Source organism: Nicotiana tomentosiformis, chromosome 1 (genome assembly GCF_000390325.3).
Source record: "Nicotiana tomentosiformis chromosome 1, ASM39032v3, whole genome shotgun sequence".
Taxonomy (NCBI): Eukaryota; Viridiplantae; Streptophyta; class Magnoliopsida; order Solanales; family Solanaceae; genus Nicotiana; species Nicotiana tomentosiformis.
Genome location: NC_090812.1, coordinates 82538931 through 82656122, shown reverse-complemented (window position 1 = coordinate 82656122; position 117192 = coordinate 82538931). Strand labels below are relative to the sequence as shown.

General features: G+C 39.0%; 4 protein-coding genes, 1 long non-coding RNA gene, 1 other non-coding gene and 1 pseudogene across 7 annotated transcripts; 5 read left to right on the top strand and 2 right to left on the bottom strand.

Annotated features, from left to right (window-relative positions):
* The first annotated feature begins 21162 nt into the window (after nt 1-21162).
* Nucleotides 21163-23435, top strand: LOC138899628 (uncharacterized). Its single transcript, XR_011411378.1, has 3 exons — nt 21163-21299; nt 22023-22179; nt 23348-23435. It is a non-coding gene; the product is annotated as an uncharacterized lncRNA (long non-coding RNA).
* A 9138-nt stretch (nt 23436-32573) lies between these two features.
* On the top strand, nt 32574-37190 carry LOC104085696 (probable polyamine transporter At1g31830). The gene is made up of 2 exons (XM_009589795.4): nt 32574-32758; nt 35492-37190. The coding sequence occupies exon 2, from the start codon at nt 35531-35533 to the stop codon at nt 36929-36931; it is 1401 nt and encodes a 466-aa protein (XP_009588090.1). The 5' UTR covers nt 32574-32758; nt 35492-35530; the 3' UTR covers nt 36932-37190.
* Nucleotides 37191-39719: 2529 nt separating this feature from the next.
* Nucleotides 39720-43609, top strand: LOC104085695 (tyrosine--tRNA ligase, chloroplastic/mitochondrial-like; annotated as a pseudogene).
* On the top strand, nt 41699-43286 carry LOC138907052 (probable polyamine transporter At1g31830). Its single transcript, XM_070197074.1, has 3 exons — nt 41699-41772; nt 41814-41925; nt 42672-43286. Exons 1-3 carry the CDS (start codon nt 41699-41701, stop codon nt 43284-43286), a joined length of 801 nt encoding a protein of 266 aa, XP_070053175.1.
* A 12258-nt stretch (nt 43610-55867) lies between the features above and the next one.
* LOC104085694 (serine/threonine protein phosphatase 2A 57 kDa regulatory subunit B' beta isoform-like) lies at nt 55868-57990 on the top strand. Its single transcript, XM_070186259.1, has 2 exons — nt 55868-57038; nt 57528-57990. The coding sequence occupies exons 1-2, from the start codon at nt 55980-55982 to the stop codon at nt 57819-57821; spliced, it is 1353 nt and encodes a 450-aa protein (XP_070042360.1). The 5' UTR covers nt 55868-55979; the 3' UTR covers nt 57822-57990.
* A 214-nt stretch (nt 57991-58204) lies between these two features.
* Nucleotides 58205-84044, bottom strand: LOC104090638 (transportin-1-like). 2 transcript variants are annotated; one of them, XM_070186251.1, is made up of 29 exons: nt 83723-84044; nt 82554-82841; nt 82125-82214; nt 81903-81980; nt 81723-81803; nt 80304-80354; nt 79587-79672; nt 78301-78367; nt 78144-78200; nt 78017-78046; nt 77863-77925; nt 77661-77774; nt 76221-76334; nt 75877-75975; nt 74658-74783; nt 74510-74584; nt 74356-74427; nt 74093-74203; nt 67019-67102; nt 64345-64452; nt 64047-64148; nt 63807-63869; nt 63651-63725; nt 61970-62041; nt 61528-61652; nt 60651-60702; nt 59953-60021; nt 59806-59865; nt 58205-59086 (listed from the first exon to the last, which is right to left on the bottom strand). In XM_070186251.1, exons 1-29 carry the CDS (start codon nt 83903-83905, stop codon nt 59003-59005), a joined length of 2679 nt encoding a protein of 892 aa, XP_070042352.1. In that variant the 5' UTR covers nt 83906-84044; the 3' UTR covers nt 58205-59002. The 2 variants fall into 2 exon arrangements, with proteins under 2 accessions (XP_070042352.1, XP_070042354.1); XM_070186253.1 differs by having other exon boundaries at nt 82554-82947; nt 83723-83862.
* A 6533-nt stretch (nt 84045-90577) lies between these two features.
* On the bottom strand, nt 90578-90684 carry LOC117275361 (small nucleolar RNA R71). The gene has a single exon (XR_004505526.1). It is a non-coding gene; the product is annotated as a small nucleolar RNA R71 (small nucleolar RNA).
* Nucleotides 90685-117192: the final 26508 nt, after the last annotated feature.

The window sequence follows — 117192 nt, the reverse complement described above, 5'->3', positions numbered from 1 at the left end:
GACCGTTTGGCCCTTACAGTAAATCCTATTGATCGAGTCGAGACCATTAAATCACAAAGTTTCTTTCCTTGCTAAAGTCATTATCCGAGGGTAATGCCCCCCAAGTGTTCGAGGCCGATCATAGAGAAGCCTTGAATACTGTTGTCGTGATCTTCGACACCGGTTCGTAACCGGCCTTCTATTCCAAGTTAGCACAATTTACTGTTGCCTCGTTAAAAATCTTGCCGGAATAAACATTTGAGACAAAATCGGTTCAAGGGAAAAAGAGTGCAACGCGTGCTTTTAGGGCCATTGTCGCACACAATCTCGGTCGGCATTTCGAACCAGCATATGATGTGGTCCCAGATGAAATCCATGACTTCCTTCTCCATGCCCTTCTCATATGCCTGGGCTTCCACCCACTTAGAAAAATAGTCAGTCATAAATAATATAAACTGAGCCTTACCAGGTGCCCATGGAAGAGGGCCAACGATGTCCATCCCCCATTTCATGAACGGCCAGGGTGACAAGACTGAATGCAGCAGCTCCCCGGGTTGATGAATCATCGGAGCATCCCTTTGACATTCATCATATTTTCGTACGAACTCCTTCACGTCCTTTTCCATGTCGATCCAGTAGTAGCCGGATCTGATTACTTTTTTATCTAATGATTCGACGCCTGAATGATTTCGGTAGGTACCTTCGTGAATTTCACTCAGAACGTACTCGGTATCTCCCGGTTCTAGACATATCGCGAGTGGGCCATCGAATGTTCTTCTGAACAGGGTTCCGTCTTTGGACAAGTTAAACTGGGCTACCTTCGTACACATGGCCCTCGATTCTTTTGGATCCGAGGGCAGTTTTTCGGTCTTAAGATATTCTATGTATTTTTTTCTCCAGTCCCAAGTTAGGCTTTTTGAGTTTATCTCAGTGTGGCCTTCTTTCACTATCGATCTCATGAGTTGTACGTCTGCCCCCGAGTTGAACTCATCATCCTCGACCGACGACCCCAAGTTAGCAAGGGCATAGACCTCACTATTTTGGTCTCGAGGTACGTATTGTAGAGTCCACTCCTTGAATCGATGTAATGTTACCTGGAACTTATCCAGGTACCTTTGCATTCGTTCCTCTATGACCTCGAACATCCCGTTAACTTGGTTCACTACAAGGAAGGAGTCACACTTAGCTTTGATTTTCTCCTCCCCCAAGCTTTTAGCTAGTTCGAGACCTGCAATCATGGCCTCATATTCGGCCTTGTTGTTAGTTAATTTTACAGTCCTAATAGATTGTCTAACTACATTGCATGTTGGTGGCTTCAATACGATGCCAAGTCCGGACCCTTTTGCGTTCGAGGCGCCGTCTGTAAGAGGGTCCATATCCCCAAGAAGTCCTCGAGTTCAACAATAACTCTCTTTCGAACTCGGGTATCAGGGCCGGCATAAAGTTGGACACAAAGTCTGCCAAAATTTGAGACTTAATAGCGGTCCAGGGCCGATATTCAATATAGTATCCGCTGATCTCCACGGCCCATTTGGCCAACAGTCCCAAGATCTCGTGTTTACGCATTACAATCCTCAATGGGTAAGTAGTCACAACACATATGGGGTGACATTGAAAATACGATTTCAGCTTCCTGGAGGCGCTTAGCAAAGCAAGCGCCAATTTTTCTAGGTGAGGGTATCTAGTTTCGGCCTCGCCTAAAGTCTTGCTAACATAGTAAATTGGAAATTGCGTACCTTTCTCTTTTCGGACTAGGACTCCATATACCGCTATCTCTGATACTGCCAGGTACAAGTATAGCTACTCGTCTGTCTCCGGCGTGTGGAGCAGTGGTGGGCTCGATAGATAATGCTTGAGCTTCTCCAAGGCCCGTTGGCACTCCAGGGTCCACGAGAAGTTATTCTTCTTTTTCAACAGTGAGAAGAACTAGTGTCTCTTGTCGGAAGACTTCGAGATGAATCGCCCTAGGGCATCTATGCATCCGGTTAATCTGTGTACGGCCTTCACGTTGTCCACAACAGTGATATCTTCGATGGCTTAGATCTTATCGGGGTTGATCTCGATTCCCCGGTTGGATACTATGAATCTGAGAAATTTACCGGATCCGACTCCAAATGCACACTTCTCCAGATTCAACTTCACATTGTATTTCTTCAATATACTGAAGGTTTCCTGCAAATATTTCTAATGGTCCTCTGCTCGCAGGGACTTAACCAGCATATCGTCAATGTAAACATCCATTTATTTTCCTATTTGTTCCTCGAACATCCGCTTTATTAGGCATTGGTAGGTGGCACCAGTATTTTTTAGTCTGAATGGCATCGCGTTATAACAATAAGTGTCATAATTAGTGATGAAGGAGGTTTTTTCCTGATCGACCGGGTTCATCCGCATTTGGTAGTACCCGAAATAGGCATCGAGAAAACTAAGGATCCCGTGGACGGCCGTTGCATCGATCATGCGATCGATATTGGGCAAAGGGAAGGAGTCCTTGGGACATGCCTTATTCAAGTCTTTATAGTCTACACACATTCTTAATTTATTCCCTTTTTTGTTGATTACCACTATGTTTGCGAACCAATCCGGGTATTTAACCTTTCGAATGGACCTTATTTTAAGGAGTTTAGATACCTCATCCTTGATGAAATCATGTTTGACCTCGGACTAGGGTCCCCTCTTTTGCTTCACCGGGTGGAACTTCGGGTCCAGGCTTAGCTTGTGAGTGGTTATTTCTGGCAGGATCCCTGCCATATCAATATGGGATCAAGCGAAATAATCTTCATTAGCTATAAGAAATTGAATGAGTTTTTTCCTGTGCTCGGGGCTTAACCTCGTGCCCGGGTATACCTTTCGATCGGGCAAGTGTTCGGTTAGTATGACTTGCTCCAGTTCCTAGATCGTTGATTTGGTAGCGTTGGAATCATCGGGGGCAATGAAAGATTGGGAACTCCGTAGTCATCGTCCTAGTCTACCCCTTGTTTCTTCGGTTCTGTCAAGGCTGGTACCGGTAATTGCTATTTGGCCTCGTCTTTGGCCATCGGATTCGGACCCTTAGATGTCGAGAGTGTGGATGCGGGGATCAACTTATCGACCGCGAACATTTCCTTAGCGGCCAGTTGTTCCCCGTAAACTATTTTCATTCCTCCAGGTGTTGGGAATTTTAGCACCTGGTGCAGTATTGAGAGCATTGCTCTCATGTTGTGAATCTATGGCCTCCCGAACAAAGCGTTGTATCTCATATCTCCTTCGATTACATAGAGCTTGGCTTCCTAAATGGTTCCGGCGACGTTCACCGGTAATGTTATCTCCCCTTTAGTGGTCTCACATGCCATGTTGAACCCGTTCAGGACTCGGACCGCATGTACGATTTGATCTTGTAGACCGAGTTGTTCCACGACCCTCGATCTGATGATGTTGGCTGAGCTACCTGGATCAATTAACACGCACTTAACTCGAGATTTATTTATGAGTACCGATATTACCAGTGCATCATTGTGGGGCTGTACGATCCCCTCATCGTCTTCGTCATTGAAAGACAAGGTTCCTTCCGGTACATAATCCCGAGTCCATTTTTCTCTTGTGATGGATACTTTGGTGTGCTGCAGCATTGGCCCCTAGGGAATGTCGACCACACCGATGATCATGTTAATGACTTGCTGAGGTTCCTCCTGTTCGGTCTGCTTATTAGAATCCATGTTCCTAAAGTGGTTCTTCGCCCGATCACTCAGGAACTCTCGGAGATGTCTGTTGTTGAACAGTCAGGCCACCTCCTCTCTTAATTATCGGCAGTCTTCTGTTCTACGGCCATGAGTGCCTTGATATTTGCACATTAGGTTAGGATCCCTTTGGCATGGATCAGACTGTAAAGGTCGAGTCCAATTGGTATCTTTGATCCATCCGATGGCAGATACGATAGCGGCGGCATCGACATTGAAGTTGTATTCTGATACTCTTGGCGCCTCGTTAGGCCCGATGGGCCTGTCGAAGCTATTTTTGCTCATGAGTCCCCAGTTGCTTTGACCTCGGTCGTTTCTCTTTTCATTTATCTTAGGGTTCCGCCCGAACCCACTGCTTTTTCGGTCTCCATTGTACGGCTGATACTGATCTCTGTTTGATCTCGGTTCACGATCGATGTCTCTCTTGGCTCTGTCGATAGTTCTGACGGGATACACGGGCCCGAAAGGGGCACCAAGCTCATCATCTTTGACCCTGATTTTCGATTAATACCAGTTATGGACATCGGCCCAAGTGACGGCCGGATATTCTACCAAGTTTTGTTTCAACTATTATGAAGTCAACGAGCTTCGAATGTTGAGTCCTTGAGTGAAATCCTGAACGGCCCAATCATCCGCGACTGGGGGCAAGTCCATCCGTTCTATTTGAAACCGGGACACTAATTCCCTGAGCATCTCGTTATCCTTCTGCTTTACTTTGAAAAGGTATGACTTCCTGGTCTCGATCTTGATAGCCCCGGAGTGTGCTTTTACGAAGGAATCTGCAAGCATAGTAAACGAGTCAATAGAATTAGGAGGTAAGTTGTGATACCATATCATAACTCATTTTGTCAGGGTCTCCCCGATCTTTTTCAACAAGATAGACTCGATCTCATCATCTTCCAAGCCATTCCCTTTGATGGCACATGTATAGGAAGTCACATGCTCATTTGGGTCGGTCGTTCCGTTGTACTTGGGAATCTCGGGCATGCGGAACTTCTTAGGAATCGTCTTTGGAGCCGCGCTCGGAGGAAAAGGTTTATGAACGAACTTCTTGGAATCCAGGCCTTTTAATATCGGCGGTGCTCCTGGAATTGTAGGTTTCCACCTTTTTGTCATTAGCTTCGATTTTCTTCTCTCCTGATTCTACCCGTTTCATCAGTTCCTCGAGCATCTTTATGATCTCGGGGTTGGTCCCCGAGTCATTTTCATTTGACCTCTCTACGACCGGTTCGTTTCTGCGGGTGACTTCCCGGGATGGAACGGGTTCAATTATGCTCGGCGCGCGGCTTTGGTTCTGTAACTGGGGTATCTTCGACTGTTAAGCCTACAACATTACGAAAATCACCCGTAAATTGATCTTGTTCCCTCCAACGTCTTGTGTATTTCGGGCTGCTAATCGGGCTTCACCACGGACGCTATTCTCGGGGTCGGTAGGCAGATTTGCGTTGATGGCCATATGCGAGTTGGCATCAATCGGGTCAACAACCAGAATTCCGACAGGATCAACAGGTGGTATCTCGTCACTGGGCACTATGTTGTTATTTTTGTCGTGATAACCGGACTCATCGTTAACATGTAGAGATGCTGACTAGGAGTTTGACATTTTGAGCTTTAACCTGAAATCAAAGACACTCCAAAGAACAAGTGTAAAGTAATGTGTGTTACAGAAATTTGTATCAAATAGTCACTATTATCCCTAGCCCCACGGTGGGCGCCAAACTGTTTACCCTCAAAATAAGAAAACAATTAAATTTGTAAGTGATTTTGAGGATACGCGAATTTATTTGAGACAGAGCAGTAAATAAAGACAAATTAAATAAATAAGGATGGAGTAAGTTCAAACCACACGAGGAAGACAATTTAAGCCTTAGTGAAATATTTGCCCTTGATCTGGGCTCGTAACAATAAGCACCGACGAACGAAAGCAGAAGAACTAATAATAGGACAAATAATGATATATTGCCTTGAAATGCGTGTTACAATGTACTTTATGAATTATCAGACCCTCTTTATATAATAGAGGAGTCTTACTTTAGGTATAATTCTATAAAAGGTAAAAATAATATTTTGATTTATTGATTGTCGGTTCTTTATCGAGACGTGCCGAGATTTCCGCCGTAATATCCGGCCGGACACGGATATTTAGGTCTTTCGTTGGTTATGTTGACAATGTTTCTTCAAAGTCGTTTGAGGCTAGGACCGGTTCCGAGATCATGGCCTCGATATTCTCGAAGGCAGACGTCCTATCTCCGGGTTCTAGCCCGGTGGGACTTGGGGTCGATCTTCAGTCCTTTATTGTCATGTCTCGAGCCTGGCTTACCATGTCGGAGGTTAGAATGCACTACGAGTTCGATTTCGACCGTATACAAAAGCTAATCACAAACTTTATCAGGAGATTATTATTCTTATCTCATATATCAAATGACCCCTCGGTGTAATCGCGGCTCATAGTTTACGGCTCCGTTCCTTATAGATAACCTCGTCTATATCCACAACTGACGTGACCGTCAATTGCATTACATCTTTTCCTATGTTCCATGGTGTGTATGATTAGCTCAACTTTTGTTTAACATCCACATCAATTGAACACTCTGTATTAATTAGATGGTGTGAGATAACAATACAGAAAGCACAAACTTTTAAACTAGAGATATAGTATTAGTTGCCAGTAGGCATCCAAAGATGTATGACTAATTTAGGAATAGGCTGGTTGTGGTGATTATCGGTGAGAAGAAGATATTAGGATATACTATAAACCATGTGTATTGTTATAGTATTTTTTATGGAATAATTATTTATTTATTTATTTATTTAATTTAATAAAGTTTTTATTTTAAATAGATCATGTGTTTGTCTGTGTGTCCTTTGCTTATATAGTAGATGATTTAGTGTATAGAGTTTAGCTTATATACGGAAGATTAAATTATCGGTTCTTATAAGTCATAAAGTTTATGTTCACAATTTAATGATGGAATTGGACAAACCATTGGAATGGTTGTAGCACAAGATTAAATATAATTTATTTTGATTATGGGTATGGTTTAATTACGACTCCTTGTGCTAGTACATTTTATATGTATTGAACGGATCAAGTAGAGATAAGTATTTTATACTGACGTAATAAAATAATATCTCTGGTTCATTCAATGTATTTATACTCTTAATCTTGATATAATTATTATTAGTTGTGTGTGTCATTTATTGTTTTGATTTATTAAAAGACGAGATTCTTTCGTGAGTCAATAAACCTGGTAAATTAGACAATAATGAAACACATTGGTGAAGTAATAATTAGTTGATAGAATCCATGTCTCGATTTTTGAGATTGATGATACTCCTTTATGAAAGCTTATAAGTTTTCGTGTGTAAACCAGGCCGGTGAATTTTGTATCCGACACATAAAATAAGTTAAGCGAAAGTCTAAAGGAAGTAATCAATAAATTAAATTGTCAGTAATTTAATTTGATTGATTAGTATTTGAATCTTAACATGAGGAGTTAAATAAGGTTATATGGAAGAATTTCGAAATTGAACTAGGGAGTGCAATTATGAGTTTTTAGTGGAATAATTTGTAATTTATTATGGTAGAAATTAATTTCGAAATTAATTCCATAATAGGGAGCCTTGTTAATTAAATTCGGTGGTCCCTACTGTGCCTAAATAATAGGAAATAAAGGGAATATTTTCTCAGTGGAAGAAGAAAACCTAACAAGTTTTGAAAAGGGGTTTTAACCTAAAAAAAACGTGCCTATATATATCCCATATAGGGCTGGCCGTTTTTGCCTTGGAATTTCGTTTACCCAAAATTCTCTCTTTCCGGATATTATTTGGGTAACACAGTAAAAGACTGTGGAACGTTTTGCTAAGATCGCGATCTTGCTACTCTGGAGCGAGAGAGATTAATCTGCTTTGTTCACGCTTCAAGAAGTAACTCGTATAATCTTCATATGTGCTAATTGTTTAATTTACACGTAAATATGATACTGAAATTGCTTTCCACTACGATATATAATCCAACAGAAAATCCATATGTAAACGACTCTACATAAATGTGACATACAAATCAAAGTGTCTTCAGATAACAGTGGTTTTAATTGCTACTTGTATCTTGGCATTTTGCATTATTTTGGCCACAAGGGACCATGCATTTGTCCAGAGGCGGATGCAGTCTTATAGTACCACGTTCATATGAACCCAATAATTTTGACAGCGAAGTATAAATTTATATATAAAATTCACTGATAAATAGTAGGTCTGAGCCCATAATTTTAAAAATATAATACATTCAAATTATACTAAAAATTCTCATTTTGAAATATGAACCCATATAATTTAAAACTCGAGTCACCTCTGTGTTTTTCTTTAGAAGTGAGTCCAAGTGAGTCACCATCGTAAAGCCAGAGTTATAGATGTGCTTAATAACTGAATGATGTTTGTTAGATCTTTGGCAAAATTGCTGTCTTGTTATCCATTTTGTTAATAGAAATATATTAATTATCGATATATTTGAATACTTATAGACAGTGATGCAAAACCAATCTGTAACCAACATTTTAGATAGAGAATGAAGCCAAATTTATGCAAGTATATTAGTAGTTGATACTGCTATTGGTGCCCAATTGCCACGCGATTTATAGGATTTGAAGGGAACACCAATTCATTTCTTTTACTTTTTTTTTCTTTTTTGAAGGTTTGGTGGGGAGTGGTATCATGGAAATTTATGTTAAAGAAAATACAAAAATAGTGATAACGATTGTGCATTAATTCGTTGCTAATTGCATCAAGAATTGTGCATGTTAGTTGAATTATGTCTCACGTAATTGATAGACAAATTTGAAATAGGCCATTCAATTGTATAAGAGAGAAATGTGAGTATTTATAACCGGCTAGAGCTGGGCTCCAGGCTGGTTGCGTTCTATTGCAGGAAAACCAACAGTTTGAAGATAAAAGAAAACTTAGCTAACATAGATTTGCATTTACTGTGGTTTAAAACTGATTTTGCTACAAGAGAAGACTCAAAATTTAAGGATAATAAATGTATTTAACTAAAAATATATTGATGAATATTTGGAGGATCAACAGGTTGTAAATTGTACGTGCTAGAGCCAACTTTTATTTAGCTTTGTAGTCATATAGATGACGTAAATGAGATGCAACTACCCCAAATGATTATGATATTAACAACACTCCAACGTAAAATGGGTGCATGTTCAAAATTTATCTCACATTAAAATGAGACTTTTCGTTAGACACATATATAGTATAAACGGATGCTGAATTTCGAATAGTATAAGAGCAAATTGATTGATTTCCGTATTTTATTAGGTCTGCAATGTGCCATTACAGCATTGAATGTTCCAATAGAGAATGATAGATCGTATAGCACTACCAATTAACTTATCCATCGAACATAAGCAACATTGCTTTTATTGAATTGAAAAACAAATAGTACTATAAACATAGCTCCTTGGCAATTAATTTTAATAAAGAGAAAATATTAATGTCCAATCTCGACCTTAATGGATCATAATAAAGATTGTTTGACTTCCGATTTAGACATACATGTAGCATATATAGTGACTGAATGAGGATATTTAGATCATTGGCAAGATTTTGTAAGCTATCCATTTTTATAGAATAGAAATATTCGTTATGGATATATATATATATATATATATATATATATATATATATATGTATTGATACTGCTGTTGGTATAAGTATTATAGGATTTGAGGGGATTTAATACCAACTCATTTCTTCATTACTACTATAATTTTATGTTACTAATATGTTTTTTGCAGGTGGGGGTGGGGGAGTGGTAACATGGAATTCTAGTTAAAGAAGATATAAATAATAGTGACAAGAATTGTGCATGTCGCTTCATCCTAATTGATATTTGAATTGTGTCTACCATAATTGATAGACAAATTTGGCAAAAGCTCATTTAATTGTGTAAAGAGAGAAAGAAACACGAGATGTTTATAACTGGCTAGAGCTGGGTTCCAGGCTGGCCATTTTCGAATTTCCATTTCTCTTCTATGGTTACAACTTAGAAGCCAGTCTGCTTGCGTTCTATTACAGGAAAACCAACATTTTGCAGATTAAAGGAACTTATATAGCAAATTAATACATAGATTTACAATTTACTGCGATTTAAACTGATTTTGCTACTAGTGAAGACTCCAAATCCAAGGACAAAAATGTATATATATAACAAAAAAAAATTAAAAACAGGTGGAAGATCAACATGTTGTAAATAAAGCATTCTTATTTAGCGTTGTAGTCATCTAAATGACAACACCTTCTCATGCCACCAAATTTCTTTTTATACATAACTCGTCCGGATGCACTTCGATCTCCTATCTCCCACCAATACATGTACAAAATAACTCTACTCATTAAAAATTAAGCGTATGAAAAACATTACTCCTAATATTTCTCTCCACTGGAATTTGATTTTGATCTCCAAGGCACACGTGTCGTTCACCAAAATTACTAGGGGCACCAATGCCACACACATTAAAGTTAATGAGTACAAAATGACCTCACATTTTATTCTTTTGCGATAAAGAATATGAACTTAATATATATTTTAAATACGTTCATGATGAGGATTAATCTGCAATTAATAGGGGTTGACAAGCAGCATTGAATGTTCCAATAGACAATATACCACTACAAATTAACATATCCATTAAAGATAAGCAACATTGCCTTTATTGGATTGAAAAACAAATAATACACATGGAGCGACCAAAGCCCCTACTGCAATTTTAATAAAGAGAAAACATTAATGTCCAAACTGGAACTTAATTACTAAGATAGAGTTGATTCTTTTAAATGATGACACGAAGCAAGAAATAATTAAATATTTAGTATTATGTCACGAAATCTCTCTGTATGAACATATCATACTGTCATTGTCTGAAACATCTTTTATCATATTAAAGTAACGAACAACCTATTTGTTCAGCTGAAGAAGAAAACTGAAACCTACTTCTGTCTGTTTTCACTTCTTACTCCTCTTGATTACAGCTTCGAACCAAATAAGAACACTTGGCTATCCCAAAATTTAACAAAAGAAAATCAATGTCTATAAATTATAAATCGATTTTCTTACTCCATTAATGTCATGATGTAGCTAACAAGAAATAAATACATTATCCGTTTTAAGAAAATGACAAATTTTAAAGTACAAGACCATCAGAAACAACACATCCAAATTCCAACATGAAATATATTAACTCTTAGAAATCACATAAGTAAGCACTACAAATTAATTTTATTTACAACACTTGGATATCCAAAAAATTCACTAAAAACTAATACCTAATAATTGCCTATATATAATAGGGATTTTTACACAAATAGCTGGTCATATACATTGTTTACTTTTTTTAGGCATATACATAAATTATATATTGATTATACACAACTATACACATATAATAGATAAATTATACATTCACCGGTTATTTTTAATTTAATTGGTTGGGTGGATGGCTATTTAGGTTGATTCTTCTATATAATATTACGTTCAATGTAAATCAATTTTCTCCTCCATTTAATGTCATTATAATGTAGCTAATAAGATATAGATACATTACCTGTTTCAAAAAAAATGATGGAATTTGAAATACAAGATCGTAAAAAGCGATACATTCAAATTTTAACATGAATATTTGTTTTTAAAATGCTTCATAAATATTTGACAAAAACGTAGTCAAAGATATTTTTGTTTTGACTTCCGACATAACTATATTACTATCATTTATCGAGATGTAATATTGAATGAACCTACTTAAATATCACCATTCATCAATAAATTAACTACGCTTCAATTCCAAACTATTTAAATCGATTATATAAATCATCTATATCTATCACCATTTAAGTTGCCCAAGAAATGTTAACCCTTGTATATTAAAAACAATGGTATGAAGTTTAAAAAAAAAGTTTAAAGAAGAAGAACGTATGTACATGAGAAAATGAGCACCCTATCAACCAGTCACACAAAAAATGCAGCTTTTGCTAAATCAATATCTGTTGGTGAAAATAAGCATTTAGTATTCGTCGGCGAGAATTCTGCATCCGCCACTCATTGTCAGTCGATTGTATCTTTTCCATTCTGATTCTCCACTTCCGGCGTCGAAAACAAACCCCTAAACATGACGTAAACAACATCATTGAAGCAATTAAACAATCCAAAGCATTTCTCCTTCACCTTCTCAGAGAAACTCCGATCAGCCTCCGGTATCGCCATCGGCTGAAGGTACGCCCACGCCGCGTGCTGTAACAGCGGATCCTTCATCGGAATCTCTCGCCAGCTGTCTTTCCGTCCATTCGTCGGCGACATAATTGCCGGCGGTGACGCCGGTAACAGGTCCTTAAGGCTTGTATATGTTAGGGACTCGATAGTAACCATCTCTATGTCGGAAAAAAGGAAATGGAGAATGCCCCTGTGTATAAGAGGAGGATCATACATGTACTTAATTAAAGTACTTTCCATATTAGCAAGAGATTATGATTTCCATACAAATCACAATTTTAATATGGAAGGAATTTAGTGATATGTAAGGAGATTTGTGTCCATTGCTTGTATTAATTTGGGTGGAAGAGAGAATTTTTTCTAATCTGAAGAGCAGCTTTATAAAAAAAAAAAGAGGGAGAAGGGCATTAGTAAATGGTCTAGTATTTGTCATTTTCATTAACAAATACTAACGTGAAAAAATAGACTACATGTGTTCAAATTTTTTAAACGATCTCAATTTTGTATTCTGATTCAAAAGTAATCTTAGGTTTAAGCGTTACGGGGCAAGATCAAAAATAAAATATTTCAAATGACATAATAATATTAGACCAAAAATTAAATAGAAATCAAAATTCATCATATTAAAAAATGCAAATTTTTATCCTATTCTCATAAAAAATAATGAGAAGGGGATTAAGGGAAGTGACGTAGCATAGTGTTTTAGGTGTGACTGTGTGGAGGACGTAGGGTCCACGCGCTAATGTGAAAAGGGTTTAAAGAGGACAAGTGGCGAGTGAGAGCACGCCGTGACCTATGGAGTAAACTCTTGTCTTTTCTGGGAAATTATGCCACGTCAACTCTCTGTCACCAGGAGGATCTTGCTAAATTAGTTGACAAATTTAGATCTCTTTTCTTGTAATAAGTAATTTGATTAAGTTAATAATTTATCTACTTATTTTAAAAAATTACAGATTGGGAAAACAGATAAATGAGCTGAGTTGTAGCTGTGTCAATGACTCAATTCAATTGGGTATTTTAAGAATATACTATACAATTTTTTGAGAAACTGATGCGCATAATAAAAATTATATTTTTTTAATCGGTTTAGTCGTTGTAATTTCTCTTCACAATCAGCTCGGTCGAGATAATATTTCATATGACTAGATTAATATCACGTGTATTGATGCCATCATTTCAGAAAATTCTATTGAATAAATTTTGTCCAATTCGATCTAATTCTATCGATTTAAATTCCATTGAACAATGTGATTAAAAATATAAAATAAAAATAAAATTCTACATTAACAAATACACCCCTTCAATCTTCATATGACTAGATGAATATTATGTGTATTGATGCCATCATTTCAGAAAATTTTGGAAATCAGGGAATAACATTATATGGATATAAAGAGAAAATAACAAAAATCACATTCAAACAAAAATTTGAAGATTTTGGAAAAAACGGAAGGCAAAATATTATTTAATACATAATAAAAATGAGGTTGTGTAAAGAGAGGAAATACAAAGATGCATAAATTAAAAAAGAATTAAAATTGAGAAAGAAATGAAAGAAAACGGAATATGCAAGGAACTCGCTTTGAAATCTAATGGGATTCGAGGTTCAGCATTTTAGCCATGGCGCCCGGGGTCAATTTAGTACTTTGTGTGCCAAGCTTTATATATCTCATCTTTTTAATGTAAAATAGCAGTACATAGGTAAAAGAATTTATTCGAGCTACCGGATGACTTGGTATCCTAAATCAACTATATAGATCTGCCCCTGCCTGGACTGTAGATACTATGCTTTATTACTCTGCTGCTACAAGGTACGTTTTGTTTTGCTTCATCAATTATAAATTAAGATAAATCAAAACTAAAATTAGGTGGATAAATAAAAGAAGAATTAAAAAGAATCAACTGTGACTCCAAGTAATGCTTGATCTATGTGATTCAACTTCGGATCTTAAAAAAATCCTCTAGATTCCAGTATTTTGACATTGTGCATTTCCGCTTATCATTTCTAGCTTTTATGGCATCAGTCTTTACAATATTAACCTTCTAGAAAATAGGGTGCCAATCAGGGGAGTATTTAGGCCCAAATTATGAGACACGTGAACTCATAGTTTTTCGGCCAATCTAAGTGTTTTATGTACACATTTTCTAGAATTAATCTAATATTATTTGTTGGTCCTTGGCCTCTAAAAATGTTGAATGGTCCATTTGGTTAATTGTTGAGCTATTTACCCAAAGGAAGATGAATTATTTCCCACTAAATACTTCCTTTTCTCTATTTTTTTTAGTAGTTCATTCATGTTCTAAAATTTTTAGATCCGCCTTTGATTCTACCGATATAAGTTTATGTGGATACGTCTTTCAAACTGAATTTTAGATAACTTGTAAAATAGTGCTTCACTTGTAAAATTTGTAACTCTAAGGACAGTGACTATTATTGAAAGACATATCTTAAAATAGCGCTTCACTTGTGAAATTTGAATCTCAAGAATAGTTACTATTTTTCAAAGATACGGCCGATAATTGGCCGGTGGGTGCTATTTCTACAATAGCTTTCGACATTGAAAGCTCATTTGATGATCCACTGATCCAGTATTCGGTGTGATCCAAATAATTTGTAAAAATAGCACGGGTTAGCCAGTTTTTAGACCGGTAATTAAAAAATAGCCAGCATTTGCAAGTCATTAAAAAATAGCCATTATTTTGCTAAAACACGGAAAGTTCTAGCATAATATGCTGGATTATGGAGCTTCTGCGCATAAACTTCCAGCATATTATGTTGGAACAATCGAAAACAGCATATTATGTTGGACAAGAGTGGGTTGCTCTAGTGGTGAGCATCCTTCACTTCCAACCAAGAGATTGTGAGTTCGAGTCACCCCAAGAGCAAGGTGGGGAGTTCTTGGAGAGAGGGAGCCGAGGGTCTATCGGAAACAGCCTCTCTACCCCAGTATAGGGGTAAGGTCTGCGTACACACTACCCTCCTCAGACCCCACTAGTGGGATTATACTGGGTTGTTATTGTTGTTATTGTATATTTGTCACACCTCTTTTTTTCCGAAGGGGTATTAGGGAGTTTTTCCAATTAAAGTGACATTGATCGGAATGGGATTATTTATTTAGTTCAGAGTCGCCACTTGAAATAATTTATGATGTCCCAAGTCACCGATTTATTTTAAATCCCAAATCGAAGAAATTGACTCTTATTTGTGGTCTGTGAACACAGAAGATCGGGTAAGGAATTCTGTTAACCCGGGAGAAGGTGTGAGGCACTCCCGAGTTCCGTGGTTTTAGCACGGTCGCTCAACTATTAATAATTAGCTTAATTATCTGATTTATCACATGTTTTAAAACCTTACGTGCATTTTTACTTTCTAACTGCTTTTAGTATTTATGAAATTTGTTTGAAACAAGTCGCGATGTCGCGCACTCATTTATTTTTTGTACACATTGCGAATTGCGCCACTGAAACGCACTCATGATTTACAACATGTTAATTTTTATTATTATTTGAAGTTATGTCGGGTCACATGAAATGCACACCCGAATGGGATTTACGTATCGAGACCATGCCACGGGAACCGTACCCATGTCCACGATGATTTATTAGCACGCCTAAAGCAAACTACGGTATTTACGAATTATTTTCCTAATCTTTGAGATTGTTGTGATGCCGAATTTATGGAAAAGATATTATTGGGGAGTAAATAGGCTAGTTAACATGATCTATTACTTGGCCTAAATTCCTTATGGTTCAAGATCCACCTTATGGCCCATTCTTATTCCTTGCCAAGAAACAAGCGACTCTAATTTTTTCATCTATCCAATTGAATAACTCACTTAAATCACTACTTCAACATGCTAAAACAAAGGCAGCGTAACATAATCATATAAGTAAGAAAACTAAATCAAAATTCATAGCGTATTTAACAGAAATCGTCCAACCAAACTTATATGTATTCAAATAAATCAATCTTTAAATCCAATATATAACCCAAATAATACGCAATCAGTACACAATTAATACGAAAGAGATAAGGTATTTTTCATAGAGCAAATGACTAAAATACGTCTTGGCAAAAAGACTGAATGTGTACCACCTGCTAGCGTCTTGGCGGGTGTACCACTCCAGAGCCGCCCCACTCAGACTCTGACTGAAGTACGCCATCAATAATTCGTCCTTCCCACCGGTGCCTCTCATCTTGCAGCAAAAACCTCTCAAATGGGCTACAGGATCTCCATGTCCATCGTACAGGTCAAACTTGGGCATCTTGAACCTGGCGGGCAATTGGATGTTAGGGAACAAGCACAAATCCTTGTAGGCCACACTCACTTGGCTTCCTATCCCTTGCATATTCCTCAAAGATTGCTCCAAACTCTTCACTTTCCTGAATATCTCATCTTGCTCCACGTTCTTAGATGGCTTCTCAGTTTCAACATGAGGCTCAAAGGAAGGGGTGTAACAATAAGGATCTGAGACCTTGAAGGTTGGTTTTGGAGCATAGTATTGGGCATCTAGAACTTTGAATGGGAGTTCACTAGAAGATCGATGGATGGTAGCTTGTGGAGGGGCTACAAAGACAGGATTGGATATTGGAGCAGGGTATGAGGTTGTTTAGGCTGGTGGAGCATAGAAAGGTTGGGACGAGGTGCCAGGGTAGTTGAGGTAAGGGATAGAGCCTGGTGCATGTTGAGGGAAAAGATCACCGGCAGTGGGAACCTGAGCTTGTGACAGTTGTGGGATAGAAGCAGGGTTTTCAGTGTAGTTAGTGGGAAATGAGGGTGGAGGATGTCCCCCGATCCAAGCCTAATACATTTCTGTCATCTGTTGTTTCAACCTTTGGACCTCCTCTTTCAATTCAGATTCCGACTCCACAATATCTCTCAATGGGTCAACCACTCATGTGCCCAATTCTTTGCCAGTCATGACTGCTTGTTGCTTTGACCTGGTATTGTATGGATGACTCGCCAGAATGCCAACAAACTAACCACCTAAATAGAACCTTTATTTCAAAACAACAAGCATGTTAGAATGAACACTCTTTTATTCCTTTCTTTTTTTTCTTTTTCTTTTCTTTTGTCGCTCTTTTTTCCTTTTTTTAAACCATTCGATCGAACCTGATATGGGTTGCCTACGTATCATGTGGAAAAATAAATCAGATCTTGCGTAGTTCGGGAAGATCGGGAATAAAGGAAATAAACTAACTCTTTTTTTTTATTTTGAATTTCCAAAAGAAAGACTTATAAAGATGAAAGAAAAAAAATTTGGATTTTGATTTTTTTTTTTTTTTTTAAAGAATTTTGGAAATGAAAATTTTCTAAAGAAGAAAGAAAATATATACATATTTTTTTAAAAAATATTCAACTTCTAAAGAAGAAAGGAAATTTTGAACTTTTATTTTGAATTTATGAAAGAAATACTTCTAAATAAAAAAAAAAAAATATTTTTGAATTTTGAATTTTCTTTTCAATTTTCGAAAGAAAAACTTCTGAAAAGGAATGAAAATATTTTTTGAATTTTTCAGAAGAAATTAAAAGAAAATATTTTTGGATTTTATTTTTTTAAAAATGTTGGGGTCTCAAAGAAAGACTTTTCTAAAGAAAGAAGTAAAGAAAAATATTTTTGAATTTTTAAAAATTGTGGGCCGGAACCGATGAGGTTTGCCTACGTACCTCACATCCGGTGAGAATCAGACCCGCGTAGTTCGGTCAGTTCTGACGGAACAGAGGAAACAATGACTTTTGAAAATATTGGCTTATTTTCTCTCTTTTTTTTTCAAAATTTCGGTAGAGTTTCGAAATGTTTCAAATACCTACCTCACTCTTGTTTTGTTCTTGATTTTCTTTCCCTATTCTAGAAGCCGGTCAACATACAAGCCGAAGCAAATGAATACGCAAGTAGCACGTAAAATGCATCACGATGGTCTTTTAATTTTTGGGCACACCTGTCCTAGACGGACCCAATGTATGTGTTGAGTCCCTAAGGTCAAATGCACGTGATGCAAACAAGCGTACCTAGTAGGGATCCGGCATGAGGCTATGTCATTCTAAGTTTTAAAAATCTGGGTGTATTGTTCTAGACACGGCTTACCTGAGCGGACAACTCGAGCTGAGGGAGGGCAGCGTACCGGGAATACAAAAGCTTCACCGATTTTACAACTTGTCTGAACCTCGTTCTAAAATTAGGATACGACTCTAACAGAAAAGAAGCCACGCAAAGCGCATGCTTCCCAGTAGATTTAGAAGACTCAGAGAGAAGAAGAGTTTCGTAATAGTTTTATATACTGTTCAAACAATATCAAAGCAATAAAAAGCGGCATTTAGTACATTAGGCTCAAACACGTAACAATCAGTAATAAATAAAACCAAGTATCACAATTATTCTAAGCTCGAATTCTGAACCCTGAACGAAAGATTATGGGTTCTTTTCCCCAGCAAAGTCTCTAGAACTGTCACGCCTCATTTTTCCCGAAGGGAATTAGGGAGTTTTTCCAATTAAAGTGACATTGATCGAAATGAGATTATTTATTTAGTTCAGAGTCTCCACTTGGAATAATTTATGGTGTCCCTAGTCACCGATTTATTTTAAATCCTAAATCAAGGAAATTGACTCTTATTTGTGGTCTGCGAACACAGAAGACCGGGTAAGAAATTCTGTTAACCCCGAAAAAGGTGTAAGGCACTCCCGAGTTCCGTGGTTTTAGCACGGTCGCTCAACTATTAATAATTAGCTTAATTATCTGATTTATCACATGTTTTAAAACCTTATGTGCATTTTTACTTTCTAACTGCTTTTAGTATTTATGGAATTTGTTTGAAACAAGTCGCGATATCGCGCACTCATTTATTTTTTGTACATATTGCGAATCGCGCCACGTGAAACGCACCCGCGATTTACAATATGTTAATTTTTATTATTATTTGAAGTTATGTCAGGTCACATGAAATGCACACCCGAATGGGATTTACGTATCGTGACCATACCACGGGAACCGTACCCATGTCCACGATGATTTATTAGCGCGCCTAAAGCAAACTACGGTATTTACGAATTATTTTCCTAATCTTTGAGGTTGTTGTGATGCCGAATTTATGGAGAAGATATTATTGGGGAGTAAATAGGCTAGCTAACATGATCTATTACTTGGCCCAAATTCCTTATGGTTCAAGACCCACCTTATGGCCCATTCTTATTCCTTGCCCAGAAAGAAACGACTCCAATTTTTCCATCTATCTAATTTAATAACTCACTTAAATCACCACTTCAACATGCTAAAACAAAGGCAACGAAACATAACCATATAAGTAAGAAAACTAAATCAAAATTCATAGCGTATTTAACAGAAATCGTCCAACCAAACTTACATATATTCAAATGAATTAATCTTTAAAGCCAATATATAACCCAAATAATATGCAATCAGTACACAATTAATACGAAAGAGATAAGGTATTTTCCATAGAGCAAATGAAATCCATCAAGAGCAAATAGAAACACTAATATATCAAAGCAAGTGTATACTTAAAAGGTAAACAAATAGTGAGAAGAATGAATTCGAATAGACCTTTATATTGATAAATAAAACTGAAAATTTGTAACTCAATCGGAATAACAAAGTAACAATTGTTGGACTGAAACGCAAAAATTGCGAATTAGAACCTCGAATCGGCACCAGAAAACTCAAAACCCAAACGCGACCTCAAAATTCGATCTCCGGACGCTTATCAATTGAAAAACTTTACAAGTGACTCAAAACCCACTTCCACATAACTCCAATCTTCCTTATCACAAACCCCCACTAAAATTCCCAAACATTTGACAAAAGCTTTCACAGTGGAAATTCCCAAAAAACAGACGTGAGTTCTTTTTTCGTTTTTTCTTTTTTCTTTGCCGTTTCCAATTGGCTCTTTTTGGAAATTGGGGTGATGTCTTAGCTTCTTAGGTCCTATTGTGAGTGTGGGGTTCAGAACCTCAAAAATGAGGGGCGGCTGGAATTGGGAAATTGAGAAGGGCGTCTGGTTCGTGAAGGAGGGTTGAGGGTGGCCGTTTTTTTCTTGTGTATTTTTGGTCTCTCAGGAGATTGAAAGGTAGGTAAGAGTTTGGTTATAATTGAATTTAAATATGAGTAGAATTGACGTGGGCCATTAAATTGGAGGGAATTAATGGTTAAGATTAAATCTTGCATTTAAATGGAGAGTGGCTAATGAGTTGAGAGGAATGCATATTTGTCTTGCTGGGTCACTAAAATCCGAAAATGAACTTACAATTGGCCCAAATTTAATTCTTTCTCATTGAACAAATATAAAAAAAATAAAATAAAAATACTACCAAAATATATTAGTTAATCTTAATTAATAAGAATAAATTATTAAAGTGAACTATATATAAAAATAAAAATATTTTTGGTATTTTTTTTAAATGTTATAAATATTATAAAATACTAATAAGCTAAAAAAAGTTATAAAACTATTTTTGTGTTTTTTAAACTTATGTTTTAAAATTAAAACTAAAAGTTGACCGAAATCCTATTAAAAATAAAATTAAGTAAATATTTTTAAAATACTACTTTTAAAAGTTGCGCGGGTCAAAAATTATGTGCTTACAGCTGTCCCTCTTTGCTTGGAAACACGAAGAGTTTTCGGAGCAAAGAACAATAAGCAACTTAATTGATTTATGACCCGACGCTTATTCAAAACGAAATAAAGATGGACAAAAGATTGTGACCGAGCCGTGGTATCTGAGCTGCCTACATATCCTTAGCTATAAAGGAATCAGGCTACGTGTAGTTCAGAGGTGAGTGAAGTGATGGAATATGTGGAGAGTCGAGTGAGGTTCCGTCGAGGTTCCGATCCGCGGTTCCTGTTATTACATCAGAATCAAAATCTAAAAGAAGTAAACAAACTTATCAGCTATGAGTTACAAGATTCCTATCTATAAGTCTTCTGAAACTTAATATTGAGTCTTGAATGATTCTTCATGCAGACTTTTGATTTGAACCTTAGATGCTTGCTAGCTGTAGGTGTTGATTCGTTCTTCCACGTCTTCTTGGGATCAAGACCGGACATGCAGTGCTCGTGACTTCAACCATGTCTTGAGCAGTTCACATCTTTCATTTGCTTCTGCATTTTAGATTCACTTCTTCTTTTTTTCTTTTATTCTGGATTGAGACTTCTTCTTTTGGTCATCTCGGATTGTCGACTCGTATTCTTAAGGCGAGCTTCTGCTACTTCTAACTTGAATTGAATTCTGAGATGACTTCCCTCGTTCTCCAGGTGGGCGCCTGCTACTGACTTGAAATTTGAAGTAACTTTGAAATGAATTCCCCCGTTCTCCAGGTGGGCTTCTGATGCTTCTTGAACTTGAAAATTGAAAGTTGACCCAGTTCTTCAGGTGGGCTCCTGATGCCTCTCTGACTTGAAATTGTAAACTGAAAGCTGACCCTATTCTTCAGGCGGGTTCCTGATGCTTCTTGAACTTGAAAATTGAAAGTTGACCCTGTTCTTCAGGCGGGCTCCTGATGCCTCTCTGACTTGAAATTGTAAACTGAAAATTGACCCTATTCTTCATGCAGGCTCCTGATGCTTCTTGAACTTGAAAATTGAAAGTTGACCATGTTCTTCAGGCGGGCTCCTGATGCCTCTCTGACTTGAAATTGTAAACTGAAAATTGACCATGTTCTTTAGGCAGGCTCCTGATGCCTCTTGAACTTGAAAATTGAAAGTTGACTCTGTTCTTCAAGCGGGCTCCTGATGCCTCTCTTACTTGAACTTGTAAACCGAAAGTTGACCATGTTCTTCAGGCGAGATTCTCCTGATTACTGGATTCTCCTGATGCTTCTCTAACTTGAACTTGAAAACTGAACGCTGAACATGTTCTTCAGGCGGCTCCTGATGCCTCTTGAACTTGAAAATTGAAAGTTAACCTTGTTCTTCAGGTGGGCTCCTGATGCCTCTTGAACTTGAAAATTGAAAGTTGATCATGTTCTTCAGGCAGGCTCCTGATGCCTCTCTGATTTGAACTTAAAATCGATTTCTGAAATATTGACCCTCGTCCTCCAGGTGGGTGCCTGCAATCAAAACAACAAAACAAACAAAATTTTCTACCCCAGTTTGCACTAGGAAGATTTGTGAGTTGTTAGCAAAACTGTAAACCACTTATGCTATTGATGCAATGATGAGAGTAAGACTAAAGACTCGACTAGGATGTGCGTCTCCTGTGAGTAAAACCAAGATAATTTGACAAGCAAATGCGTCTGCTAAAAATAAAACCTAAATGACCCAAACTAGGAAGTGTGTCTCCTAGGGATGGACTCAAACGACCCAAACTAGGAAGTGCGTCTCCTAAAAGAGTAACCTGAAAGACCAATATTAGGAAGTGTGTCTCCTACGGGTGAAACTTGAACGAACCAAACTAGGAAGTGCGTCTCCTAAGGGTGAAATCTAAATTTATGAAGTGTGTTTCCTAAAAGTATATCCTGAAAGACCCAGACTAGGAAGTGCGTCTCCTAGGGGCGAAACTTCAATGACTCAAACTAGGAAATGCGTCTCCTAGGGGCGAAACATCAATGACTCAAACTAGGAAGTGCGTCTCCTAGGGGTAAAATTCGAATGACTCAAACTAGGAAGTGCGTCTCCTAAGGATAAAACTTGAATGAACCAAACTAGGAATTACGTCTCCTAGGGGTGAAATCTCAATTTAGGAAGTGTGTCTCTTAAAAGTATATCCTGAAAGACCAGACTAAGAAATGCATCTCCTAGGGGCGAAACTTCAATGACTCAAATTAGAAAGTGCGTCTCCTAGGGGTAAAACTCGAATGACTCAAACTAGGAAGTGCGTCTCCTAGGGATGAAACTTGAATGAACCAAACTAGGAACTGCGTCTCCTAGGGGTGAAATTTCAATTTAGGAATTGCGTCTCCTAAAAGTATATCCTGAAAGAGCTAAACTAGGAAATACGTCTCCTAGGGGCGAAACTTCAACAACTCAAACTAGGAAGTGCGTCTCCTAGGGGTAAAACTCGAATGACTCAAACTAGGAAGTGTGTCTCCTAGGGATGAAACTTGAATGAACCAAACTAGGAACTGCGTCTCCTAGGGGTGAAATCTCAATTTAGGAAATGTGTCTCCTAAAAGTATATCCTGAAAGACCCAGACTAGGAAATGCGTCTCCTAGGAGCGAAACTTCAATGACTCAAACTAGGAAGTGCGTCTCTTAGGGGTAAAACTCGAATGACTCAAACTAGGAAGTGTGTCTCCTAGGGATGAAACTTGAATGTACCAAACTAGGAACTACGTCTCCTAGGGGTGATATCTCAATTTAGGAAGTGCGTCTCCTAAAACAAAAATATAACTTGAAAGACCCAGACTAGGAAGTGTGTCTCCTAGGGGTGAGACTCAGCTTGAGAAAAATTATAAACTAAGCTTGACTAAAGTAAAAACTGACCTTATTCTCCAGGTGGGACCCCTGAACTTTAAGAAAAGCCAAAGATTCCTCTCAACTAGGGATATGCCTAGGACGTATGGTGCTTCTCAACTAGGGAACATGCCTAGAAAGTATGGTGCTTCTCAACTAGGGAACATGCCTAGGAGGTATGATCTTCTCAATAGCCTTTGCGTTAGCAGAACTGGGGCATCACACATGAAAAATTCAAGCTTTGATATGATCATAGCCTTCATCCCTGTTTTAGACAAAGAAAACTTGTGAGTTTTAAACATGGTGGTTAGTTTGTGGCTTTGACTTCGAGGGCGATTTCTCTTGCACTTGCCATGACAACTTTGAATTCAACTTGGGGACCTTGCTTGTTATTGGCCAAACACTTTTCTGTCAACCCTTATCATAGAAAACACCTTTGATCCATTCAAGCCTAATACCCTCTATCTGTTGCATTTTTGCTCATAAAGTGACATTTACTGAACCTTTGCATTTCACATGAATCCCAAAACACGTCAATTGTCACAAACCCACGGCGCATACTATTGTTTCCTGACTTGTGCCACTTTTATGTGCTAGCCAGACTCCACTTTGTGCAATTGGAAAGCTGGTAGCAAATTTTGAAGTCATTTCTCACTTATTTTGACAAAACAGACTCAAAAAGAGGACTTAAACAAAGCAAGAAGAACAGAGTAAGGGGACAATGGAAAGAGATGACAACTAACAAGAAAATCACTAAGTAGAAACTTATCAGATGTGGATACCAACTCTAATGACCGTGACATGCATTTTGGATTAAGTGGCCTAATTTGTCAAGCAAGTCTAATGTTCAACTCTTGTTGTATCTCTAAGCCGTGAAACTAGGCTTCAATGCACCGATTATCCCTATCTGATTCACGATCCTTATTCGACTTGTAGTGCCCGAAGAGTTTTCACCATCAAGCCTCTCTCATTTTGTTATTTCTTTCAACTCACCATCGCCTTATGGTGCCTGTGAAGGTTTTCACCGATAAGACTCTCAGTTTGTTCTTTTCTTCTTATTTCCTCTGATTTTGCAGTTGACAAGGCATTAACCATAGTAAAAATATCATATGTTCCTGGCATGTCTAACTCGGCACTCTCAAAGATTATCTGGAAGGTCTTTTTTGGACTGTAATGTGGCTTTTGGACAGGGTTAGAAAGAAAGAAAGGCATGAAGGCTAAAATTCAAACTAAGACAAAATAGGGTATAACTTTAAAACTTTTGGAACCGTTTTTTTATAGAAAACGAAACTCCTGCCCCAGTTTCTTTTGAAGTGAGGAATTTTGAAAATTTGTTTTTTCTTCTTTTTTCCTTTTTGAGATGGAATTTCTAAGAAAATTTGGCTCTTGACTTCATGGAATTATGAAATATTTTATTTGGTGTGACCGAACCGTAAGGCTACCTACGTATCTTGTGGTGACAAGAATCAGGTTGAACGCAGTTCAAAATTAAGAGTTGTTTTGTTTTTGTTGCTTCCCTTTTTTTCTTTTTTTTCTTTTTTTTTCTATTTTTCTCCTTTTTTTTCTTTTCTATTTTCTAACTCTACTTCTAATTACAAAAGAGGGGTATGAAAGAAAATAAATAAGGCTCAAAAGGGGTAACAGAGGATAAAAGTATTTGGGGTAACAGAATAAAATGCATTTGTCATTCCAAACTTTAAAAATGCCAAGTACAAACATGCAATTGAAGATAAGCAAAGAAATCATACATAGTATCTATTGATGGCATCAACACAAACAAAAAGTTCCAATGGGCAATACCTTCGTCCCAATGAATGACCCTTGCTAGTTCGAAGCAGACTTGACTCAACCTTATCTTGATGTGGAATGATGCATTTCAACATTGACTGATCTACCTCAAACTACTTGAGAGACATTTCCTTGTTGCGTCCTCTTATCCACCTCTTGATTTCCCAGATTAACTACCTCAGTTTCACTCAATTCAAGCTACAGGTTATCATAGAATTCGTGAATCTTTACTTGTTTCCTCAAATGCATCTTTTTATCATATTCAAAATTATGTTTCATTATTCCATGATTAGACTGGATTTCAAGATATAGCTAAAAACTCGGCATGCATGTCATGTCATTAGAACTAGCGGGAAAAGAACTAAACACAGAATGACACAAAATGTCAAACTGTATTTCATTGAGTAAAGGATGGAAGGGTTTAAGAACAAGACAAACAACCTAAGATCCGAGTTACAACCCTAAAATAACCCGGATAATGAAAATACAACAGAACAGACATACAAGATTCACACAAATAGAGGGATAGAAGGGTTTGACTCAATAAAATAAATAAAATCTGGATCACAACCCTAAAATAACCCAGATAATAGAAAAAACATCAAAACAAGCTACCAAGATTCCTTCTGAGTAAGGAGAGAATGACCTTTCCATTGCTAAGCTTGACACTTAGCCACCAATTTGCTCATCAGAATCAAAAAGGCCTTCTCATATTTCAAAATCATTAACTTTAGTCAGCAAATTCCCAAGAGGATTCTCATACTTCCTGTCACCATGCATCATCCCCACAAAGGGTGCATCATCATGTGCAGGTAAAAGATTCTGCGTGATATTCTGGGTGTCACTGTCCTGGATCACAATTATCCCTTCTTGAATCATTCTTTCTATTTACCTTTTCAAAGCATGGCAATCTTCAGTGTTATGCCCTTGGACATTAGAATGGTACATGCACCGTACAGTAGGATCAAAAATTTTTGCGCATGGGTCCGGAGTATAGCCGAGAAGCGGCTCAATCAGGCCAGAATGTTTTAACTTTTCAAACAAGCTTGTGTAGGATTCCCCTATTGGCGTAAATCTATATCTTTGCCTTTGTTCCCCTCCATGCCCCTGTTTTCTAGGGTTATTGGGTGCTCGAAAATGTTGTGAAGGCGAACGAGTATTTTGTGGTGCTGGTGCTCGCCATAAGGAGTGACTCAGTGGTTGAACAAATGACTGGACATTATACGGAGGATAATACTGGCTAGGATTATGTAGAGCTCGGGGATAGGTTTGAGGTTGGGGTTGGGGTCGAGGCTGAGTATATTGGTGAGGCGGACCCTTTGAACCATGTCGTAATCCTGAGACAACCATGGCAACATCATACTTTTTCTTCTGACCCGGCAAGCTTCCTGTGTCGTTCTGAATTGCTTGTGTTGTGGCTTTTAAAGTAGAATAGCTCATGATATTGCTCGACTTCAACCCATCTTATACCATTCCTCCCATTTTTACCACATCATTAAAAGGCTTACCCACGGCCGAGATCAAATTCCCAAAGTAAGTAGGCTCTTGAGCTTGAAGAAAGTACTCAACTATCTCATCTTCTTCCATCGGCTGATTGACCTGGGCAGCTTGTTCTCTCCATCTGAACCCGTAATCCCTAAAGCTTTCATTAGGCTTCTTTTCTATCTTGGTCAGGGATAGGCGATTTGGGACAATGTCTAATTGTACTGAAAATGCAAGGCAAAGGCCTGAGCTAAATCGTCCCATGTGTACCTCCTGCTAGCGTCTTGGCGGGTGTACCACTCCAGAGCCTCCCCACTCAGACTCTGACTGAAATACGCCATCAATAATTCGTCCATCCCACCGGCGCCTCTCATATTGCAGCAAAAACCTCTCAAATGGGCCACGAGATCTCCTTGTCCATCGTACAAGTCAAACTTGGGCATCTCGAACATGGCGGGCAGTTGGACGTTAGGGAACAAGCACAAATCCTTGTAAGCCACACTCACTTGGCTTCCTATCCCTTGCATATTCCTCAAAGATTGCTCCAAACTCTTCACTTTTCTGATATCTCATCTTGCTCCACGTTCTTAGATGGCTTCTCGGTTTCAACATGAGGCTCAAAGGAAGGGGTGTAACAATAAGGATCCAGGACCTTGAAGGTTGGTTCTGGAGCATAGTATTGGGCATCTGGAACTTTGAACGAGAGTTCACTAGAAGATCGATGGATGGTAGCTTATGGAGGGGCTACAAAGACAGGACTGGATATTGGAGCAGGGTATAAGGTTGTTTAGGCTGGTGGAACATGGAAAGGTTGGGACGAGTTGCCATGGTAGTTGTGGTAAGGGGTAGAGCCTGGTGCATGTTGAGGGGAAAGATCACCGGCAGTGGGAACCTCAGCTTGTGACAGTTGTGGGATAGAGGCAAGGTTTTCAGTGTACTTAGCGGGAAATGAAAGTGGAGGATGTCCCCCGATCCAAGCCTGATACATTTCTGCCATCTGCTGTTTCAACCTTTGGACCTCCTCGTTCAATTCAGATTCCGACTCCACAATATCTTTCGATGGGTCAACCACTCCCGTGTCCAATCCTTTGCGAGTCATGACTGCCTGGTGCTTTGACCTGGTGTTGTATGGTTGACTCGCCAGAATGCCAACAAACTAACCACCTGAACAGAACTTTTATTTCAAAACAACAAGCATGTTAGAATGAACACTCTCTTTTTTTTCCTTTTTTTCCCCCTTTTTCTTTTCTTTTGTCGGCTCTTTTTTCCTTTTTTTAAAACCATTCGATTGAACCTGATATGGGTTGCCTACATATCATGTGGGAACATGAATCAGATCTTGCATAGTTCGGGAAGATCGGGAATAAAGGAAATAAACTAACTCTTTTTTTTTATTTTGAATTTCCGAAAGAAAGACTTATAAAATGAAAGAAAATATTTTTGGATTTTGATTTATTTTTTTTTAAAAAGAATTTTGGAAAAGAAAATTTTCTAAAGTTTAAAGAAAATATATACATATTCTTTTTAAAAATATTCAACTACTTTTTTTTTTTTTTTTGGAATTTTGCAAGAAAAACCTCTAAAGAAGAAAGGAAATATTTTTGGATATTTATTTTGAATTTATGAAAGAAATACTTCTAAAGAAAAAAAAATATTTTTGAATCTTGAATTCTTTTCAATTTTCGAAAGAAAAACTTCTGAAAAGGAATGAAAATATTTTTTTGATTTTTCAGAAGAAATTAGAATAAAATATTTTTGAATTTTATTTTTTAAAAAAAGTTGGGGTCTCAAAGAAAGACTTTTCTAAAGAAGGAAGTAAAGGAAAATATTTTTGGATTTTTAAAAATTGTGGGCCGGAACCGATGAGGTTTGCCTACGTACCTCACATCCGGTGAGAATCAGACCCGCGTAGTTCGGTCAGTTCTGACGGAACAGAGGAAACAATGACTTTTGAAAATATTGGCTTATTTTCTCTCTATTTTTTCAAAATTTCGACAGAGTTTCGAAATGTTTCAAATACCTACCTCACTCTTATTTTTTTCTTGATTTTCTTTCCCTATTCTAGAAGCCGGTCAACATACAAGCCGAAGCAAATGAATACACAAGTAGCACGTAAAATGCATCAGGATGGTCTTTTAATTTTTGGGTACACCTGTCCTAGACGGACCCAATGCATGTGTTGAGTCCCTAAGGTCAAATGCACGTGATGCAAACAAGCGTACCTAGTAGGAATCCGGCACGAGGCAATGTCATTCTAAGTGTTAAAAACTTGGGTGTATTATTCTAGACCCGGCTTACCCAAGCAGACAACTCGAGCCGAGGGAGGCAGCGTACCGGGAATACAGAAGCTTCACCGGCTTTGCAACTTGTCCGAACCTCGTTCTAAAATTAGGATACGACTCTAACAGAAAAGAAGCCACGCAAAGCGCACGCTTCCAGAAGATTTAGAAGACTGAGAGAGAAGAAGGGTTTCGTAACAGTTTTATATACAATTCAAACAATATCAAAATCGGTAAAAAGCGGCATTTAGCACATTAGGCTCAAACACGTAAAAATCAGATAATAAACAAAACCAAGTATCATAATTATTCTAAGCTCGAATTCTGAACCCTAAACCAAAGATTCTGGGTTCTTTTCCCCAGCAGAGTCGCTAGAGCTGTCACACCTTCTTTTTCCCGAAGGGAATTAGGGAGTTTTTTCAATTAAAGTGACATTGATCGAAATGGGATTATTTATTTAGTTTAGAGTCGCCACTTAGAATAATTTATGGTTTCCCAAGTTACCGATTTATTTTAAATCCCAAATCGAGAAAATTGACTCTTATTTGTGGTCTGCGAATACAGAAAACCGGGTAAGGAATTCTGTTAACCCCAGAAAAGGTGTGAGGCACTTCCGAGTTCTGTGATTTTAGCACGGTCGCTCAACTATTAATACTTGGCTTAATTATCTGATTTATTACATGTTTTAAAACTTTATGTGCATTTTTACTTTCTAACTGCTTTTAGTATTTATGAAATTTGTTTGAAACAAGTTACGATATCGCGCACTCGTTTATTTTTTGTACACATTATGAATCGCGCCACGTGAAACACACCCGGTATTTATAACATGTTAATTTTTATTATTATTTGAAGTTATGTCGGGTCACATGAAATGCACACCCAAATGAATTCGAATGGACCTTTATATTGATGAATAAAACTAAAAATTTGCAACTCAATCGGAATAACAAAGCAACAATCGTTGGGCTGAAACGCCAAAATTGCGAACTAGAACTTCGAATCCGCACAAGAAAACTCAAAACCCAAACGCGACCTCAAAATTCGATCTTCGCACGCTTATCAATTGAAAAACTTTACAAGTGACTCAAAACCCACTTCTACATAACTCCAATCTTCCTTATCACAAGCCCCCCACTAAAATTCCCAAACACTTGACAAAAGCTTTCACAGTGGAAATTCCCAAAAACCAGACGTGAGTTCTTTTTTCGTTTTTTCTTTTTTCTTTGCCGTTTCCAATTGGCTCTTTTTGGAAATTGGGGTGATGTCTTAGCTTCTTAGGTCCTATTGTGAGTGTGGGGTTCAGAACCTCAAAAATGAGGGGCGGCTGGAATTGGGAAATTGAGAAGGGCGTCTGGTTTGTGAAGGAGAGTTGAGGGTGGCCATTTTTTTCTTGTGTATTTTTGGTCTCTTGGGAGATTAAAAGGTAGCTTAGGGTTTGGTTATAATTGAATTTAAATTTGGGTGTTAGAATTGACGCGTGCCATTAGATTGGAGGGAATTAATGGCTAAGATTAAATCTTGCATTTAAGTGGAGAGTGAGCTAATGAGTTGGGAGGAATGGACCAAATTGGCCCAAATTTAATTTTTTCTCATTGAGCAAAAATAAAAATAAAAATAAAAATAAAAATACTACCAAAATATATTAGTTAATCTTATTAATAAGAATAAATTATTAAAGTAAACTATATATAAAAAAGGAAATATTTTTGGTATTTTTTTAAATGTTATAAATATTATAAAATACTAATAAGCTAAAAACAAAAGTTATAAAACTATTTTTGTGTTTTTTTTACTTATGTTTTAAAATTAAAGCTAAAAGTTGACCGAAATCCTATTAAAAATGAAAATAAGTAAATATTTTAAAAATATTACTTTTAAAAGTTGTGCGGGTCAAAAATTACGTGCTTACAATATTATGTTGAAACTCCAGCATACGGAAAGTTTCAGCATAATATGCAAAACATTGGAGCTCCTGTATATAAACTTCCAGCATATTATGTTGGAAGTTCAGCACATTATAAACTTCAAGCATATTATGCTGGAATTTTTCCGCAATTTTAAGAGTGTTTTTATTCAGATTTTATTTTTACATAAAAAGTAACTAAATTTTGATTATTTTTGAAACTGCGACTTTTTTAATTACCAATTATAAATCAAATAATTTGTGTAGTCAAAGGTGTCGCGCGTGCGCGTGTATATATATATATATACTTCCCCCAATTTAAATGTAAGGTTTCTCGCCAGCTGCTAATGGAGTTGTATAAGCTTTAAAAAGCAACAAGACGAATATGGGGTTTAAAGCTAACACCGAGGTTGCTTATCTAAAATTTATTATAATCATTCTGTCCGACTCAAAATATATTTTTTCATTTATTGTTTTTTCTTCTGAAAATTGCTTAATTATCAAATTAAGCTGAAACAATTTTTCTTCATAAAAAGAGAAAATGGATGAACACAAACCAAATTAAAAATAATTGTGTTTCACAATTTTCATACGTGTCTATTTAGCTATTTATGTAACTCAAAACGACCCGAATGTTTGAATGAGTTAATTTAAGATAAAACCCAAATCGATCCATCAATAAAATTATTTCCAACTCAAGCTGTTCAAACTATGATAGCTTGGGCGTGTTATTTTAAGTTAGATATACATGGGATAATTTTGACACCATTTCTTGTAAAATATAATAGTGAGTGAGAGAGAAGAGTAAAAAAATAAACACAAACGGACAGGCGTTAGAATTTTCTTTCTTCTCACCTAACGTAACATTAGATTTGTATACGGGTAAAATCGGGCTCATGGCGCACCCCAACTTCCGATAGGGTAAACAAAGCTCGAGACATGATGACAAGGCGCCAGAATCGAGGTAAGGGTCTTACCGAGTTAGAGTCCGGAAGCATGACGCCTGTCTTCAAAAATATCGGGGTCATAATCCGGGATCAGTCCACATCCCAAAAGACGTTGTCGGGCAACCAAGCATGAACAACAGAAGGTCGTAATATCCGCGAATATCTAGATATCACGACATGGATCTCGGCACGTATCGATGGAGAACCGACAATCAGTTAAACAAAAGATTTTTTACTTTTTACAGAATTGTACCTAAAGTAGGATTCCCCACTATATAAAGGGGGGGTCTGACTATTCATTAAACACATTGTAACACGCATCCCAAAGCAATACACTATTATTCTCACTATTATTATAGCTCTTTTTCTTGTTCATCAGTACTGGCTATTATGATCCCGGATCAAGGGTGAATTATTTCACTAAGGCTGGAATCAACCTCCTCTCATGGTTCGAATTTACCATATCTTTATTTGTTTAATCTAACTCAATTTATCAAATTAATTTGCGTATCCTTAAAACCACTTATAAATTTAATTGTTATCCGATTTTGAGGTTAAACAAGAATACTAACCCATATTTGTTGAAGATGGATGCAAGATTTAAACTTTATGGATTTGAGTTTAAAATTTTAATACCATTTGATCTGCCGATTTTGAAATTTATTACTTATACTAATTTAGTGATAACATATAGTGAATTCGAAGCCACTGACTGAACCATCGGAGCCCCACCCCTAATAATTTATCAAGCACGTTCTTCATCAAATTTCAACCTGTGCTCATTGATTCTCCATATTACATATTGGGATTCTGGGACGGCGACAGATTCATGGACCTGCCGATAACTGACACGTGGCATAACTCATAATCACAGCCCTTCGTGATTCACATGATATGTCCTTCTTTTCTTCTTCACATTAGTAATTAGTAATTCTCACTTATGAACTGTTGATTTTGTTCTCCTTGTCTGTGGATTTGGAGGTAAATTAAGTTTTCATCTTTTATTTCAATTCCTCTTTGCTCAATTTCAGTAGTGAAATTTATTATTTTGATGGTAAGTTGGTAACAGATGCTCTAGCTGTCTCTATTTTCGAGCATGCTTCTTAGTTCTCTGATTTATATCTTCCTATATTGTTTTTACAAGTTTTGAGCTATCTAACTTACTTTTTCTTGGAGTTTAACTTTGTACCAACGATTTAGGACCCGTTTGGTCATAGATTTTGCCAAAATAAACTTGGGTTTTATTTGGCAAACACATGTTTGGCCATAGATTTTGCCTATATTTTGGCCAAATCCCAAGTCCTAAATCCCAAATCCCAAAACCAGCTCAATAGCTGGTTTTGGGCCAAAATATCACTATTATATTTTTTAAAAATTATCCCAAATTTTTATATTTTATAAAAGAGCCCACCATTTATTATTTTGTAACGATGTTGCTTCGTCTTCTCGGTCATCTGATAGTGTATCTGTTATTCCCGCCAATATTGCTGTATTTGTAAATAATAATTCTGCAAAATATAAGTTATCGTAATGAAACAGTAATTAATTCGAGCCCACTGAATTCACAGTGTTTCCTTAAGGAATTTAATCCCCTCCTAGTACCCAAGGTAATGGATTATTTCCTCCCAGGATAGAACGAATCACACACTGGTGTAGCGGTATTTCAAACCTCAGTGTTTCAGCGAACACAAAGTTCGGTAGCAAATCACACTTACAGTTGCTTTGTTTGAAGTTAAAAACAATGTAGAACGAAGGAGTAGAAACTCAGAAAATCGTATGGAAATGCTGAGAGGAAGGAGTGCAATGTATAGCCAAATCTGTTGAGCGATTTCAGTCTTGTGTATTGTGTGTGTCTTTCTTCAACAGCTGCTGCACATATATATAGCAGCCAGTGTTGAAGAAGAACAATCGTCCACCCTCCATGGTGGAGCAAGCATTAGCTTGTTTGTGGAGCAAGCACATTCATGGTGGAAAGAGCATTAGGCGGTTGCTATTGCAGCTGGTGGTCAATACACGGATTGGAAAATATCCGTTACAAATGCGGATAATCTTACGTTAATATTTACTATTAACAAATAAATTTGGTCCAAAAAATTAATCAATCAATCATTTGACCAAATCCAAATCTGAAGCCGAAGCCGAAGCCGTAGCCGAAGCCGAGCCGAGCCGAGCGACGACGACGGCGGCGCGAGGCTTGCTTTCTTCTTAACTGTTTAAGAGTTACAAGAAGAGCAATTATATATATACCCACCAAAAATCTTTTGCTCTTCCAATATGGGACAATGTCTCATTGTCAAGAGGGGGAAACTTAAAATTTTACTCAAAATTTTTATTTTCCCTCCATTTCCCATTCACCCTCATTTTAAGACTATTTCATCTTAAAAACAAAAAACCTCAACAGTATCATATAGTTCATTATAAAAATGATAATTTTGTATCAAATTTATTTATGTTCAGGACTATAGTTTGCGATAATATAATGAATGTTATTGATAATGGTACTGTTTGATATTTGTGATAGTTTTTAGAACTTGTGGGTATAAGTCATGTTTCATATTTTTCCAAACCAGACTTCACCCAAAACAGATGTCCAAACACATTTCCATCTTCAAATCAAACTTCACCCAAATAAGATTTTTCAGAATAAATTTGGGAATCTATGGTCAAACGCTAGCTTAATAAGTAGTGATTGATAACTTTGCAATATAATAAGCTATTTAATTACACTAATAGCATCATAGCCTTTTAATTTTTTGTGTGATTTAATTCATACTGGCTTGATTAGACGTAGAATGAAAAGTACAGTAAGCTTAGGTAGTATCGTCATAGCGTGTATAAGAAGAAGGGAAAACAACAATGAGAGGTGTAAAAGTTATGGACTTTGTTTCTATATAAATGTTAAAAAAATCCACTAAATGAGTTTAAATAATAAAATTCGAACTCAACAAATCAAATGAGCTATGATAAAATTTTAAACTTGAATCTGAATCCACTTCCGATGAGAAAAGATTGAAAAGAAAATGAGGGATAAGTGTGATGTCTTTTAGCTTGAAGGTGGTAGGTACGTTGTTATATAATTTGGTTTAAAGCTGGATAAAGATTTGCGATATGGTAATTGGTATGTATGGCCTAGTATTTAATTTTTATCTTATATGATTGATAACAACTACTAACATGTTATAATTAAATAAAGATTAAATCCTTAATGATGAAATTTTTTATTTTTAATAAATATAATTATGAATTTTTAATTATCTCAAATATGCAACAAATTTAGGAGAAAAATAAATATAAGGTGTAAACTAAAATTAACAAAATTAATATTTCAAATTTTATTTGAAAAAAATTAGATAATCAGCAAACGATGTTTGAGTATACTAATAAGATAAAGAGAATGACCAAATGTTTGCCACAAAGTTTAACTGCAAGGCTGTTATCCTATGGGAGAGAAAATGTTCTGCAGCGCAAATTATATAATGTAATTATAACATAAAGTTTACAAGATGCTTGGTGCACTAGTAATAATATGCATAAACATAGATTGTTTTCGATAAACCCTTGGCTACTAGTTTGATGGAAATTTGAACTAACTTGTTTGACAAGGAAAATCCAGTAAGGCCAATATCTCATCTTTATCTCAGTAGTTTGTATTTACAGCATTTTTCCCCCCATAGATTACCGAGGCACTCATAATTTGATACTGCATATATACAGAAACAATAAGTTCCAATAGCTAAGCTAAAATCTGGATAAATGGGAGTTGAAGATAACAACACTGAATATTCGGGAGGTTCTCCAAATGTGAAGAACTGCACTAAGGTTTCATTTATCCCTCTCACATTCCTTATATTCTACGGAGTCTCTGGTGGACCATTTGGCGTTGAAGACACTGTCCGTGCAGCCGGTCCTCTTTTAGCACTACTCGGTTTTCTAATCTTTCCTTTTATATGGAGTATACCAGAGTCCTTAATAACTGCAGAAATGAGCACAATGTTCCCTGAAAATGGAGGTTATGTTGTTTGGGTTTCGACGACTTTAGGTCCTTATTGGGGATTTCAATTAGGATGGGTGAAATGGATGAGTGGTGTAGTTGATAATGCATTGTACCCCGTTTTGTTTCTAGATTACATTAAATCTGCTGTTCCAGCATTGGCAAATGGTGTTCCAAGAACGATCGCGATCCTAGCTATAATTATAGCGCTCACTTATTTGAACTACAGAGGTTTAACTTTAGTTGGTTGGGTCGCTACAATATTAGGGGTATTTACACTCCTTCCTTTTGGAATTATGGGACTTATTGCGCTTCCTAAGTTAGAGCCTTCAAGATGGTTTGTAGTGGACTTGGAAAATGTACAATGGGGATTGTATCTAAATACACTTTTCTGGAATTTGAACTATTGGGATGCAGTTAGTTGTATGGCAGGAGAAGTAGAGAATCCTGGGAAAACACTTCCTAAGGCTATATTCTATGCACTTCCCTTAGTTGTCTCTGGCTATTTTTTCCCTCTTTTATTTGGCACCGGAGCTGTTCCATTGCATCGCGATCTTTGGAGTGATGGTTATTTCTCGGATATTGCTAAGATCATTGGAGGAGTTTGGTTAAGATTATGGGTTCAAGGGGCGTCGGCTGTGTCAAATATGGGAATGTTTTTGGCCGAAATGAGTGGTGACTCTTTTCAGCTTTTGGGAATGGCAGAACGAGGAATGCTTCCTGATTTTTTTGCTAAGAGATCGCATTATGGAACTCCTCTTATTGGAATATTGTTTTCTGCATCAGGTGTTATACTTCTGTCCTGGCTTAGTTTTCAAGAGATTGTGGCTGCAGAGAACTTTATGTATTGTTGTGGAATGATTGTAGAATTTATAGCTTTTGTGAAGTTAAGGATAAAATACCCTGCAGTATCAAGGCCCTATATGATTCCCTTAGGCACAGTTGGTTCAATTTTAATGTGTGTGCCACCAACATTCTTTATTCTTGTGGTTATGGCACTGTGTACATTTAAGGTCATGATTGTGAGTTTCTTGGCTATTCTTGTTGGACTTATTTTGCAGCCTTGCCTAGTTTATTGTGACAAAAAGAAATGGTTAAGTTTCTCTGTTAGCTCTGATCTTGTAGATCTGCAGTCAAGTTATCATCCGGTTGGTGAGGCCTAAAATGGCGAATGAGAGTTCCCGGGGCAAACTCGGATTAGTCGGGTCCCAAAGCGGGTACCGGACACCCGGTGGGAAATCACAAAAAAAGAAAAGAAAAAAAAGAGCCTTCTGTTTTCTTGATGTTAGAAGCAATGAATTTGCTGTATATTTTCTTTTTTGTTGGTTGTGGGATATCTTAGTATGTTGAGCCCATGACAATTGTAAACATTGAGTGTGCAACTCACTCTGCTTAATTGGTTTGTATTCAAGTGTTTGAATCGCTGTCATTGTGCTATGATTTTTCTGCTTTCAACAATGCAAACCTGATTCTTAGTTGAGCATATGCTATATGCTAACGACTCACTCTTTAAATAAAAACAAGAATATGATTTGTGGTGGAGTCAGTTTATTTAGAGGTGTCAAAATTTAAAGGAAAAAATAAACGAAAAGTTAAGGGCTTTAATAATATAGTATATATATATATATATACATAAATATATAAAAATTATTTAACTATACAGTGTAATTTATGAATGAAGGAACATAAGTAACTTCGACTGAATATAACATGCATAGTATATATCTCCCGAAATAAATTTAGCGATACCCCATATTTACATCAAATTATATTAGTTTACCATAGTGATAAACAACATCCTTCTTACTGCATGAGCGCGCATATAATAACTTTATAAAATGCCTTGACAGTTTTTGCTTGTGGCTTCCCTCAAACTACTTACCATGATTCTATATAAGAGTGTATATTAATGTAAGGAATATAACAGAAGAATGTAATTTTGAACAAATTCATGTACATTACCTGCATATATTTTTTTCAATTTTACAAGTTTAACGTTACACAATCGTCAAATGTTACATCCTTTATTTCATTTCACAAATTGAAAAGTAATGGATACAGGAATATTAATCCAACTATGTGCATACGTTCGAATGATATTTTTTGTTTGTTTTGTTGAATCGAAAAAGAAATCTTTTTTGGTACCTCCTACTATATTTTATAAAAATAAATAAAATTTTGAAGTAATGGAAAATTAGCCAAGAGTTTTGCTTTGATGATACAAGTTTAACAAGATATTTCTATTGATTCTACTTCAGTGATACAAGTTTTAAAATTCTCAATAATTTTGCCTTCTGTTTAAGGAAAAATAATAACTCATGTTTTGAACATTTCAGGTGCTTAGATAAAATCTCATGGAATTGTGTATCGGGAACATAATTTTGTGCAATTACAGGTATCTATTTAACTTTTTGGTTCTTTTTTTAAGGACTAGATTTAGTGTACGTGTGTTGCACGTGTAATATAACTTATTTGACAAGCATTACAAAATTAATATCTAAAAATTATAAAAATTTTATTACATACATATCAAGAATTTTTTTGAGTTATACAATATATATTAAATTATCTAAACATCTTCACATTCTCTGGAGTTGAGCGAAGTAGTGTTTATTTAACTAATTTATGGCTTCTATATTTTGTATTTATGACATGATGAATAATCATTGATATATATCTCGTCTATGATTTGATAGTCTATTATTTTATTAGTTTCAACAAATGCTTCCAACTGTTAAGCGTTGAGTTTATTTTCGTAAAAATCTTCTTTTGATTTAACAGATGCCTACAAAGTTAACAAAAAATTCACTTACAAAGTTTTACTCCTTTAAACAAATTCTCTTAATAATTAAGTAGTAACTTTTTTTATTTTATACCATGCGTAAAATACATGTATGAACTTGTAGGACAATTTCACTGAATCAAGCTCATATGGCCGCACAACATAAAACAAACTCTTACAATCAATGAGTCAAATAAACAAATTAAAACATACACCGTTGCAAAATAAGTTGATTTAGTTAATTCTTTCAATTATCTCATCAAGCACATATGTATAATAAATCAATAATATTATATTCACGAATAAAAAAGAGTAGAACTATAATTCCTTATTGACTAAAGACTTTTAAAGAAATCAGAGCTTGTTTAGTATTTCATGGTGCTGCTATAACATTAATTTTGATCAGGTCTAAAATAGCTCCACATACCATAATTTTTTCCTGTTTTTATCTATGATGCAAGATTTTATAATTTATTTCCTGCACGCAAAACCAAATCTTATCATAATATAAATTCATCCTAACATAATAAGCACATAAAAAAAATAAAAGAAAAGAAGGAGCTCACCAACTTTCAAATAAACAGAAAGTAAATTTAAAATAACTTCTAATTTTAATTAATCATAAAAAGCAATATACAATTCATCACACGATGAATTTTCAATAATAAGCCATAATTTAAAGAACGGCAAATATATTGACGATTACTCTTCGTGCCTAGGTTTTTAAGCATTAGAATAAGTAGTAGGCAAAGTATTATAATAGTTATGTTACCTGGTTCACATTAGCTAAGAATTTAAATAAGGTAAAATATAGATTGACTTTCTATATAATTCAAATAAGAAAAAATTAAATAAAAAATATTTTAATTGATTTCAAAACTCTAAAAATTAGAGAAATAATTAAATAATAATTTTGTCTAGTGTGAAATATATTTTTAAAGGATAAAAAATGCGAATAAACTTTTGTGTTTTTAATATAGTAATAGATAATTGAGTAGTTGAGAAGATAAAAGTTCATATCACTAACAAAGCTAGGAATTCAAATAAGGAAGTTTAAAAGAAAAATTCTTATACCCAAGGAATCAACAACATATATGTAAGCAAAAAGATTTATTTTTATCGTATTTATAAAATATAATTTCGATCAAAAGTGGTTTAATTGCCATCGACTATATTTTTTTCCTTTTTCAAACGACTCCTTTGGTTTGTAATGTTCTACGTAGTTTTTTTCAAGAAATCTGTGTCTCCGGTTAAACTCACCCCAATCAGATAACACTCAACAGTCAAAAACACAGAAAATATGGCCGCCGGCGCCGGTGCCATTCGAACTTTTCTTCTCAACGCAACTCAAAAACCTTTCACTTCCTCTTTCTTGAAAAACATTTCCCTACCCACATGCCTTTTTCTCCACAATTGCCTTTCCCTCCGCAGTTTTTCCCATCGCCCCTTTTGCTCTATCTCTACCCAATTAACATCCCAAGAAGACACTCCACAACCCGAAAATTTTCAACACTCGAATAAAAAAACCCGACCCAATGTTTTACAAATTCTTGAAGAGAGAGGATTACTGGAATCAGTGACTAACGACTCTCTTCGCTCCGTTTGCTCCGACCCGAATTTGGGTCCGTTGAAAGTGTACTGCGGGTTTGACCCGACTGCCGAAAGCTTACACCTTGGGAATCTTTTGGGCATATTGTGCTTTCTTGGTTTTTACGTTGTGGGCATAATGCTGTTGCGCTCATTGGCGGCGCTACGGGTCGAATCGGTGACCCGTCTGGGAAGAGTTTGGAGCGACCCGAGCTTGATTTAGTGACACTTGAGAAGAATATATCTGGGATTAGCGGGGTTATTCAAAAGATTTTGGTCTGCGCACCAGGTGTTTGTGAAAATGCCGGAGAGGTGAAAATTTTGAATAATTATGATTGGTGGAAGGATGTGAAGTTTTTGGATTTTTTGAGGAATGTAGGGAGGTATGCAAGAGTTGGGACTATGATGTCTAAGGAAAGTGTGAAGAAAAGGTTGGAGAATGCAGAGCAGGGGATGAGTTATGCTGAGTTTACATATCAGCTTTTACAAGGGTACGATTTTGTGCATTTGTATGAAAAAGAAGGTGTGAGTGTCCAAATTGGTGGTAGTGATCAATGGGGTAATATCACTGCTGGTACTGATCTTATTCGTAGGCTTATTGGGAAATCTCCCGAAAATGGAGCTGTTGTAGGCAATGCTCCTGTTGTTTTTGGGCTTACTTTTCCTTTGCTTCTCAAGAGTGATGGTACAAAGTTTGGAAAATCAGAAGACGGTGCAATTTGGCTAGCCCCTTCACTTTTGTCGCCATATAAGTTCTATCAGTATTTCTTTACTGTCCCTGATGATGATGTAGTGAGGTTTCTCAAGATTCTTACTTTTCTGAGCATTGAAGAAATTGCAGAGTTGGAGAGGGATATGGGAAAACCTGGATATGTTCCTAACACAGCTCAACGTAGGTTGGCTGAGGAGGTTACACGGTTTGTTCATGGACAAGAGGGATTGGAAGAGGCGCTTAAGGCTACAGAGGCACTGAAGCCTGGAAATGCTGATACCAAATTGGATTGGAAAACTATTGAGGGTATTGCAGCTGATGTTCCGTCTTGCTCCATGAAATATGATCAGGTGTTGAACATACCGATCTTGGATCTTTATGTTTCCGGTGGTTTGCTTGAGAGCAAATCAGCTGCACGACGGATGCTTAAGCAAGGGGGCCTTTACTTGAACAATGGTAAAGTTGATAGTGAGAGTAAGAAGATTGAAGCGGATGATATTGTCGATGACAAAGTTATCCTTTTATCTGCAGGGAAAAAGAACAAGATGGTTGTAAGAATATCCTGACTTGCTGCTGTCAGTCTAATATTTGATTGCATTAATATTTTATTTTTTGATAATGGTTAAAGATAGCAGTTCAATGTTCAAACAAAGCTTTCTGAGTTGGACGAGACACAAGATTTTACTTGGTATGCATATGATAGGAAGAGGGGAGAGCAGCCAAGCATTGAAAGGAAGTAAAGCAGCGTTATGTACGTTATGATATTAAAATTATTTCACCGATTAAAAAAAAAGTTGAAATTTTTTCCATCACTTCGTGTTGGTATTTTTTTTATTGCTCAGAACAATAATGGTCAAGGTGGGAGAAGAAGATGACTATGCAAGTGTTAAGAATTACTCTGGACTCTATGGATTGTCTATCAAGTTGTATCTGTGAGGTCCTGTTGCACTCTTTTTTCTTTCAGTTTTGACAGGCATGACGTCCTATTGCAGTTAGGACTCCTTATATATGCTTCAATTATTTGTTGGAAGCCAGGTGCTAATTATAAGCGACTTTGCAAATTGTTTAGAGATCTTGTAAGACACATAATAATTATCTAAGCTGACTAGTAGTGTATGCTGGTTTGATGATATGTGATTTGAAAAAGACACTTTAGTTTTCTCTGATTTTGGTATACTTCAGCAAAACTTTGTTAGTTGTGTCCCGTTATTAACATGTGCATTTACATAGTCTTGTGTAAACCGTGGAATAACTTGTATTGGTTTTTGTTTGAGCACCGAGCCCAGCTGGTAGATAGTGTATTTTTTCGGGAAAGGAGAAATTGCATCAGCTTAGAGTTAGTTGTCTGTTGGATGACATATTGAGGATGGAAATTGCGCCAATATTAAATTTGCTCATATTGTTGCAAAAGAAGAACATGGAGAACCAAAAATGACATGAATTAGGAAGAAGAAGAAACATAGAATAATGGAAGGAGGAGGACCATCTGGCGCAATTTTGTCTTTGGAAAATTAAAAGGGAAGTTGCTTATATCATTCCTGGTGATTTACCTTTGGATTTCCTTCTGTAACTCATAACTCAATGGGGCTTCCTCGGTCAGGGCGTTATGTTGCCGTTGATACATGACTTCTTGCAAATGTCTTTGTCCTACCACTCAAGGGTATTAAAGGTACCTTTATAGGAGTACAAGTGTGCTGAATGTGTATGATAAATCTTTATAAGCTGATGTGGGGTAGCTTTACAACATGTAAAGGAATGATGCTGTGGCCCTTTGATCTCTTATGCTTCATTATTGAACAGTTATTTGTAACTGCTTTGCAAGTTTCGTGTATTAGCACAGAGAAGTTTGAGGGGTGGCACCGGAGCTGTTCCGTTGCATCGCAAACTTAGGAGTGATGGTTATTTCTATATTGCTAAGATTATTGGAGGAGTATGGTTAAGATTATGGGTTCAAGGGGCGTTGGCTGTGTCAAATATGGGAATGTTTTTGGCTGAAATGAGTGGTGACTCTTTTCAGCTTTTGGGAATGGCAGAACGAGGAATGCTTCCTGATTTTTTCGCCAAGAGATTGCGTTATGGAGCTCCTCTTATTGGAATATTGTTTTCTGCATCAGGTGTTATACTTCTGTCATGGCTTAGTTTCCAAGAGATTGTGGCTGCAGCGAACTTTCAGTATTGTTGTGGAATGATTGTGGAATTTATAGCTTTTGTGAAGTTACGGATAAAATACCCTGCAGCGTCAAGACCTTATAGGATTCCCTTAGGCACAGTTGGTTCAATTTTAATGTGTGTGCCACCAACATTATATATTCTTGTGGTTATGGCACTGTGTACATGTAAGGTCATGATTGTCAGTTTCTTGGCTATTCTTGTTGGATTTATTTTGCAGCCTTGCCTAGTTTGTTGTGACAAAAAGAAATGGTTGTTTCTCTGTTAGCTCTGATCTTGTAGATCTGCAGTCAAGTTATCATCCGGTTGGTGAGGCCTAAAATGGTGAATGAGATTTTCCGGCGCATACTCAGATTAGTCGGGCCCAAAGCGGGTACCGGACACCCAGTGGGAAATCACAAAAAAGAAAGAAAAAAAAGATCCTTGTGTTTTCTTGATGTTAGAAGCATTGAATTTGCTGTATATTTTCTTTTTTGTTGGTTGTGGGATATCTTAGTATGTTGATCCCATGACAATTGTAAACATTGAGTGTGCAACTCACTCTGCTTAATTGGTTTGTATTCAAGTGTTTGAATCACTATCATTGTGCTATGATTTGTTTGCTTTCAAAAATGCAAATGCTATATGCTAACGACTCACTCTTTAGATAAAAACAAGGATATGATTTGTGGCGGAGTCGGTTTATTTAGAGGTGTAAAATTTAAAGAAAAAAATAAACGAAAAGTTAAGGGCTTTAATAATATAGCATTGTATGCGGTCAAAATCGAGCTTGCCTTTCGTATGACTAATCGAGATTGGAAGATAATAGGACAAGGTTCGAACTCGTGTAATATCGAACTGTGATGCGAGGTTTGAGTGCCGAGCTCGTAACCTAGAGACTGATCGAGATCGGAACCGTCCAAGATCGGGATCGAATAAGATAGAGATCGAGCGAGACCGAGGGAAGCTTATCGAGCCAAAAAATAGAAAGCCGAAATATCCGCAATTGGTCGAGAATCACGACTGAAATCCCGACGCATATCAAGGAAAGACCAATTAATTAACCTATCATGAGATTCCTTACTGTATTTAGAATTATATCAAGAGTAGGACTTCTCTACTATATAAAGGGGGGTCTAATCATTTGTAGAGTGGGACATATTTTATGCAATACAAAGCAATATACTACCTTTCTTCTGGTTTTTAATATCTAGTCATTTTGTTCTTGTATCAGTTTATTCTCCACTTGGTTTGAGGGTGATCGAACTTGAGGGCCAAGGCTTATTGATTCATTTGGTTTGCATTTGTTTCTTTTACAGTTAATTTCAATACTAATATATATATTTTCTCAATTTGTGTCAAGTTATATCACATATCCTTCAAACCACGTATAAATTCAATTGTTATTCATTTTTCGGGTAAACAGTTTGGCGCCCACCATGGGGCTAAGGATAATAGTATCTTTGATTCAAGGATCAACATGTCGAACTCTCATGCATCGCCCGTACACGTGGACAATGACTTCGGTCACCATGATGAAAATGACAACATAGCACCAGGGAACGGCGTACCTCCAGTTGGTCTCGATGGAGTCCCGACAATAGATCCGATCGACGCCAGCTCGCATGTAGCCATTAATGCAACTTTGGCCGTCGATCCTGAGAATAGCGTCCGCAGGGATGTTCGATCAGCCGCTCAGAGCATACATGGCGGCGACGAAGACGGAATCAGCCTCCGGAGGATCTTCGAGATGTTGCAGGCTCAGCAGGCCGCGATAGCACAGCTCCGAAACCAGAACCATTCACCAAGCAGGATCGAGCCCAAGCCATCCCAGGAAGTTGTTCACATGGTCGAATCGATGTCAAGGAAATCGAACGGAAATGAATCGGGGACCGATCCCGCTATCATGAAGATGCTCGAGGAACTAACGAAGCGAGTTGAATCGGGGGAAAAGAAGATCGAAGCAAACGACAAGAAGGTGGAAACTTATAACTTCAGGGTTGATCAGATCCCGAGGATACCACCAATACTGAAGGGTTTGGATTCCAAAAAGTTTGTACAAAATCCCTTCCCCCTGAGCGCGGCTCCCAAACCGATCCCCAAGAAGTTTTGCATGCCCGAAATTCTCAAGTATAATGGAACGACCGACCCCAACGAGCATGCCACCTCTTACACGTGTGCAATAAAAGGGAATGATCTAGAGGATGACGAGATCGAATCTGTGTTACTAAAGAAATTTGGGGAGACCCTGTCAAAGGGAGCAATGATATGGTACCATAATTTATCACCTAACTCTATTGATTCTTTTGCCATGCTTGCAAACTTGTTTGTAAAAGCACATGCTAGAGCCATAAAGATCGAGACTAGGAAGTCAGACCTTTTCAAGGTAAAGCAGCTCAGAGAGTTTGTGTCTCGGCTCCAAGTGGAACGAATGGATCTACCACCAGTTGCCGATGATTGGACCGTTCAAGCTTTCACTCAAGGACTAAATGAACGAAGTTCAGTGGCTTCACAACAGTTGAAGCAGAACTTGATTGAGTACCCGGCTGTTACCTGAGACGATGTACATAATCGATATCAATCGAAGATTAGAGTTGAAGACGACCAGCTGGGGGCTCCTTCCTGGTCCGTTACCAAAAAGGACGTTGATCGAGAACCAAGGTCGAACAGGGATCGATACAAGCCGTATAATAGAGATCGTAGGGGAAACGGACCTGGGCACAACTCCGTACGAGGTGAAAGGAGAAATGATCGAGGCCAGAACTCTCGAGTGCTCTTAAGCAAGAATGATTTCGACAGGCATACCGGACCTAAGGAAGCACCGCTATTGTAAGAATATAACTTCAATATTGATGCATTTGCCATCGTATCAGCCATCGGACACATCAAGGATACTAAATGGACTCGACCTCTGCAAACCGACCCAGCCTGGAGAAATCCCAATCAAGTATACAAGTATCATGGCACCCATGGCCACAGAAAGGAAGATTGCAGACAGTTGAGAGAAGAAGTAGCGCGGTTATTCAATTTAGGGCACCTTCAGGAGTTTCTAAGTGATCGGGCCAAGAAACATTTCAAAAATAGAGAATTTAACAAACAAAACGGGCAAGAAGAACCACAACACTTTGTTCACGTGATTGCCGGAGGGATCGATGTTCCCCAAGGGCCAGTATTAAAATGCACTAAGGTGTCGGTCACAAGGGAGAAGCGATCTCGGGATCAAGATTACATACCGAAATGAATCTTGTCCTTCAACGACGAAGACGCAAAAGGAATCATACTGCCCCATAACGATGCACTGGTAATATCTGTACTCATGAATAAGACTCAAGTTGTTAGTGTGTTAATTGATCCAGGTAGTTCAGCCAACATCATTCGACCGAGGGTTGTAGAACAACTCGGTCTACAAGACCAAGTCGTGCTCGTGGCTTGAATGCTAAACGGATTCAACATGGCATGTGAAACCACTAAGGGCGAAATAACTTTGCCAGTAAACGTGGCCGGGACCATCCAAGAGACGAAGTTCCATGTGATCTAGGGCGACATGAGGTATAACGCCCTGTTCGGGAGACTATGGATTCACAACATGAGAGCAGTGGCCTCGACCCTTCACCAGGTTCTAAAATTCCCAACACCAGAGGGAATCAAAACAGTCTACAGGGAATAACCCGCCACAAAGGAAATGTTTGTCGTTGACGAAGTGATTCCGATATCGACACTTTCATCGACAAAAGGGCCAAATTCGAAGGAAAAACATGAGGCCAAATAGCAATCACAAACGCCAGCCTCGACCCAACCACAGAAACAGGGGACTGGCGAAGATGATGATTATGGAGTCCCTAGATCCTTCATAGTCCCCGATGACTCCGACGCTACCAAATCAACGGTCGAAGAGTTGGAGCAAATCATACTAATCGAATGTCTGTACGGAAGAAAGGTATACCTGGGTACGGGGTTACATCCTGAGCTCAGAAAAAAGCTTATTCAATTTCTTATAGCTAACATTGATTGTTTCGCTTGGTCCCATCTCAACATGACAGGGATCCCACCAGAAATCACCACCCATAAACTAAGCTTGAACTCGAAGTTCCATCCGGTGAAGCAGAAAAGAAGACCCCAGTCCGAGATCAAGCACACCTTCATCAAAAATGAGGTAACCAAGTTCCTTAAAATAGGGTCCATCCGAGGAAGTAAAATACCCTGAATGGTTAGCAAACATAGTTGTAGTTCCTAAAAAAGAAAATAAACTTAGAATATGTGTAGATTACAAAGACCTAAATAAAGCATGCCCCAAAGATTCTTTTCCTTTGCCTAATATCGATCGCATGATCGATGCCACATCCGACCACGAGATCCTCAGTTTTCTCGATGCTTATTCCGGGTACAACCAATTACAAATGAACCCGGATGATCAGGAAAAGACCTCGTTCATCACTAAATATGGAACCTACTCCTATACTGTAATGCCATTTGGATTAAAAAATGCTGGTGCCACGTACTAACGCCTAGTAAGCCGGATATTCGAAGAACAAATAGGGAAATCTATGGAAGTTTACATTGATGATATGTTAGTTAAGTCACTACGAGAAGAGGACCATTTGAAGCATTTGCAGGAGACCTTCAATATCTTGAGGAAATATAACATGAAGCTGAACCCGGAAAAATGCGCGTTCGGGGTCGGGTCAGGAAAATTTCTCGGATTCATGGTGTCCAACAAAGGAATCGAGATTAACCCTGATAAAATTAAATCTATCGAGGACATCACGGTAGTTGACAACGTAAATGTCGTGCATAGGTTAACCGGGCGCATAGCAGCCTTGGGGCGATTCATCTCGAGGTCCTCCGATAAAAGCCATCGATATTTCTCATCACTAAAGAAGAAAAATGACTTCACATGGACCCCGGAGTTCCAGCATGCCTTGGAAGAACTTAAATGTTACTTATCGAGTCTGCCGCTGCTTCGCACGCCGAGGGCGGACGAACAGTTGTACTTATATTTGGCAGTATCAGAGATAGCGGTAAGTGGAGTCCTAGTCCGAGAAGGACAAGGTACGCAATTTCCAATTTATTACGTTAGCCGAACCTTAGGTGAAGCCGAAACTAGGTATCCCCACCTAGAAAAGTTGGCGCTCGCTTTGATACGCGCCTCTAGGAAACTAAAATCGTAATTCCAATGTCACTCTATATGTATTGTAACAACTTATCTACTTCGAAATATTTTGCATAAACCCGAGCTTTCGGTACGGTTGGCCAAATAGGTCGTAGAAATCAGCGGGTATGATATTGAATATTGACCCTGAACAACCATTAAGTCTCAAATTTTGGCAGACTTTGTGGTTGACTTCACGCCGGCCCTAGTACCCGAGGTTGAAAGAGAGTTGTTGGTAAACTCGGGTACGTCCTCGGGAATCTAGACCCTCTTTATTGACGGTGCTTCGAATGCAAAGGGGTCCGGACTCGGCATCGTGCTAAAACCACCCACATGCAACGTGGTTAGACAATCAATTAGAACTATAAAATTGACTAACAACTAGGCCGAATATGAGGCCATGATTGCAGGTCTCGAATTAGCAAAAGGCTTGGGAGCGGAAGTGATCGAAGCCAAATGCGACTCCCTCCCAGTGGTGAATCGGGTTAACGGAACCTTCAAAGTTAGGTAAGAACGGATGCAAAGATACCTAGATAAGTTACAAGTAACTTTGCACCGATTTAAGAAGTGGACTTTGCAATATGTGCCTCGAGATCAGAATAGTGAGGTCGATGCCCTCGCAAACTTAGGGTCATCGGTCGAGGACAACGAAGTTAGTTCGGGGGCCTTCGTGAAACTCATGAGGTCAGTAGTCGAAGAAGGCCACGCCGAGATAAACTCCACAAGCTTGACTTAGAATTGGAGAAATAAATACATAGAGTATTTGAAAACCGGAAAGCTTCTCTCAGATCCAAAAGAATCGAGGACCCTGCACACGAAGGCAGCACGATTCACCTTGTCCGAAGACGGAACCTTGTTCAGAAGGATATTCGATGGTCCACTAGCGATATGTTTGGGACCGGGAGACACAAAGTATGTTCTGAGGGAAGTTCACGAGGGCACTTGCGGAAATCATTCCGGTGCCGAATCATTGGTTCAAAAGATAATCAGAGTTGGCTATTACTGAATCGACATGGAAAAAGATGCGAAAGAGTTTGTTCGAAAATATGACAAATGCCAAAGGCATGCACCAGTGATTCACCAACCCGGGGAACTGCTCCATTCGGTCTTATCACCATGTCCATTCATGAAGTGGGGAATAGACATCGTTGGCCATCTTCCGTGGGCACCAGGTAAAGTTTAATTTATTTTATTTATGACTGACTAATTTTCTAAGTGGGTTGAAGCACAAGCCTTCGAGAAAAATAGGGAGAAGGAAGTCATCGACTTCAATTTGGATCACATCATATGTCGATTCGGGATGCCGTCCGAAATTGTGTGTGATAACGGGAAACAGTTCATCGGCAGCAAAGTGACCAAATTCCTCGAAGATCATAAGATCAAACGAATTCTATCAACACCTTATCATCCTAGCGGGAACGGACAAGCCGAATCGACCAACAAAATCATCATCCAAAATCTTAAGAAGAGGCTAACTGACGCCAAAAGAAAGTGGAAGGAAATTCTGCCCAAAGTTCTTTGGGCATACTGCACAACCTCGAAGTCCAGTACCGTGGCTACCCTATTCTCATTAGTTTATGGCGTCGAAGCTCTAATATCGGTCGAAGTCGGAGAGTCGAGTATCAGGTTCCGATATGCAACAAAGGAGTCAAATGACGAGGCCATGAATACGAGACTAGAACTATTGGATGAAAGGCATGAAGCCGCCCTCATCCGATTGGCTGCCCAAAAATAACGGATTGAGAGATACTACAATCGAAGAGCCAATCTTCAATATTTTAACATCGGGGACTTAGTGCTAAGGAAAGTCACTCTTAAACCCGAAATTCGAACGAAGGAAAATTGGGTCCGAACTGGGAAGGACCGTACTAGATTCTCGAGGTCACTGGAAAAGGGTCCTACAAGCTCAGAACGTTGAATGGAAAACAACTATCGAGCAATTGGAATGTATCTCACCTAAAATGGTACTACTACTAAGGTACGACCTCTTTACATTTCCTATTCATTTCAGAATAACACTTGCAGGTGGCTGACAAGAAACGACGATGGATTTTTTTTTTCGGGCGAGCGGCACGAAGTCTTTAGGTCTGAAAGCATGTATTGCTCTCTTTTTTCCTTAGACCGGTTTTGTCCCAAATGGGTTTTTTCGGCGAGGTTTTTAATGAGGCAACAATGAATCGTGCTAACTTAGAATCAAGCCGGATTACGAATCGACACCGAAGATCAATTCAACAATATTCGAGGTTCCTTTACAATCAATATCGAATACTGGGGGCTACCCTCGGATATGCACTATCTTTAAACATTAACTTTAGCAAGGAAACTACTTCATAAAGGGAGGGTCTCGATAGACAGGATTTATTGTAAGGGCCAAACGGTCAAAACAAGTCGTGCCCATGTAGATCGCTTGAACCATGACATAAAACATGTACGCATGTATGATTGTTTCAATCGACAATAAAGAGAAGTACTTTTCTTGCAATCATCTTATGTTTTAATTTTTTTTCCTCTTTACACCTCCTTAAAAGAGCTTCGTACTTCCGAAAATAACAAGCCTAAGGGCAATACTTAATCGAAATACGAACGATCCTCACTCGGGGACTGCCGTCCGACTAAAACAGCCCAAGTCATCGGGCCTCGGGAGAAAAAGACCTAATAGGAAACTCCCCGATTTCTAAAGTTCACGACCACCCCACTCAGGGACTATTATCTCGAGCAAGCCCGGAGAAAATAGGAAAACAAGCCCAATGGGTAGCTTCCGAACTAAGAGGCTACAGATAATTTAACACGGCTCAGAGACGTCCGAAATCCGTAACAAAAATAAGCCTTCAAAAAAGAGAAAACTCTTTCACAACCGGTTCTAAAGGCTACTCTCGGCAAAGTCTCAAACCTAAGATATTTTTGGGGAAAAAACTTTGGTAACATCGAACCCCAATAACGCCTTAACCCATAAAGGCAATAAAGGTAAGGTTTGTTCGAACCCTTGAACACAACCTTATTGTTTCATGCTAAGGCATTTCAACCTTTGTGAATACAAATAATAAAGCAAAGGAAAATTATGAGAGACGAAAGAGAACGAAAAGCCTTATATTTATATACAATAGTTTTTTACAAAGGTCAAATAGGTCTAATGCAAAAGTTACAACAGCCAAAAATGGCCTCAGAAAAAATACAAAAGAAAAATAAAAAAAGTCCTAAGTGGCTTGGTCCTCATCGGAGGTTGCATCTCCATCCTCGGGATCTTCTCCGTCTTCGGATTCACTTGAGCTCTCGGAGTCTTCCTTAGGGAAGGCCAACCTCCGGGCCCTGGCTTCCTTTCCTTTGGCATTTTCGATTTCGGCCATAATATCGAAGCCCTGGGCATGAACTCCCTCGAAGGCTTCCCTTCGAGCTTGCCATTTTGCATGATCCACCATGCCCTTGGCCTAGATGGCCTCGACGTCGACCTTAAACTGGGCCACTTTAGCATCAACTTTTGTGTTGGCCACGACCACCTCAGATCTAGCCACTTCAAGTTCGTTTGCCAAGCTTGCCTTATCAGATATGGACAAACCCAACTGAGACTGAAGCTCCTTGATCTTCTCAACCTGCACCGAGGCCTTCTCTTTTAAAGCTTGGAGTTGGGTCTCGGCCGACTCCAATTGCGCTTGGACGATTTCCTTTTTCGAGTCATCCAATTTGTTCAAGCCTCTGCCGGACCTGCAGAATCGGATCGTTAGTATTATCTCCAATTCGTCTCCACTATCGTGAATCATTCGGAATACCTGCTCGGCCATCTCGGCATGCTCATCTCGAGCCGTTACTAAATCGGCCTGAAACTTCTCACAGAGAAGCTTGTATATGTCACTTTTTTCAGTGAGGTCCCGAACCTCATCCTCGTGCTCCTCCCGGATTAGGAGGAAAGCCTCGTGATATAACACCGAAGCCTGCAAACAAGGAAAAAGATATTAGAATTATCTACAACTCCAAGTTTAAAAGAAATAATTGAGAGACCCACGAAGTTACCTGATTCAGAGCATGTTGGGCCTCATTAAACAAGCAAGCGTCTTCCACCGCGTTCATCACTGCTTGGTCTTCCTCGGTCACTAAGGATCTAAGGTAGCTAGCAATCCCTATGGGGGAGAGAAAACCCGGGCATCCTCCGGGACAGAAAGCACTATATTTCGCCTGCGATCGGAGTTAATACTTGGGGTCGGGAATCGGTCCACCAGTTTTGGGCTCAATGAAGACCCGGTAGCGCCCGATGATGGTACTTTCTTCGGTACTGATAAACCACCAAACCCGGTGACATCCTCCGAGGCAGCGGACTCGAACCCATCCAAGAAGCCATGGATACCAGTCGCCCCTAGATACATTCGTAAGAGCGACCTTCCAACATATTGGCTTCACAGATCATAGCGTACAAAATCTGAGGGCATCCAAAAATATCGATTATTCTGACCTCGTCCCTCGAGACATCTTCCGCTGCCCGGGAAGCCTCGCTCCCGGTCTCTCTCTCGACCATCTCGGCTTGGGATGGAGTGGCCTCAACTCTACCTGGTTCAGGAACTTCGGCCAAAGCTCCCTCATCAGCCTCCGCTAGTTCAGAGTACTTTTGTATCAAAGCACCAGCCCGCACACGGCCCACTAGTTTGGAGTTATATTCTTTTTCTCCTTCTTCAGACTCGTCCCTTAGTCGGCGGATTAAGTCCGAAGGCATAACACGAGTATCCCCTTTGGGCTTGCGAGACTTCCTCGCCGGTTTTTTCTTTTCCGAGACCGGGGAACTCGGAGCCCCTTTTCTCTTCTTCTCTTTGGCCTGCTTCGGAGCAGGTAGAAGGACTTCTTCTTCACCAGATGGGGGCCTCATTGCAACATCCTTCCCGAGGCCTACAAAGGAAAAAAAGGGAGTAAGCAAGAGAAGAAGCCCGAACGGTAACCGTTCTAAGAGAAACTTACCATGATTGCGGGCCTCTCATCGACCCTTTGATAACTCCATCCAAGCATGTGCGGAGTATGTTTTCTGCGACACCAGTCCCTCGACCCATTGCTTGAGTTTCGGAATCGGGTCCGGCATCTGGGCCACAGCTACAATACCAAAAACATAGATGAAGAAAGAGGATAAGAAGAAAAATAGCAAAATTGAACATTCAAGGCGAAATATTACTCACGGTTCATGTTCCATTTCTCAGAAAACGGCATGTCTTCAGCAGGGATCAGGTCAGAAGTCCTTATTCGGACAAATCAGCCCATCCAACCTCGGTCACGAGCCTCGTCTATGCTCGAAAATGGGGCTTTATTGGCCCGGCGAGCGAGCTTGATTAGCCCTCCCCGATAGAGTCGGGGACTGTAAAGGCGCATAAAGTGACCGAGGGTGAAAAGACATCCCTCGATTTTGCTTATGAAAAATCGGAGGAGAATCACTATTCTCCAAAAGGAATGATGGATCTGGCCAAGGGTCATGTCTTATCTCTTGCAGAAGGCGGCGATGACAGGGTCTAAGGGACCTAACATGAAGGGGTAAGTGTAAACACTTAGAAACCCCTCCACATGGGTAGTAATAGATTCCTCATGCAATGGGACTACTACATGTTTTTTGTCCTAGTTGCATTCCTCTTTGACTTTGTCGAGGATCTTTTCGGTGATTGAGCATATGTACCTCGAGACCGGCTCACATCGTCCCGGTACCAAGGAGACCTTTTCGACCTTAAAGTCAATGACGGTTGGGCACCCTACCGGAATGAATTCCTTAGGGAGGGGCTCCGCCGCAGCCTCACCACCGGCGGATCATGATGTAGAAGCGGCCTCATTTTGCGGCACGGTTTTGGAAGTTTTTCCATTAATGAACAAGGGAAAAGAGAATTAGGATGGTATGCGGTTTGATTAGAGTTTTAGAAATTTGGGTGTGAAAATTGTGAAGCAAAGGGATTTTCTGAAGAAGAAGAAGCAAGAGTAGAAAGAGCTTTGAGTGTAAAAGTTTGAAATGAGAAAAGCTAGGGTTCTTATAGGTTGCTGGCGGCGGTTCGGAACCGGTAATGGCCGACCAATGACTGACAGGCATTTAATGTCTTGGTAACTAGACCGACGGGACGTTTCGTCGCATACATCATAATCGGGCTCGTCGCTGATGCCATTACCTATCTAGTCGGAGTTCAGCAATTCATATCGTTTCTCTCCATCTTCTTTCTGAGAAACGAGGGGACTATCTGTATACGGTCAAAATCAAGATTGCCCTTCGTATGACTAATCGAGATTGAAACATAATAGGACAAGGTTCGAACTCGTCTAATATCGAACCGTGATGTAAGGTTTGAGTGCCGAGCTCGTAACCTAGAGACCGATCGAGCTTGGAACTGTCCAAGATCGGGATCGAACACGATAGAGATCGAGCGAGACTGAGAGAAGCTTATCGAGCCAAAAAATAGAAAGCCGAAATATCCGCAATTGGGCGAGAATCACGGCGGAAATCCCGACACATATCAAGGAAAGACTAATTAATTAACCTATCATGAGATTTCTTACTATATTTAGAATTATATCAAGAGTAGTACTTCCCTACTATATAAAGGGGGTCTGATCATTTGTAGAGTAGGACATATTTTATGCAATACAAAGCAATATACTGTCTTTCTTTTGGTTTTCAATATCTAGTCATTTTATTCTTGTGTCAGTTTATTCTCCACTTGGTTTGAGGGTGATCGAACTTGAGGGCCAAGGCTAATTGATTCATTTGGTTTGCATTTATTTCTTTTACAGTTAATTTCAATACTAATATATATATATTTTCTCAATTTGTGCCAAGTTATATCACGTATCCTTAAAACCACGTATAAATTCAATTGTTATCCATTTTTCGGGTAAACAAGTATATATATGTACATAAGTATATAAAAATTACCTAACTATACAGTGTAATTTATCGATGAAGGAACATAAGTGGCTTCGACCGAATATAATCATGCAAGGTATATATCTCCCGAAAACAATTTAGTGATACCCCATATTTAAATCAAATTATATTAGTTTACCATAGTGATAAACAGCATCCTTCTTACTGCATGAGTGCGCATATAAGAACTTTATAAAATGCCTTGACAGTCTGCGCTTGTGGCTTCCCTCAAACTACTTACCATGATTCTATATAAGAGTGTAACTTAATGTAAGGAATATAACGGAAGAATGTAATTTTGAACAAATTCATGTAAATTACCTGCATATATCTTTTTCAATTTTACAAGTTTAACGTTACACAATCGTCAAATGTTACATGCATTATTTCATTTCACAAATTTAAAAGTAATGGTTACAGGAATATCCAACTATGTGCATACATTCGAATGATATTTGTTGTTTCTTTTGTTGAACCGAATAAAAATCTTTTTTGGTACCTCCTACTATATTTATAAATAAATAAAAAATTGAAGTAATGGAAAATTAGCCAAGAGCTTTGCTTTGATGACTAAGTAATGAAGCATCAATATCTCTAAAAAAATTAACCAGGAGCATAGAAGAGCTGGCCATTAATATTCCAGAAACAAAGTTTACCTTATCTTTTACCTATCTGTCTTTACTTTAAAAACCTCCTAATCATCGGACATTTCCAAGAGTCTTTTCTCTTAAACATCGTGTTTCTTGTTCCTCTTTACACTAATCAATGAGAAAGAATTATACTAATCTTTGCTTTAAATAAACCATTAACCATTCGCTCCCACCTTCTGCATTTGCCTCCAAATACTCTTTTGAGGTGAGGACCACTCATCTCAATCTTTAAGAAAGAGATCGACGATTTCAAGTTCTTTTATCAAGTTAGAAAGTCTTTTTTGTCAGACGACTCGCAAGAGGCAAAAAGAAAAAATGGGTGGGTTTAATGGAAATAGCCCAAAAAACTCTCCAAGATCTTCCCCAAGAAAAACATACAGCCCAAAAAACTCTCCAAGAAAAACACCCACAACTCTAAAACAACTCCTTTTAGATTCCAGGAACATGTCAAATTTTCTTGATTCTGAAACAGAGGAATTGCTCTCTCTTATTACTTACTGTTCTTTCACTTATACTTTCACTGATCCACAAGAATCCCCTTCACAACAGGATTTAAAGAGGCTAAAACTCATTCAACTCCTTTCAATAATCAAGACTATCATACAACCACTTGATGATCAAGTACTTTCACCCCTTTTCAAAATGTTGTCCACTAATCTTTTTAGGCCACTTTCTCCACCAATTTACTATGTTGCCTCAATATTACCCGACGACGATGACCTTGTGAGTAATCCTACACCCTCTTGGCCACATTTGCAAATAGTTTATGACATTTTCCTCAGGATTGTCACTAGAACAAGTGTCGAATCGCTCCGAATTTACATTGACCATTCTTTCCTTCTTAATCTCCTCACATTGTTCCAATCTGAAGACCAAAGGGAACGTGACAGCTTGAAGAATGTGTTCCACAGAATTTATTCAAAATTAACATTCTATAGACCATTCATGAGAAAGGAAATGAATGATGTATTTTTGCACTATGTTTTTGAGACTGATCAAAGGAACCCTGGAATAGGAGAACTTCTTGAGATATGGGGCACAATTATCAATGGCTTTAGTGTTCCTTTGAAAGAAGAGCATAAACTATTTTTAGTGAGAGTTCTTGTCCCTTTGCATAAGCCAAAAGGGATGCAAGTTTACCACAGGCAATTGGCCTATTGTGTATCTCAGTTTGTGCAGAAAGAGCCAAAGCTTGGTGAGGTTGTTATTAGAGGTATTTTGAGGTATTGGCCAGTAACAAATTGCCAGAAGGAAGTTCTGCTTATTGGTGAATTGGAAGAACTTGTGGAAACTCTACATCCTCAACTGTACAAAGAACTAGCACTGCCTTTGTGCACCAAAATTAGCAAGTGTTTAAACAGTTGGAACTCACAGGTAAAAGCCAGTGCCTCCCCTTTAGCTTCCAGCCTAAGACTATTTGGATAACCACTATCAGTGTGTTTGGTACGCCGAAAGTCATATTTTCCATGGAAAATGTTTTTCTCCAAAATGTTGTCCATGAAAAATGGTTACCGGTGTTCTGTTGGTGAAAGAAAATATCTTGAGAAAAATACATATATTAAGGATCAACAATTTTATTAGTAAACCAGAGAGTGTTTTGATAAAACATTTGAGTATTAAAGATTATTAATAATAATAATGCCTAAGTGGTAGTTAAAAGGTAAGATTTTTGTAAGAAATATAACTTCCGCCCATAAGTGAGGGAATTCATATTCTCCATTTTTATGATAGATGTTTTTCAAAGGAAAACATTTTTTCTAAACCAAACACCACAAACCGACTCTCTAGAAAGTGTTTCAATCGTACTAAACACACCTTATGTAAAGAGATGATTTTGGAGACTACTAAATGTTTTGATTTTAGGTTGCAGAACGCGCATTGTATGTGTGGAACAATGAGCAATTCTGGAAGATGGCATCACAAGCAATGGAAGAGGTTTTTCCAATTCTAGTTGAAGGGATGGAGAAGAATCTGGAGGGGCATTGGAGCAAAAGTGTTCGACAATTGACAGAAAATGTTAAGGGAATGCTTGAAGCTCTAGCACCATTTCTCTATTCCAAGTGCCTTTTACAACTTGAAATCCAAGAAGCCGTGGAACGCATAGAAGACATGAGAAGAAAAGAAATTTGGGAAAAGTTAGAAAATGCAGCAAAGTAGTAAACAGAATATACTGTATATCTGCATTTCATATTCAACAGACACAAAAGTGGCCTTGCTAGTGAGTTTCAACAGCACCATATTCCATCACACCACAATCTAGGAAACAACTTCAATCTTATCTGAGTATTAGTCGTTTCAATCAAATGTTCATGCAGCTGCCATTGGCCAAAACATTTTTCCATATGGAGACAACTATATATACAATGTCTTAGATTTCATTAAAGGGGCAATACTTCCTCAAGGTTACAAGTAGATTGTTTCAATCGCGTTGCTGAGTATAGAATGAGAGTGATGCTTCGAATGCCCCATTTTCAGAGGCTATGATGTGATCAGATTAGAGAGTGGGGGAGAGGTATACAGTTCACCAGCACAAGCAGACATTAAAACCAATTTAGCAATTCTTAACAAAACTCAATCGAACATTTACACTCAGAATCTTCAATAAAGCATCTTTGAATACAATGTCACTTTGGCATTTTCGTTCGAATCATAACTATCGAATATTTTTCATATTTTCTATAGACGGGGAATTGAAGACATTATCGCAGGATAAAAATGTTACAATAATTCCTTTCAAAGGTACGTATATGTAAACCCCCACCAATAAACCACAAAGTACAGACTATTATTATTGCTTACCTCATTCGACCTCCCAACAGACCATCTAGTCCTATCCTCCAGAAGAAAAGGTAAATAAACAAATTCTCAGACATGCTATGTAGACTTAAACCACCAAATGGAACCTTACAATTGTAAAGTTAAAAATAAGAAAAATTGCTCCTTAACCCGAGAAGAAATTATCAAACCCAATTACCCAAGAACTTAGGATCACCCCCTTCAATAGATTCAGGACAGACACAAAAAATAAAATGCAATTGTAACAAAGCACACCTGTACACTTAATATGATGAACCTCAGCTTCCGGGATAACTGCTGTGCCCAAAACCAGAGCAACTGAAGCTTCAAAAGAATATGAATAGCTTCAATCTTCAATGAGAATGTTCCATGGAGGAAATTGAACCCAAAACTTTGTCTTGCTCCACATGCACGGCTCAACAACAATCAGATAATGCTAATACTCAAACGAACACGAAGCCAATAGATCCATAGATCTGAAGTATAATATAGCCATGACAACAAGCATTGGAACTTGGAAGACATTCTCTGTCAATAAGAAATTAAACTTGATACTTTAACAACTTGTCCTTCACTGAGGGCTCCAAAGCTGACATGAACTGTTCCCAAGCACCATCCTTGAGCATCTGGCAAAATATTTCCAACCTCAGAATAATGCATTAGACATCTTATACCTCCAGATAATATACCAGTGAGAGCTCATGAGAAAAATGAGATACTTTTCTTCTTTTTCCCCATTTATTCACCAGGTTCATCTCCAGATGAAACAACAAAATAATTCATTAAGGAAACAGAAAGATAATTTCATCAGAGCCGATGTTAAACTAGTGGCATCCCAGGAGCAAATTGGGCAGGAAACCCCTCAAAGATCTATTCACAAATTAGCGAGTAAAACGATAAAGACATCATGAAAAGATACCCTTCTAGCAGATAAAAAAAAAGAAAAGCTTAATGCAAAAATATAACCCGAACTTGGCACTGTTTATTCGGTGAACACCTGAACTATTTTTGTCTTATGCACTGCGCACCAAATAAATAATTTCAACCTCAGGAGGGTAGTTAGGTATTATGCCACAATAAACTACTCCCTCCATCCCAATTTATGTGACATTCTTTCATTTTTAGTCAGTTCCAAAAAGAATAACACCTTCCTATATTTAGTAACAATTTCAACTTTAAATTTTCCTTTTTACCCTTTATGAGATGATTTCTAGCCACAAAAATATCTATGATTTGTTTCAGAACATAAGTTTCAAAAGTCTTCCTTTATTTCTTAAACTCCGTGCCTAGTCAAACACTTCACATGAATTGGGATGGAGGGAGTATTATATCAAGCAGTGCTTACTTGCTTATATCCTTGCAGAACCAGACAGATTTCTTTGTGTAAATCTTCGCTTCTTATCTCCTGAAAAGGATCACAACCATAAGGAAAGTTCTCCGAATTTCGTATTTCCCTCCACTATTGAAATACAACAGAAAATAGAAAGCTTACATGCCAACTTGCAATGGCTTTACACATAAAGACAAGTGAATTCATTGCACCTGATGGATTTGCCTTAACCTGGAAAAAATGAAACCGCTCCTCCATTCAGATAATAAATTTAACAGGTTCTAAAGAATAACTCTTCACTGGTTTTGAATTTATGAGAACGTCTTGCATTTCTATAGTATTTGTATCCATCATGGATATTCTGCCATAATTTTCCACGATACATTGATATTCTGCCATAAATATTTTGATAAATCCATATCTGTCATAATCTGAAGTCTTTCATTAAATTTTTGCTTCACTTAAATAAAGTTATAGTTGATTATACTGAATGATATTGCACCTGTAGTACCAAATCTCTAGTTTGATAAAATCATGACTACCTCTAAGCCAATTGGCATCTTCTTCATCGCATTCACAAAGAGATAGTGTCCCAATTTACAAAGTGATGTAAGTGGCCAAGAGAGAGGACAAAGTAAAGTTAAATTTTAAAAATATACAAAGAGATACTTTCCCAATTTTATGGCATTCAGAATTTAGTCTCGTCAAACCAGTTCAGTGCTTGAGGTTGGGCTATAAAGATTTTCAGGCTTAAAAAGGCAGAAATCCAAAGCTGTCAATAATAGGATATTCATAAGAGTTTAGCAGTATTCAGTCATTGTGATCTGAACTAAAGAGGCAATATTAAAAGACAAAACTACCATTGCACATAAACCATGAAAGGCATCCTCCTTCTCAATATCATCACGTATCCTGCCAGAAAAAGAGCGCAAGTTGTCGGTCATCAACAAGGCATTTTGTGCACTATAATAGTGCTGAACACAGCTCAAACATCAATACTTGATGTGAACACCCCAGAACTAACACAACAACAATGATAGGTGCGGAGGAGATCAGGAATGTGCGGGTTACCAATCAGAGATCTTCATCACATATTAACATTCATTTTCATGAATTGGAAAACAAAAAGACAAGTTCACTAGCTTCACATTGTGAAATGGGGGTTTTCTTCTCAGGCAAACTTGACTAACTAGTGCACTAGTACTGCGGCAAAGGAAAAATGGGTAGCCAAAGTTTTTATCACCTTTTTCGTTTTTTCCACCTCCCAAAACAAGATGAACTTAAAAAGAAAAACAACACTACAGAAACTACTTACATTCAACCATCTGCTCTACGACCTCACACATATGCATCCACTCCCATTACGTACGAATAAAAAACACAAACACATACCATGGCTTCGAAGAAAACGTTCTTACTTTTAACCATGCACTATCAGTCACTAAAATAATTTCACTTTGATGTTAAACAAGTTAAAGCAAAAAAATTCTAAAGCAGGTCTTTTGGGATTTAGCTACCCAACTTCAGTTAAACAGTATTACCATGCTCGGATGGAGGTATGTTAAGTGACATTCGTTTAAGTAAATGGAGTAAGCCAGTCTAACATTCGTTAAGACATATTTGGCCAGCTTGACTGCAATTCTCTATGTTTAATGCAAAAAACTAACAGTTCATTCTTGTACGATGCAAACCGCCAGTCACAAACGAATGGAACAATTGCAATTGGAGTAAACTTACATAGACAGGGCAAAGCACCATGCTTGCATAAAATGCTCCATATGCGGTGACACAAGCTCCGGACAAACCCATGCAAGTCTTCCAAGGGTGATTGCACTGTTTTCTATCAGTGACTTGTTGAGACCCTTTTCAGAATCAAATATAAAATGAGCAAGACAATACAAAACACAAACTTGGTCACAACGTACATGCAGGTATGCATATACAAACAACAGAATTAACCAAACAAACAACAACAATAACTACGCCTCAGCCCCAAACAAGCTGGGACTGGCCATATGAATACTCACAAACCATGTTCCACATTTAAAGTCATCCCAGGCCAAAATCATACGAAACAAACATGAAAAATAAAAACGAAAAATACTAGAAGTTCTCTATATGTCCTACTGGCATAATAATCATAAAATATTTCAATCTTAGATATAAAACAGATAATTACCTCAGCATGTTGAAGGATTGGTACTAAGCACGAGACGACAGACAGGACTACTGGAGATATCTCTTTCTGAACCTGAAATTATGGCGTCTCACATCAAACTTGTGGTCCATAAAACAAGACCAAAGAAAACACATGGTATCTATTGGAAATTTAAGTCCAGACACAAAAGACGGAGCATAAAAGGAACCAAAAGAAGATGACCAGCACAGCACACATGAAAGGTATATATATTTGTCTTGAGAAAAATGTAAGTGCACCTCTGAATGTTTTGTCCTCTCATGAAAAACTGACTATGTGACAGACAACTTGAGCGTCACATATTAGCTTCATCAGTTTGTCAGCTAGGGAGTCTCTTGGAGAAGTCTCAACCAAAGAAGCTCACTACTTCCAAGAGTCATAGCTCGGGATGATGCTTCTACACTAGATCTAGGGATATCTTGCTTTTACTTTGGCAGAAAACCTAAACTGCACTGGATTCAAAGCCAGCCCACAACTCTCCTATTTCCCATTTTAACACTCTACTTGATGGAATGAGTATTAATAAAGGCCTAAATGACTGGAGACATGCCAGTCTGAGTAGGAGAGACTCTAATAGCATGTTAAGAAAATGGACCTTAGACCCAAGTCAACCACAAATGCTAGCTCATGAGGTAAAGATTGTCCATAATCATGTAAGGGGACAACGACTCATTCCCTCAACCAACGTGGGATACTTTAACAACATTGACGGAGAGGAATGATATATTGACGGTGTAGAGTCGGATTCCGTACATATCAGAAATTGCCTCTTCTAATTTCCTTTTGCTGCACCTGGGATTGCCAGTCTATATGAAAGATTAGGTGCACTTTGCAAAGAACCATACTTTCATAGACTCTCTACTTTTTGGCATATCCATACAGGTTTATTCTCATCTTCAATAAGATTCTTGTTACCTGATAAGGTGATGGACCTCATTTTATAAATTCTTACTCCAGGAGGCCAAAAATAACAAATTGAAAAGTTAGTAACTGCCATGAGACAGTTACTCATGTATTGGGTAGTTTTTTTCTGGAGAAAGGCGGCAGGGAATTTTTGCAGACAAGTATTCAAACAATAAAACTAATCCTTGGGAGAGTTCTAGCCTCTCAAATGTCTAGAAGTGTCATGTCTGTACAATTTCAATGTTATGTACTGTGTCTCTGTCACTTGTATCCATTTCAGTAATTATTCTATTCTGTCTGAATGTCATTTCGTGTTTTATGCTGTAATTAGGGAATTCTCAGTGTGGGCGTGGTTATTTCAGACTTGCTGAAGTAAATTCTGTTTTTTCAGTGTTATCAATCAGTTTTTGTTCCTGTTATATCCTATTTTCAGATAAGTCTGTCATAAGGAAAAACTATCTTATTGATTGATTGTCTATACACATGATTTTAGTCACAAGAGCATAAAAGAACAAGTGCTCTCTGACACAATGATCTTGCAGACGAGGAAAATAAGGAATACCCAAATATGAAGTTGGATTATGTGACATAAAAGGGCTTCTTTGTGTTTTTCTTAACTTTTTCTTTCTTCCTCCCTTTTTCTTTTTAGATAAACGTAGTGGAGAGTTTTCGAGTATTACCACATTCTACTAACATTACATCACTTCTTCATCTAATCCAGATCTAATGATCTTGGGAGCAACAAATTTGTCAAAATTACCTTGATTGCTAATTCACCAATCGCCCAACAGGCGTTGTTGGCCACAGAAATGGTTTCCTTCAGCTTGGAAGTGTCCTGTAAAAGCATCTATAGAGTAAATATGACAAGGAATCAAACAGCTGGAAACACATTAAGAAAGAGAAGAGTAGTTCATACCAGTTGCTTAGTGGCAACATCAAGAAATTCCGTCAACCGAGGCCGCAAATGAATGGAACAAACCTAGTAGCAACAAGCAAAGGAATGTTAGCTGCGAAAAGAAAGACTGCCTTTTCAAGGCATTTGGATTTCCAAACAGAAATCACAATGCTAACCACATTAAGACCGTACTACAGAAATTCAGATACAAGCTGAAGCCTATGAAGTGGGCTCAAGCTCAAAGGTTAGGTATCAACTTACCCTTGCAAGGTCACCAAGCAAAGCAAAGGCACTCTGCCGAACATCAGGTGCATCATCCAAGCAACATTGCAGCAGCAAATCCCTTAAATTACCTTGTGAAACCTAGAGAAATTGCAATTCCACATTGAAACATAAAATAAGATTGTCCATGCAGCTTGGTATCAGAATACTGCAAGTACTATTTCAAGCACAGAAACCAAAGTGTGAAACAAGTGACATATAGTGGTTGGAAAGAACAATCAGAGAAAACCAACTTGAAATTCAATGCATGCATCAGTTTTGGAGGAAAAAGAATTACCAAACTCTCAAAACTAGTGCCAAGACCTTCAGCAAGTCCAGACAGCAGGTCCAAAGAACAAACAATAAATTCTCGGTCATATTGTAATCCAGCTGAAGCAGGATCAACCTGCAATCAAAACTCAGTAATAGTGAGCAGAGAAGAGAGCATCTTAGAAGTCGGGGCTCAGAGGGGTAAATGAATAAGTTGCTTATCAAGAACAAAAAGCATGCAACTGAAAGAAGCATAACCCTCTGACCTTGCAATGAAAAGGGTTCAACCTTCTCATTATAGCAACCGTAAAATACAAATATAAACTATGCGAAAAGTTAAAAGAGGACACCCCAAATTCAGAAAATTACCGCAATATACTACAAAGTAAATAGTAAGACTTAATAAGAGAACTCCCCAAATTCAAATATACAAACAAAATAGAAACAATATAATATATATGTGAGGTTGTGATTAGACGAAGATGGCGGACATACTTTTATAAACTCTTGAATGAGGAGGGGGACAGGAACATTGTGATGGGTGAGCTGGAGCACTCCGAGAGTCGTCGTGATTTTGGGTACCGTAGGTGTACAAAAGTTGAGGAGGTTGAGGGGGCTATGCGTAAGATGAGCAGTGGTAGAGCGACCGGGCAAGACGAAATCGCGGTAGAATTTTGGAAGAACACTGGCTGGCAGGCTTGGAGTAGCTTACTGCATTGTCTGATGTCATTCTTAGGACAAAAATGATCCCCGAAGAATGGAGGTGGAGTACGATGATTCCGTTGTACAAGAACAAAGGTGATATCTAGAATTGCAACAATTATAAGGGTATCAAGTTGTTAAGCCACACTATGAAAGTTTGGGAAAGGGTGGTCTAAGCGGGGTTGAGGAGGAGTGTGTATTTCCGAGGACCAATTCGGTTCATGCCGGACCGATCAACTACGGAGGCCATTCACCTGGTAAGGAGATCGGTGGAACAGTATAAGGAGAGGAAGAGGGACTTGCATATGGTGTTTATTAACCTAAAGAACATACAACAAAGAACGAGAGAGGTTCTATGGAGGTGCTTGGAGGTTAAAGGTGTCCTTGTAGCTTACACTAGGCTGATTAAGGACATGCATAATGATGCTAAAACCCGGATTAGGACTATGGGAGGAGACTCAAAACACTTCCCAGATGTGATGGTGTTGCACCAAGGCTCAACCCTTAGTCCGTTTTCATTTGCCTTGGCAATGGACGTTCTGACGCGAGACATCCAAGGGAGGTTCCATGGTGCATGTTATTTGCAGATGACATAGTATTGATTGACGAGACGCGAGGTGGTGTTAATGCGAGGCTGGAGGTTTGGATACAGCCTTGGAGTCAAAAGGTTTCAAGTTGAGCAGGACCAAAATGGAATACTTGGAGTGCAAGTTCAATGATGTGACTAAAAGCGGACGTGGACATTATGCTGGACTCATAAATCATCCCTAAGAAAGGAAGTTTCAAGTATCTTAGATCAGTAATCCAAGGTGATGGGGAGATTGACGAGGATGTCACACATCGTATCTGAGCGGGGTGGATGAAATGGAGGCTCGTATCCAGTGCTTTGTGCGATAAGAATGTGCCACTAAGACTTAAAGGTAAGTTCTACAAAGTGGTGGTTGGACTGACTATGTTGTATGGGGCTGAGTGTTGGCCAGTCAAGAAATCACATATCCAAAAAATGAAAGCAGCAGAAATGAAGATGTTGAGATGGATATATTGACATACCAGGAGGGATAAGATTAGGAATGAAGATAACCGAGACAAGGTGGGAGTGGCCCCGTGGAGAAAAAGATGCGGAAATGAGGCTACGATGGTTGGGGCATGTGAAGAGGAGAGGCAAAGATGCCCAATTGATGAGGTGTGCGAGGTTGGCCTAGGTGGGTTAAGGAGAGGCAGAGGTAGGCCAAAGAAGTATTGGGGAGAGGTGATTAGGCAGAAGATGGCACAGCTCCATCTTACCGAGGACATAATCCTTGATAGGAGGGTGTGGAGATCGAGAATTAGGGTAGATGGTTAGTAGGGACGTATTTCTTTTCCATACCAGTAGTATTAGTATTATTCTTGTATTCTCCAATTTCACTCTGGCTGTCCTATATTCTCATATTTTCTGATTCATAGATTTCTACTACTCCATGTTGTCTCTTTCGCTCCGGTGTCTTAGTATCTTCTTGTTGTTACTGTTTATTGCTACAGCTTCTTTTTCGTCTTTCTTTGAGCTGAAAATCTATTAGAAACAGTTTCTCTACCTTCACAAGGTAAGAATAAGGTTTGTGTACACACTATCCTCCCCAGACCCCACCTACGGGATTACATTGGGTTTGTTGTTGTGTTATATGTATGGTTGTGAATGTAGAGAGAGTGCAACACACTCAAAAAGATTGCAGACATCACTATAGACTTCCAAGGCCAACATGTGTTGCTCTGTGCCTCGTTCTCTCTGCTTTTTCCTTGGTTTTTTTTTTTTTTTTGGGTTGGGGGGGGGGGGGGGGGGGTCCAAAATGTGCATGTAGGTGACTAGAAGGATGACTTAGACCATCTAATATAAATAGTGAAAAACTTGTCTTTCATAGAAAGTATTAGCCAATTTATATCTATCAACAAATATAAAAGAAACAAAATAAACGAAGCACTCAAATCAGAGATAGAAAACAACGGGATATAGTATCGTATAAAACCTTCGCCAATTGTTGCGACTGGATGATGGTAATGCACCTCTGAAATACTGGTTGAGCAAACGATGCAAATCCAGTACCCAATGCCTGAAAGAAAAGAATGGATATCTATAATATGTGGTTCTATGCTGTTTCACATCTGAGAGTACTTGCATATGTAGTTTTCTACAACAATAAGTTAGCATGGTCACATAACGTGCTAGCAATATAAAATAATGAAACAGAAGTTATTCTCTGAAACTTTGAAGGTATGCCCCAGATTCAGGACTAAACAGGGAAGTTCCCTGCCAAATAATGAAAAGCCATAATGTACAAGCGTGATTTGGAGAGAAAGCAACCATAATTTGGAGAGAAAGTAACTAAGATTGACAAAGATCCTACCACCTAGACATATAAATAATAAGTAAACCTCCACAATTTGTCAACCAGACCCTTTTTATATCCCTGCAGTTTACGATAGTCAAACAGCATCATTTACCAAACTACTGCAGACACTTTGAAGCATGCAAAATAAACAATAAAAGAAAGCTCCTGCTAAAAATTTAAGCTAGAATGCCCAATGTAACTCAGACACACAAGAGATACCATACTCAATTAGTTTTTAGCTCCTCAACATAGGATGATGCAAAAAAGTCTTGTAAAGCATACCAAAAAAATCAACAACAACAACATGCATACCAAAAAAAACCAAAAATTTTAATTTCTCAATCCGAAACTACACAGAAAAATTCTCTCTTCCTGGCTTTCTCTCCGGTAAGTCATATCTCCAGCGAGACAGTACGCTAACATGGAGAAGAAAATATTCTTCATTTCAGGTGACAAATCTTTCGAGATTTTCGAAATTAGCGAGGATGTAGACAGATGGTTCATATGGGTGGAGCGTGGTCGCAGGTTTACAAGTAGAATCAAGATCGACGAAGAAAATCTAAGATGGGTCTGTGAGCAGATGATGCAAGCTTCAAGAGGGTATGGAGATCTCTACAGAAGATGGGGGAGGAAGATTCAGGCATACACTTACAGAGTCTACCAGAACTACAATTCCTACGGAAGGTATCTCAGAGTTGAAACTTGGATGGGGGACAGGAAACCAGCATTAATTATTCCGGAAAATGATTACAACTGAAGATGGGGAGATATAGCTGGGAAAATATTACACTTTCTGGGAGAAGCTTCCAACTACAAATACAGGAGATTCACAGACTTACAAAATAAATCCTACTTAGATGCTGCAGAAATTTTAAGATGGCCCACTCAGCAAGACACCTCAGACGAGAAAGATCCAAGTGGATTTACAGATGCTAGCTCTTGATTTATCTCTAAATGTCTGGTTGGTCGCTTCAATGATTCTTTCAACCACAGTCCAAATATTGAAGTCATACAGAAATGGTTCATCTCCCGGTGGCAGGTGACAGCAGGCCTTAGAGTTACTTTCATCTCCCACAACCAGTTCCTCTTTGAACTCCCCTCGAGGCAAGAAGCAGTTCGAGTTAAAGCAGGTGACTGGTTCTTGAATGGCAGACATTTAACTCTTGAGTGGTGGTCGCCGGAATCTGGGTCAACTCCGGCGAGTGAAGTTGCGGATCAAAAATGGTTAAAAGTCTTCGGAATTCCTCTTCATGGCTGGACCACTAGCACCTTTCGCTATATTGGAGATTTATGTGGAGGTTTCGTGGGCATTGATGAAGATACAAAAAGCAGATCTCACCTCCACTGGGCAAGAATTTGTGTTGAAAACTTTTTTTTAGATCATCCGCGTGAATTAGAGCTGTCTCTTGGAGATCTGAGATATAAAATCTCGATTCTGGAGGATGTCCACACGTCTATACTTTCCGGTGCTGGGGGTGTAGCTGATGAAGAGGGGAAGAAGATGAATGCTACAGTGACAACAATTCTGGAGGTTCCAACCTCGAGCTTCTCAAAAGAACCACTCAATAATAGCAGAGCACGTGTTGGTCAGAAGCACTTTAATTCAAAATTTCCAAAGGCCAAAGTTAATTTGACTGACCAACCCCAGTCAACAAGCTTTTCAGTCCCTGGATCAGTTAGTAAGAAGGCTGGGAAAAATTTGGGCCAAACCCTAGACCATACTTATTATTCAAAAGGCCCAAATTCTAAGTCTTCTAAGAATGATAAAAAGCCTATGCAGATATGGTTGCCTAAAGGGCCAGTTTTGGACCCATGTCTTAATAAAATCAGCCCTTTTGCTCAAGAAAACTATTTCGACCCATTATCAGTTGAGATAGAAGCAACAGGAGATTCTAGAACTCAGCAAAGCCAACTCTCATCTGAAGCAGACGACGAAGCAGAGCCATTGAGCCTTGTCATCCCACGTCAACCATCCATGAAGGAATTTCTATCAGTAAGTAGATCTGAAGCCGAAGCCTCTTCTTGCGACACTCTCTCACTTCCATGGTACGATTTGGGGCCTCAAAGCTCACAAATTATCAACACTCCAGAAGTAATTGAGTCTTCTAGATGGACCAAATCAGTTATGCTTAGGGCATGCAAAGTCTTTGGGATAAATGTGGCTGGTTTTGAGCACGAAATACTTAACATCATTCTGCGAATGGAGCAAAAAAGGCAAATTCAGAAGCAGAAGCAAAAGGCAACAATAAAAGCTAGCAGCAAAGGGAAGAAGAAGCAGTCACTAGAACTGGAAAGATTGAAATGGGGGATGATTTATGGGGGGGGGGGGGTGGAAGTAGGGGATAGGGACAGACATTCAAAGCATTTTCCGAATGAAAGTTAAAATCTTAAGTTGGAATGTGCAGGGACTAAATGAGGAAGAGAAAAGGAGCACAATAAAATCATTAGTGCACAAGTGGAGAGCAGATATAGTGTGCCTACAAGAAACGAAAATTGAAAAGTGGACAACCTCTTTCATTAGGCAACTTTGGGGCAACAGATGGATTGAGTGGGCAGAATTAAAGTTAAATGGGAGAAGTGGTGGCATCATAGTCTTATGGGATAAGAGGCAATGGGTTAATGTGGGAGTGCATCAAGGCCTCTACACTTTATCTTGCATGTTGGAAAGCACACAGGAGGATTTTAGATGGTGTTTCACTGGGGTGTATGGCCCCCATACAAATCCAGAAAGAGAGATTTTATGGCATGAACTAGCAGCTATCAGAGGTATATGGGAGGAGCAGTGGGTTATAGGGGGTGACTTTAACGTCCGCAGATTTGAGAGCAAAAGATATAATTGTGTCAGAAGGTCCAGGGCGATGAGATCTTTTACAGATACAATTCAAGATTTAGGTATCATTGATCTTCCCCTTCAAGGAGCTCACTACACATGGTACAGAGGAGAAGATTCCATGCAAGCCTCAAGAATTGATAGGTTCTTAATATCTCCAGAGTGAAATGACAACTTCAAGGCAATTAAGCAATTAGCTCTTCCAAGAGTTACTTCTGATCATAGGCCTTTATTGTTGGGGTGTGGTGACTGGGAAGCCAATCCATCGTATTTCAAGTTTGAAAATATGTGGCTTCAAGTAGATGGTTTTATGGACAAGGTCAAAGGATGGTGGCAGAACTATACAATTGGGGGCAGTCCAGATTTCATTCTAACTCAAAAATTGAGAAGTTTGAAAAAGGACATTACAGTTTGGAACAAGGAGTCATTTGGCAGAGTGGAAGCACAAAGGATCAAACTGCTAGAGGAACTCGCATTATTAGAACAAGCAACTGAAACAAGACATATGTCCCAAGCAGAAAAGGAGAAATCCATGCAGCTGAAATTAGACCTCAAAAGAATGGCAAAGGCTGAGGAAGTCTCACGGAGACAAAAGTCCAGGTGTCTTTGGCTCAAAGAAGGGGATAAGAACACCAAGTTCTTCCAAAGAATGGCAAACTCCAATAGAAGAAATAACAGCATAGATAAGCTAATGATAGAAAATGAGCTATGTGAAGATAAGGAAGTCATTAAAGCAGAAATTTTGAGTTTCTATCAAGACCTTTACACTGAGAATGAACAATGGAGGCCAGAATATAACTATTCAAATCTGCCAAGTCTTTCTCCCACAGAGAAGGCATGGTTAGAGAGAGATTTTGAGGAAGATGAGGTGTGGGCTGCAATCAACTCTTGTGCTCCAGACAAAAGTCCAGGTCCGGACGGTTTTACAATGGCTTTTTTTCAAAGGTCATGGGTCTTCGTTAAATCGGATTTAATGGGTGCTGTTAATCATTTCCATCAACACTGTTATATGGTGAGGTCCAATAATGCTTCTTTAATTGCTCTAGTTCCCAAGAGGAAAGGTGCTATAGAGCTCAGAGATTTTAGGCCCATAAGTCTCATTGGAAGTGTCTATAAGATAATTGCTAAACTCCTAGCTGAGAGGATCAAAACAGTCATCGACAAGCTGATTTCAAAATAGCAAAATGCTTTTTTGAAAAATAGACAGATCACAAATACATCATTGATAGCTAATGAGCTGCTAGATGGGAGGTTGAAAAGTGGTGTTCCAGGTATTCTTTGTAAGTTGGACATAGAAAAGGCCTTTGATCAAGTTAATTGGTCATACCTTCTTTCTATTTTGAAAGGAATGGGGTTTGGTGACAGATGGATAAGATGGATCAGGTACAGCCTTACTACTGTTAAGTATTCCATCTTGGTGAATAGAGCTCCAGTTGGTTTTTTTTCACCACAGAAAGGAATTAGACAAGGAGATCCACTTTCTCCTTTTCTTTTTATCCTTGCAATGGAGGGTTTGAGCAGAATGCTTGATAAGGCAAAACAAATGCAGTGGATTGAAGGGTTCAGGGTGGGAAACAACATAATTGACCCAGTTGCAGTGTCACATTTACTCTATGCAGATGATACTTTAATCTTCTGTGGGGTGGAGAAGCTTCAGGTCCAGTACCTAAATTTGACTTCACTGATTTTTGAAGCTATCTCAGGATTACACATTAATATGCAAAAAAGTATGATTTACCCTGTGAATACAGTGCCTAACTTGGAAGAGTTGGCTAGTATTATGAGTTGTGTAATTGGCTCCTTTCCAACAACATATCTAGGCCTTCCACTGGGAGCAAAATACAAAGCAATAGGGGTTTGGAATGGAGTTCTTGAGAAGGTGGAAAAAAGATTGGCAACTTGGCAAATGCAATACCTATCCATGGGAGGAAGACTGACACTGATCAATAGTGTCTTGGACAGCCTACCAACCTATATCATGTCCTTATTCCCTATGCCTAGAAAGATCCAAAGACAACTGGACAAAATCAGAAGATCCTTTCTTTGGAAAGGGAACAGTGAAGGCCACAAGTTTCATCTGGTAAAATGGTCTAAGGTAATTCAACCTAAGGATCAAGGTGGATTGGGTGTTAGAGACTTAGCCAAGCACAATAAGAGTTTGCTTATGAAGTGGTGGTGGAGATATGGTCAGGTAGGAACATGTTTATGGAAGGCAGTAGTGAATGCCAAGTACGGGAAGCTAAACCACTGGAGTACCAAACAGAGTAGAGCCCCTCATGGTGTTGGTCCTTGGAAATTTATCAACAGTCTGAAAGAGGAATTCTTTCGGGACGTTTCATTTAGAATTGGAGATGGCACCTCAGTTAGGTTCTGGAAGGATAAATGGCTTCACAATCAACCATTAAAACACTCATCCAGCCCTGTACCAGATAGCAGTCAATCCGGACTCAAAAGTTGCCCAATGTATGTAGATCAAGGAACATATGGGACCCCCTCTTCAGAAGACACATGCAGGAATGGGAACTTGGAGAACTCTTTGATCTTTTCCGGCTACTGGAAAGCTTTCAAATGAATACACAAGCTCAAGACAGTTTAAGGTGGGGCAATCTGAACGAAGGTTGTTATTCAGTCAAGGAAGGATACAAGAAATTGTGTGCTAGCAATGAAGTAACTGAGCTTTGGCCATGGAAGCTAATTTGGAAGACAAAACTCCCCACAAAGGTCATGTGCTTCACCTGGATAGCTCTTAAAGGTGCGATTTTAACCCAAGACAACTTGTGTAGTAGGAATTTCCAGCTGGTGAATAGATGTTACATGTGTCTAGACAACTCAGAATCTATAAACCATCTGCTATTGCACTGCAGAGTGGCTGCAGATTTGTGGCACATGTTCCTCTCAACGATTGGCATAAGTTGGACAACACCGCAAGGGATAAAAGAAGCAGTTGAAAGTTGGAGTCAGTGGAAAGTTGAGAGAACCATCAAGAAGATCTGGCAGATGATCCCAGCAAGTATATTTTGGTGTATTTGGGCAGAAAGGAATCGCAGATGCTTTGATGGAATATCAACTCCCAACAGCTACCTGAAAGCAAAGTGCCTTAGGAATCTATATAGCTGGAGCAACCTTTCCTCTGTAAATGATTTAATTCCATTTCTAGATTTTATTAGCTCTCTGTCTTTGGCTTGATTGACAACCAAAGGCTTTTGGTGATTCTGGTTTAGCTCCCTGGTCAGAATTGTATTTTTGTGTAAATGGAGCTAACCAACCTCTTTTGTAATGATTTGCATCTTCCTGATGCCAGCAATATAACATCTTACTTCATCAAAAAAAAAAAAAAAAAGTCTTGTAAATGACCATTATGCTTAAAATTGAAAACTCAACCTCCCCACTCCCCACCCCCCCCCCCACAAAAAAAACCAACCAACAGGATAATAAAGACAAATAACAAAGTACAACAACAAACCAGTAAAATCCCACTCCCATTGGTGGGGTCTGGGGAGGGTAGTGTGTACGCAGACCTTACCTCTACCCCGAAGAGTAGAGAGGCTGTAAAATAACAAAGTAATGCACCTATAATTTCAGTCCAGAAACTATAAGATGCAAGAACATCAGACCAGAGGCTTACGAATAACAATAAGTCAATATATTCATCCAAATATTTTACAAGACCACACCAAAAAGAAAAAGTAATTTAACCAATCACTGATAAGAACCTGCAGCAATACTAAATGACAATGATATATCAGCTCACAAAGAGAAGGGAACCATAAAAACATGCAAAACATTTACTTGAAAAAGTTAAGACGCATTTAAGGCAGTACTAACAGCAATAAATGCCATGTGCACAACATTTTTTCATCAAAAAAAAAAAAAAAATCAACCTGGGCTATTGACGTAAAGCACTCCAGCAGCGGGAAAAGATCCTTGTCTGAATTTGGTATTTGCTGCCACTTTTCAATTAATGGGGGCATCAAAATCTCGAGATACCTTGGCTGTGTAAACCAGCAAAAGAATTAAAAAAGCAAAAATCAGATATCACAAGCCGACTAAATTTCTTTAAACATAACCTAAAATCATAAAACAAAAGGAGCACTAACGAGTTAACATGTTAGCTAACACAAAAAGAGTGATGCGCATAATCTACCTGATTAAGTTCCCCTCCAACTGCATCTGCCAATGTTCCAATGGCATCATACACGATTCTAAGGTTCCGTCTCTATGGACAAATAAAAGGTCAGACGCTTTTAACAAACAGAAACACAGCAAGGTGTCAGCCAATGTAGGGAAGACAAAAAGACCTGGTATTTTCCGAATGCACACATCAAATGTTGCAGAATGATTTCCAAGCATGGTGCTAACTCTTCTGCAGCCTCCTGCAAAAAGTAAACCATCAGTTAGGTATACATATAAAAGAACCTGAATATTACAACAGCTTAGCACAAAGACCTCTTCAAGAGTAGCAAAAGCTGAACAAGCAGCTTCTTGCACTCGTTTATTATCATCCAATACTCTCCGCAGAAGACCCATCAAAATTTTGTTGAATTGTTCACGGCCTTCTGGATGATCAGTGCCCTAAAAGAAAGTCAAACAAACAGCACGAAAACTTAAAAATTATCCAGTGACGCCAACATATTGCAAAAGGAAACTTAATTTCAGTCAAATGGAGAACTGAAATTAACAAAAAGGAAAAAGGGTCTCAAGCAGCAAATAAAAACTTCAACAGTCGGAAACAAGTAGTGCATGATAACTTTTTCTGAATAGGAATTGGTGCAGGATAACTTCAATAAGCTAACATATATAAGTGATATAACATTAAGTATATATAATAATTATGTACTTGATAATTAGTAAAAGCATCAAAACTTAATTTAACAGTCAATATTGGGGCAGCCAGATTAGTCGGATACACGATGACCACATTGGACCGTTCATCTACATCTCACAAAGTGTTGTTAAAGGCGTGTTTAAGCCCTGAAGCGTGGCTCAAAACATGTTGAGCGCTTCGCCTCGCTTTATGGGCACTTCAGTGTTGCATCAAGGCTAAGTATGCCAACGAGTGTAATCCTGAAAAGGCGACACTAAATAATTGATATTTCACTTTATCGTAATTTTTTTTCAATTTCTTTGTCCATATATTTGTTATTCATGCTTATAATTATTGGTCTTACACTACATATACATATTTTTACTCTTTCTCTAGTTGCGTCTTTTTCATTAAAGCCCACGCTTTATTTGCGCTTTGCGCTCAAAGCCCCAACGGATCTTGGAGCTTTTTTGCGCTTTTCGCCTTTGATAACACTGCTCACAATATTCTTAACCCTAAGATCAACAAATGTAGATATATCAGCAACTTAAACAACACCTCATACCCCCATGTCAGGCAAGGCTCGGGGCTGAAAACTATTTTCCAGTTTGTAACCACTGCTTTACCCATTCTCTATTACAACTGAAAGTATAAACAACATTCCTACAAATATATCTATTTGAGGGTGACAACTAAACACTAAACCCTGAAACGAGAAAATACCACATCATTGTGATGAATTTGACCCAAGAAGGGTTGGTGGTTTAGGATCGCCACAAACTCTATGTAAATATGTTGGCCATTTAAGTCACATGTATGATAATGTAGCTTAGAGCTAGAAAAGGAGCATTTATTACCAACCTGAACGATATATTTGCTGAAGCGGGACAGTGTCCAACAAGAGATGCTTCGGATTAGAGGATACTTGTCATCTAAAAGTGGGATGAGAAAGGTAATGATCTGAATGGGAAAAAAAAAGAAATGAAAAGAAAGAACTTTTAAAAGACAAGTTTCTTCAATACGTGCATATCTCAGAACATATATACCACTCACTTCCCGAAAAAAAAACCAGCAATAAATTGCAAAGAAAGACATGACGTGGTGGTCGCTCAGAAACCAAACTTCTCATACATTTTATATACAATCTCCTTCATCAACATAAATTCTTTTTCTAGGTCTAGGATGCTTGCCAATGATAGGATTACCTCGGATAAATGAGGGAAAAGCCCATTTAGGCAGCCTTCAGCTATAGCACCCAGAGCTAGTACAGCTGCTTCCCTTTCCTTCCAGGCTTCATCACTCGTATTTGACAATTTAGTCTGTCCAGATACAAGAAAGTTGCAATGTATTAGATCCATTTATCGCGAACTACTAACCAAAAGGTAAAAGGACAAAATTAACTTCAGTTCTAGTTTCTCTCGTTTCCTTCTTTCATTAGTATGATCAGTGTTTCAACACACGACGATAAAACTTTAATTCTTCAAATTGATGTTATATTGATCCTCTAAGGGAGTTGCTGCCTAGAGGGAAGAGTTCTGCCATTGTTATGGGCAACAACCACTTATTTGATGAGAACAGGCCCGTCAAAATATAGACCATTAATGATAATTTATTTGTTCCCCTTTATTTTAAATTGCACAAGACTATTTTCACAATCATTTATCTATAGCATCTTAACATATAATTTAACCTAGCATATTTTATAAGGTTAAAGTTTAATTAATAAAGGTACCAAGAAGGTACACAACAAAAACAAACAACCCCTGCAATAATTTCAAGTTACATAATTCCCAAGTGATTCAAAGAAATCCATATACTGATCTTCCACTCACGCCAAAAAATAACAAATTTTGTAGACAAAGGTCATTGACTCTAGAAATATGATTCTTTTTGTTCTCAAAGCAAGCACTATTTCTCTCAGTCCAAATTGTCCTGAAAATACACCAAGGGATAGTCCTCCAAAACTTCTTCTGGTTGTTTGCTATCTTCTGCCCATTCCAGCTTTCCAGTAGACTTCTAACATCTGAAGGCATTACCCAAACTACACCACACAAATTTAGGAAGAGCTCCCAACACTGCTTGACCACTTTGCAATGGATAAAAAGGTTATTGACTGATTCCAGATCCTCTTCACAAAGATAACATGTATTACTTAACATGAAACCTCTCCTCTGCAAATTGTCTTGGGTTAAGCATGCTTCTCTGATCGCAACCCACCCAAAACAAGCTTCCTTGACAGGTGCTTTGGACTTCCATATCATTTTCCATGGCCAATTTGGCTCAAAGTACTCTGACTGCTTTTGCAAAATGCTACAACTGCTTTAACAGAGTATTTCATATCACTGTCTGCTGCCCATAGCATAACACCCTCCTTATCTCCTTCTACCACTGCTGTACTCAATAATTGTATTAATTGTCCAACTTCCTCCATCTCCAAATCATTGAAATCTTTTTTAAAATTCAGTTGCCATCCACCAGAAGCATAAAATTCAGAGACACAACCTTCTTGGGAATCTAATACCAATCTACATCAGTATGCAAACATCTGAGTAAAGAATTTCCTTTCTTTACCTTTTTGAGAGAGAGAGAGAGAGATGAAAGCTAGGAATGAATAGCTGGATTTAATTTCACAAATAATCAATCACCTGAACAACAGGCATCAACATTGGTAGAATATCATCACCGAACACATTTGAGAGAATGTCCAGAGCAGCTGCACTGCACTTGCGTAAGTTCCACATATTTACTATGTCTTCATCCTATAATTAGGAAGCATAATGCTGATATCAAAGGCCATAGAAAAGTGAGCACTAATTAAGAAAATGATTGGTCAATTAAACCACATACATCATCATCTTCACCATCCTCTGAACCATGAAAACGTGAAGAATGAAATCTAGGTTTGATATCCTGTCCATAATGACTTCCAATGTAATTAATGCCAAGTTGCCAAATGGAGAGGATTAGTTTTTTAGCTAAAAAGGAGAAATGACGACCAAACCTGATCACGATCTGGCAGAGATCCATCCTCCTGTAATAAAACGTAATAATGTTTGGTTAAGCAAAAACAGAACACAACAAATCATTTCAGACTTATTTGACATCTGAAGATGAACTAAACACCAAACCTCAGCCTCCAGAAGTGACTCGTCATCATCAGCATAAACCATGTTAGACAGCAAAACCTAAAAGTGGTGCAGGAAGCATTATGCATAAGAATATGCTAAGACAAAAGACACATAATACCAATATGAAAAAGATAATTAGTTTGTGGATAAAGCATACCGGAATCAACCGTGGCAAGAATTCTCTCAAGTTTTCGGGGGGCAACTGAGCATCAAAGTATGCGGACCTGTCAATGACACCCACATCCAATCAAATTTGACAAGAGATCAATTCGCAATAGAAGATTCCCAATTATCCAAAACAAAGCAACAATTCTCAACCATAACGTGAGATTTTTGAGAGCAGACAGAACAGGTAAAAGCAAAAACTTCGAGCACCCAAGAGCATAATTTATTTATGAAACATAATGCAGCCCCAACCACAAAAAAGAGGAAGATATCCAGCAAGTAGAACTCTAGAAGAACTTAAGCAAATCCATCCTGCTGTATTAATAATAGGTGCAATTCTTGGGTGCCAGAACATTTTCTACATATTTCACATAAAGAAAAAAAAAATACTCAGAGGGGTCTCTATTTGGGGCTCACCACATATCATTACTCACATTATTTCTATGGTACACTTCCATGACTTGCAAGGTAACTGGAAAGGTTTACAGTGTCATTAGACCAAATTTCAAGCAGTCAGTATCTATTAACTCATTCTCTCTCACACAGTATCTAAAACAATTCTCACATTGCTCTGGCTCTTCCCTCTCAATTAAGTATAATCTTAATATTTAAAAAATTAAGTATAATCTTAATGATCTCCCTATTCCTTAACTCCCTCTTCATTAGTGTAGAGACTCTTTTCCTAATCTATGTTCTCCCTCCAATTTATTTGGCATCTAGTCCTTTCATCCTAAAATGATTTAACTATTGTTTACAAACATCTCTTACTAACTCTCTAATACAATAATCTCGCCTAACTTCTTTGAGTCCTCACCATGCTAGCTAAAATTCTTCTAACAATGCACGCGTATCCAAAATATATTAAGTGGAAGGTGCACGGAGCTCATGTGATCTCTAATATCAAATATAGCTTTAAAACGAATGATAATTGTATATTTTCGCCAACCAGCTTATTGAAATTTGAATTCAGTCCATTCAGGCAAAGGAAACCTAGTCACACTTCAAAATAGAGACAAAATCTTACCACCAACATAACATGTCACTAAAGGTTCCCAAACCATGTTAAATAATACATCATCTTTACAATTCCATCAACCATTTTATCAAAAACAGAATAAATCTATAGCATAATAATGATGAATATTGTGCTCTCAATGCAAAGATTAGTAAAGAATTTCCAGCAAAATGGTGTATTCTTCCTCCACCGTTGACACAATTATCATGCCAGTGAGCAATATGAATATCTAAAATTGAAGCACTGAAAAAGGGGAAGGTTACCAAAATTCACAAGCTTCAAGTGCCACTTCTTCATCTGGATCCTTGTTGACTTGCAATATATATTCTATAACATTCCTTAAGTGTGGCTGTGTCAAAGGACCAGAAGTTGATTAAGAACATGTTAAAAGAATAGAAGTATGCTGTTCCATGTTCCTCTCACTCTCTCAGGCAAGACCATTAATTAAAGTGTACAGACTGTTCAGTTTTTCGTTTTCCTAAATCTCACTGCATATAACATATATGTAATACCTAAAAGGGAAATCAGGAAGTGGAACCAGTAGTTTAAACCTTCTATAATGAATTCAACTTCCACACGGTATCCTAATATAGAGGATTCATATCGCTAAGCCTAAATAGTTTGGGGTATAGTTGATTGCTTAATTGATTCATTGACAGTGTACAAGTGATGCGGCATTTTGCCCACATTCCCCCTAACCCCAATAAGACAATAATAAGACTTACTTGGTGCAGTTCAATGATATCTTCACTTGTAAAAAAAAGGCAATAATAAGCCTCAAACAATCAAAAAGTACGAATCAAAATAAACTTACAGTTAAAAATACTGTTCCTTCAAAATGTTTTAACTTCATTGTATTTAAAAATTTAAAACTTTTAGAAACCTGGAACTCTTTCCGCAAATAAAAGCAAGTGCAAGTGGAAAGGAGATGTGACAAATAAGAGAATAGGCAATTAATTTAGAATGGAAAGAGATGTCACCTCCAAAAAGGCAGGACGAACTTCAATTAGTTGAACAAACGCTGCACAAACCTATTGAGAAAAAGGCAAACTGAGTAATTGGTGCCAAAACTATTTTTTTTACTAAGGTAGCAGAAGAAAACTCTCTACAACAGTCAAAAGCATAATTGATATCACAGGAGCAGACTTCAAAATCTCTTTGCAGGTGGGCATGCTAAAATAAAAATTAAAAAAAAATAGATTTTGTAGAGAAGAGTGATATAAGAAAGAACGAGTGACAAATAAGTAGAACAATCATGTCAGTTAGAAAACCATCTTCCATGTCATTTAACACTACAGTGTTGTCAAAGGCTCACTTAAGGCGTGCTTAAGCCCTGAAGCTCAGAAAAGCTCAGGGAGGGCGCTTCGCCTCGCTTAAGTTGCACCTCAGCCTAAGGCAAGGCACTAAGACATGCACCTCATTCTCCATGAGTTTTGTCGTAAATTAAGCGGTTCTAAACAGCAAACATAATCGGAAAATAAGTGTACTAGTTGTAAAGGAAAATATTATGAATGAATTTGGTACTTTGTTCTTGAATTACATATATTATCTCCTTCATTACGTCTTTTATTACTTGAGCCCATGCTTTATTTGCGCTTAAAGCCCCAGCAGACCAAGAGAGCTTTTCGCCTTTGACAACACTGGCAGTGTTATCAAAAGCGAAAAGCGCAAAAAAGCTCCAAGGTCTGTTGGGGCTTTAAGCGCAAATAAAGCATGCGCTTTAATGAAGAAAGGCGCAAATGGAGAAAAATTACAAATATGTATGTGTATTCCAGGACTAATATCTATAAGCATGAATACCAAATATATAGACCAAGAAATTGAAGAAAATATCAATTGTTTAGTGTCGCCTCTTCAGCATTACGCTCATTGGCAAGGAAAAGTATGCCTTATAGCCTTGATGACGACACTGAAGCGCCCGCTACGCGAGGCGAAGCGCTCAACATGCTTTGAGCCTTGCTTCAGGGCTCAAGCGCGCTTTAAGCACGTCTTTAATAACACTATTTAATAGAGAACTGAACATATGACTCCCATCATTCTTGAAATAGAAAAATCATAGCCCTAGCACAAAAGACAGCTAAGTTCTAATAGACATACAAATTTACCATTACCTCTTACGACGAAGCTAAACAACTAGAAAAAAACACTCAGAAGAAACATCCCATCTACCAGGTGCCTACTACAAAGACCATTTTAACCTATTAATACACCAGATGCTTGATCTGTGAACTAAAGTCATAAATCTCTTAACAGATTTAATTCAGTCTTACGAGCTCAATTTATCCTGCTACAGCTATCATAAATAAGCGTACATCAAATGATATTGATAGCAATTTTGATGATGTGCACCACAGAAGAGAGAGCATGCATATGAATTAGATATCCCAGCAGTTACTTACCAACTTCCGCACCTCTGGAGCAGGGTCATTGGCAAGAAGAAACAAACCTTGAAGATATTTATCCATGGATAGATACAAAACCTATAACAGTAGCACTGATCAGATGAGCAATGGAGTCAAAATGGCACAAAGGCAGCAGAAAGGGTAATAACTAGATAGCCCAACAGAAGAGGTACTCACTTTAGGCATCAGCATTATAAATTGATTCACAGAACTCAGTGAAAGCTTTCTGATAGTAGCATGAGGTGACTGGAAAAGCTGTCCGTGCAAAGGTCAAGTTAGAATGATACTATGAATTTAGCATCGAATATCAAATATACAGCAAACTATATGATAAATGAAGCAACATCAGATAAAATTGGGCAAAGAAGTGAATATAAGGAAAGGGAAGAGTTCGCTTACCAGGAGAAACCTTGGAAGGAAAACAGTAATGGGTCGATCAGATAATCCAGAAATATCAGAATCAAGAAGTTGAGGAACGTCCTCACAGATCTGCATTACAGAAAATGTTCAGCAGGCCAGTTATGTGTTAGTTTAACAAAGATCTGACACATGTCCCACTGTGGCGATTTTTACCACTGTTGTCACTTTACACTCACGTTCACTAACAATGTAACAAGAGACTAAGATCATCACCCTTACAACATATGTTGCAAAGAGAATTTAGCAATCTTTGAGGATCTCACATAATGAGCACACTACAGAAGAAATAGTTCTTTTTTATTATAGTTATGCAACATTTTCAAATACAGATATTGACACCAAGTTTCACACTGTATCCCGTGAAATATTATCGAGTGAAATATTAGTTAAATAACAGTAAAATGATACCTTTGATAAGGCATCCATGGCTCCTTCCATGTGATTTATGTCATTACTATCCAAGCTATTGACAAGTGCCTGTAGCAACTCTGGCCATCCAGCAACTCCGTCAATCTGTACAAGAACACTAATGATAGTCCCAGTTGTAGACCTGATGTGTCTATCTGCCGCCCCGAGAGAAGGTAGCAACTCAGATTTTATGTACTGCTGATTAGCAGGAGGCATGTTTTTGAAGGCAGTTCTCAGGTTATTTTTCAGTAGCAACCCAGCTGCTTGCCGAACGTCCACTGACTTCCCCTGTTATAAGGACCAACCAGATTGTTGAGTGGAAAATATAGTAGCTTTCCAAAATATCACCATGTTTAGACCAAACCCGTTCCAATTGCAATATGAACAAGATGATCTACCATGCATCAAAAAATAGATGTCAATACAAGCCATCTTTTCACTGTTGTGAAATCCACTACATGCTAGCAACATAAGAAAGTTATAATCCTATAGAATATCAGGGAATGAAAGAGAGAGAGAGATCACAATGCCGCCAACAAAGAAGACCTAGGACTCAATGCAATATTTAAATCAGAGAATGAAAGAAATGGAGAGAGAACTCACTGTCAGTGGCTCCGCCACTGCCAAGGAAGGAGGTTCAATTGAATCCCCTTCGTTGGAAAATCGTTCTGTGCAAACAGGACAAAAACAACTTTTTCGTAAATAGATTAACTTTTGAATCCCCTTGTAGTGGCAAAGGCAGTTCAAAAATTGCTTGAGGTCACAAGTTCAAATTTTTTAAAATCCCCTTGTTACAATCCTGGCTACGCCACTCCTCACAGCATCGCCATAAAGAAGACTTAAGACTAAATGCAACAGTTAAGTTTCATTGGCATTGTCCAAAGAGCAATTCAACTATCAAGGAAGCACATAGGTATGACTTTGCTAACTCCATAAAGAAGACTAATAACTTATGTAACAACTAAGTTTAAAACGCATCCAAAAGTCAATTTAACTTTCAAGTAAGCACTTAGGGATAACTTTGCTAAAAGAATCCACACCACAACCATTTCAACAAGGAAGATTTCGAACTAAGTAAGAAAAAAGTCAATCCGTTAAATAATTGAATTATTAGCTAAGAGTCAATGAATTTTATCACGAAAGAAGAGTCTATGATAAAGGAGTGATACCTCAGCACGAGCGAAGATAAAAGCGAGGTAGTTATTGAAATCAGGGAAGTGAGAGTAGTGTTGAAGTTGTTGCCAAATCTGAGACTTATCTGAAGTCGGAGACATCTGTTGCTCCAATAATCCACAGATCTCTTTGAACCCTTCCTCTTGTGGTTGCCATGTTGTTCCACTCGCCGCCGCCATCTCCAATAACGATAATGATCGGAGCAAGTGATTAATCAGCGAAAAGGATTTTTTTTTTTTTTTTTTTACAGAGAGAAAGGAGAGCCGACGACGAGGCTTTTGTGTTTTTCAAAAGAAGAGAGGGGTTTCGGCCTTTCAGGCATTTGTGGAAAAGGTTGGATCGTCTGTGTGAGGGTTTACGGTGTGGGATTGTGTCGCTCCCAACCCAAATTAAACACGCGGATAGATTACTAAAACCAAACTTTAATAAGAGTCATTAAATTTGTCGTTAAAATTATTAGATGCAAAATTAATTTTGTATAGCCGATTTCTTCTGATAACTCTTTTTCAATTGATCTTAGGTAAGATATTCTTAGTTTTAATTTTGAAAAACTCTTTTCCGTTGAGGCGACAGTAAAAATTGTTAACATTATTCTATAAGCAATATACGTTTCTGAAAATAATTAATTTTCTTAATCTAGATAGATATATCATTAAAGTATATCTTCTACTTGTACTATTATCTCAACGTTATCAAATTTTAGCTGAAAAAATAATATCAAATTAAAATAATAAAATTTGATTCAAGAAGTTAATATCTTGAAATCATAATTGACGTTAGCTCCTTAAATATGATCGCTGCAATGCTTAAAATATTAAGGAAAAATAATAAAGAAAAGAAAGGTAAGAAGAGACTCACTAAGAAGATGTTTTGGGTCCTTGACTCTAGTTTTTAGGAATAGCACTCTCAAAACTTGGACAAAGAGAATATAAAAGTGTAATATCAAGTCTTTGAAGAGTAAGCTAAAAAGGATTTAAAAAGAAAAACGGGTCCATCAATGAAGTTAGTGGTCAAAATGTAAATAAGGCAAGAAAATATTTGCGCTTAGAGTGATTCCCATACAGATATTTATCGAAAGGAAGATTTCTTTTTCCAAAGTTATGCTAAACAGTCCTACATAATTATACTTCTCCTTTAAACAATAAATATTCTTTAAGAAAAATTTGTTTACCCGAAAAACGGTACAGTTGAATTTTTTCATAATTTCTAGGCAAGTGGATTAATTTGATCCAAAAATAATGAAATAACTAATGAAATATGAAATACTTAGCCTTAGAATGTAGATGAAATAGCAGAGCTAATGAGTCCGGGAATAAGGTTTTCGGGCACAACAATGATAAGATCAAAAGCGAGAGAATCAAATTATATTAAAATGTTGTATAGAATGTAACATAAGTTGGCCAGAAAATTCGTGTCCTTACAATGATAACTCAGCACTCTATTTATAGATATGCCTAGGAAGGAAGTCCTAGGATCATGCCCTTCTTTAATGTCAATTATGAGGGTCATTGATGAAGATATAACGTTAGACATAAATACCAAATTCCTTGTAACAGGACATCATCTTTAATGCTGTAAAATATTCTGTATTAAATGTTACCAAATATTCTGTATTAAATGTTACCGGGCGCAAAACATTTAATACTCCTTTTATGATCGTTATTCCTTCCGGTGATAAGCGGAATAGCTATGTTCGGTGGCCATCTCCATCTTGTGTTCCACGTGTCCTTCCTTTAAGCGGCCACGTGACATGTCGTATTTTTTCCTATACAGATAGTCCTCCTGCTTTCCGGTGACATAACTTTGTATTACCGGGAAGTTGGTAGAAATACTCGTTTGGCGCTATAATTCCTTTTGAAGGCAACTAATAGTTGATTAGACGCCTGTCTCTCCGCATTAAATGCCCCGAACACGTGTCTTCCCATGATTTAGCATGCCTTTTGTCGATTATCGAGGTAATCATGGCCATGAATTTAGCCGCCAAAATTTTAGTTATACGCATCATCCTTCTTTTATGTACTTCATAATCTCTCAAACTTCTAATTTGCATTTTTATTTCTCAACTTTCCTCTGATCTTTTTCGAACTAGAAACTTCTTCGAACCAGAAATTTTCCTTCCTTCTATTCAATGGCTTCCTCTTCAAACGTGCTAGTTCTTCAAATGGCAAGAACAAAACCGAGGATTTCGTTCCTCCAACAGTGGGTTCCATCATCCCAAGAAGGCTTAGTATTTCGAAGGATTTTGAAGAGAAATTTCCTACTGCTAACCCTCGCACATGGGCTGTTAATAGATACATTTATTCTATTCGCCCTTCTAGTATTCCTGCTGTGAAGGAGGACTATCGCTGCCATGAGTTGGACATCATTGCTCCTGACCTATCGGAGCGAGTGACCCTTCCCAGGGAAGGGTTTACATATTTTTTCACGTATCCATTTACTTTGGGTGCGTTTTCTTTTAGCGGAGAGCTTGATCTCTCTATTTATAAATATGCCTAGGAAGGAAGTCCTAGGATCATGCCCTTCTTTAATGTCAATTATGAGGGCCATTGATGAAGATATAACGTTAGACATAAATACCAAATTCCTTGTAACGGGACATCATCCTTAATGCTGCAAAATATTCCGTATTAAATGTTACCGGGCGCAAAATATTTAATACTCCTTTTATGATCGTTATTCCTTCTGGTGATAAGCGGAATAGCTATGTTCGGTGGCCGTCTCCATCTTGTGTTCCACGTGTTCTTCCTTTAAGCAGCCACGTGACATGTCATATTTTTTCCTATACCGATAGTCCTCCTACTTTCCGGTGACATAACTTTGTGTTACTGGGAAGTTGGTAGAAATACTCTTTTGGCGCTATAATTCCTTTTGAAGGCCACTAACAGTTGATTAGACGCCTGTCTCTCCGCATTAAATGCCCCGAACACGTATCTTCCCATGATTTAGCATGCCTTTTGTCGATTATCGAGGTAATCATGGCCATGAATTTAGCCGCCAAAATTTTAGTTATACGCATCATCCTTCTCTTATGTACTTCATAATCTCTCAAACTTCTAATTTGCATTTTTTATTTCCCAACTTTCCTCTGATCTTCTTCGAACTAGAAACTTCTTCGAACCAGAAATTTTCTTTCCTTCTATTCAATGGCTTCCTTTTCAAAACGTGCTAGTTCTTCAAATGGCAAGAACAAAACTGAGGATTTTGTTCCTCCAACAGTGGGTTCCATTATCCCAAGAAGGCTTAGTATTTCGAATGATTTTGAAGAGAAATTTCCTACTGCTAACCCTCGCACATAGGCTGTTAGTAGATACCTTTCTTCTATTCGCCCTTCCAGTATTCCTGCTGTAAAGGAGGACTGTCGCTGCCATGAGTTGGACATCATTGCTCCTGACCTATCGGAGCGAGTGACCTTTCCCAGGGAAGGGTTTACATATTTTTTCACGTATCCATTTACTTTGGGTGCATTTTCTTTGAACGGAGAGCTTGGTTCCGTGATTGCAGGAGTTTTGCCTTCGCTACCAAGTGTGTTTGTCACAGGTAAGTCCTTCGGTGTAGAGGACACTCGCCTGCCTTCGGCGTTTGTGCCTAGAAACTAGAGAGGAGCTAACCCTAACTCATATGATGAATCTTTATTCCCCCAAAATTTTTCGCGGGGGAATGATAAACCTTTGCAAGCGTGGCCACCAAGCTTTGCTGTCTAGCATGGACGACAACAACAACTGTGGGTGGATGTAACGGATCGTTGCAATTGCCACCAGTGACATTATTCCAACAACGACATCATCCTTTCTGGTTGCTTGGAATCGCTCTCGTAAGTTCTCTTTAATACATCTTTTCTTACTAAATATTCTTTCATGCTTGTATTGATCCTTCAATCTTCGTTTGTTACAGCAACTCAGTGGATCCTACCGGTGATAGAAAGCTTGGACCGGTGGGTTTAGAAGATCTTGAACATCACAATGCCCGAAAATCGTTTGTGGAAAGAATTGTCCATTAAATACGTGTGGAAGGCCAAAAATCATGGTAACTTTAATTTAGCTCGTTTCCACTTTTTGTATATGAAGAACTTGGTCGAACCCTTCTGGCTTGCTCACGAAATTAGGTCTACCTGCGGGCTCAGTTGATGTCCCCGAGGAGGATGTTTTGGCTAACCTTGCTGATGCGGCGAGGCTACTTCAGGAGGCACTTACTCGAACAGGCATCTCCGGGCCTGCTTCGTGCGCAAATGTTTCTTTACGGAGTCCCCGGCTAGAGAACAAGCAACCAAAAAAATTACATTCCTTTATGGTCGGGGAAAAGAATAAGAGGGCAAAGATTGATGCCCTCGAGTCATCTTCGGTGGCGATGATGATTGGTCCTCCTTCCGGGCCTGTCATAGACACTGTGATGATCGATGATTATGAAAAAGCTAATGATGAGGGAGCTTCTTTACATAGAAGGCGACGATCCTCATCATCTCAACAAGATGCTCAACCTGTTGAGACAGTCATACCAACCGAGGATGATGTCTCGGCATATTAGGGAGAATTTGATTTGGTAGATAATGTCAACTCCCGTTCTCGGGCCCCAATTGTTGTGCTCGGTACTGCAAGGCAGAGTATCGGGTCTGTGCTATCTTTGGTTGGCGAGCATCAAACAACTAGCATTGCATTTGATGCAGTTGCTTCACACTTTTCAACTCCATCAGCTTCAGCTTCACATTCACCATCACTAACAACTGCTACATCATTTCCATCTTCGTCCCCTTTTCAAACAGCGGTTGCTACATCATTTCCATCAGACGCACCTGACCATGAAGAAGGTATCCTGATGGTAGGCTATAATCTCGCATTTTAGTCGTTTATTGCACTCTAATTTACTGCACTTTAATTGAGTTTGAGCTTTAATCGCTAGTGTTCTGCACTAATTGTGTATTTTATGCCTTGTAGGAGAATTTTGAGCTATGTAAATGTTATGGAGCTAATTTGAGCTATTTGGAGCTTTGAAGTATGAGTAAAAGCCCAAGGGATTAAGCTGGGATCGTGTTTGGGGGTTGAATACCACGTCTGGATGTCAAAAATCGAAGCAAAAGGCGCATGTGCAATTTTTACAGAGTATTTTCCTATTTCGCGCATGAGAAGGTATCTTCGTCTGGCCCGACCCTACTTGGTATAAATACATGGAAAATGTTATTTTTGGGACTTTTGACATATCTAAGACCTAAGGAGGCTAAGAAGGAGGGGGAGAAGCGAAAGCACAAGGGAATCATCATTCAATCCTCTCTCAAGACAAGAGTTTGGATCGCTTTATGTTTTTCTTTATATTTGTGATGAATTACTCCATATCCGTGGAGTAGTTCTCTTTAGGGATTGATGGATTTGGTGTACTGATATTTGTTTATGGATATTAACTCTAGTTTTTATGCATTGAATCATTTTGGGTGTTTTAATTGTTGCATCTATATTCACATGTTCATGTAATCGAGAGAGGCATACTTGTGATATCTCTGCAATATCTTGTTGGTTGAATTCATTAATTCTTCTTAGTAATCGAAAGAGGCTAGTTGAATTATTGTTTAGACCTAGTTAGAAGGATAATCGAGAGAGGTTCTCCTAAAGATCAATCCAATATGAATTCTTGCATATCTTCACCTAGCTTAAATTGGTTCACATTGTGAGGTTGAGACTTAATCGAGAGAGAAGTTTCTACTAAACACTTGAACTAATAATTAAGTGAATTCGAGAGACTCGCTTGAACATTTGAAGTGAATTAACTAGAGTTAAATCCCAGATAATTATCTTGCACCTATCCAATCAACCCATATTTTCTCCCATTGATATATTCCTTGCTTACTTTTGTTGCGATTGCCATAGTCAATTAGATCTAGATTCTTAGTTAATTTTAGTTTTTAATTATTTCTCAATTATTGATCATCTTGGATAGCAACCAAGCTATAAACTACGAAAATACTGTTTAACTCAAATCTCTGTGGATACGATATTATATTATACTATATTCGACTAGCGAGCATATTTTAGTGTATGTTCTGCGCTTGTCAAATTTTGGCGTCGTTACATGGGATTGGCAATCAATAGTGTTTGAAATAGTTTGTAGTGCTAATTCAGAAATTTTTATTTTATTTTATTTTATTTTTCCCTTTTTATGCCTAGTGTTCTTTGACTATGCGCAGGCTGCAGGTTATGTTGGTGCATGACTCGATCTTCTAGGAAGTAAGTGCTACCATACGAATCAGAAATCGAGAAAAAATTACGACAACTGAGGAAGGAAAGAAATCTTCGGGAGAATATAGAGAAGGTTGGGCAATCCTTAACCAAAGAAATTATGGTGGGAGATGATGATAATGTTGATTTAGCTGCAAGAGAGGTAGTCCAACAATGGGAAAAAGCTGCACAAGATGCGGAGGAAGATGCTCTTTGGAATGCACAACTTGTCTATGAGGATGAGAGAGCTCGGAGAATTATTCAGAATCAACCTTTGGGTGTTGGGAGACCACTTGGCGATTATGCTAGACCGGTTTACAACCAAGGCTTATCAAGTGTTAGACCACTTCTAGTGGCTGCGAACAATTTCGAATTGAAGCAAGGGTTGCTCCAAACTCTTCAAAATTGTTGTGTCTTCAGAGGGAAGCCAAACGAAGATCCAAATACACATCTAATGGACTTCGAGTAGATTATGAACACCTTTCAATATAATGGTATGTCACAAGATGCAGTGTACTTAAGGGCATTCCCCTTCACCTCAAAGACGATGCAAAGCAGTGGCTTCGAAGCTTGCCCCAGGGATCAATTAGAACATGGGAGGAGATGACCAGAAAATTTCTTGATAATTATTTCTCCTCGGCTAATACGGGAAAGTTTAGAAGAGGGATCCATAACTTCTGCCAGAAAGATACTGAAACTGTGTTTGAAGCGTGGGAGAGGTTCAAGGAATTAGTTCGAAAGTGTCAACATAGCGGAATTAAACTCTGGATGAAACTTTAGGATTTTTGCTATGGTTTGACACCGGCCTCATGTAGAATATTGAGTAATACAGCTGGAGGCCCTTTGATGAAAAAGACACCAGAGGAGATAGTCATTATAATCGATGAATTGTCTGAAGATGCAAATCAGTGGCCCTCTGAAAGTGCTGAAAGAAGAAGGGCGAATGGTATTCACCAGGTTGATGCTAACACATCTGTGTAGGTACAACTTGATGCCATGGCGAAAGAGATAAGGAAGCTGACCTTAGCTTTTATACAAAGTGAGAATCATGCAGCTTGTGCTATATGTGGAAGAGGACACCCTACTTATGAGTATCAAGCCTCAACTGAGAAAGTAAATGATGTGGGGAATTATAACTTCAATGCAATAGGTCAGAAGCACCCCGATTTTTCATGGAGTTCACTTGGGGTACTGCAAATGCATGGTAATAAAACAACTCCAGATTCTAGGGACAAGGAGCTCCAGGCTTCCAAAATTAGCAAAGGCAGCAGTTTCAACCTCAACAATCCAATCAGCCTGGGCTAGAAGATCTGATGAAGTATTTCATTATCAAGACAGATGGGAGATTAGATATACACCGGAGCAGCCATCAAAGAACTTGGCACAGGGTTGCGAAACTTGGAAAAGCAAGTGGGACAAATTGCCACCATATTGTCTGAAATGATCCCAGGTACTCTACCAGATGATACTGGAAAAAAACCCAAAGAAACGGTGAATGCTGTAACTCTGAGAAACGGGCAAGTGTTGAAAGAGCCTACCCCTATCCAAAAAGAGGTGGTACATGAAAAAGAAAGTGGGGAGCAGCTGAAAAATGAAGTTGATAAGAAGAAGAAAGGCAAGAAGGGAACTGAGAAAAAGAAGAAGGAAGAGAATTCGAGAAAGGAAGATCAGAATGAGAGCGAGCACATGCATGCTCTACCTTTTCTCCAAAAGCTATATAGAAAAAAGCTGGACAACCAATTTGAGAAATTTTTAGATATGCTGAGACATGTTAATGTAAACTTGCCATTCACATAAGTGCTTTCACAAATGTCAGCTTATGCCAAATTCTTGAAGGAAATCCTGACAAAGAAGAGAAAGATAGAAGAAATATTAGTAGTCAAGCTCTTAGAGCATTGCAATGTAATCTTGCAAAACAAACTCCTACAAAAGTGTGGAGATCCAGGGAGTTTTATTATACCTTGCTCGTTAGACACTCTTAATTTTGATAAGTCTTTGTGTGATTCCAGTGCCTCAATTAATTTAATGCCTTTGTCTATTTACAGAAAACTGGAGAATTAGCTTGGAGAGATAAGGTCTGCACTAATTTCTTTGCAGTTGGCAGACCAAACAACTATCATACTCGATGGGATAGTGGAAGATGTCTTAGTTCGGGTAGATCAGTTTGTATTTAATGTAGATTTCATAGTCGTGAGGATGGAAGAGAACAAATAGGTCCCCCTTGGAAGACCATTCTTAGCAACAGGTAGAGTAATATTGGATATACATGATAGAAAACTCATGCTTAGAGTGGGTGAGGAGACTGTGACGTTCGAGATGAATGTAGAGACGGGGGTGATAAAGGAGAAGCCAGCTGCAAGTGTTGAGTAAAAAGTGAAGAGTTCGAATGAGAAGGCTCCGGTGATTGGAAAAGATAAGTGTGGGGTGTACCCCAAGAAGGCTGAGAAAAAGTTGTATGCATGGATGTGTGCATTGGTTCGGGCACGTAGAATGAAGCCCGACTTCGACTCAGACCCCGACTAAAAATTCAGAAAAGTTTCCTTTACCTTATACTTTTTAATTGTGTGTCATGGGGAAATGCCACAACTTAAAGTGTGGGGTGGGAAAAATTGTATGTTGTATGTATTTGTGTTAGTAATTTGGTTTTGCTGTTTTAGTAGTAAGAGATAGGAAAATGAGAAAAACCATAAAAATTTAAAATTTTTGACTTTTCCCGACGATGGATATCATTCGACGGGTTTCTTGAGGGATTAAAGTTGAAAGAAAAAGACAAAAAAAAAATTTATTTTGTTAGGTAGTGTAATAATTTCCCCTGGTTATTTTTTGTATCGCGGTTCTTTTCCAAGGGTTTTGTTTGAACAGGGTGTAGTTAATTTTTTAATTTTTGTTAGTAGTAGGGAACCTTGTGCTGTGTTTTGAATTGAAAGCAATATCTCTTGACTCTATTATACTTTGAGAATAGTAAGTGTTTTAGTTGTGACGCTTAGGCTCAGTTTTTGACTCTTGCATAAGCACCTTAAATTGTATGATTTTAACTTTGCTTAACTTCTTTGACTAGAGTGTATTGATGAGTCCAATCCTGAGTGATTTATGTGCCATGTGAGTGTGAGGTTTTGTATATTCTGTGCATTGCATTTGATGACTAGAACTTGCCTCGTGTGTTTGCAAAGCGAAATAGTAATGTTGTTCAGTCTTGGAAGTAATTTAGGCATTTCTTTGTTGAACCAGTCGTATGATTTTAGCCACCTAATTGTTATGTATCTTAGTTACCTCTTTTGAGCCTGTAATCATGTTTCTTTGGCAACCACATTACAAGCTTTACCCAATTATTTAAATTGACCATATATTTGAATCATTTACCTCCCATGAGCACTTGAATTTGATATGAACTTTGCAAAAGTTGAAGTGTGGGTGATTGGTTTGGCTTTTGAGTGAAACTAATAAATTAAGGAGAAAGGTGCACTTGTTTTGAAAAAAAAAGTAAGTAAGAGCCACTTGAATTGAATAGGAAAAGGAAAAATTATTGTATTGATGTGCAAAAATATTCTTTGATAGTGGTAACTTTTGATGTAATTGTGCTTAAAGAAGTTGGGAGTTAATGTATATTGATGTGAATGTGGAGTTATGATTTGACATAAGTGTGGGGGTTTTGAACAATAAAATGTATGTATTAAAGTGCTTAGGGAGGTGTAGTCACTCTTATATCTAAATGTATCCTACCCGTCCCGCAGCCTACATTACAACCAATTAAAGTCCTACTTGATCCTTGACTGAATGAGCTCGATTAGTTGAGTATTAGTACACTACGGGCAAGCCTATGGTGCATCTTTCGTGGCATATGAATGTTGTTTCTGAGAGTGAGTGAATTCTTTTTATCTTGAGTTCCTAATTGTTCTTAATTTATATGGTGTGTGGAATGACTTTCTACTGTGGGTGTTCATAAAAAACCGAAAAACCGAACCAAATAGAAAATCAAACCAAACCAACTAAAAAAAACGATACTTTTTAGGTTTGGTTTGGTTTTGGCTTTAAATTTTAAAAACCGATCAAATTTGGTTTGATTTTGGTTTTAATAAAAAAATAACCGAAAAAAACAAACCAAACCGACTATAAAAGTAGCTATATAAATTTATTATTACACATATATATATGTATATTTTTATATAAAGTTTCTGAAATTTTATGGTACATATTAGTCATTTGCATTTTTGGTCTAGTTCTTTGCTATTATAATAATCTAATTCTTTGTCTTCTAGTTTGACCGGTAGTTTTCTTTTGCTAAGTACAAGACTTTATTTTATGTTAAAAATAATCGATTTTTAATTGAGTACTTAAATTATTTATCACCATTTGAGTCAATTATCATCAAAGAGCAATTAGTTTGATAGTGTTACGTTGAAAATGTAGTCGCCGGAATATGCGTTTGGTAGTGTATGTCTCATATTTAAGAAAAAATCGATAAATAACCGAAAAAACCGAAAAACCGACAAAAACTGAATCGATAAAAAACCGACTTAATTGGTTTGGTTTGGTTCCAATATTTGAAAACCCGTCTTACTTGGTTTGGTTTCTTTTTAGGGAAAAGTCGACCCAAACCGAACTATGAACACCCCTAGTGAGGGCACTTGATTCCTGAAGGAAATTTAATATCGTTGACCTCTAAGTTAGAGTAAGTGAGCGGGTTATAAATAATGTGTGGTGCTTTTGAGTCAAATTTTGAGGCTATGATGTTACGTTATTGTGCTTAATCTATTTTAAATATTATTGGTTTGATGAGTTATGAGAGTTATTTAAAAAAGGTCGTGTCTATATGAAGTGTAGTTTGATTGCTCGAGGACGAGCAATGGTTTAAGTGTGGGGTGTTGATGGTAGGCTATAATCTCGAATTTTAGTCGCTTATTGCACTCTAATGTACTGCACTTTAATTGAGTTTGAGCTTTAATCGCTAGTGTTCTGCACTAATTGTGTATTTTATGACTTGTAGGAGAATTCCGAGCTATGTAAATATTATGGAGATAATTTGAGCTATTTGGAGCTTTGAAGTCTAAGTAAAAGCCCAAGGGATTAAACCGGGATCGCGTTAGGGGGTCGAATACCACGTCTGGATGTCAAAAATCGAAGCAAAAAGCCGAACTCTGAGAAAAGTGTACACCCGTGGCGCGTGGCGCGGCGCACCTGTACATTATTCGGCTGCCTGATAGATTTTAACTCTCTGAACTTTCCCACTAATGCCCCGCATGGCGCGTCGCCCCATGCGACGTGCCTGTGCAATTTTTACAGAGTATTTTCCTATTTCACGCGAAAGAAGGTATCTTTGTCTGGGCCCGATCCTACTCGGATTATATACATGAAAAAATGTTATTTTTGGGACTTTTGACACATGTAAGACCTAATGAGGCTAAGAAGGAGGGGGGAGAAGCGAAAGCACAAGAATTCATCATTCAATTCTCACTCAAGACAAGAGTTTGGATCGCTTTATGTTTTTCTTTATATTTGTGATGAATTACTCCATATCTATGGAGTAGTTCTCTTTAGGGATTGATGAATTTGGTGTATTGATATTTGTTTATGGATATTAACTCTAGTTTTTATGCATTGAATCGTTTTGGGTGTTTTAATTGTTGCATCTATATTCACATGTTCATGTAATCGAGAGAGGCATACTTGTGATATCTTTGCATTATCTTGTTGGTTGAATTCATTAATTCTTCTTAGTAATTGAAAGAGGCTAGTTGAATTATTTTTTAAACCTAGTTAGGAGAATAATCGAGAGAGGTTCTCCTAAAGACCAATCCACTACAGACTCTTGGATATCTTCACCGAGCTTAAATTGGTTCACATTGTGAGGTTGAGACTTAATCGAGAGAGGAGTTTCTACTAAACGCTTGAACTAATAATTGAGTGAATTCAAGAGACTCACTTGAACATTAGAAGTGAATTAACTAGAGTTAAATCCCAGACAATTACCTTGCACCTATCCAATCAACCCCTATTTTCTCCCATTGATATCTTCCTTGCTTATTTTTGTTGCGATTATCATAGTCAATTAGCTCTAGATTCTTATTTAATTTTAGTTTTTAATCACATAATTCTCAACTGTTGATCATCTTGGATAGCAACCAAGCTATAAACTACAAAAATACTATTTAACTCCATCTTTGTGGATACGATATTATATTATACTATATTTAACTAGCGAGCATATTTCAGTATGTGTTCTGCGCTCGTCATATCCCTCCTTCACAGTCCCCAGTTCATGGGAATTTGGGGCAAAATTATGCTGCCCCTTCTGAACATCCACAAAGGAGGAGGAGTGTTACTCTTTCAGTCTCCACCGTGTGCAACTTGCTTTCGAGGCCGGTGGAGCTTGCTAACTATCTGAAGCCTTTGGCTTCAGAAAAAGATTGGGAAAAGATTCAGACACTCTCGGGGGAGTGTTTGTTGAACATTGCTATGCATAACGCCACAACGGTACATTTCTTTCTTTCTCTGTTATTTCCCCTACTTTTGAATGAATGTATTTTGAGTTTTACCTCTTCTTGTTTTGCAAGCCAATTTTCTTGCTTCTGAGGGCCTTGAAAGGCTGATTCGTGAGAAGGAAGAACTTACTTCTGAACGGGATCAGCTTTTGGCGGAACGGGATCAGACTGTTCTCCGCCTCTCGTAACTAGAAAACAGAGCCACCAAGGTCTATGTTTTGGAAGCTCGTTTGTAGCAAAGTGAGTAAGAAATGATAACCCCCATCCAAGAAGTTGGCCCGCTAAGGATTAGATTTGATGAAGCCAAGGCTAAATGGGTTGAAGTCCAGGATGTCATTCTTGCTGCAACCGTGAGACTGCCTCCGATGAAAAAGTGATTAACTTAGAGGCAGCCTTAAACTCCAAAAGCGAAGAGGTTGTTGCTGTGGTAGCGAAACATGCCCAGTTGGAGGATAAGTACATGAAAACTATCGAGCATAATAGGCCCTATAATTCAACTGTTCGTGAGCTGGACGTCAGTCTCAAATCTGCTAGGTCCGCCCGAGAAAACATTTCCGCCGAAATTACTCAACTCAAAGAAGAACTCAAGTGCCGAGCGGCTTCCCTCATTGTTGAAAAAACTTATTCTATGTATAGTATGAGGAGAAAAACCTTGGAAGAGGCCAAGACCGGTATCATTGATGTTGATGCCGAAATTGCTAAGGCCAGAGAGCTTGAATTGGCTGCAAAGAATGAACTCCCGACGCAGTTTGACGCTCCAGGTTCTTCTGATTCCGGTTTCAAGTTTTCGGAAACTGCAGAGGGATCGGAAGGTGATGATGCCGAAGACCAAGCTAAGGAAAATGTTGAGACATCAGTGGAACCAACTCCCGGGAATGCGGATACTTCTCTTCCTCCTGATTCCGGAGACGCTGTAGCTTACCTTTTTCTTTATTTTTCTATTTTGTACCTTTATCACTCTGACGCGTCCTTGTAAATAAAAACATATTTTTTGCGCAAGTACCGTTTGAGTCTTATTTTCGTTTTGAATATTCATGCAAGTCTTTAACTTCGTACTTGCTTAAGTATTCTGCGCATGTTATTCTGTTTGTGCTTTATTGTGTGTAATCTCGGATGCTTTCTCTTCGAAGTATTTCGGTTTCGAGAATTATCCCTTTTACATGAGGGTTTAAATAAGTATTTGTGCAAGTTTGCTTTTTGCGTCTTTTCCGTATGCAGCTTCATGTATATGTTTCCCCGATGGCATTATGGATTCCGGGCATTGATTCTTCCGGAACCAACCCTTTAACGTGAGGGTTTTTATAAGAGAGGGACCTCTTATGTTTACAGTGCTCTTGAAGGGAACGTCTCCTGTTCACTACGCACAAATATTTGAAGTACTTGTTTAACTTTCAAATGGTAAAATTAATCACCGTTTAGATAAGAAACAAGATAAAACAAAGGGATTTCATTTTATTTAATTCCTTATATTTTCAAACGTACATAAGCATTTTGCTATGCAGAAAAGAAATTGCCATGACTTGTGACTATAAAGAAATTGCCATGACTTGTGGCTATCTTGTACAACTTGTTTCTACGGGGCTCGCTGTGCAGTCTCCGATCCCGATGATGTATTCTATTTCGGATTTACGTTCCTCGGTTGACGTGGCATTTAATGTTGCCGTAACCTCATATCATCCCCCCCCAGTGTTCGAATGCGAAGAATGCAAATTGGAACACTGGAAGCCTTGCACCTTCGAAGATCTCACCAATGAATTGCTAGGTAATTCTTCACTCGGCAACATATCTTGTTTCCCATTAGGAACCCATGCTATTGAGCGAAAGAATACCTAACAATCGTCTAGTGGTTTACGCTCGTGAATGATCGAGCAACCTCTTTTCGGTAGCAAACTTAACTTTCTGGTGGGAATTTGCTATCGAAGCAAAGATTATCTAATCGTCCCCGAGTGGAAACTTGCTTATTTGCCTAGTTATCAAAGGTCTTATCACTGCTGTCTTCGTAGTAAGATTTCCGTCGCTGCCTCGCTAAAAACCTTGCCAGAAAAACCCAATTGGGCAAAAACTGAACGAAGTGAAAAATAGTGCAGCACATACTTTCCGTTTGACTGTTGTTCGCCAGCAGTAATATCTTTTGAGGTGAGTGATAAGTGGAGATTTTGACTACTTATTTGCGCCTTTTAAATTTCGTTTTAGTTCAAAAATGATTTAAGGTATTCCCGAAAACTGATGAAAAGCTTACTTGCAGGAGTATTGGAAAATAAGCCAAAATGATGAAATTCAATTCAAGAGGAGTGATTTTGAACAAGGACAAAAATCAAGCAAAAAGGCTAAAGTGCGGACCGCAGAATTCTGTTTGCGGCTGCACAACAAGAAGAAAATTTGCACAATAATTACGCGGCCGTAGAAGTCAAGGTTTAGAGAGTTGGGCATTCAAGACAATCAAGACCTGCGGACCACACTATAATTGTGCGGCCGCAGAAATCAAATGTGCGTCCGCACCCAGAATTGTGCGGTCCGTGGAACTCAAGAAGTGCGGCCGTAGTTCAGAATTGTGCAGCCGCAAAAACCACTCCTATCAAGAGTTGCAGCAAAGTGCGGACCACACAGAGAATTGTGCAGCCGCAAAACCTCCGAAAGGGCAATTTTGTTCGAAAATATCAGCTATGTATAAATAGTCTTTTTTGACGAAATTAGGTCAAGTTTTGAATACCAGAAAGTTTGTAGCTGTTTTTATTTACTCTTTTAGGCAACTTTAGCTCATCTTGTTGATTTTACACTAGATTTTCATCTATTTATCTTTCTATATGAGTTTTATCATCTTTTCTTCTTTATTTTCTTCATTACGCACTATGAGTAGCTAAATTTCTAGCTAGGGTTGTGACCTAACCCTAGTGTGAGAACCTAATGGGTGTTTGATTTAGGGCTTGTTTATGGTTGGGTGTGTATTATTTAGCATAGTTCTTGCTATAATTATAGAATTAATGGTTGCAAACATTGGTTCAAGCCTATTTGATTTGGTCTCTAATTGAGAAAGAGAGACTTAGTATAGGAAAACTTGGCTAACAAGAGTTTGGGATGAAATCAAGAGATTGATAGTCCCAATTAAAGGGTTGAACCTAGAGATAGTAAAACCCGACTTGAGCAATTTGTCAACTGTTTAGTTTAATCCCCATTTGGACTTGAGAAAGCCAAATTGGGCAAAACCACTCTCTTACTGAGAGGTACTGAGAGGGTATTTGAGTGTTGAATTCTATAATGCACCCCAACCAACGAAACTCGCTCTTGTCACGACCCAATTTCCCCTCCGTATGACGTCGTGATGGCACATAGTCTCTACGACTAGGTAAGCCTAATATTTGCGGAATAATAAAATGAAAATATAAATTTAACAACTAACTATAACAATAGCAACATACTGGATACCATGCCGCTTATCATGTACAATAACCAACTATTCCAAAAAAAAATACACCGCAATCCCAAAACCCGAAACATCGTGAATCACAAACTACAGAAGAAAAATCTAGTGTCTCTATACATTAAAGTCTAACAAAAGAAAAATACAGAAGATAATGGACATGTGAAAGAGTAGAAGGGGACTCCGAGGTCTGCGGACGCGACAAATATACCTTGAAGTCTCCAAAGCTGTCCCGACTCACTGATAGTGCGGCTGATAAGGAGCACCTGGATCTGCACACGAAAAACATGTGCAGAAGAGTAGCATGAGTACACCACAATCGGTACCCAGTAAGTGCCAAGCCTAACCTCAGTCGAGTAGTGACGAAGTCAGGTCAGGACCCTACTGGTATAAATAATAATAAGGCAAGGCAAGAATGAAATATCGCAGTAAAATAAATGCTGAATTTTTAACAAGAAAGAATTCATAGAAGGTAACAGCTCAGTACACAGAAATACAACAGGGGATCTCCCGAGATACTGTCTCGTAATCCCAAACGTAATGCGCGGGGGGATCTCTCGGAATACCGTTCCGTAGTCCCAAAGTAAATATGCAAGACATGGGGATCTCCTAGAATACCGTTCCATAGTCCCAAAGTAAATATGTAAGATAAGGGAATCTCCCAGAATACCGTTTCATAGTCCCAAAGTAAATATGCAGTAACAGGATACTACACATGTTGATAAGACTCAAATAAGAAGGAAAAACAGGTTATTACTTAGTAGAAATCGGGGTTTTAAAGAAATTAGCCCGTGTACGTACTCGTCACCTCACGTACACGACACTCACATATCAAAACAGTACCAAATCCTAAGGGGATTCCCCCCTCCCCCCCACAAGGTTAGGCAAGCCACTTACCTTGAACTAACTCAATCAATCAGTAACAATGCCTTTTCCATGAATATCCCACTCCGAATGGCCCAAATCTAGTCAAAAACAATTACATATCATAAATACAACTATAATAGACTAATCTAATTAATAAAATATTGAAATCAAGATTTTAATAAAATTCCGAAATCCGTCCTAAAAAGTCGACCCGGGCCCACGTCTCGGAATCGGGTAAAAGTCACAAAATTTGAACACACATTCACTCACGAGTCTAACCATATAAAAATTACTCAAATCCGACCACAAATCCCCTTTCAAAACTCGAAATCTTTGTTGAAGAAGTTCTTCCAAAATTTTCCAATTTCAACCCCAAAATGCGAAATTAAAGAGGAAATTAATGATAGCTTAGTGGGATATAACAAAAATGGAGTGTAGAATCATTACCCAATCTATATCTCTGAAAATCCCTCAAAATCTCGTCCAAATCCAAGCTCCCAAACTTTAGCCTCCTTAACTCTACGCGAACACGACCTTGGCCACGCTTTTGCGAAGCACCACTTCACACCACTACGTGTTCGCATCCTACTATCCGCGAATGCGAAGAACAAAACTTCCTCTGCCCAGCTAAGCCTACGCGATCACGTCCTCAAATTCGCGAACGTGAAGAACAACTTTGGGTGGCCTCTCAGATGGCCTTACGTGATCACGAGACCTCCCTCATGAACGCGATGAAGAAAAAGTCTGCAACAAAACACCAGAAAATCTGCTATCTTCCTTAAGTCCAAAATGGTATGTTGAGCATCCGAAACACACCCGAGGCCCCCAGGACCTCAACCAAACATACCAACCCGTCCTAAATCACCATACGAACTTAGTCGAGCCTTTAAATCACATTAGACAACGCTAAAATCACGAATCACCCTCCAATTCAAACTTAAAGAACTTGAAACTTCAAATTTCCACAACCAATGCCGAAACCTATCAAATCACGTCTGATTGACCTCAAATTTTTCACACAAGTCGTATTTAACATTACGGACCTACTCCAACTTTCGTAATCAGAATCCGACCCCGATATCAAAAAGTCCACTACCGGTCAAAATCTCCAAAAATTCGACTTTCGCCAATTCAAGCCTAAATCAGCTACATACCTCAAATTCGTAGTCCGGACATGCTCCTAAGGCCAAAATCACCCAACGGAGCTAACGGAACTGACAAAACTCCATTCTAGAGTCGTCTTCACATAGTTCTGACTACGATCAAAATCCTAAGACTAAAGCTTCCGTTTTAGGGGCTAAGTGTCCCAAAACACTCCGAAACCAAAAAACGAAACCTCCTGACAAGTCACATAAACAGAAAAAAGATACAAGGGAAATAGTAAATAGGGAATCAGGCCTATTACTCTCAAAACAACCGGCTGGATCGTTATATCCTCCCCCTCTTAAAACAATTGTTCGTCCTCGAACGAGTATAGAGACATACCTAAAGTGGTGAAAAGATGAGGATAACGACTGTCCATATCCTGCTCAGTCTCCCAAGTCGCCTCCTCGATCGGCTGTCCCCTCCACCGAACCTTCACGGAAGCAATGTTCTTTCACTTTAGCTTTCTGACCTGCCTGTCTAAAATAGCCACTGGCTCCTCAACATAAGATAGATCCTTGTCCAACTGGACTAAGCTAAAATCCAATACATGAGACGGATCGTCGTGATACTTCCGGAGCATCGAAACATTAAATACCGGATGAACTCCTGCTAGGCTGGGAGGTAAGGCAAGCTCATAAGCAACTTCCCCAACTCTCCGCAACACCTCAAAGGGACCAATAAACCTTGGGCTCAACTTGCCCCTCTTTCCGAACCTCATAACGCCTTTCATAGGCGAAACCCGGAGCAAGAACCGCTCTCCAACCATGAATGCAACATCGCGAACCTTTCGGTCCGCGTAACTCTTCTATCTGGACTAGGCTGTGCAAAGTCTATCCTGAATCACCTTAACATTTTCCAAGGCATCCTGAACCAAGTCCGTACCCATTAATCTGGCCTTGCCCGGCTCGAACCTACCCACTAGGGACCGATACCGCCTACCATACAGAGCCTCATACTGTGCCATCTAAATGCTGGACTGATAATTGTTATTGTAAGAAAACTCTGCAAGTGGCAAGAACTGGTCCCAAGCACCCCCAAAATCTATCACACAAGCGCGAAGTATATCCTCCAGTATCTGAATAGTGTGCTCGGACTGTCCGTCCGTTTGAGGGTGAAATGCTGTGCTCAACTCAACCTGAGTACCCAACTCCTGTTGTACATCCCTCTAGAACCGTGATGTAAACTGCGTACCCCGGTCATAGATGATAGATACCGGTACGCCATGAAGCCTGATGATCTCGCAGATATAAATTCGAGCCAACTGCTCGGAAGAATAGGTATCATCATAGGAATGAAATGAGCTGACTTGGTCAGCCTATCTACAATCACCCAAACTGCATCAAACTTTCGTTGAGTCAATGGAAGTCCAACAACAAAATCCATCGTGATCCTCTCCCATTTCCAATCCGGAATCTCTAACTTTTGAAGCAATGCACCTGGTCGTTGATGCTCATATTTTACCTGTTGGCAATTCAGACATCGAGCCACATACTCTACTATGCCCTTCTTCATTCTCCTCCTCCAGTAATGTTGTCTCAAGTCCTGATACATCTTTGCGGCATCGGGATAAATAGAGTACCGCGAACTGTGAGCCTCCTGGAGAATCAACTCACACAAACCATCTAAATTGGGCATACATAGCCTACTCAGCATACTGACGCTCCCTGATACGATCATAAAGAGAAGACCGAGAGACCACACAAGCCAATACTCGACTCGGCTCATAAATATCCAATCTCACAAACTGGCTGGCTAAGGTCTGAACATCCAAAGCCATGGGCCTTTCTGCTGCTGGTAGATATGCTAAGCTCCCCAAACTCTCTGCCTGGCGACTCAAAGCATCGGCCACCACATTGGCCTTCCCAAGGTGGTACAAAATGGTGATATCATAATCCTTAAGCAGCTCCAACCACCCCCTCTGACGCAAATTAAGATCCTTCTACTTGAACAGATGCTGCAAACTCTGGTGATCGGTGTAAATATCACAAGGAACACCGTACAAATAATGCCGCCAAATCTTCAAGGCTTGAACAATAGCTACTAACTCAAGGTCATGGACATGATGGTTTTTTTTCATGCACCTTCAGCTGTTTGGATGCGTAGGCAATCACCCTACCGTCCTGCATCAACACCGCTCCGAGACCAATCCGCGATGCATTACAATATACAATATAAGACCCCGAATATGTAGGCAATACCAATATTGGGGATGTAGTCAAAACTGTCTTGAGCTTCTGAAAGCTCTTCTCACATTCCTCTGTCCACCTTAACGGAGCACCCTTCCGGGTTAGCCTGGTCATAGGAGCTGCAGTAGATGAGAAACCCTCTACAAATCGACGGTAATACCCCGCCAAACCAAGAAAACTCTGGATCTCTGTAGCTTATGATGGTCTGGGCCAACTCTGCACTGCTTCAATCTTCTTCGGATCCACCTGGATCCCCTCACTCGATACTATATGACCCAAGAATGCCACTGAGTCTAGCCAAAACTCACACTTTGAAAATTTTGCATATAACTTCTTTTCTCTTAAGGTCTGAAGCGTAGTCCTCAGGTGCTGCTCATGATCCTCCTGACTCCGGGAGTACACCAGAATGTCGTCAATAAACACTATGATGAATGAGTAAAGATAAGGCCGGAACACACTCTGCATCAAGTGCATAAAAGCTGCCGGGGCATTGGTCAGCCTAAAAGACATAACAAGAAACTCATAGTGACCATATCTGGTCTTGAAAGCAGTCTTCGGGATATTTGGCTCCCAAATCTTCATGTGATGATACCCTGAACGCAAGTCAATCTTGGAAAACACTCTGACACCCTGTAACGGATCAAATAGGTCATCAATACGAGGCAAAGTATATCGGTTCTTCACTGTGACTTTGTTCAACTGGCGATAATCAATGCGCATACGCATAGAACCATCATTTTTCTTCACAAACAAAACAGGAGCACCCCAAGGTGATACACTGGGCCGAATGAAGCCCTTATCAAGCAACTCCTGTAACTGCTCCTTCAACTCCTTCAACTTAGGAGGAGCCATACAGTACAGAGGAATAGAGATGGTCTGAGTGCCCGGCAACAGATTAATGCCAAAATTAATATCTCTGTCGGGCGGCATGCCCGGAAGATCAGCTAGAAACACATCTAGAAAGTCCCTCACTACTGGAACTGACTCAACTATAGGGGTATCAATACTGACATCTCTCACATAAGCTAGATACGCGTCACACCCCTTCTCAACCATTCGTTGAGATTTAAGAAATGAAATAACTATGCTTGGAGTATACTCTAAGGTACCTCTCCACTCTAATCGCAGAAATCCTGGCATAGCCAGCATCACAGTCTTAGCGTGACAATCAAGAATAGCATAATGGGGCGACAACCAGTCCATGCCCAAAATAATATCAAAGTCCACCATGCTGAGCAATAATAAATAGGCTCTGGTCTCAAAACCACTAAGAGCAATCAAACACGACCGATACACACGGTTCACAACAAGAGAATCTCCTACAGGAGTAGACACATAAATAGGGGAACTCAAAAAATCCCGAGATACTCCCAAATATGGGGCAAAATAAGAGGACACATAGGAATATGTAGAGCCTGGGTCAAATAATACCGACACATCTCTATGACAGACTGGAACAATACCTGTAATGACAGAAGCAGAAGCAACTGCCTCTGTACGAGCAGGAAGGGCATAATATCTAGCCTGGCCTCCTCCTCTAGGGTGACCTCTACCTCCCCGACCTCCACCTTGGGCTGGCTGAGCAGGTGGGGTGGAAGCTGGTGCTGTAATCATAGCTTGAGGACCCAGTGGAGCACGTTGTGCCTGAGAAGTCTATGGAGGTGCACCCCTCCTAAATCTGGGGCAACCCCTCACTATATGGCGAGTGTCGCCACACTCAAAACAAGCTCTGAGAGGGCGTGGCTGCTGTGGCTGGCTCGGGCCAGATCTGCTAGACTGGCCTCTAGAAACACCCAGTGCAGGAGGCACACTAGATACTGGTAGCACATAATAAGGCTCCTGGGGCCTAGAAGGGGCTGGAAAACCACTAGTGGTTGGAAGAGCTGAATGAACGGGGCGACTCACATAACCCCTACCATGGCGAGCTGCTGGGGCACGAGCACCAGAATAATAACCAGTCTCTCGAGACCTCTTGGCCTCTCTCTCCTCTCTATCCTGGGCAAGCATGCCCTCCAATCTCCTGGCAATACTCACAACCTGCTGATAAGAAATATCCATTTCCAACTCCCTGGCCATACTAATCCAGATGCTGGGGTGGAGTCCTTAAATAAACCATCAAACCCTCTCTCGAACTGTGGCAACCAAGGCCAGTGCATGTTGGGCCAAATCACTGAAACGGACTGCATACTCTGACACAGTCATAGATCCCTGGAGCGACTGCTCAAACACTGCAGGCCATGAGTCTTTGAGGCTCTGAGGGACATACTCTCTCAAAAATATGTCCGAAAACTGAGTCCATGTAAGTGAAACTGCCTCATCCGGACTACTCAGCTCATAAGCACGCCACCACTGATAGGCTGCTCCTCTAAGCTGGAATGTAGTAAAAGAAACCCCACTCGTCTCTGCTATGCCCATAGTACGGAGAAAACGATGACACTCCTCCAGAAAACCCTGAGCATCATCTGTAGCTAATCCGCTGAAGGTAGGTGGGTGGTAATTCTTGTACCTCTCAAGTCTGAGCTGCTCTACCTCAGAAGCTGCTACCCTAACCTCGGGCTGATCTGGAGCTACCGGCTGCATTGGTACAATCTTTGGAACCTGGTCGACCTGAACCCGTTGCTCTGGAGTACCGACGACGGGAGTCTGTGCTCATCCCTCGACCTGAGATGTGGCAGGAGTAAGTGGAATCAATCCAGCCTGAGCTAAGGTGTTGAACATGCTCAGAAACTGGGCTAGAGTCTCCTGGAGGGCTGGTGCAGAAACAAGTACCTGAGGTGTCTGCCCTCCAGCTGGAGCTACTAGGGGCTCCTCTATAGCAGCTTGTACGGGTGCTCTGGCTACACCGCATGGACGTCCTTGGCCTATAAAAGGCCCCGGCCTCTCGCGGCTCTAGCAGGGGGTGCGGGTGCCTGGTCATCAAATCCGCTTGTATGTGTCCTCACCATCTGTGAGAGAATAGAATACAGAAGTTTAGAACTTTTAAAGTCAACAATTTTCGCATGACAAGGAATCAAAGTAGTGAAATTTTCCTAACAGTTCCATAGCCTCCCGAAGATAAGTACAGACATCTCTGTACTGATTCGCGAGACTCTAATAAACCGGCTTGTGACTCACGACACCTACGAACCTAGAGCTCTGATACCAACTTGTCACGACCCAATTTTCCCTCCTTATGATGTCGTGATGGCACCTAGTCTCTACGACTAGTTAAGCCTAACATTTGCGGAATAATGGAATGAAAACATAAATTTAACAACTAACTGTAACAATAGCAACATACTAGGTACCATGCCACTTGGCATGTACAATAACCAACTATTCAAAAAAAAATACACAGCAATCCCAAAACCCGGAACATCGTGAATCATAAACTATAGAAGGAAAATCTAGTGTCTCTATATATCAGAGTCTAACAAAAGAAAATTACAGAAGATAATGGACAAATGAAAGAGTAAAATGGGTCTTCGAGGTCTGCGGACGCGACAGATATACCTTGAAGTCTCCAAAGCTGTTCCGGCTCACTGATAGTGCGGCTGATAAGGAGCACCTGGATCTGCACACGAAAAACATGTGCAGAAGAGTAGCATGAATACATCACAATCGGTACGTAATGAGTGCCAAGCCTAACCTCGGTCGAGTAGTGATGAGGTCAGGTCAGGACCCTACTAGTATAAATAATAATAAGGCAAGTCAAAAAAGAAATATCATAGAAAAATAAAGGCATAATTTTTAACAAGAAAGAATTCATAGAAGGTAACAACTCAGTGCATAGAAATATAACAGGGGATCTCCCGAGATACCGTCTCGTAGTCCCAAACGTAATGCACAGAGGGATCTCCTGGAATACCGTTCCGTAATCCCAAAGTAAATATGTAAGACAGGAGGATCTCCCGGAGTACTGTTCCGTAGTCCTAAAGTAAATATGCAGTACAAGGGGATCTCTCGGAATACCGTTCCGTAGTCCCAAAGTAAATATGTAGCTCAACTAACAGAAATAACAATTACAACAGGAAATACTACAATTGAGACTAAGTTCAAGTAAGGGAAAAACAGGAATTTCACTAAAACCATGCTGCACGAAGTTGAGATAAACAATTAAGGTCAATTGGTAACAATGCCTTTTCCATGAATATCCGACTCCAAATGGCCCAAATCTAGCCAAAAACAATTACATATCATAAATACAACTATAATAAACTAATCTAATTAATGAAATATTGAAATCAAGGTTTTAATAAAAATTCCGAAATCCGTCCTAAAAAGTCGACCCAGGCCCACGTCTCGAAATCAGGTAAAAGTCACAAAATACGAACACCCATTCACTCATGAGTCTAACCATATAAAAATTACTCAAATCCGACCACAAATCCCCTTTCAAAACTCGAAATCTTTGTTGAAGAAGTTCTTCCAAAATTTTCCCAATTTCAACCCCAAAATCCGAAATTAAAGAGGAAATTAATGATAGCTTAGTGGGATATAACCAAAATGGAGTGTAGAATCATTAGCCAATTGATATCTCTGAAAATTCCTCAAAATCTCGTCCAAATCCGAGCTCCCAAACTCAAGTTTTGATAAAAATGGCCAACCCTCGTTTTTGGAAAGATATAAGTCTGCCCAGTGATTCCTGAATCGTGATCGCGGGAATAGCCTCGCGATCGCTAAGCTCAACTTTGCTGCCCCAAAAATTTACTCTACGCGAACGCGTAAAACACCACACGAACGCGATGCTCTGACTCTCAGACTTACTCGATCGCGAATGACCTCACGCGTTCGCGATGAGCAAAGCGCGTGGCCCAGCTTTAGCCTCCTTAACTCTATGCGTTCACGAAGCACCACTTCACACCACTACACATTCACATCCTTCTGCCCGCTAACGCGAAGAACAAAACTTCCTCTGCCCAGCTAAGACTACGCGCTCGCGTCCTCAAATTCCTGAATGCGAAGAACAACTTTGGATGGCCTCTCATATTGCCTTATGCGATCGCGAGACCTCCCTCGTGAACGCGATGAAGAAAAGTCTGCAACAAAATACCAGAAAATCTACTATCTTCCTTAAGTCCAAAATGGCCCGTTGAGCATCCGAAGCACACCCGAGGCCCCTGGGACCTCAACCAAACATGCCAACTAGTCCTAAATCACCATACGAACTTAGTCGACCCCTCAAATCACATCAGACAACGCTAAAATCACGAATCACCCTCCAATTCAAACTTAAAGAACTTGAAACTTCAAATTTACACAACCGATGCCGAAACCTATCAAATCACGTCTGATTGACCTCAAATTTTGCACACAAGTCGTATTCAACATTACAGACCTATCCAACTTCCGAAATTGAAATCCGACCCTGATATCAAAGAGTCCACTACCGGTCAAAATCTCCAAAATTTTAACTTTTGCCAATTCAAGCCTAAATCAGCTACAGACCTCACATTCACAGTTCGGACACGCTCCTAAGTCCAAAGTCACCCAACGGAGCTAACAGAATCGACGGAACTCCATTACGGAGTCGTCTTCACACAGTTCCGACTACGGTCAAAATTCTTAGACTAAAGCTTCCGTTTTAGGGACTAAGTGTCACAAAATACTCCGAAACCAAAAACGAAACCTCCCGACAAGTCACATAAGAAGAAAAAAGATACGGGGGAAACAATAAATAGGGAATCGAGGCTATTACTCTCAAAGCAACTGGCCGGGTCGTTACAACTCTAAAGCCCAAAACCTGTTAGGCAAACACCTAGGTGGAAGCCATAGCCTTAGGCCTTTTACACATTTGAAATACAACAACAAAAACATTCTTCTCTAGTTTCATATTTTTCAATTTCAATTTTTAGTATAATTTTTGAAGTAAAATCAAAACAAATTTTGTGGTAGTGCAACTTAGACAATTCACGGGCTTAAATCAAATACATACCACTAATCCCATCTACGCTCCCTGTGGATTCGATCCTGAATTCTAGTTGGGTATTATTATTGCAATCGACCGCTTCACAACCCCAATTTGAGGTGTGACTTGGGCGAGATCAGTGAGCCACGTTCCGGTTGCTGGGCAACTTGTCTCCGTTTTGGTTCTTCAACTCGTATGATCATTTCCCAATGATAGCTGAAATCCGATAAGGGCCTTCCCATGTTGGGCCTAACTTACCCGAGTTGAGTTCCTGTATGTTTTGAGTTACCCTTTTCAAGACCAAGTCTCCTACTTTGAAATATCAAAGGTTGGAATTTCGATTATAATAACACTTCATTCTTTACTTTTGGGCTGCCATTGTGACATGTGCCAAGTCCCTGCGTTCCTCAAGTAGCTCCAAGTTGATTATCAATTCTTCGTTGTTCGATCCTTCGCTCGCCTCAAAATACCTTAAGGTTGGTTCCCCCACTTCCAATGGTATCAAAGCTTTTGCACCGTATACAAGGGAAAAATGGGTCTCTTCCGTGCTTTACTTGGCCGTTGTTCGGTAGGATCATAGAACCCTAGGTAATTCTTCGGGCCAGTTGACTTTTGCTGCTTCCAACCTTTTCTTGAGGTTTTGAATAATCACTTTGTTTGTTGACTCCGCTTGACCATTTGCGCTTGGATGATAAGGTGAAGAAGTAGTCCTCTTTATCTTTAAGTCTTCAAGGAACTTTGTAACTTTAGCGCCGATAAACTGTGGCCCATTGTCGCATGCAATCTCTTTTGGTATTCCAAACCTGCAAATTCTATTTTTCCACAGGAATTCGACCACTTCGCGTTCTCCTATCTTCTGATAAGTACATGCTTCCACCCATTTAGAAAAATAGTCAGTCAAAATTAAAAAAAACCTTACCTTTCCAGGAGCCGGTGGTAGTGGTCCGACGATGTCCATCCCCCATTTTATGAATGGCCACGGGGACAGAACTGAATATAGGGGTTCAGCCGGTTGATGTACTAGTGGTGCGTAGCATTGGCACTTATCACATTTTCGTACGAAGTCTTTGGCATCTTGTTCCATATGGGGCCAGTAATATCCTGTCTGAACTAATTTCAGCACCAAAGAATCTGCACCCGAGTGGTTGCTGCATATCCCTTCATGGACTTTCCTCATGACATAGTTAGATTATGATGCTCCAAAGCACCGGGACAACGGGCCTTGAAAGGATTTTCTGTACAATTGCTCTTTCTTGAAGCTATAACGTGCAGCTTTAGCGCGCAACACTCTTGATGCTTTGGGTCTTCAGGAAAATTTCCATGCTTGAGATAATTGATTATTTCATTTCTCCAGTCACAAAATAAACTAGTCGAATTCACCTGATAGCAACCATCTGTGTCCAAGGCTGATTTCATCAGTTGTACTACCGTCCCTAATTCCGATCGTTGGATTTCTGTTAATGAGCCCAAATTTGCCGATGCATCTACCTCTGCGTTATCTTCCCTCGGGATATGAGTTATTGACCACTCCCGAAATCGTGCAAATATAGCCTGAACCTTTACCACATATTGTTACATACATTTCTCTTTGGTGTCAAAAATTCCGTAGACCTGATTTACCACCAACTGCGAATCACATTTGATTTTGATGACTTCGGAGTCAAGTCCCTGGGCCAATTCTAGCCCTGCAATCAAAGCTTCATACTCTGCTTCATTGTTAGTTAAAGGAATCATTCTGATGGCTTGCCTTAAGGTTTCCCCCGAAGGCGTGATTAAAACTATTCCGAGCCCGGGCCTTTTTACGTTTGAAACTCTGTCCGTAAATAAGGTCCAAACTCCCGATGTCGATTCTGATACCATTATTGCCTCCTTAGCTACCAGAGGCAATAGTCCCGGACTAAAGTCGGCCACGAAGTCAGCTAAGACTTGCAACTTAATTGCAGTCCTCGATTTATATTCTATATCAAATTCGCTCATTTCGATGGCCCATTTGGCCAATCTACATGACAGATCTGGTTTATGGAGGATATTCCTCAATGGGAAAGTAGTTACCACAACTATCGGGTGGCATTGGAAGTAGGGCCTCAGCTTCCGAGCGGCGACTACGAGAGCTAAGGCCAGCTTTTCCAGGTATAGGTAGAGAGTTTCTACTCCCGTTATAATCTTGCTAACATAATAAATGGGAGATTACGTACCTTCGTACTCTCGGACTAAAACTGCACTCACCGCAACTTCTGAAACCGTGAGGTAGAGTAGTAACATTTCACCTTCCTTTGGTTTTGAGAGCAACAGAGGGCTTGACAAATATTTCTTCAACTCCCTCAAGGCTTTCTAACACTTTGGTGTACACTCAAAATTGTTTTTCTTTTTGAGTAGTGCGAAGAAGCGATGGAATTTTTCCAATGAACGAGAAATAAACCTGCTCAAAGCTGCCAATCTCCCCGTGAGCCTTTGGACTTCTTTTATGTTAGACAATTGATCCTAGATGTCCTCTATGGCCTTGATTTTATTGGGATTTACCTCAATTCCCTTTTGTGATACTAGGAATCCTAGGAACTTATCCGAACTAACCCCGAACACACACTTCTCGGGGTTAAGTTTCATATTATGCTCCCTCAGGATGTTGAATATTTCTTGCAAATGCTTCAAGTGGTCACCTGTATTCAAAGACGTAACGAGCATATCGTCTATGTATACTTCCAAAGTCTTTCCTATTTGTTTTTCAAACATCTTATTCACGAGCCGTTGATAAGTGGCTCCGGCGTTGTTTAGCCTGAAGGGCATCACATTGTAACAATATATACCAAAACTCGTTATAAACGAAGTCTTTTCCTGATCTTCTAGGTTAATCTTGATTTGATTGTACCTAGAATAAGCATCGAGGAAACTCATTAACTCGTGCCCGACCGTATCATCAATCATCTGATCGATTTTTGGTAATGAGAATGAGTCTTTCGGGCACGCCTTATTAAGATCCTTATAATCTACACACATGAAAAAAATATTATTTTTCTTAGGTACTACTACTACATTGGCTAGCCAGTTTGGATATCTTACCTCTCGGATCCAACCAATCTTAAGTAAATGAGTTACCTCTTCTTTGACGAATTTATTCCTTGCTTCAGTAATAGGGCGCTTCTTTTGCCTTACCGGAGGTATGTTGGGATCCAAGCTTAACTTGTGTACGGCTATCTCCGTTGGGATACCTGTCATATCTTTGTGCGACCATGAAAAATAATTGGCATTAATTTTAAGGAATTCAATAAAAGCAGAACTGTGCTCTGGGTGCAGTCCTGTTCCCAAATGGAATTTCCTTTCTAGGAATTCTTCGAATAATGCAACCTGCTTCAGTTCTTCTGCCGTGGACTTCGTCGTGTCCGTCTCTTTCGGTACTTGATATTGTTCTGACTCTTCTGTCCCTGGATTATCTTCCTCTGGCTCGGGGGCAGGTGCTGGTTCTGGTAATTGCTATGCCGCATGTTTCTTTCCTTTGCTACTAGAAACCGAAATTGCATTCATCTCCCTTGCTGCCGGTTGATCAAACCTTATTAGTTTGATCCCCTCTGGTGTCGTAAACTTTAACAGTTGGTGATATGTTGAAGGCACAACTTTCATCTCGTGCAACCATGGTCTTCCCAAGATGATATTATATCCAATATATCCATCTACCACTTCGAAAAGAGTTGTCTTCATTACTCCCTGAGCATTCGTGAGTAGCAAAATTTCTCCCCGAGTTGTCACACCTGCAAGGTTGAATCCAGCGAGGAGTTTCGTTGCCGGGATAATGCTTCCCGTGAGTTTAGATTACTCTAGTACTCTACATTGTATGATATTAGTGGAACTTCCTGGATCCACTAAAACACGTTTAATTTTAAAATCCAACACATTTAAAGAAATTACCAGTGCGTCATTGTGCGGCAGCAGTAATCCGTCTGCATCTTCATCCGTGAATGTGATATCATCTTCCCGGAGCCTTTTATTATGAGTTATCGATATTTTTGTATTCTTTGCTGCCAAAGAGGTGACCCCATTAATTTCATTCCCTCCGAAGATCATGTTGATCATTTGGCATGGAGATTCTTCTCCTGATTTCTAGGTTTCAGCGTCGCCTCTACTCTGACCATAATTGTTTTTAGCTCGGTCGCTCAAGAATTCTCTGAGGTTACCATTATTTAACATTGATGCCACTTCTTCCTGGAGGTGTCGGCAGTCCCCAGTCCGGTGGTCGTTAGTGCCATGGTATTCACACCATAAATTGGGATCCCTCTGGATGGGATCATGCCTTTTTGATATTCCTCATGACCGACACCAACTCTACTACACTGATATTGAAGTTATACTCTGATAACTTTGGGTAAGAAGAATCTCGCGACCCCCAGATTTCTTTTTCCTACAGCGATCTGTTGTTCCGGCCACGATCTGTCCTTCTATCAATAGTGAACTTGTCTATTGTCTGAAAACTCCCGTCGCGGCCTTTTGTCCGCTTGTAGGGTAAACACTGGCCCTTCTAAGTCCGTCTATCTGTGTCAATATCATCTTTTATTTTTTCTCTGTTCTTCTCCCGTCCTTTGGTCGATGATGGGAAGCCAACATGATCATCTTCGATCCTTATTTTAGACTCGTATCGGTTGTGGACATTCGCCCAAGTCGTTGCTTGAAACTCGAGCAGACTTTCCTTCAACTTCCGGGAAGCGTCCAAACTTCTCGGATTTAAACCTTTGGTGAATGCTTCAGCTGTCCATTCATCCGGGATCGCCGGTAGTAATGTCCTTTCCTTCTGGAATCGGATGATGTACTCTCGTAATAACTCAGACTCTCCCTGCGTGGTCTTGAATATGTCGGCCTTTCGAGCCTGCACCTTTCTGGTACTGGCATGAGCATTGATAAAGAATCCGCGAGCACTTCAAAGGAATCTATGGAATGCTTGGGCAATAGTGAATACCACGTTAAAGATCCCCTCGTGAGAGTCTCACCAAATTTCTTCAGCAACACGGACTCAATTTCATGAGGAGCCAAATCATTTCCTTTCACTGCTATTGTATAAGTGGTAATGTGCTCCTGCGGATCTAAAGTTCCATCATACTTTGGCACTTCGAGCATTTTGAACTGCTTCGGGATTAGTTCCGGGGTAGCACTCAGTTTGTACGGTAACTGAATATACTTCTTCGAGTTCGGGCCCTTCAATACTGGTGGTGTGCCCGGGATTTAATCCATGCAGGCGTTTACTTCTTTCATAAACTGCAAAAGTTCCTCCTTGAACGGATCGTTATCATTGTTGAGGTCGGATCTACTCCCCCCGGCCCCATCAAAGCCAACTTCGCCCCTGGGAGTGTTGTTGTCGACTCTCCGCATTGTTTGGTTTGTGGGAACCTCGGGAGGAATTGGATCTCGCCTGTTCACATTATTTGAAGCACTAGATAACGCCTGCTTTAGTTTCATCATAACCTAATTCTGCCACGTAAGATGGCCTAGAATGATTGCCTGTTGCTCTTGCAGGACCCTCACTGCACCCGCTACATGCTCTTCGTTAGCATCATCAGGAGTTCTCTCCTGAACCTGTCGAGGGTATCACCCGTCATGCGTCTGTGTGGTGTCGTTCTCCTCATTGCGAGTGTCACTGATTGTATCCTCGAAATGAGGTTACTCCCCTTGAATTTTAGGGTTGCGTGTGCCCTTAATAGTATTATCTGCCATTTCTTTTGTGATTTTTGCTAAGACAAAAATAATCAAACTTGTTAGTAAAAATAGCAAGGATCAATTTAATTGCACGACTGTCTAGGCCCCACGATGGGCCCAAACTGTTTACCCGAAAAATGGTACAATTGAATTTGTTCGTGGTTTCTAGACAAGTGAATTAATTTGATCCAAAAAGTAATGAAATAACTGATGAAATATGAAATACTTAGCCTTAGAATATAGATGAAACAACATAGCTAATGAGTCCCGAAACAAGGTTTCCAGGCACAATAATGATAAGATCAAAAGAGAGAGAATCAAATTGTATTAAAATATTGTATAGAATGTAACATAAGTTAGCTAGAAAATTCGTGTCCTTATAATGATAACTGAGCTCTCTATTTATAGCTATGCCTAGGGACGGGTCAAGATGACATCTTTTCAGTGTTTTGAGTGTGCGATCAGGTCCGTAGCATGTTTTATGAGTGAAATTCTTATATGGTTTGCGGCTGGGAGGTTTCGGATGGTTAACGGATCAAAAGTTGGACTTAAACAACTGCTGTAAAAGCTGCTACAATTTTTATTCTACTGGAAAATCGAAGGCCGAGGGCTGATCGAAGGCCGAGGACCGACCGAAGGCCGATGGCCTGGATAGAATTGTAAGTTATAAAGCAGGGGACTTCGTCCCATTTTCCATTTTTGTCAAATTGGAGCTTGGGGAGAGGCGATTTTTGGGAGATTTTTAGAGAAAACATCGAGGTAAGCATTCTTAACTCAATTATGGTTAGATTACCCGAATCCATCATTTGTTTTCACCATTAATTAGTGTTTTGAGATTAAAATTTGGGAAAATTTTTGAAATCTTAAAGAAACGAATATTTGAGATTTTGGTGTCGATTCGGAGTCGGATTTAGGTGAAACTGGTATGGTTAGACTCGTAATTGAATGAGTTGTCAGATTTTTTGAGTTTCGCCAGATTCCGAGACATGGGCCCCACGACGATTTTGAGCTAAAATTCGAATTTTTATGGAAAATTAGCATTTTCTTATGGAATTAATTCCAATAAATATTATTGACTGAATCAAATTATTTATGGCTAGATTCGAGGCGTTTGGAGGCCAATTCACGAGGCAAAGGCTTAGTGGAATAAGAATTTCACGGTTTGGGGTAAGTAATAGTTATAAATCTGGTCCTGAGGGTATGAAACCCCAGATTTTGTATCATGTGATTGTTTTGAAGGTGACACACATGCTTAGGTAACAGGCATGTGGGCGTGCACCGAGGGGATTGTGACTTGGTCCGTCCCGTGAAAAAAAACTGTAAAGTTGAATAATTTGTTGTTAGCTATATGCTCTCTATGTGTTGAAGAAATTTGACTGTAAATCATGTGATTCTATGCTTTTCCTGCTAGGTCAGATGTTGTTGCTTCAGATGCATTGATCACAGGTATTGTTTCAGTGTGCCACAAGGAAGCTTCTATATTATTTGACCCTTTTTCCACTTATTCATATGTATCATCGTATTTTGCTCATTATCTGGATATGCCCTGTGAGTCCTTAATTTCACCTGTTTGTGTATCTACACCGGTGTGCGATATTATTACTGTG

Coding starts and splice junctions, on each gene's coding strand:
- LOC138907052 (XM_070197074.1), top strand. CDS start 41,699: ATGGTCAAGGTGGGAGAAGAAGATGACTATGCAAGTGTTAAGAATTAC. Junction 41,773..41,813: donor CTCTATGGATTGTCTATCAA/GTTGTATCTGTG, acceptor TTTTTCTTTCAG/TTTTGACAGGCATGACGTCC. Junction 41,926..42,671: donor GCAAATTGTTTAGAGATCTT/GTAAGACACATA, acceptor CTGCTTTGCAAG/TTTCGTGTATTAGCACAGAG.
- LOC104090638 (XM_070186251.1), bottom strand. CDS start 83,905: ATGGCGGCGGCGAGTGGAACAACATGGCAACCACAAGAGGAAGGGTTC. Junction 76,335..77,660: donor TGTTGATGCCTGTTGTTCAG/GTGATTGATTAT, acceptor GTATCTGGACAG/ACTAAATTGTCAAATACGAG. Junction 74,784..75,876: donor TCAGCAAATATATCGTTCAG/GTTGGTAATAAA, acceptor ACTTTCTTTTAG/GGCACTGATCATCCAGAAGG.
- LOC104085694 (XM_070186259.1), top strand. CDS start 55,980: ATGGGTGGGTTTAATGGAAATAGCCCAAAAAACTCTCCAAGATCTTCC. Junction 57,039..57,527: donor TAAACAGTTGGAACTCACAG/GTAAAAGCCAGT, acceptor TTTTGATTTTAG/GTTGCAGAACGCGCATTGTA.
- LOC104085696 (XM_009589795.4), top strand. CDS start 35,531: ATGGGAGTTGAAGATAACAACACTGAATATTCGGGAGGTTCTCCAAAT.